Source organism: Zootoca vivipara, chromosome 16, assembly GCF_965207765.1.
Source record: "Zootoca vivipara chromosome 16, rZooViv2.hap1.1, whole genome shotgun sequence".
In the NCBI taxonomy this organism is placed as follows: Eukaryota; Metazoa; Chordata; class Lepidosauria; order Squamata; family Lacertidae; genus Zootoca; species Zootoca vivipara.
This window is the reverse complement of record NC_142599.1, coordinates 37,069,569-37,204,125: the sequence shown is the minus strand read 5'-3', so window position 1 is coordinate 37,204,125 and position 134,557 is coordinate 37,069,569. Positions and strand designations below refer to the sequence as shown.

The window sequence follows — 134,557 nt, the reverse complement described above, 5'->3', positions numbered from 1 at the left end:
TGCGCTACTGCCGCCGTAGGGGGGCGCTGGAGGATTCTTGCACCGCGGCGCTGGATACCCTTAAGACGTTACTGGTCCAGTAAACCCTGGAAAATAGGGACACTCGGAGGGTCTGCCATTGTGAGAACAGGATGCTGGACTAGATGGGCCATTGGCCTGATCCAGCAAGATGATCTTATGTTCTTAGTGGTCAGGCACCTGTACTATACAGAGCAGATTCCAGGTTTGATTCTTGGCATCTCCAGAACAATGGACTGATTCAGCGTGATACATTTCCCTATTTAAAACAAGGTTTTATTCAGGACCATGAACACAAAAACCTTGCTTTTGTTTGTAGGAAAGGGTCATGGGCTCAGAAAGGAAGGTTTTCTTAGCAGGAAGCTTATGAATCTGAAATGAAAGCAAGGCAGCCATCTCTTCTCAAAGCAAAGGGGGTGGGACTGCTCTCTCTATTCTCATAAAAGCTGAAAGCACATCACAAAAAGCACCCTGCTAGCCTTCGGTGTTCAGCAATCGGTTGCAAGAACTTAGGTCAAAGCGCACTGCCTCTCTCCTCTCCGCAAACCTTCCCACCGCCTGCTGTCTTGTCAACCCGAGAGCAGAGGATGGAGAAATCTGCACCGCTCGGCTGCTCCAAGCGACGGCCACGACTGTCCTGTGTGCGTTGTGGTCAGAGAGTAGCCTACTTGTGGCTGCCGAGAGGTGGTGGCCTTCAGGCGTGAGAGGGAGGAGTGAGAAACCAGAAGAGGCCTCAGGGTCTCAGCCTTGCTCAGCAGCCCCGCGGTTGGGTTTGCAGAAGCGATAGTTAGGATCTTTGCAGCTACACCATCGCCGTCTGCACTTAGGGAACTTTTTGGTTCACCACAAAGACCTTGGTATTCTCTTGAGAAGAACTGCATTCAAAACAAAGCTCTAGCACTGCACATTCACTGCACATTCCTCCAATGAAAAGAGGGATATTTCTCACTCGCCCGCCAACTGACCCTCCTTGACACCCCCATTTTTTGACACCACCACAGAGCATTTTCTATCAGAATGGCAAGTGCCACCACTGCTACATCAATGGGACACAGAACACACAACCTCTTAATTCCAGTTTTATTATATTTTATTATTTGGTAGATTTTATTCTTTGGTACTAAAAGAAAAACGCACACCAATAAAAACATTTTAGAAAGGGGCAAGGTGAGTTGCCAGCACCTGGGCATGCAGGTTGCAGTCTTCTCTGCTAAGGTGAGGTGTTTTGTGTTTCTAGTTAAATTTTGATATCAGCTTCTAAGTTTGCCTCCATCGGTGTGAATCGGAAAAAATGCAACTTTAATGCGAATGGTCCCTCTTTTTCAGTGATGCAATGAATGCCCATCCTAAATCTGTCAGAGAGGAGAGGGAATCTAGAAAAATTCTCCAATCCTGGTGTTGCCACTGAGGAGACCCTGCCTCTTTAAAATGCCTGGCTGATACCAAGAGAGAGAGAGAGAGAAGCTGATCAGGGAAGAAAAGGTGGGTAATCCATTCGTGAGCAGGTGGTTTCTGAAGTTCACCAACCCTAAGCCAGGCATGTCCAAAGTCCGGCCTGGGGGCCTAATCTGGCCCTCTGGTCGGTTTAATCTGGCCTCTGTGTCGGTTTATTTCCTGGGCTAAAATTTTCCCCAAAAGCTCAACAACTGCAATCCTAAAAAAAGTCCAGCAACTTCAATCCTTTGTGTTGGATTCAACAACTTTGGTCGGCCCTCACGCATGTTCACTTCATCAAATCTGGCCCTCTTTGAAAAACGTTTGGACACCCCTGCTCATGGCTGCCATGCCAATGCTGTATCAACACTTTTAAAACCAAGCTCTTATGCGAGTTTCATTTTATCCTCATTCACAGCTGTGAATCCAGTATTCTGTAATTTTTCCTCCCTCGCTCTGTGCTTCCTTTCAATCCTGACCCAAAGATGGCCTTCCTGTTTTTTCAAACTTGGGAGATTCCATCTGTGCAGCCCTACCCAGAATACCCCAGTTCAGCCCAGCTGGACTTCCGCCATTCTCCCTCCCTTCAGTTCCAAGTTAGATTTCAGCAGTTGTCATCCTCTGAGCAGAAAAGTGTCTGGTTTGTTTAAGACAGCAGCATTGCAAGCAGAAGCACCTCAGCAGAACATGATGTTGTAGGTTTGTTTGGGGGGGGGGTGAGTTGGGTCAGTCTAGATGATGCCTGAGTCCCTTCCAGTTCTTGGAGTCTTGTACCCGGTGAGGGTTAGAATCCAGCAGAGGAGGTTGCTGAATGCTGAGGGCTGCACTGAGGAAGAATAGTGGGAGCCACCCTCTCCTCTTGATCCTAATCCTGATTCTTCCCAGGAGCAGGAGGACAGTACAGTGGACCCTCGGGTTACGTTACCTTCAGGTAATGTAATCTTTGGGTTGCGATTGTGACAAACCCAGAAGTGGGTTTGCCGCTCGCGCGTGCGCAGAAGCAGTCCTTCGGTTATGAAATTTTTGGGATATGGCCAGGCCTCTGGAATGGATCCTGTTCGTAACCGGAGGTACCACTGTATAGATTTGGAGCTGTGGTTTGCAGAGGGGCATAGTTCAGAAGGCAGAAGCTGGGGAATACTGGATGGGGAACAGCTAGCAGAAGAAACACTAGGAGAGAGAGAGTGAACAGATTCACAGTCTCTGGACAGCTTTCAACCCCTCCTCCCCGCCTCCAAAGTCACAAAGAGCTCAGAAAGTGTCAGAACAGAAAGCGCAGAGGTTACAAGCTCAGATTAAAAGATGTAGGAGTGACGTAGATTAATAGGGACAGAACGGGGTGGGGGTGACCCTTAATTGGGAGCACCCCCATTTCTAGGAGATGTGTTCTTTGTTCTCTCGCTGTGATGATTAAAGATTCTAACTGGTAAGCCGCTCCTTTTGTTTGATCTTCTTATCTGCTGCTGGGGGAGGGGGGGAGGCTGATTCCCCAAAGCCTGACAGTTGCTAGGTAGGCAAACAAAAGCCAGAGAGAGTGAAAGAAAGCTGGGCAGCAAGGAGGCTGGAAGCTGGAGACACAAGGACGTGTTTGCTCTGTGCTGGATCCTAAGCTGTGGCTCATGGAGATCTTTGGGGGGGGGGTGTTAGTGCTGTGAGGCTCTCCATGTTATGCTCAGGTTGCACAGGTGTGTAAATAAAAATATATATCCTAAAGACACCACAGTTCCTGCTGGCCTCTGTTCCAGCCTCAGGTAGCCTTCATTCCAAGGAAACTGGATCTAAGAAGCTGCTTGGAACCGCTGGAGTCCCTCACCTCTCGGAGGTTGGGGTGGCATGTAACAAGGTTCCTTAAGGTGTGGGCCACCGGTGTGGCACCCAAGGGTGCAGTGTGACCTCAAGATCTTCTCCTGGCACCTATGAAGCCTCCGTGGGGGCCCTCCAGGGTCAGAGCCAGTAATGTGTCCGAAGAGTAGCTGCTGGAAACCACAGGGAGATGAGGCCTACAGCAGGGTCCCAAACTAAGGCCCAGGGGCCGGATGCGGCCCAATCACCTCCTAAATCTGGCCCTCAGGTGGTCCGGGAATCAGCATGTTTTTACATGAGTAGAATGTGTCCTTTTATTTAAAATGCATCTCTGGGTTATTTGTGGGGCATAGGAATTTGTTCATTCCCCCACCCAAAAAAACATAGTCCGGCCCCCCACAAGGTCTGAGGGACAGTGGACCGGCTGCCTGCTGAAAAAGTTTGCTGACCCCTCGCCTACAGCTTCCCAAAGCAAATGGTTCATACTGCAGGCTTCCAAAGGCCATTGGCAGCCTTTGGAATGGATGCCATAAGATGAGCCTGCAGGATCATGGCCAATGACCCATCCTTTTCTCACAGCTGGCCAACCTCAGATGTCTCTTTGAGGAGGCTTACAAGCAGGATTCAAGCCCAAGAGCAACTGTACCCTCCCTGTGGTTTCCAGCAGCTGCTATTCAGACACACCCTCCAACTGATACCTGGACACCTGCTGTTGCTCTCCCAGTAATCTCCACCCTTAATTATTATTTTGCCATATATTTTATTGCAGTCCAAATTGCCCTGGGCAGCTGCACTGGCAATCTGACTCTTGTTCGCTCCATTCCTGGCACATTAACAGCCTTGTGGTAAGATAAGCAAAAGCTGTGGGGTCAGCAGAAGCAACAAATTATATTTGCAGAAAGGCAAAATTCCCCACAATTGAGAGAGATTTGCAGCTTCCCCATTTTCTTAGCAACAATCTGCTCCCCATCCCCTTCACACAGACAACTGTTTACTTGTCTAGCTCAGCGGTTCCCAACAAAATTTTCTCGAGGACCCCTCATCGAGCCGCTGTTGTGACAAAGACCCCCATTAATTCCTAATCCTAAATCTAATTCCTAATTCCTAATCTAATTTTTCCAGTAAGCTTAACACTGATCTTGGAAGGGTTAGGTTCAAGGGACGCCGACGATTTAGGTTCAATGGACACTGACAAGATCGGTTCGAGAGTCACTGACCTACTTGCTTGAACATCAAATGCATTATCTTCCTCTTCATGTGTAGGCCTTTGTCGTTTTAACGAACCACTTTTAAACCAACGATCCATTTTTAACTACGCGAACTGTAGCTTCTGCGAAAAACAACGCTTTGTTTACAAACACTACTGTTTTGCAAAGAGGCAGTGCACGCCAGGGAGGAGGGAGGGGAATGGAGAAGACAGGGTACCTGCGCAGTAGCGCACAAATGAAGCCGACGCACGCAAAGCATCTTGGGGAGGTGAGCGTTAGTAGAATGCGTGCGCAGCCTCTTTGCAAAACAGTAGTGTTTGTAAAGCGCCACCTAACGGCATACAGCAGAACTACTGCCTCTATCTAATTCTAGTTTTGCGCTAGACTCTGCTCATGCAGGAAGCGGCCAAAACAAAAAATCTGTTATCATACGAAATATATTTAATATTTTTTTTATTCTAATAGCATCTTGCGGACCCCTCTGGCATAGCTTGCGGACCCCTGGGGGTCCGCGGACCACCTGTTGGGAACCACTGGTCTAGCTCAATTCCCCCTGCTGTTGAAGCAGAACCAGCTATCTTATCCTCATTTGGAGAGAGAGAGGAGAAATTTGCATAACACTGGCTCTCTTGCAAAGAGGGGGAGAGGCCAGTTCTGGTGAATTAGAAGCCTGGAATGATCTCACTGGGTGATTCCTGGTTCCTTAGAACTGCTCTGCCCAGAGGGTTCCCCCCCCCCCCGGTGCATGTGCTTTTGGAAAGTCCCAAAGTCTTAGTAGATGAGTCCTTTCCCACAAAGGGTGGCGCCTCAGCTTTGCAGCCCCCTCCCAAATGATATTTGAGCTCACACCCTGAAGAAATTATTAATAAATGGTTTAAGACTTTAAAAAAAAGTCTGGCTATTTGGATCCTGAAGTATTCTTTGTTGCTCTACCAAGAGTTTTCTTGATAGCCATGTTCATGATACCATGTTCAAATATATAAAAGGATGTCATATAGAGGAGGGAGAAAGGTTGTTTTCTGCTGCCCCAGAGAAGCGGACACGGAGCAATGGATTCAAGCTACAAGAAAGAAGATTCCACCTAAACATTAGGAAGAACTTCCTGACAGTAAGAGCTGTTCGGCAGTGGAATTTGCTACCAAGGATTGTGGTGGAGTCTCTTTCTTTGGAGGTCTTTAAGCAGAGGCTTGACAGGCATATGTCAAGAATGCTTTGATTGTGTTTCCTGCTTGGCAGGGGGTTGGACTGGATGGCCCTTGTGGTCTCTTCCAACTCTATGATTCTATGATTCTTGCTGGTTTTCTTGCTATTTGATTTATTAGTCTTTTTTGTTAAGCCTACCCATGTTCCCTAAGGAGGTTTAACAAACTGAAGGACATCATCCTCTTTCTATGCTCCTCCCGATGGAAGGAGCTAGGTTGGCAGGAGCTGGGACGCAGATAGCTTTTGTTCTCCTACCCAGGAGCTAGGAGAGGGGGCAGAGGAAAGGCCCATCCATTAGCCTGCAGGGCACCACCTCTTAGTTGTAGCTCTTGCAATTGAGCTCATTCTTTGGGGATGCGGATGAGGACACTCAATTAGCCAGCTTTGTCTTACCTGGTTTCCGACCAGTTCAGCAACCTCCCCATCTATTAGATTCTAACCCTCATTGGTTCTAGTTACAGGTAGGTAGCCGTGTTGGTCTGAGTCGAAGCAAAATAAGAAAATTCCTTCAGTAGCACCTTAAAGACCAACTAAGTTTATATTATAAACTTAGTTGGTCTTTAAGGTGCTACTGAAGGAATTTTCTTATTTAACCCTCATTGGGTACAGGACCCTGGCAACTGGAAGAGCATCATCAATACAGACCCTCCAAACCCACAACAGTATGTTTAAAGTATGCAGAGCTCTTTATGCACATCATCTGATTATCCCTGCAACGGCCATTACTTAATTACTTACGGTATTGATTTGTTGTTAGGGATGTGGGTGGTGCTGTGGTCTAAACCACTGAGCCTCTTGGGCTTGCCGATCAGAAGGTCGGTGGTTCGAATCCATGCACCTGTTGGGTGAGCACCTGTTGCTCGGTCCCAGCTCCTGCCAACCTAGCTGTTCGAAAGCAGGCCAGTGCAAGTAGATAAATAGCTACCACTGTGGCGGGAAGGTAAACAGCATTTCCGTGCGCTGCTCTGGTTTCTGCAACAGTGTTCTGTTGCGCCAGAAGCGGTTTAGTCATACTGGCCACATGACCCGGAAAGCTGTCTGCGAACAAATGCCAGCTCCCTCGGCCTGTGGAACGCCCTCCCATCAGATGTCAAAGAGAAAAACAAATACCAGACTTTTAGAAGACACCTGAAGGCAGCCCTGTTTAGGGAGGCTTTTATTGTTTAATAGATTACTGTGTTTTATTTTTCTGTTGAAAGCCGCCCAGAGTGGCTGGGGAAACCCAGCCAGATGGGCGGGGTATAAATAATAAATTATTATTATTATATTATTATTATTATTAAATGCCTGGGTCGCACAGGAAGGCTTATTAAATCCCTATCAGTAATGAGGGAGACAGACACACTTTACCAGGGAAGTGATTGCAAAAAAACGTCACTGAGAAGGCATTTCAAACATTTCAGCAGCAACAACAACAGTTAAAAACCTTTCTCTCTTCCAGGGTCTGAGGTGGTTGATATAGGGGAAAGTGCTTTTTAAAGGGATTTGGGTCCCAAGCCGTTTGGGGCTTTGTATGCTTGTATTTACACCTTGAATGGCAACCAGTGCGGCACTTTCAGGGCTGGCGTTGAACTGTCCCACTGGGCTCTCCCACCTACCAGCCTAGCTGCCAAGCTCTGCACTAGTTCCAGCCTCCAGACCATCTTCAAGGCCAGCCCTATGTGCAGTGCTTTACAGTAGTCCAGATAGGATTCCCATGTGATGTGCCTGTTCCCTGTGGCATCAGGCAACATCCGAGTTGTGTGTTTTGAGCTCCAGTCTTTATCTGTGCAGGCACGGAAGGAGAGAGGCCAGGATGTCAAAACCACAAGGTCTTTCTTCTCAGTTTGTGGGTTGCTTAGCATCTCGCAGTTGGCAAAAACAAACAAATAACACAGCAAACACCAATCCCCCAGCAATAGCAAGTCTCCCCGCAGAGCAGGAAAAACATCAACGTGTGAAATCAGATCTGTTCCTTGGCTTTTCCTCTATATGTCTTAAAATGTGAATATTTAACACCACAAGTTCTGGACCCCAACTGCCCTGGACTCATGCTAATAATTCACACACACTGATGCATATTTGCAAATATCAGACCTATGTATTAAAGCAGAAAAGACAAAGGCAGGCTAGGAATTGCAGCTGCATTGAAAAGAAGCGGCTTTCATGTCTCTTCCAACTACAGTGGTACCTCGGTTTTCGAACGTCTCCGTTGACGAACATTTCGGTCTTCAAATGCCGTAATGAAATGAATTTGGGTATGCAGAGGATATTAAAAAAACATTTTAAGGAATCACAGAAAGGGGGGAAGGGAGGAAGTCAAATTTTGAAATGTTAAATTGATTGTAAAACTAACGAAATGTATAAACTTGAAAAGAATAAAAATAAAATAAAAATAAAATAAAAATGATTATATTATATACACTTTGTATCTCCCTGCCTATTGATATATGACAGGCATCTTCACTGTACTCTTTTCGATGCTCGCTAAACATATTTTAAATGTTTAGAAAGCTGATGTGAGTTTTCATCTGTTTTTATTCTACTGTCATTTTAACTTTTTGAAGGTCTTCCATCATTAACTTTTCATTGATATTTTTTTTGTTGTATCCCTTTTGCAAAACTGCTTTGAGGGCTCCCCACCAACTTACAATTACTGGTAAGCACTGTATAAATTTTACGATAATTATATATCTCGACTTAGGTTTGTTAAAAGAATGATGTTGCTGGACAATCCAGATCCACAGGGTGTTCTCTGTAGACAGGCTGGAAATCTCCTCCCTCTCCTGTCCCTATCCGGAAGTGGAGAAAATTCCAAATAGACTGTCCACCTGGGTTATGGAGCTGGAGAGAAAGATTTAAACACCCCCCTGGCTGACCTTCTGATTGTATCTCTGCAACTGCAATTTGGGGGGGCTGGGGGAACCGATGTCAAGGCGATGCTGTTTGGAAAGAGAAGGCTTAAAGTCATATAATTTGACTCCTAGAGAGGAAGTACACAGAGACAGATAGAGTGAATCTATCTGGGCTAAAACAAGCCAAATAAACTACTGAGCAGCTGCTCAATGTGTCATAAACACAAGGGGAGGTTGCGCAGCTGTTTTGCTTTGCTAAAAAGAAACTTAGGTTTTCTGAATTCTGAAAAAAAAAGGAAGAAGCTGGATGGGGTGGGGTGGGAGGGAGAGAGTGAAAGGTTTTGCTCATCTATTCAGACTGAAACTAGTCCCCAACGAAGCCCCGGCTGAACAGATACCGGTACATGCTCTATAAATGCTGAAATCCCCTTTGCTGCCTAATCTGTTGCTTTTAAAAAAGGTCAGCTTTTCTAAATTTGGGTGAGGAAGCTGAACGGGGAAAAGAGGAAGAGGTTTTGCTCATGGTACATAAGGGATATGAAAGAGTTTTTAGCGAAATTCCATATTATGGGTATACAAGAGACCTGGTGCTTAGAATCTTCATCCCCCCCGTCCCTACAGGGCTATGACGCCTTTATGATTCCCGCGACGAAAACACATTTGCATGGGCGCCCTAGCGGAGGCCTGGTAACATTTGTTTCGCAGGAGCTTCAACTTAATATCTCTCCTCTCTCTTGGTTAGAGAGTAATTGCATTCAAACTCTGCACATCAGTAACAGCTCGGTTGGGGACTTCATATTTGCGAAAGAACGCTGGACGGCACTGTCAGTGGCCATTAAAACCCGTGACGACAAGAAATTCTGGAATTTAATTAATGCAGGTTTAAGACCCCCCTCATTCATCGTTAATAACATCACAGCAGCCAGTTGGCACTCTCACTTTGCTCAGCTGTATTCTGCCCCAGATTCCGACGTAAACGTAGTCTCCACTATTCCAGCATCTGCCTTGCCCATCTGGGAGCCAGTCTCCCCGGAGAGATGTATACAACTAATTAGCTATCAGAGGGTAAATCCCCAGGGGAGGCTATGATACCACCTGAGGTATTCTTATCGAACCGGACGTGGTGGGCCCCTATTTTAGCATCTCTCTTTACCACTATTAATGCTACTCTTAAGATTCCACCTAACTGGAAACAGAGCATAGTCATCCCAATACTTAAAATGGGGGACCCACAAGATCCACGCAACTATCGACCTATTAGCCTGCTGGACATAACATACAAGGTTTACTCTAGATTCTTGCTAGAGAAATTAATCGAGTGAGCAGAAGAAACAAAGCTATTCCACCCGGAACAGGCTGGCTTCCGTAAAGGTCACAGCACATCTGGCCAATGTCTTGTTCTATTTACTCTGATTGATAAATAGCTAAACAGGTTCAACTGCAAGTTACACGCGGCTTTCGTGGACCTGACCTCTGCTTTTGACTCCATTCCCAAAGATAGACTATGGCAGAAGCTTAGCTACACCAACATAGATAAAAGACTCCTCCTCCTTCTAATGGAAATTCATAATGACATATCGGCCAGAGTAAAATTCGGCCCTCTGGGAGCTCTTTCCGATTCTTTCCCTTTGAATAAAGGGGTCAAACAGGGCTGCCTTTTGGCCCCTTTCTTATTCAATTTCTATATCAATGACATTGTTACAACTATGAAGGCCCTAAATCAATCTGCCCCTTCCTTACAACAGCTCAAGATCCCCATATTACTCTATGCGGACGACATGGTGATACTCTCATTAACCAAGCAGGGCCTAAACAACATGCTCAGAGGGCTCATGACATATTGTGATACCAACTCCCTCAAAATCAATTTCACCAAAACGAAAATTCTTACTTTTGGCACGAAAACTCGAAAGTCATTCTGGAATTTTGAGGGCCACCCCATTGAATATTGTTCAGCATTCAAATATTTGGGTATCACTTTTCAGCATGGGCTTAGCTGGTCAGCTCACCTAAATATGACCATCCTGGCCGCCCGTAGAACCATCAAAGCCTTGGAGAAATTCTTCTATGCAAAAGGTGGTCAGTTGGTTTCACCAATTAGAAAAGCATTTATCAGCAAAGTCCTCCCGATGTTACTGTTGAAATTTGGGGGTGGAATTTAAAAATACTACAATGGCTGGAGATTCTACAAAACTCATTTGCACGAAAGATACTGGGTCTCCCCAAGGGCTCGGTTGCTGCACAGTTAAGAACAGAACTGGGCCTCCCCCCCATTGTTGCGAGAGCCCACATTAGAATTATTTGTTTTTATTGTAAATTAATAACTGCCCCAGGTTCCCTATTAGCCAGGCAAGCCTTTTTAACTTGTTCCCATAGCAACAAATGGTCAAATCCAAATTTCAATGAAGTGTATTGGATTTATTTGAAAATAATTATAATAAAACTTGGAATGGAATTAAGAATCAATTGGAAGTTTGGCAGAGATTAAAGCTGTCATTATGGGGAAGGATATCAACGATAAAGATGATGGTATTACCAAAATTATTATTTTTGTTTCAAATGCTCCCTATAATTAGCAAATACATTTTTTAAAAAAATTGGAGGAAGGATACTTCGCGGTTTATTTGGCAGGGGAAAAGACCAAGGGTACGGTATAAATTGTTGATAGATGCAAAGGAGAGGGGGGGGGCTTCATATTGCCTGATTAAAAATTATATTATTTCGCGGCATGTTTAGGAAGGATTAAAGATTGGGCACTGCTAAAGAACACAGAGATTTTTGACTTGGAGGCGTGGAATAATCGATTTAATTGGCATTCTTATTTGGCATATGACAAAGTGGCAGTAAACAGGGATTTCCTAAACCTAAACCATATAATTAGAGGACCATTATATAAAGTTTGGGCAAATTATACCGGTAAGTGGCTACTGGAAACGAAAACACCCTGGTGGGCTTCACCTTCGGAAGTAATAGGAGTAAAAAAAATTAAATATGGCAAAGGATCGGCTAACATATCAGCAGATAGTAATAAAAGATCAAGGTGAAATAAAATTAAAACCATATGAGGAGATAAAAGAACAGTGTAGCAGCTGGCTACAGTATTACCAAATAACAAATCTCTTTAAGGAAGATAAGGAGGTTAGTTTTGAACAAGGAACCTCTAAGTGGCAGAATGAATTGTTACAACCAAATAAAAAGACAATATCAAGACTTTACAAATTATTATTGGAGTGGGAATTGAAGGAAGAGGTGATAAAGGAAACAATGATAAAGTGGTCACAGGATTTGGGAAAAGCAATTTATTTGGAAAGATGGGGAAAATTATGGAGTCAAGACATAAAATTTTACGGCATGCTACGCAATAAGGGAGAATATTATGAAGATGGGATACCCTGTTCATACACAGATACATCCTTAAGACAGGATTTGTGAGCAAAGAGACAATGGGGAGGTTTTCCCATTTCCTTCCTCCTTGCAGAGAAACATTTGAGGTCAATTTGGGAGAGTCATGATGGTTTCAGGAATGTTTTCCGGTACTGTTTCAGACATGTGGTTTATATACATAGCTGTCAAGTTTTCCCTTTTCTCGTGAGGAAGCCTATTCAGCATAAGGGAATTTCCCTTTAAAAAAGGGGAGAACTTGACAGCTATGATTATATATTTATGTACAGTATGTGTTTGGTAAATTTATGAACATTTATTTTATATCTTAGACCTTATAATTCTCATAACATGAAAATGTGTCCCAGCAAAGTGTGGCCGTTCCCCCATAAAACACACTGTGTGTAAGCAGCAACTATGCATTTCTTAGAAGAAGAGAATCCCTCCAGCAGTAACACAGGAGATCGAAAAGGTTCCCGTCAAGGTGGGAGCCAGCAGGAATTCAGCCAAATTAAGCTCCTTAAAATTCAGAGATGGGTTTGGCGTGTATCAATTTGCGTAAGGAGAATCAAACAGCAGCGTGGCATTTTCTTTGCTGTCCAAAATGGTTGTGTGGCTGCCACCACTGTGCAAGAAACACACAGAGAGGCAGTATTTTCATGCAGGAGAAGGCTATCTATGGCTACCATCCAGGATGGCTAAGCTCTGTCTCCACAGCCAGAGGCAGTGTTGCTTCTGAATACCAGTTGCTGGACAACACAGGAGGGGAAGAGCTGCTCTTGTGCCCAGATCCTGGTTGGCCACTGTGAGAATAGGATGCTGGGCTAGGCGGGTCACTTTTATTGGCTATTATCTGGATGATCCTGTTGGCCAAAGGCCAACTGAACTGAACTTTGATTCCCCCTTGAGTCCTTCCGGTGAGAGCCGCAGGGCAATCACTTTATTAGATGGTAGTCTGATTGCTTTAGCTGGCATATGCCATAAAATATCCTAATGACCGGATAGCTGCCTCCAACGTTGGAGGAAAAATGTACAGCTATTGTGCATCAAAGGGGAAGGAGGCTATTTTAGTAAGGCTGCTATGACAACTCTGCTAGCGTCTAATCTCTGCCCACCCAAGTCGCCTCCAGGATGAAGTCTACTCTTTCAGTAAACTGGGGACCACACAGGCCTGGAATGAGATGCAGCTTGGCAGAGCCCCCACCTCCAGATCAGAAGGCACCAGATAATTAAACAAATGAGTTTATTAACCAATACAAAGTACAACAGCATTACATTTAAACATAAATAAAAAGAGCAAAAGACTTGGTTCATGTTTCAGGTAGGTTATATTTTGCATGGCTTGGGGTGTCCATGTGGTTCTCTCCAGATGTTACTGAATGATTCCAATGCTTTAAATATGCTTTTCATTTTAAATAAAAAATGTATTATTTTGCTATGTTGTTGTCTACCATCCTGGGCTCCTTTGGGAGGAAGGGTGAGAGAGGATCACGACAGATAACAATAGGAGCAACTCCTCCCATTAGACTCAGGAGCCAGTTTGACCAACCACCAGGGATAATGGGATGGGGAGCCTAACATCTGGAGGGCAGGGCAACACACTGCCTGCCCCTTTGATGCAGTTAGAGAGACCCACAGCAAAAGGCAGTAATTTTGACTCAGAAGCCAAAAGCTTCTCTCTCCTCCCTTCTTTTGCAGCCTCCGTATCCGGGCTGGACTGAAGACTTCCTCTTGGACTCGCCTCCAACATTAACACAATAGCACAACCTTGATTGAGGATGTAGGTAGGGCCAGAGGGTGGGTGACTATGGTGAACCCGTTGCTCACATGCATGTTTGCTTCCTTTGCAGTGCCATATTTACGTATAAGCTAAACAAGTTATAGCTTAGGGCTCTTGGGCCTCCCAAAAAAAATTCAAAGGGAAAAAACCCTGGATGTACATTTCCAAAATATAAGATAAAAAACTAATAAAATAAAACCTACATCATTTTAAGTTAGAGCTTAATAATTATTTCACTATTAATATACTTCTTCATAATTGCATTTCAGTCCAACAATTACTTTGACAAAATACATATTTTGTTACGTGCAAATGGCTTTGGATACCTATTAGGTCCATAAATTACCATGCAGGATATATTCAACACAAAGAACAGCGACAATTTGTGGTTGCCAAAGGACAGCTGGACATATAAAGGGCCCCATTATAAAGGGCTTAGCGCTTCATCAAACCTAAATTGGTCCCTGTTCATTTGAAGGGGCTAATCCTTGCCACACCCCCACACCCCACCTACAGCTACTTACAGAGGTGGACCAATGGCATTAAGGCAGCTTTGCAAGAATAAATACATATATCACACTCCCTTTCAAAAATGGGAACACAAACTATAGTACAAAATACACTCATGTAACTCCCAAGACAACAGCAAATAATAAACAAAAGTGAGAATTGGAACAATATGTTGCAGAAGTAGTCCCGCCTTCGTTTCCAACAAGTCCATTTCAGAGGCCTCCAACTCCCAACTTTTGTCTAGAATACTGTGCCAATGAACACACCAAGGCCCCTAAACCAGCCATTTCCCCTATATCTATCCATCCATCTATCTACAGTTGAACGGAATCTGTTCCGGAAGTCCGTTCGACTTCCAAAATGTTTGAAAGCCAAATTGGGGCTTCTGATTGGCTGCAGGAAGTTCCTGCAGCCAATCGGAAGCATCGTCAGACGTTCAGGTTCCAATAACTTCCAGGGTTGCAGCGTTCGGGATCCAAAACGTCCGGGTTCCAGGGCGTTTGACAACCAAGGTATGACTGTATCTGTCTGTCTGTCTGTCTGTCTGTCTGTCTGTCTGTCTGTCTGTCTGTCTGTCTGTCTGTCTGTCTGTCTTTTCTGTGAACTTTGGTTCCCCTTAGCCCAGCTGTGTCTCCCTCTTTGGTGTGGTTGCAACAGAAGCCACTCATTATGATGTCTGTGTATTAAAAATGGAGAAAAGGAGGAAAAACAGTAGCATGGAAAAGCAAACCCATGGTCCACAGTCCTCATGACAAGGCCTAAGTCGATAGCTGTTTGAAAGAAGAGAAATCTTTTTTTCCTCTTCAAAAACAGAGAATCGGAAGGTAAAGCAGCCATTAGCAAGGCTCTTCTCAAAAGTTTTCTCCTCTTCCAATCAAAGAGGTTTCCATTTTTCTTCCTGATTCTCAGAGCTCTTTCAGAAGTTCTTAGAAATTTGGTGGCTTTGAGGCTGATCTTATCACTGCCAGGTGACTGAGGGCTTTTTCTGAGTAAAAGTTTCCCTGGAACTTCAGAGGCCCCCAAGCTGTCAGCACTTCTGGACCTCAGACACGCCTTGTGATGCCTTGATCTGCAAAAATACCATGAGAATGGTGGTTTTTGCTATGTGTGGGACTATTTATGAGGCTCTATCACCATGGGCAAATCCGCTTGGTTTTTGTTGTCATCGTCCCCAGGAAAATGCCTCTGTGAATTGAACTTCTGTTGCAGAAACTGTTCCCCCCAGATTGACCCTCTCTGGCAGAGGAAGTAGGAACAATTCTCTTTCGTTCTTAGCGAAGTACATTTCTAATGATAAATCATATGCTACGATAGAAGGTCTGATGATGTATTGTCAATAAAATAAAAAAAGAGAAACAGAAAAGGGAAGTTACTTTAAAAAAGAAGCTTTGCCCTGTTCTCAAACAAAAGGGAATCGGAATTAGACAGATATAATTCATGCCTGCATCTTCCCTAGAAATCTGCAGTACTAACATAATGATTGTACATAATATAAAAATGGAACACTTAAGTGGTTTATAAGCTCCATATGGTGCCTATATGTCTGCCTTTCTGACAATTCATTAATGGTTCCCTTTTTCTTGCGGGGGGACCAGAAATTGCCTTTGCACAGACTTCCTCTTGGCCCAGCACACCTAGTGAGCTGTTTAAAATAAATAAATAAACAGGTAATTTGGAATGTCTGCAAATACGTATTTGATTCAAGACGGCAAATGGACCAAATTTAAAACAGAGTAAGATGCTCTGATTCGGGATGGAGAAAGGGCTGGATTTTACAGACGGTGGGAAAAGCAAGCAAGCAAGCTCTTTAACCAATTGCAAAAATGTACTTGGCAAGGAGTGGAGTAAATACAGCAGCGATTCCTGATATTTCCAACAGCCCAGGCCTCCGTGGTAATGGAAAAATGCCTTGAAAATTTGGAATTCCCCATTTTATCAGACCTGCAGGGAAAAGGGAAACAGAAAGAAATGTACAATCTTTCAAGACAGACTAAAACTTGTGTGATTCAGAATGACCTCAGTTTTCTGTTTCCTAGGCTAGAACCATTAAGCTTTAATATCTCGTGTCCACAGTTGTTCCATCATGTAATGGAGAGCAGAGTTAGCAAACAAATAAGAAATATAGCAATTCATTTTTGATTGCTCTGTTAGCCCCTCAGTAAAGCAAACATCAAGGGAGTAATGCCCATTTCAACATGTTTTCTTGCTCCCTCATCAGCAAGTTTTCACCATCACCACCAATAATTTCCTTAAAATGCAAATTTAATAAGCAGTTTACGAAGGAGGAAAAATCGAAAAATAAAAATGTGTATACAGAATTTGAAACCAGAAATACATAGCTAAAAACAGAGAAGCCATTGATAAAAACATTCAGTAAATATCAATGAATACCAAAACACAACAATGTGATGAATCTTATGAGCCCCAGAATGCCTGCTTAAATAGAAGCGTCTTTAAGAGGTGTTTAAAGCTTGCCACTTTTCTCCTGTTGGGGCTCAATAAGAGCAACTTAGCATGTACCCTCCAACATTTCTCTGATGAAAATAGGGACGTTCCATTCCATAATGATAATTTTACTATTTATATCTGGGTTGCCCCAGCCGCTCTGGGTGGCTCCAGCATACTGTATATAAAAACATAATAAAACATTAAACATTAAAAAACCTTTCCTAGACAGCTGTATCTTGGAAATTGAATGGAATCCATTCCGGAAGTCCATTCAACTTCCAAAACGTTTGGAAACCAAAGCACGGCTTCTGATTGGCTGCAGGAAGCCAATGTTCGCAAACTGGAACACTCACTTCTGGGGTTTGCGGCGTTCGGGAGCCAAAACATCCGAGTACCCAAGGCGTTCGGGATCCAAGGTACGACTGTACAGGATTGCTTTCAGACGGCTTGGAGTAGGATAACTCCATACCATCCAACATTTCTCCAGTGAAATGTCCTAAGTCTCCCAATAGACTGCAATCTACGCAGAGAGTTAAAAACTGGCAGTGATCTACCCCCATTTCTGGGGTGCAGGGCTAAGATGTGTTTTTTTAGGAAGGAAAGTGGTGTTTTTTGGGGTGCAGGTCAAAGTTGTTGAGCTTTTTTTAGGGAGGAGGAAAGCCCTGGGTTGAGCTTCTTTGGGGGAGCCGGTAATCTACTACTGTTGGACATGCCTGTCCTAAGGGAAAGTGGGACATTCCAGGATCAAATCAGAAACCAGGACTGCTTCTCTAAATCATGGACGTCTCTGGAAAATAGGGACACTTGGAGGGTCTGTTAGCATGAATTCCCCCTGTTCCGAATTGCAGCCTCACCTTGCTCACGTGACCTGTTCAGAATGACGTGCGGGGAGCTGCAGCATTGCATATACTGTGGTATCGTGCAGATGAGCATGCTCCTGAAAGAGGGAAACAAAATAATATCCTTTACAGGCCCTGTGCTAAAACCACTTGGATGACGCACATTGAATGACCAAGATTAGCAGAGCTGCACATATGTGATTCTCTGCTTATATCATTTATAATGGCCTTTGGGAACCACTGAGAATGGAGGCATGGCGGCTATGCAAGACTTTGGATCTTGCAAACGCTGCTCATCTTTCCCAGTCCTTGCAGGAGATTTTGAGAAGTGGACCTGGGACCTTCTTTCAGGCAACGTGTGGGCTCTGCCATTTAGATGTGGCATGCCCCCTGAAGATACGTCTGCAGTCGTCTAAGATGCTCCAAACCAGTGATGGCCAAACTTGGCCTTCCAGCTGTTTTGGGACTACAACTCCCATCAGCCCTAGCTAACAGGACCAGTGGTCAGGGATGATGGTGTTCGGGTTTTTGCTGAGTCAGTAGCATAAAACACCATCAGATTGCTTCTTCACTCAAACTAATCTAGGTCAATCGAATCTAGGTCAAACTAATAACATTTGGCAGAAAGCCAAGGTCTGCTTCTACCTTAGCAACAGCGTTTCTATTGGTTGAGGTTCAACACTGAGACTAGTTATCTGTGAAAGCCAGTTCAGTATGTGTCGTGGTGAGTGTAGGAGAGAAATTGCTGTATAGGTTGAGAGAGAGACAGAAAGGAGAGGATTTATTTTGCTTTGCTTTGTATATAGAAACTCTGTTTTCTTTTCTTTTAATAAATCCTGTAAATAGTTTATTCTGCGTCCAGACGTCTAGTCATTTCAGTTACCGCCAGAAGCTTCCGGAAAAACCTGCGCAAACTCTGCTGTGTTCAGGCTGCAGTCACACCTGACACTTAAAAACTCTAAGAGGTTATGGGAAGGACACTGGCTGGTTCCTGGCTGGCGTGTTGGCATCAGTGAGCTGGTGAAGCCGTGGACGCGTGGAATCGTTTGGACAACAGCTGCAGCGTGGAAGTGCTGGATGCTGTGTTTCCTGTTCTCTCTCGGAGGCCGTGAGTAGCTGGTTCCAGGTTCCAGGGAACATTGCTCTCAGATGGCGTCACAACCGTTTCAGATGGCGTTTGAGCGTCTGAATGACAGCAACTACTTGCTATGGTCTGAACGCATGCAGGCAGTGCTGCAAAGGGAGCATCTCTGGCAGGCTGTGAATAAGCCACCTGCGAGGCCAGATGATGAAGACCTGGACGCAGACCAAAGAGCAAGGGCCACCATTATCTTGGGGCTTGAGGATTCCCAGTTACCGCATGTACGGGGGATTAAAACAGCCAAAGGTGTGTGGACAGCATTGAAAAACCTACATGTGCGTGAAACTGCTGTTTCCAAGTTATCTATTCGTAAGTCATTATACAAGGCGATGTTACAGCCTGGAGTGACAATGCATGATCATCTGCACAGTTTACAGATGAAGTTTGTAGAACTTCAGGAAAGAGACTGTACATTAGCCCAGGAGGAGAAAGTGTCTATCATTTTGAGCTCTCTCCCTGAAAGCTGGGACAATTTAGTAATGACTTTTGAGGCAATGAAGGAAGATGATTTAACTGTTAGTTATGTTACTGGGCGTTTGCTGGAAGAATGGCAGAAACGGGAGGACAGGTTGTTGGCTGCAGAGGCATCGACAAGCGGTCGGCTTGGAAACAATGTGAATGCCGTTCCAGAAGGGAAGCAGCAACCACCACGTTCCTGTGAAGAGTCAGCGTATGCTGTGCGGCGGTGTTTTCGGTGTGGATCGACAAAACATCTAAAACGCGGGTGCCCAGAGGTGACGAAGTATCAGCGACAAGATCAGCAGCAGCAACAGCAGCAGCAACAGCGGCAGAAGAAATTTTTCAAGCGTAAACAGTCGGCTCATCTTGTGACAGCCGTGGTCAAGGTTGCTAATGAGAAACAAACTGTCTGGGTGGTTGACTCAGGTGCCACTCGTCACATCGTAAATTCTGACGAGTTGTTTGTTTCAAAGAGCGTGGCACAACGTAGCCAAATTGCTCTCGCTGACGGGAGAACTTCTGAGGTACATTCGGGGGGTTCAGTGTTTGTTCCTTGTCTGCGTGAGTGCCTGGAGAATGTGTTATGTGTGCCCTCACTAAGAAGCAACTTAATGTCAGTAGATTGTTTGCTAAAAGCTGGTTTCAAAGTATATTTTGAAGAAAACAGCTGTGTTATCAAAAAGAATGGTGAGATTCTGGGAACTGCTAAGTCAGAGGGAGGTTTGTTTATGCTTAAAGCAGGTTCTCCAATTTCAGCAGTAGTCAGTGAATCTCAGCCTGTGTTGGGTAACAAAGCTGTGCATGACAACTGTGTGCATTTATTACATAGAAAAATGGGACATGCTGGCTGGAAAAGTATTTTAAAAATGCCTATGCTAGCTGATGGGTGCAAACTGAAGAATTGTAATAAATTTTTGGATTGCAATGTTTGCAAAAAAGTTAAAACCCAGAGAGTATCATTTCCCAGAAGTGATAGAGTGAGCGATACACCGCTACAGCTTGTTCATATGGATGTAATTGGTCCATTTGCTGTTAGCAGAGGTGGAGCACGTTTTTCTTTGACTATTGTGGATGACGCAACGCGTTATTCCTGGGTTTATCCCATGAAAAGCAAGGGAGACGTGTTTACCAAGTTCAAAGGCTGGGTGGCGTCTGTGGAGAGGTTTTTTTCTCTCAAACTGAAAAGGATTCAGACGGATAAAGGTGGAGAATTTTTGTCAAATGCTTTCCGTGATTGGTTGCATAAACGGGGCATAGGGCATAGAAAAACAAACGCTTTTTCTCCTGAAGAAAATGGAGTTGCGGAGAGAAAAAATAGATCTTTACAAACTATGATGTTTTCTATGATTGAAGATGCTGGGTTACCAATGTCCTTTTGGGCGGAAAGCATGGTTACATCTTGCTATCTTCAGAACAGACTATTCCATCAAACCATTGGTACAACTCCTTATTTCAAATTGTTTGGAAAGAAACCTAAAGTAGACCATTTGCATGTGTTTGGGTCAAAAGCATGGGTACTTATTCCCAAACAGGTACGCAAGAAAGGAGAGCCTAAAACCAAGCAGCTAATTTTTGTGGGTTATCAGGAGCTTGGAAAAGGATATAGGTTCGCAGAAGGAGCAAATGGGATTGTAATTTCCAGAAATGCCACTTTTTGTGAGCATAGTGGTTGGGAGAAATTACATGCTAACACAGGACACAGTGTTAGTAAAAAAGAGCCTGAGAGTGGAGAGTCTGAGAATGAGGGGGAGAAAAGTACAGATAAGATATCCTCACAGCAAGAAACTAGTCAGACTTCACCCGTTGCTAAGGAACCGAAAGGGGGGCGAAGTTCTGAGGGGGAAAGTGAGACTGTAGAAACTTTTTCTCCCAGGCGATCTCAGAGGAAAAACAAAGGTGTACCACCAGAACGTTATTCTCCTGATATGGCTAACGTGTTTAATGTTTTAGTGGAGCCACAAAGCTATCAGGAAGTGCTGAGTTTGCCAGAAGAGCAGGCTAACATGTGGTTACAGGCTATGCAGGAAGAGATGTCTTCTCTAAATGAGCATAAAGTTTTTACACCAGTAGCAAAGCCTGAGGGGGCTAAAATTGTGGGCTGCAGATGGGTGTATAAGCTTAAGCCTCTAGTAACAGGAGGGTACAAACACAAGGCTCGTTTAGTAGCACAGGGGTATACTCAAAGACCTGGACTGGACTTTGACGAGACTTTTGCCCCGACTGTCAGGCCTGAAAGTGTAAGGTTACTTCTGACAATAGGAGCTAAAAGAAAGCTGAAACTCAATCATTTTGATATACAAGCTGCATACTTACATGCATCTTTAACTGAAGAACTTTACCTTACTGAGCCACCTGGCTTTGAGACAGGGTGCAATAGAGTGTTAAAGTTAAATAAAGCTCTCTATGGGCTTAAGCAGGCTGCTAGATCCTGGAATAAATGTCTTCACGAAGCATTGGTATCTTTAAATTTCAAACAGAGTGTAGCAGACAATTGTGTCTATGTTCGTGGAACTGGAAATGAACAAGAGTTGTGTCTAATATATGTTGATGATGTCTTATATGGTTGCAGGTCAGACAAACAGACAAAAAGGTTTGCAAAACAACTGTCTAGCAAATTCAAAGTAAAGGACCTAGGTCCAGTTCGATCATATTTAGGCTTGGAAGTGTGCTGGGCCAAGGATGGTAGTTGTTTGATAAATCAGCAGAGTAAAATCAAGCAGCTTTTAATTAACTATAGGATGCAAGACTGCAAAGGAACTGCAGTACCTATGGAGCCTGGATTTATAAAATCACTTCACACAGATGAGAGCTCATTGTTTGAACACCCTGAACTATATCATTCAGTTATTGGGAGTTTGTTATATCTGGCACAGTGGTCCAGACCAGATATTAGTTACGCAGTTGGCATATTAAGCAGACTGGTTTCAAAACCTACGCTTAATGCCTGGAAAGCAGTGAAACAAGTACTAAGGTACCTTAAGCAAACAATTGGCTATGTTTTACAATTAAATTCAGAAGGAGATGAAGTACTGTATTGTTACTGTGTTAGTGACTGGGGAAATCTGCCAGATCGAAAATCTGTTACTGGTTTAGTCATTATGTTTGGTGGGGCGTTAATTAGTTGGCGGTCCAGGAAGCAGAACGTAGTAAGTGGATCGTCCACTGAGTCGGAATTTGCTGCAATTAATGAATTATGCAACGAAGTGATTTATTTCAAGCAGTTGTTAACAGATATAAATGTAAATTGTGAACAACCTGTACAAGTTTATGTGGATAACCAAGCATGCATAACTTTGAGTAATACAGAAGGTTTGAAATCACGTTCGAAACACATTGCAGTGAAATACCAAAACGTACGTTGCTGTGTACAGAATGATGTGATTAAATGTACTTATGTATCTAGTGAGGAAAATATTGCTGATGTGTTAACTAAACCGTTGTCAAAGATCAAGAATAAACAAATGTGTAAAGGTTTAGGTTTGCTAGAAAAAGCAAGTGAAGAGTTAATTGGTTCAGAAGAATCTGAGAGGGGGTGTTCGGGTTTTTGCTGAGTCAGTAGCATAAAACACCATCAGATTGCTTCTTCACTCAAACTAATCTAGGTCAATCGAATCTAGGTCAAACTAATAACATTTGGCAGAAAGCCAAGGTCTGCTTCTACCTTAGCAACAGCGTTTCTATTGGTTGAGGTTCAACACTGAGACTAGTTATCTGTGAAAGCCAGTTCAGTATGTGTCGTGGTGAGTGTAGGAGAGAAATTGCTGTATAGGTTGAGAGAGAGACAGAAAGGAGAGGATTTATTTTGCTTTGCTTTGTATATAGAAACTCTGTTTTCTTTTATTTTAATAAATCCTGTAAATAGTTTATTCTGCGTCCAGACGTCTAGTCATTTCAGTTACCGCCAGAAGCTTCCGGAAAAACCTGCGCAAACTCTGCTGTGTTCAGGCTGCAGTCACACCTGACACTTAAAAACTCTAAGAGATGGGAATTATAGTCCCCAAACAGCTAGAGGGCCGAGTTTGGCCATCACTGCTCTAAATCAAGAAAGGACAGGCAGAGAATTCTAGGCAAGGTGGAGCTTAAAAAGAAAAGAGGTCTACAAAAGCAAGGATGAACAGAGGGTGTGCGATGATGGACAGGAAGAAAACTGGCTTGCTGATAGCAGCTTCCAGAGAGGGAGGAAGGGGTTTATATTGAGGAACCGAACAGGGGAAAGTGTTGAATTGGGTTTGGGCAACCTGTGGTCCTCTAGAAGTTGTTGAACGAGACCTCTCATCCTTCCTGACCACTAGCCGTACTGTCTTGGGTGACAGGAGCTGCAGTCCAGCAACACCAGGGGGACCAGAGGTTTTAGTGACCTTCCAGATGTTGTTGGATAGCTCCCAGCAGCATCTGGATATGGTCCACAGATGTTCCCCATTCATGCTTCGCTGCCTAGACCTGTGATGGCCAAACTTGGCCCTCCAGCTGTTTTGGGACTACAATTCCCATCATCCCTGACCAATGGTCCTGTTAGCTAGGGATGATGGGAGTTGTAGTCCCAAAACAGCTGGAGGGCCAGGTTTGGCCATCACTGGCCTAGACAATTGCCTCCGGGCTCTCTGCTCTCCTTTCATTGCTCGCCGTGTTCTGGGAGAAGGGCCCCCCGGAATGCTCTCTAGTGATAATATTGTCAGCCAGCTGTTCCTGTTCTGCTTCTCCCGTTTCTTCTCAGCTTTTATCCTCTTCTGTCTCTGAGCTGTTACCCTCTGCAAACCACCATTGTAAATCTATACTGTCCTCCTCTTCTCAGGAAGGTTCAGGAGGAGGGGGAGGCGCTCTCCACCATTCCTCCTCAGTTCAGTCCCTGATATCAGGATAATGAGGAGCCATGGAAACTAGCAACTTCTGCAGGGTTATAGACATTCCCCATCCCTGCATCAAGCGGTCCTTCCCTAGGACCAGTGCTCAGTGTAAACTGTGGGGCGTAGTGGCTGCTTCTTATGAAACACAAAGCCACTCTTGGTCTTGTCCACTCAGTCTGCCAGAACCTGTTTTCACATGCAGAGGAAGTCCCTGACTCACCGAGGGTTTGAGATCCATCGGCTCCTCTCGCTTGGTTTAGCTGGCCAGTCAAAGCCATTTCCCAGGATTGTGGCCGCTGTCGCATTCTGACAGCTTCTGGGAGCCACAGGCGAGAGCTGAGTGCAGGACAAAGTACCCCGGAAAGAGCATGACATGTCCCCCACCAGAAGTACTACCTCTCCCATGCTACCCTCAAGGTTGCATATATTTGAAAATAAAATCATATATCCCAAAGACTCCACAGTCTCCATTCACCTTCATTCGCAAGGAAACTGAACCCCTGAAATCCCCCCACCCGTTTGGAGACTGGGGTGTATGCAACACCAAGCCTTCAAGACTCACCCTGCCAGCAACCTACCCCCTAAGCTATTATTACATGTTTTCCCATCCTAGTGTTTATATAGTACATAAAAAATGGGTCGTATCCAATGTTGGTTCTACTCAAAGTAGATCCACTGAAACTAAAAGGTGTGATGCAACCCAGTGAGTGCTGCTCTGTGTATGCCTAACAATGGATTTATATCCAGCAGCTGCTAAGGGGTCATTTCCGGATATATTCAGGTGCTCTTAAGGCATTGTGTAAATATCATTTTCCTACGCAAACATAATTGCCTGGAGGAAGTTGAATGTTTTCCATCTGTCCATCGGTTTGCAGCATAAATAAGCAAAGTGTGTTTCTAAGCCATGCTCAATAAGGTGATTACCGACTTAGAAAGAACCAGCTGTTATCTTGTTACTTCCTCGTTACTTTATTTTCACAACAACGAATATATTTCCCCTGTTTCTTTTCAGAAGCGCCAAACATCTGCTACAACCTCAAAGGCCCCTAAATGGGAAGCCTTGCGGGATTTGCAACTTTCACTTTTGTACAAATAGATGTGCAGTTTAGCATTAGCTGAAAAAATAGCTTATAAATTATGTGTTGCCTAAGGCTTGGAGGAACCTGAAAAGTTTTAGGCCGCTTAGCAGGATTTAATATTACAGTGGTGCCTCGACTTACGAATTTAATCCGTTCCGAAGGCACCTTCGTAGGTCGAAAAATTCGTAAGTCGAAAAGCGCCACTGGAAACGCGATTTCCCATAGGAATGCATCGGAAATGGAAAAATTCGCAAGTTGAAAAAACCCTATCTAAAACCGCTGCGGTTTCCGTTCGGATGTCGAGAAATTTGTAAGCGTGCGGCCATTTGCCCCATTCGTAAGTCGAAAAATTCGGTTGTCGAGTCGTTCGTAAGTCAAAGTACCACTGTATATACAACAAATACATACCCAGAAAAGCATTTATTAGGAGAAATGCGTACTAAGATTGTGGTGAATTTTCATGGGGACTTAAAAAACAAAACAAAATCACAAGTGGATGCAGAAATTTGTTGAAATAACATTGAGATTGGCAAAATCAGAAATCGGAAGAAAGAGAATTTGATCTATCCATTGCTAATTCTAGTGCCAAGCTTGCAAGATACACCCCAACTGTAGCTTTATAAGGGGTCAAAGTTAAGGTTAGATATATGCTCCTGCTTAATATTTTGATGCTTGCCTTTAGCACAGACTCACTTAAAAGCATAGGGAAGAAGATATTAACAGTAGGCCCCAAGTTTGACTCCATCTATATTTTAATAGAAGAGAAGAGAAGACTCCTGATGCTGGGAAAGATGGAGGGCACAAGGAGAAGGGGACGACAGAGGACGAGATGGTTGGACAGTGTTCTCGAAGCTACGAACATGAGTTTGACCAAACTGCGGGAGGCAGTGCGGGACAGGAGTGCCTGGCGTGCTCTGGTCTATGGGGTCACGAAGAGTCAGACACAACTAAACGACTAAACAACAACAACAAATATTTTAAGAAAAGTTAACCTAAGCTGATAGGACGCTCTTAGCAGCTGTGAGTGAGGGTTTGCAGGTACTTGGGTGAACGCGTTTGTTCACGAAGGAAGCAGTCTTCTATTCCAAGAGACTGGGCTTCCTGTGAGTTTCCTCCGAGCCAGAAAGTAGCTCTGAACAATGTTTGGGTAAGTGCTGTGGTTATTTATTTTAAATTCGTGGAAGCTTCTTCTGAATCGCATTGTTTTCAAGGCAGCCCTCACTTCCAAAACAGAAACAAACACGCAAATTACAAACGAAGGAAGAGAGAAAAGACAACAACTATAAACAGAAACGTTTATTCTAAGCAACTGTAGAACAATAACAGACTGAAAGAGCCAGTCGATTCCTGTCCTGTGATTCAACAAGTTGGGGGTGGGTGGGAAACCTTGTTTTCGTTTGGCAACCTGCATTCATGAGGACAGACTGCAGGTGCAGAGAGGCAGGGAAGGACGAGGGTTTCAGTACTGGGACATCTTCATCTTCAACTACCACCTGCAACCTCAGCATCTCTCCTGATGACCAGTGTACAGAGCAGGTTGGAATGGGGTGGGGAGGCAGGGGTGTAAGGCAAAAGGCTCTGGTTCAGATCTCTGGACCTCTTGAACGAGGAGCAGCCGCCAGAACGAACACCCACACAGCAGAAATTACATTTCCCATCTCTTCCTGCTTTGCATTTGCTGCTGCTATCTTTGCAAGGGAGGGGAGCTGATGGCCTGCTTGTGGGGGGAGGGCTCAGCTGGCGGGAGGGAGAGTGCAGAATCGCTTGCTGAACATGAGCAAAGTTGGCAAGGAGATTTAAACGTACATAATTTTGCCACATCAATTGTGACTTCACTAGTGGAGTCTGGCGAAATGAGGGAGAGGTGTAAAAGTTACCAGGGACTCCTGAGAGTTTCCAGACTCAATAGAGGACAGGACTTCTGTGCCTTGAATTGCCCTGCTCTCTTTTGAGTCTGGAAACTCTCAGGAGTCTGGAAACCTTAAAGAGAAACCAGCAGACCCTTTGTTTAATTTCCAAGCAAAGGGTCTGCTGGTTTCTCTTTAAGGTTTCCAGGCTCAGAGCAGGGCAATTAAAGGCACAGAAGTCCTGTCCTCTATTGAGTCTGGCAACCCTACCAGGGACTAGGAAATTCCCAGGTGTCAAAAAGATTATTTATGTATGCCACTACCGTGGCCCATGTTTCCTTAGCCCAAAAATGGGAAACGAACGAGGTCCCAACTAAAGAAGAATGACAACTGATGGAATATGCACAGCTTGCGGACCTAATTTATAGAATAAGAGAACAAGAAGAACATATATTTAAAGAAGTTTGGAAAATGTTTGTTGAATATCGGGGGGGGGGGAATTGTGTACATTTGAAAACGTGGGATAGCATGAAGATAAATTCAACAATGTAAATAAGTTTTGATGGATGTACGAATGGAATACTGAATGGTTTAGCTTATGTAAAAATATGCAGGGATTTATGATATGCAAAATGAACCATGGAAAGAGAAGAAGGGAAGTCATTGATACTTTAAGGTTGTTTAAATGAATATTCTAAAGTGTGAAACAAAAAAATGAATTAAAATTAAAAATAGTTAGGTAGACATCTATATCTATATCTCTATATCTTGATATTGATATAGATATATAACTATGTATATGTATAGTCACCAGGGACTCAGCTACATTGGTTAAAAAAGGGGTTTAAAATGCATTATAACACTGTGACACCAGATGGCGCTGTAGAGCTCCATCTTTAGACAACGTGATTTCTCCTTATGAGGTTTACAACGCATTTTCCTGAAACGTTTTTTTAATGTTTCTAGATCCAGCTCAGATCTGCCCCAAACATTAATTAAAATGGGTGCCATATATAAGGAGTGCACGCCCTATAATAGGAGCAGTACAGTAATACATGCTCAAGTGTTTTAATGCAGAGCAGACACATAGAAGTGGAGTGTAAATATTTCGCTTCCAATAGTGAAGATGGTAGGGGGTTAAAGGGGGGTCTTACGAACAAGGTCTTATCACCCCCCCCCCACCATTCTATTCTGCAAGAAGTTCTCACCTGGTCATCATTGCCTTCTGGGGGGCTCCTCTTTACAACCTCTGAGTACTGAGGCTCAGTAAGTGCCTCCTCCGTTGGCATCATGGAGGTAGCTGCAGTGGAGAACATAAGACATTTACTCCATGGGGTCACTCACACCTGCCTCAAAGGTTCAGGTAGTAGCCGTGTTGGTCTGACGGAGTCGAAATAAATAAATAAAAATAAAAATAAAAAAATTGTCCATTAGCACCTTAGAGACCAACCAAGTTTGTTCTTGGTATAAGCTTTCGTGTGCATGCATACTTCTTCAGGTACACTGAAATAGAAGTCACCAGACCCTGATATATAGTGGAAGGGTGGGGTGTAGGGTTGCCAGACTCAATAGAGGACAGGACTTCTGTGCCTTTAATTGCCTTGTTCTCTTTTGAGTCTGGAAACCTTAAAGAGAAACCAGCAGACCCTTTACTTGGAAATTAAACAAAGGGCCTGCTGGTTTCTCTTTAAGGTTTCCAGACTCAAAAGAGAGCAGAAGTCCTGTCCTCTATTGAGTCTGGCAACCCTAGTGGGGTGGAGTATTTCTCAGAAGGGTAGTAGGAGATGGGTGGATGACTCAATGGGTATGGTAAACCTGTTGACGACTGTTAACGACTGCAATTAGTCGTAGGGAAAAAGCAAGGGATAGGATGCAGATGACCAAAAATAGCTTTAGCATATGTAATGAGATATTTAGCATTTTTAGCATTTTTAGTGTACAGTGGACCCTCTGGATATGAACTTAATTCATTCCGGGGGTCCTTACCTACCCCAAAAAAGTCCACAACATGAGGTGCCGCTTCTGCGCATGCGCGCGACACTTCCGGGTTTGCAACCCCAAAATTATGATACCCAAAGGTGTGCATGCACACGCAAGCTTATACCCAGAACAAACTTGGTTGGTCTCTAAGGTGGTACTGGACAATTTTTTTATTTTATTTATTTATTACGACTGCCTCTAAGGGTACAGAACCATGTATTGGAACCCTAAACCCCCACAGAAAGGTACTCAAGTTTCAGAGATAAACTGTGGGGGGCAGGATGGCCATCCCAATGGATCATAGAATCATAGAATTGGAAGAGACCACAAGGGCCATCCAGTCCAACCCCCTGCCAAGCAGGAAACACCATCAAAGCCTTCCTGACAGATGCCTGTCAAGCCTCTGCTTAAAGACCTCCAAAGAAGGAAACTCCACCACACTCCTTGGCAGCAAATTCCACTGCCGAACAACTCTTACTGTCAGGAAGTTCTTCCTAATGTTTAGGTGGTATCTTCTTTCTTGTAGTTTGAATCCATTGTGCTGTGTCCGCTTCTCTGGAGCAGCAGAAAACAACCTTTCTCCCTCCTCTATATGACATCCTTTTATATCATAGCTGCCAAGTTTTCCCTTTTCTCACGAGGAAGCCTATTCAGCATAAGGGAATTTCCCTTAAAAAAGGGATAACTTGGCAGCTATGTTTTATATATTTGAACATGGCTATCATATGACCCCTTAACCCCTTCTCTTCTCCAGGCCAAAATATGCCCATCTCCGTAAGCCGTTCCTCATAAGGCATCATAGTTAGGTAGACATCTATATCTATATCTCTATATCTTGATATTGATATAGATATATAACTATGTATATGTATAGTCACCAGGGACTCAGCTACATTGGTTAAAAAAGGGGTTTAAAATGCATTATAACACTGTGACACCAGATGGCGCTGTAGAGCTCCATCTTTAGACAACGTGATTTCTCCTTATGAGGTTTACAACGCATTTTCCTGAAACGTTTTTTTAATGTTTCTAGATCCAGCTCAGATCTGCCCCAAACATTAATTAAAATGGGTGCCATATATAAGGAGTGCACGCCCTATAATAGGAGCAGTACAGTAATACATGCTCAAGTGTTTTAATGCAGAGCAGACACATAGAAGTGGAGTGTAAATATTTCGCTTCCAATAGTGAAGATGGTAGGGGGTTAAAGGGGGGTCTTACGAACAAGGTCTTATCACCCCCCCCCCACCATTCTATTCTGCAAGAAGTTCTCACCTGGTCATCATTGCCTTCTGGGGGGCTCCTCTTTACAACCTCTGAGTACTGAGGCTCAGTAAGTGCCTCCTCCGTTGGCATCATGGAGGTAGCTGCAGTGGAGAACATAAGACATTTACTCCATGGGGTCACTCACACCTGCCTCAAAGGTTCAGGTAGTAGCCGTGTTGGTCTGACGGAGTCGAAATAAATAAATAAAAATAAAAATAAAAAAATTGTCCATTAGCACCTTAGAGACCAACCAAGTTTGTTCTTGGTATAAGCTTTCGTGTGCATGCATACTTCTTCAGGTACACTGAAATAGAAGTCACCAGACCCTGATATATAGTGGAAGGGTGGGGTGTAGGGTTGCCAGACTCAATAGAGGACAGGACTTCTGTGCCTTTAATTGCCTTGTTCTCTTTTGAGTCTGGAAACCTTAAAGAGAAACCAGCAGACCCTTTACTTGGAAATTAAACAAAGGGCCTGCTGGTTTCTCTTTAAGGTTTCCAGACTCAAAAGAGAGCAGAAGTCCTGTCCTCTATTGAGTCTGGCAACCCTAGTGGGGTGGAGTATTTCTCAGAAGGGTAGTAGGAGATGGGTGGATGACTCAATGGGTATGGTAAACCTGTTGACGACTGTTAACGACTGCAATTAGTCGTAGGGAAAAAGCAAGGGATAGGATGCAGATGACCAAAAATAGCTTTAGCATATGTAATGAGATATTTAGCATTTTTAGCATTTTTAGTGTACAGTGGACCCTCTGGATATGAACTTAATTCATTCCGGGGGTCCTTACCTACCCCAAAAAAGTCCACAACATGAGGTGCCGCTTCTGCGCATGCGCGCGACACTTCCGGGTTTGCAACCCCAAAATTATGATACCCAAAGGTGTGCATGCACACGCAAGCTTATACCCAGAACAAACTTGGTTGGTCTCTAAGGTGGTACTGGACAATTTTTTTATTTTATTTATTTATTACGACTGCCTCTAAGGGTACAGAACCATGTATTGGAACCCTAAACCCCCACAGAAAGGTACTCAAGTTTCAGAGATAAACTGTGGGGGGCAGGATGGCCATCCCAATGGATCATAGAATCATAGAATTGGAAGAGACCACAAGGGCCATCCAGTCCAACCCCCTGCCAAGCAGGAAACACCATCAAAGCCTTCCTGACAGATGCCTGTCAAGCCTCTGCTTAAAGACCTCCAAAGAAGGAAACTCCACCACACTCCTTGGCAGCAAATTCCACTGCCGAACAACTCTTACTGTCAGGAAGTTCTTCCTAATGTTTAGGTGGTATCTTCTTTCTTGTAGTTTGAATCCATTGTGCTGTGTCCGCTTCTCTGGAGCAGCAGAAAACAACCTTTCTCCCTCCTCTATATGACATCCTTTTATATCATAGCTGCCAAGTTTTCCCTTTTCTCACGAGGAAGCCTATTCAGCATAAGGGAATTTCCCTTAAAAAAGGGATAACTTGGCAGCTATGTTTTATATATTTGAACATGGCTATCATATGACCCCTTAACCCCTTCTCTTCTCCAGGCCAAAATATGCCCATCTCCGTAAGCCGTTCCTCATAAGGCATCATTTCCAGGCCTTTGACCATTTTGGTTGCCCTCCTCTGGACACGTTCCAGCTTGTCAGTATCCTTCTTGAACTGTGGTGCCCAGAACTGGACACAGTACTCCAGGTGAGGTCTGACCAGAGCAGAATACAGAATACAGAATACCTCCCTTGATCTAGATGCTATACTCCTATTGATGCTGCCCAGAATTGCATTGGCTTTTTTAGCTGATGCTTTGGTTGGTTCCCTCAAGACTTTCCTTCTGCTCTTACAAAAAGATTCCTACCTCTGTTGGGCGGCATCTTTCTTCTTTTCTTCCAGGTCTTTATCCCAAATCCAGCCAAGAGGAGCAAAATTATAAAGAAAATGATGAGAAAACTCCAGCTCCCACTCCAATGCAGTCCGAATGGTTTGCCACCTGTAAAGATTGGATAAATAATAGGTTTTTGTTGTCGTTGTTATTGTTTTAAATAAGGTGCAAGATATTGGAAGACCACCAAAATGTTGGGCAATACGTGTTCTGAAGGGAGAACCCATGGCTTATTGGTGGGTTGCAGGGACAAGGGTCTCAGCCAGAGCTATGCTCAAACAGCTTCTTGAAAGCCTCCACTTATCTGATGGGATCAGAGCTATCTCAGCACTATAGAAACTTATTTCTGTAGACAACTACAGCCACAAGAAAGCCACATATATTTTTCCTTTTTATGTTTGTATTTGTGTATTTTGTGCTGCATTGTGTTGTATTTTGTTTATGGTTTTATTATGTGTTATTATCAAATGCAATAAATTTTTTTAAAGAAAGGAAGAAAGATCTTTGCCTAAAATGGAAAGAAGAAGTAGTTCCAACGGGAAAAGAATGGTTACAGAAAATAATGGAATGTGCAGAAATGGCGAAACTTATCAGAAGAAGTAGAAATCAAGACAACAAACTTTTTATTATTATTAAGGAACAAAAATGCTTTATTGAATGTTCACAAACAAATTGCAAACAGGTCATTAAGACATTAGCAGGACTACTGTGAAAACTTTCAGTTTTTAAAACAGATATAGAGGAATAAATAGTATATTGCGGGGTAAAATAGTTTCACCCAGTGGTCGTCTATTCCTGATCACTTCACCTGGTTCCTATTTCTGTCCTTGCTGCTTTCTCATTATTATATGTACTTGGAGATTATTATTATTACTACTACTACTATTATGTGGTTTATAAGATGTGCTGAGAGTGCTCGAACGGCTGTGAAATCCTTTCATTGTTAGAGAACTCAATTCATTGCCAAAGCTGCTGTTTTCCATGGAAAGAAAACCCATATGTCGTAATCCCCAAATGTTTTCTCATGCCAGATGTTGGCTTGATGGCTGCCAATGAACGACCTTCTTTCTGCTCTGAGAAAGCAAGCTCAAATAATGGTTAGTCCCAATGCATTTTAGACTTGGAGACAAAAACACAGCTGAGTCTGTGAAGTGGAAAAGAAGTTGAATGTTTTGGACTTTGTAGGGAAATCTGTCCCACAGCTAGCTTGTTGGGCTACACTATCTCTGGATTTAATAGAACAACAATAAAATTTATTGTGAAGACCAAGCCTTTACACAAATATCTACACAACAATATTAAAATTCATTGCATGCAGCCCCAGCAGTGACCTCATCCCACAAAACAAAAAGAAGGTACAACAAAAATGAATTATGGAGACGTTAAAGGGATCTTTTCCTTGGCAGCCAAAAATGTTTCCCTAGCTTTCATGGCCTTAATCACATAGACCACTACCACGTGGGAAATCTGTGGGTTGGCATCAACTAATAAAAATTTTATGCGATCTTCGGGGTTATTTATTGAATTGGGTATGATTTGCAGAATCCCACCTCTAAAGCTCGAGTAAAGAGGACAGCTAAGAAGGTAATGTATAAGGTCCTCTTTAGTTCTCATGGGGCAAGGGCACAGGCGGTCCTCTACTAGAATTATGGCAAATCTGCCAGCCAAGTATGCGGTAGGTGTTGTTTGAAGCCGAGCCATAGTAAAAGCTCTCTGAAGACTGGGATCAGAAAGTAGTTGGCACAAACTTTAACTGCTTTTTAGCCGGGGAAACCAAACTCTGGGTTTAATATATACGTATCCAGGGAGACTTTCAGATAACCACTGTTATAAATGTGCTTTTAACTATAATGCCGTTATCTGGATGATAAGAGCCACATAAATTACGGTGCAGACAAAGAGCCCTGTGTTTAAAGTGTCTGTTATAGCTTTTGAAGCTTGTGAAAGCTGCAATTTTCGGATGATAAAATGCAGCTGGAGAGGGGATTCTTTTCCCACAAGTTTCTCTGTTAAAAAATGTCCACAAGGCTTAAACGGAGAGATACTGGACCACCTGTCCATATTTTTGGGTGGGGGGGAATATGGGAAAATGTTGTAAGGTAAAAAGGAAGGAAGGAAGGCAGGACGGAAGGTAGGTAGGTAGGTCCTGGTGTTCTTGTTAAAGTCGCCAGATAATTTTAAATCACCAGAGAATGCACTTTCTAACATGCAATTTTAGTAACAATGATTGTTTTAAAATTACAGTCGTACCTTGGAAGTTGAACAGAATCCGTTCCGGAAGTCCATTTGACATCCAAAACTTTCGGAAACCAAAGTGCGGCTTCTGAAGCTCCTGTAGCCAATCAGAAGCCACGGAAGTCGCGTTGGATGTTCAGGTTCCAAAAATCGTTCAAAAACAGGAACATTCACTTCCTGGTTTCGATTGTTCGGGAGCCAAGGCATTTGAGATTCAAGGCACTACTGTACTGGTTTTAGTTTTATCTGAAAATTTTATGTAACTTGCTTTTGAGGGCTGCTTTTAAAAGTATGTTTTAATGAATATTCTAGATTCCTTTGTAAACCACTAGCATAAAGAGAGAGAGAGAAGAAACGGATAAGACAACACCCTGAACTCCACCTCTTGGCTTTCGGCAGGAATCGTGCCATCGTCCCCAACTGACCTCGGCTTCCACCTCCTTCTCAGTTCTGTGTGGCCTTCTTGAATCCAATTGTAGGTTTATTGATTTGTTTGTTAGAACTCTGTTAGAATTTTGAAAGCTAGTTATGAGGACTGATTCCTAAGTTTGCACCGGTTCATGAATCTCTCCAGATTTCCATTTGAAAAATTTAAAATCTTTCCATTTCGTTAAGGCTCATTTTGAAATTAACACGGAAGGAAAGTGTTACACCCCAGTCTACTACCCAGCTGATGCATAATGAGGAAGGGGAGGAGGGCAAATAACTGCTCAGCTTACACAGTGCTTTAGTCGCTTTTAAAGATTAACTTAATGGTTTTTTAATTAAGTGGTTTCTGCAGTTTTCTAAATAAAATGGAGAGTTGCTCACCTTCAGTTTGGCAGATGTGCTGCAAGTTGAAGGAGATGCTTTTCTGATCAGCTGGATTGGTGACCAGGCAGGTGATGTTGGGATCTGAGGAGTTGAGCTTCCAGAACAAGTGGAGATCCTTGCCATTGCCAGAGAGGTGGTATGACTTTGAACCATCTCCGAAGTCTCTCAAGGCGTCCCCTCTTTCCCAGGAGATGTTGATTTCCCCCTTTTCAGCCACCTGACACTGCAGGGTCACGTTACAGCCATCTGGGCTGTTGGAGACAATTTGGGAGAGGATTTTTGGTTCTGGGACTGGTTCTGTGGAAAAACAGATAAAAAGCTCATGCGTTTCCCAGCACAATTCAAAGTGTTGCTGCTGACCTTTAAAGCCCTAAACGGCCTCAGCCTTGTAAACCTGAAGGAGCATCTCCACCCCCATCATTTAGCCCAGACACTGAGGTTCAGCTCCAAGGGTCTTCTGGCGGTTCCCTCACTGCGAGAAGCGAAGTTACAGGGAACCAGGCAGAGGGCCTTCTCGGTAGTGGCGCCCACCCTTTGGAACGTGCCCCCCCATCAAATGTCAAGGAAATGAACAACTATCTGACTTTTAGAAGACATGTGAAGGTAGCTCTGTTTTGGGTAAGCTTTTAATGTTTTAGCGTGTTTTTAATATTCTGTTTGGAGCCGCCCAAAGTGGCTGGGAATAAATTATTATAATATTATTGTTATTATTTATTTAATCATTATTAATTATTTAATTCATTATTCTTATTATTGTTATTGTTATCTGTGCCCACCACGGGTGTCAGCGACTGCCCAGCAACAACACTGCTGAATGAGAAAAAGACTGGCTCCTTTTCCAGGCTCTATTGCACAATAAATAGACACAGGTGAATAAAGAACTACTTACCATACACAGAGAGGTGGAAGGTGTAATCTTCATACTGTGCAGAAATAAACCTCACTTTAATGGAATATTTCCCACTGTCATCCATTTCCAAGTCTTTGATCCTCAGGGTGGTCTCATTGGCCATCTCCAATCTTGAACCAAACCTGTCCCTTGGATTGAGCCTCTGCAGTTTTCCTTCCATCAATTCAGCCAGCTGAATTCCCGAACCATTTCTCCCCTGGAAATCCCACTCAATCTTTTTCAGTGTTTTCTCGGGGGGAATACTTACAGGGAGCAACACAGAGCCTCCCAGGATCCCATTCAGCCTCTCCCTCTCCTGGTGAGGATTCTGCACTCTGAAACTTGCAGTACCTTAAAAAGTTCAGGGAGGTGGAAAAGAAGGGAGGAAAAGGGAGAAACAAAGTCAAAGAAAGGGACAATGGATGGAAAAGTCTGTCAGAATCATTGATTTAAAGCTTTGCTTTTAATGTGTGGATTTATTTGTTATTTTTACATAACAAAATGTATAAACCACTTGATTTTAAATTAAACCAGGGCTGGCCAACTCCCAATAGACTGTGATCTACTCACAGAGTTAAAAACTGGCAGTGATCTACCCCCTTTTGGGGGTTAAGTTGTTAAGCTTTTTTTAGGGAAGAGGAAAGCCCTGTTTTTTTGGGTGCAGGCAATGTTGTAAGCTATTTTACAGAGGAGGAAAGCCCCATTTTTTAGGAGGGCACTATCTACCCATAGATCACTATCTACCTGTTGGACATGCCTGAATTAAACAAACAAACAACCTGCCAAAAAGGACAAAACTTAAAAACAGGTGTTTTAAAACTTCAAGATATAATTAAAACAAAGACTTAAGCTAATAGCAGTTTTAAAAAGATTTCTGGAATGTAGTATTTCATGAAACTGAGAATATAAATAATCAATATATAGAAATGGATTGTGTTATGCAGTTTCTCAAACAGCAATAAAAATATGAGAAGTAAAGTGTTGATCAGTCAACTTTTAAAGGAAGGCAAAGTGAAGAACTATCTGTTTTTGGAGGATTTAGAAGAAGCTACACCAGAATACTGGTATATTAAATGGTTGAGGAGACAGCTTCAATTGAAAGGGTGATCAATAAATTGAAATTGCCTGGGAGGGCTAAACAGAGGGTACGTTTTGGATTAGAATAGTTTAATTCTGCAATATATATGAACAGAAGAGTGAGCGATGTAATGCCACCATCTCGGTCTGTGACTTTGTGGAACTCATTATAGTTTAATTGATTGATTAATTAATTGTAATTTACTGTACACCCTTCACTCTAAGGTCCCAGGGTGACTTGTTATGATTCTCTGTATTTCATTCCTACACAATGATTAAAACACATTATTAACATTAAAACATAATATTGCACAATATCTTTTGTGATTTCTGCTTGTCTAATAATTTCAGGAACTGACCTTTACTCAAGCTTTTAAGTTATGCTCTTTGTATGTCTCTGTGGATAAAAAGACAACAACAATAAAAAAGGTTTCTGAATCCTGGGAGCCCCTGCCCTCGATTAAAGCACATGCCCTCGATTAAAGCACAAATTCTGTATGTCTGGTTAGAATTGCCTGGACGGAAAGGTTTTAAGCAGGCGCCACAAAGAGCGCATTTAGGAGGCAAGGAGTTCCAATGTGCAGGGGCTGCTACAATAAAAGACTGATTTCATGCAGGTGTGAAATGAATATTATGTGGCACTTGTAAGCAGTGCCAATTCCAGAGCATATATGGGTTCAAATCAAGTGGTCAGCTGTTGAGGGCTTTTTGTACCAGTAGTAATGCCTTAAATTTAGCCCTGCAACAGACCGCCAGCCAATGCAGATCTCTGAGGAGATGTGTTAAATGGGGTCAAGGTCTCACTCACACCAATAATTATGCAGCAGCTTCCTGCACTAACTGGGGCTGGAGAGCCTCTCTCCTCTCCGCAAACCTTCCCACCGCCTGCTGTCTTGTCAACCCGAGAGCAGAAGATGGAGAAATCTGCACTGTTCGGCTGCTCCAAGCGACGGCCAAGCCTGTCATTTGGGCGTTGTGGTCAGAGAGTAGCCTACTTGTGGCTGCCGAGAGGTGGTGGCCTTCAGGCGCGAGAGGGAGGGGTGAGAAACCAGAAGAGGCCTCAGGGTCTCAGCCTTGCTCAGCAGCCCCGCGGTTGGCTTTGCAGAAGCGATAGTTAGGATCTTTGCAGCTACACCATAGCCGTCTGCACTTGGGGAACTTTTTGGTTCACCACAAAGAGGGGAAGGGGGGCCTGGGGGTTCTGCCTTCTGACTGCTTTGCAAAAGGATGATATTTACTGCCTTACATATATATTCTTGAATAGAGCAAAATTACCTGCTTACTTTTATTATTTTCTATATCTGTAACCTTATAAGAAATGTGCACTGCTATTTTAAGTTGTATGTTTTACACCTTTTAAATAAATCCTTGAAAAGGAATATTGTTTGGACCTTGAGTGCTTGTCCAGGATGGGGTAACTAGTCCAGTCCCTTAACCAATTGGTTGCATACTAACTGAGTGTTAGGCTGCACAAGTGAGTGGGGCTGGTTTTCAGTAGAGAAACCAAACCAGTTGAATTTCTGCCTGCTTCATAAGGAGTAGCCAGAGGCTTGCAACCTAGTAACAAGGCGGAGAGCTATCCCTTTTAGACTCTCTGGCCAGGTGCGAGTAAGAAAGGGTGGTGGTAGCGAACTACTGAGAATTGTTTTGACTACGGTTCACAAGAGACATGCCGAGTTGTGTGCTCCCCACCAGCTGCCCAAGTCAGGAGATTGGCTGGGAGGGGCAAGTAGGAGCCCCCGTTCATTACAAGCATCATACTCCATCTTCAACCTTGAGATAAACTGAAGCCCAATACTCTGTCTGGGGATCCAGTAGCCCAGCGTTACGCCCGGAGAGAGCAGTGCTTTAGTGGTGAGAAAGGGAAAGTTCTCAGCACATGCCCAGGGGCACTTTTCACAGAGTTCTTAATGATTGTGATCGGCTGGAATTTTGAAGCTGTACATCAGCCCTGGAAAGTGAAGGGAAGTTTTGAAAGTGGAGCCAGAGAAAGAAGAGGGGGGCCTGGTCAGCTTAAGGCAGGGATGGGAAACTTTGATCAACCTGAGGACCACAGGTCAGTGGTGGGCGAGAAGAGAGGCAAAACAGTCTGGAGAATGAATGTGAATCTGGCCCTTGCAAACCAGGGAGTTTCTCTACACACAAAGCAGGTCTGGGAATGGGTGTGACATGCAGAGAGGGCCATGGGGCCTGGGGGAAATGCATTTTTCTCCATCTCTGGTGAAGACAGAGGGCAGGAACTCCAAGTGTCTTGTAAGGAGATAGGCTACCTCTCATTTTGGCACTAGAGCTGGACTGTTGGCATCTCTCCCAGTTTTTACAATTCCATGATTCTGTGTATTGGCAGACTCTGCTAAGGAGGAGGTCTTAGCAGCTGGAGGTCGGGGCTGGCTGCCAGCGCTAGTTCCTAACCACCCCTCTCATCTCCATAAACACCCCCACCTTCCTCTTTTAGGCACACAGAGACAGGAGAAGCTGCTCAATTTTCTCCTTCTAAAAATGCTCAATCTCTCATCACTTTGTACAGCTTTCAGTCCCATCCTCTGAATGGATTTACGATGAACGATCCACGTCTGTGTATCTTAAAGAGGAATCCTCCACGCAGCAGGCGAAAGGGGGCTGCGAATGGCTCCAAAAGAAGCCTGGAGCTCTTTCTTCTGACTCTTCTGTCTTTGCTTTCTTCTCTGACTGGTAAGTCCTCCAAGGCTTGATAAGGTGATATGTGGGGGGTTTTGCAGGGAAAATCGTTTATGTAGAAGGGCTCTCTGTCTGCTGAAGCGGCCTCACAATGCCGCCATGGTTCTGTTATTTGGTACCGGTACCATCTAAACTAAGCTACAATACGAGCAGAGCGTAAACAACGGAGGAGATGAAGCCAGGAGACTCGCTGTGCTGTAAAGGATGGATGCAGAGGCCGCCGACTGAAATCGTTTGAAACAGTACGCAGCGCCGTCTTAAGGGTACCCAACGCTGTGGTGCAGAAATTCCTTCAGCGCCACCCACCCCCCGTTTCCCTCCTGGCGGGCAAGCTGGAGGGCGGCTCCGGTGGGGACGAGGCTCCGGGCACTGGGCGGCTGTGGCATGGCGGAGGCAGGCAAAGGCTGTGTGGAAGGCACTGCCGGCGGGGGTGGAGGAGGCGGGCAGCAGTTGGAGGGCGCTCCGCCAGCAGGGAGGAGGCTCCGGGCGCTGCGTGACATGGCGGAGGGCAGCGAGCTGTTGCCGGGAGGTGCCGCATCTAGCCTCGCCTCTTCCTTGGTGCCCTCCAGAACTTGGCGCCGTGGTTCCCTGCGCCACTGCCCCCTATGGCAAGACGCCCTTGGCAGTACGACTTCCTTCTCAAGCAAGTGCATTTTAGGGTTGGAATACAGTGTGATGCCTCGGTTATCTTCCTCTCAAAATGGAGGTGGAGGGATTGAATCTTCTTTGCAGGAAATTTCATTTCGGTTTTAGCCGGGGAAAGCTGGTCCCGCAAGCGATTCTTCAAAGATTCCGTCCTGGGTTAATTCTTGAAGGCAAATATCTGGCTGCTTTGTGTTCAAAAAGGCAGGTTGCAATGATGCTTCTGCAGTCTGACAAAGCACCTTTCAGAATTGAATAAGGATATCCAATGCACTCTGAGTGGGTCTCCTCTTACACTTGAACTAAAAGCTGCAGTTAGTGCAGGAAGCTGCTGCATAATTACTGATGTGAGTGAGACCCTGACCCCATTTAAAACCTCTCCTCAGAGATCTGCATTGGCTGGCGGTCTGCTGCAGGGCTAAATTTAAGGCATAAAAGCCCTCAACAGCTGACCAGTTTATTTGAAGGATCACCTTAACCCATATATGCTCTGGAATTGGCACTACTTACAAGTGCCACATAATATTCATTTCACACCTGCATGAGATCAATCTTTTATTGTAGCAGCTCCTGCACATTGGAACCCCTTGCCTCCTAAATGCGCTCTTTGTGGCGCCTGCTTAAAACCTTTCCGTCCAGGCTATTCTAACCAGACATACAGAATTTGGCATGTGCTTTAATCGAGGGTGAGGGCTCCCAGGATTCAGAAACCATTTTATTTGGTTTTTATCCACAGAAACATACCAAGAGCATAATTTGAAAGCTTGAGTAAAGGTCTGTTCCTGAAATTAATAGGCAAACAAAATCACAAAGCTTTAAATCAGTGGTTCTGAGAGACTTTTCCGAGCATTGTCCCTTTCTTTGACTTTTTTTCTCCCTTTTCCTTCCTTCCTTTTCCACCTCCCTGAACTTTTAAAGGTACTGCAAGTTTCAGAGTGCAGAATCCTCACCAGGAGAGGGAGAGGCTGAATGGGATCCTGGGAGGCTCTCTGTTGCTCCCTGTAGATATTCCACCTATGGGAACACTGAAGACTATCGACTGGTATTTCCAGGGGGGGAATGGTTTGGGAATTCAGCTGGCTGAATTGAGGGAAGGAGAACTGCAGAGGAGCAATCCAAGGGACAGGTTTGGGCCAAGATTGGAGATGGTCAATGAGACCACCCTGAGGATCAAAGACTTGGAAATGGATGACAGTGGCAAATATTCCATTAGAGTGAAGTTTACTTCGGCACAGTATAAAGATTACAACTTCCACCTCTCTGTGTATGGTAAGTAGCTCTTTATTCATTGTATTCACACTGTATTCACTTTCTTTGTTCCATCCCAGACACTGGACCTCAGTGTCTGGGCTGGACGATGGGGGTGGAAATGCTCCTTCAGGTATACTGGGCCGAGGCCGTTTAGGGCTTTAAAGGTCAGCAGCAACACTTTGAATTGTGCTGGGAAACGTATGAGCTTTTTATCTGTTTTTCCACAGAACCAGTCCCAGAACCAAAAATCCTCTCCCAAATTGTCTCCAACAGCCCAGATGGCTGTAATGTGACCCTGCAGTGTGAGGTGCCTGGAAAGGGGGAAATCAACATCTCCTGGAAAAGAGGGGATGCCTTGAGAGACTTAGAAGATGGATCAAAGTCATACCACCTCTCTGGCAATGACAAAGATCTCCACTTGTTCTGGAAACTTAACTCCTCAGATCCCAACATCACCTGCCTGGTCACCAATCCAGCTGATCAGAAAAGCATCTCCTTCAACTTGCAGCACATCTGCCAAACTGAAGGTGAGCAACTCTCTATTTTATTTAGAAAACTGCAGAAACCACTTAATTAAAAAACCATTAAGTTAATCTTTAACAGTGCCTTGTTGTTGTTGTTTAGTCTAGTCGTGTCCGACTCTTCGTGACCCCATGGACCAGAGCACGCCAGGCACTCCTGTCTTCCACTGCCACCTGCAGTTTGGTCAAACTCATGTTCGTAGCTTCGAGAACACTGTCCAAGAGAACAGTGTCTTAACAGTGCCTAAAACACTGTATAAGCTGAGCAGTTATTTGCCCTCCTCCCCTTCCTCATTACGCATTAGCTGGGTAGTAGACTTGGGTGCTGAACACCCAACACTTCCCTTCTGTGTTAATTTCAAAATGAGCCTTAACGAAATGGAAAATTTTAAATTTAAATTTTTCAAATGGAAATCTAGAGAGATTCATGAATTGGTGCAAACTTAGGAATCGGTCCTCATAACTAGCTTTCAAAATTCTAACAGAGTTCTACCAAACAAATAAATAAACCTACAATTGGATTTAAGAAGTCCACAAAGAACTGAGAAGGAGGTGGAAGCCTAGGTCAGTTGAGGACGATGGCACGATTCCTGCCAAAAGCCAACAGGTGAAGTTTAGGGCATTGTCTTATCCGTTCTCTCTCTCTTTATGCTTGTGGCTTACTGAGGAATCTAGAATATTCATTAAAACATAACAATGAATTTTATTAGTACAGTCGCAGACCAGCATCAACACGCACAATATCACAGATCATAAAACATATCAGAAATACAAAGGACAGTACGAATATGACAAGGATTTAAATATAAAAATTAAAATTAATTATTAGCGTATCCCCTGTAGTTAACATTTAGGGGTTTGATCATTATGGGATACCACTTGCATCCTGCGATTGATTGCAGACACACAGAATTTGGCTACATTTAATGTGGTCTCGGGATTCTTGTCTTCTACAGAAGTTTTAAACTATGGTGTTCGGATTCTTTCATGGACTTTTGCAAAACAGGTGTAATAAAAGTCAAAACGTCAAAAGTCAAACGTATATCCTCATAGGGACCCAGGTGGCGCTGTGGTTAAACCACTGAGCCTAGGGCTTGCTGATCAGAAGGTCGGCGGTTCGAATCCCTGTGACGGGGTGAGCTCCCGTTGCTTGGTCCCAGCTCCTGCCAACCTAGCAGTTTGAAAGCACGTCAAAATGCAAGTAGATAAATAGGAACCGCTACAGCAGGAAGGTAAACGGCGTTTCCATGTACTGCTCTGTTTTGCCAGAAGCGGCTTTGTCATGCTGGCCACATGATCTGGAAGCTAAACTCCGGCTCCCTCGACCAATAATGTGAGATGAGCGTGCAACCCCAGAGTCGGTCACGACTGGACCCTAATGGTCAGGGGTCCCTTTACCTTTACCTATATCCTCATAAAAACGACAACATAATAGTACATGTGAAGCAGTTTCTACTTCCATTGAGCCACAAGGGCAGACCCGTGCTGTATATAGTTTACCCTCAAATCTGCCCTGCAATAAGGCAGAAGGGAGAACATTAAATCTAACAAGGGTAAAAGACCGTCTGTATTTGGGTATCTGAAGACCTGACAGGTAGTTAGCTGGAGAGAAACCTCTCCCATAGTCCCTTATTGCTGAATGTTTGATCATTTCACTCATGTGGCATTGTAATTTTACGTCCCAGGTACGCTGGCGAATTATAGTCCTAGCTTTCTCAATGCCTGCCGCTATCAGGGTCTGCTGTGGGGTCCCCAAGCCTTTCAGCTTTTCAAGCAATGTAGCTTTCCATTTAGATTGGTAGGTGTCTAATAAGGTTAAGGGTGCCAACCCGACCGGCAAGAAAATAAGCTTTAACCAATTATGGATCTTCAATATCCATATCTGAGCACTGACAGGGATTTGTCCAACCTCCAAATGGACCGCTATGTTAGATACACAAGGGGGGATCCCTAGCAGACAACGAAAAAGCTTAGTCTGAAATGCCTCTAAGAGAGTAAGGTTTTTAAAGCTGCAGATCTGGGATCCATATAACAATTGTGATAGTATTTTTGCAGCAAAGACCTGGGAGGCTGCCGGTATGTGTTGGCCCCCTTTCCCGAAGGAAAATCTTATTAGCGCTTTGGTAGATCTTTCTGCATTTGCAATAGTATTTTTAATCTGATGGCGCCAAGAGCCCCTTTCCTGGAAAGTTATACCCAGGTATTTAAAGGATGCTACCTGTTCTATTGAGCGATTGTCAATTCTCCATTTTTGCCTCCTCCTTTTTTTAGAGAACACCATGACTTTGGATTTGTTATAGTTAATTGTTAACTGTTTGACACTGCAGTATTTGGTAAGAGATCTCAGAAGTTTTCTGAATCCAACACAAGAAAAAGAAATTAAAACTGCGTCATCCGCATATAGAAGGACCGGGAGGGGCGTACCAGCCAATTTGGGGGGATGGGCATTTTCTTTCTCCATATTTTCTACTAAAGAGGTTGATATAGAAGTTAAATAGGGTAGGCGCAAGGACACACACTTGTCTGACCCCCTGGTGGGTTTGGATTTCTTTGGATAGATGGCCCTATCGGTCACACCTTACCCGAATCTGAGTATTTTCATATAGACTGCGGATGAGATACAGTAAGCGTCTGTTTATATTTAAAACGCTTAGCTTTTCCCAAAGTCTATCCCTCGATATTAAATCAAAAGCAGATTTGAAGTCTATAAAGGCTGCATATAGGGAACCTCCTTTTCTTAATGCATATTTCTCTACAAGGTGTTGGAGAACAAGGCCCTGGTCTAAGGTTGACCGATTTGCCCTAAAACCAGCTTGTGCTTCTGAAAGAATGTGATCTCATTCCATCCAGTCCACTAGTTTGTCACATACGTGGTGTTATGTACTGAGCTGAATCCTAGAACAATAGGATTCAGAATCAGCAGTCTGATTGGTCCGCAGGAGCTACCCAATCCAACTCCAGGTGGAAGTGAATCTGCAACCTGATTGGCCTGCAGGAGCAGCCAATCAGGCGGCTGGCAGAAGTGAATCTGCAACCTGATTGGCCTGTAGGAGCAGCCAATCAGGCAGAAGTCAATCCACAACTTGATTGGCCCACAGGTGTAGCCCTGAAGTAGCCAATCACGCAAGGCCCATTGTGTAAATAATGTATATATGCAGATGGTTTTGGGAAAAGAGCCTTTCTTCTCTTCTTCTCCTTGATGACTATGAGCTGAATAAAGAGCATGAAATTCACTCTCGACTTCGAGTATATTTCACGTGGGCAGCGTACAATTTACTAATAATACTTAGGAGGCTGATTGGCCTGTAATTTGCCGGATCTGATCTGCTCCCTTTCTTAAATAATGGGATGATGATTGCTAATCCCCAGTCCTCAGGGATAGTGGCCGATTGATCTCTGCTAGTAAACAGGGCAGCTAACACAGGGGCCCACCATTCAACATTAGCCTTGAGGAGTTCTGGTGAAATATTGTCTGCGCCGGGGGCTCCAGGTTTAAGAGATTGGATAAGCCTATAGATCTCTTCAGTTGTTACTGGGGGCCATTCAGTGCTAATATCACTCGGAGCCGGGGGCAGGGCCAGCAGATGTTGATTTGATGTATATAAAGATAGGAAGTGAGCCTCCCATGCCCCAACAGATATGGTATATCCCAGGCATGGCCAACAGGTAGATCGGGATCTACCGGTAGATCCCCAGGACGTTTCTGGTAGAACGAGGGTAGAGGGGGGAGGGGTGTGTGTGAGTTTGCTCACAGAGGAATTTTCCCCCTGTCCCTGTCTCTTTGAGCCACTGGGAGCCAGAGAGAGAGAGAGAGAGAGAGAGAGAGAGAGAGAGAGAGAGAGAGGCGGATGGGTTCCTCTAGCTGAGGGGGTGGGGGAGAGAGAGAGGGAGGGAGAGAGAGAGGGAGGGAGGTGGATGGGTGCCCCTAGCTGAGGGGGTGGGGGAGAAAGAGAGAGCAACGTTCAAACATGACAGATGAGCACCTTAAGGATTCCCTGAAGCTGGCCCTGACACAGTACTCGTCTGATATTGAACAGTTGGTTACCAAAATGGTGATGCAGGTGTCACACTAACAATGGATGAAGGCATGTATTTTTTAAGAAATCTTGATAGGTAGGTTAATGGAGTGGGTAAAGGAGTTTGTGCGACGTACAGTTTTGTGAGTGCTTTTATGCAATTCTCTCCCAAGAAATCTCTAAGTTTCTGTTGTCCCTTGTCCCCCGTAAGAAAAGTATTTGGGCAGTGCTCCCCCCAAAAAGGTTACCAAATCTGGTCACCCCCCTTTCCTTCTCCCTAAAAAAAGCTCAACAACTTTGAGCTGAACCCCCCAAAATGGGGGTAGATCACCGCCAGATTTTGATTCTGAAAGTAGATCACAGTCTCTTGGGAGTTGGCCACCCCTGGTATATTCAATTTCAATTGGGGAGTCTTGCCAGCTTTTCGTGACTATTTTCCCAAAACTGGCTGAGTCTTTCCTTCGAGAGGCCTCTAATAAACACTGCCACTCCCCCCTTTGGGCCTGAAGCTTTTTCTTTTTAATCAAAGCTTTATCATTACGCTTGGCTTCAAACCATTCCTCGGGAAGCAAGGGTAAGTTCGCTGATGTATAATTTTAATTAAAACATACTTTTAAAAGCAAACCTGAAAGCAAATTTCATAAAATTTTGAGATAGAAATCAAATCAGTAATTTTAAAACAATTATTCTTACTAAAATCACATGTTTAAAGGTTTTCTTTTTTCTTTTACTTTTAAATTTCTATTATTAAAGTATATATATATATATATATATATATATATATATATATATATATAATGTATAAATCTTCAACAAAAAACAATTCAAAATCCAAATATCAAGATTACTCTGAATCTCCTGACTTCCATCCCTTCCATGGGTTCTAATGGTAATATTTGCAACAGCATATCAATATTTATCCAGATTTTTATCCTTACTTTCCATTACTTTGCAAGTCTGGTTAAAATTCTGCCAATGTTTTGACCTGCTTGCAGTGGTCTTGTAAATAAATTATAAACTTTTCCCATTCTTTTTTAAAGTTCTTGACTTCTTGATTTCTGAGCTCGTAATTTTGCGATTTTGGCATAGTTAACATAAAACCTCATTCCTGTCCAAAATCCTGGATCTTTTCCAACACCTTCGGTAGAGACTTTTTGGGGTCCTCTACCGTAACCACAAGGTCATCTGCAAATGCTTTTTTAATTTATATGCTTTATTTCCTACCATTATTCCTCTAATAGTTTCATCTGATCTTATCTTTCTCACCAGCTGAGGGAGTTTTCTTAACCAGTTCCCCTTTGGTGAATTTTTCAGCTAAAACTCCAATATACATGTTTTTTTTATTTTTTACCCCGCAATATTATTCTTATTCCTCTATATCTGTTTTTAAAACTGCAAATCTTAATCTATTTGCAATTTGTAATTATTCAATAAACCATTTCCATTCCTTAATAAAAGTTTGTTGTCTTGATTTCTAATTCTTCCATCAGAACGCTCATCGGAACTTCTTCTTCCCATTTTTGGGCATATATCTTTCTTGCAGCTGTAGCTGCATACATAAATAAGTTTCTGTATTGCTTAGGTAGCTCTGATCCCATCAGATACGTGGAGACTTTGAAGAAGCTGTTTGTGCACAGCTCTAGCTGAGACCTTTGTTCCTGCAACATGGGTGCTCCACCAATGAGCTGTGGGTTCTCCCTTCGGAGCATGTATTGCCCAAGATTTTGGTGGTCTTCCAATATCTTACACCTTTTTTTTAAAAAAAACCAACATAACCCTATTATTTTTCCTGTCTTTACAGGTGACTGTCAACTCACATTTGTGGTGGAACTTTTGACGTGGAGTATTCTCATCATTTTCTTTGTAATTTTGCTCCTCTTGGCTGGATTTGGGATAAAGACCTGGAAGACAAGAAGGACGATGCCCACCAACAAAGGTAGGAAACTTAGTCTTGAGGGAACAGACCAAAGCATCCGTTAATATGACCATCCTGCCTCCCACAGCTTATCTCTGTGAAACCTGAGTCCCTTTCAGTGGGAGTTTAGGGTTCCTATGCATGGTTCTGTATCTGTCAGAGACCAGGCTGAGGAGTGCAGCTCTGATGAGGAATAGTGGGAGCCTCCCCCTCCCCGTGCTCCTGACCAGGATTCTGAAGCTGCCCAGGAACAGTGGAGCAGTATAGATTTGGAACAGTGGTTTGCAGAGGGGCATAGTTCTGAAGACAAAAGTTAGGAAGAACTGGGGGTTGAACAGCAAAGTGAAGAACAGATGGGAGAGAGCTAACAGACTCTTTCTCGCTGGAAAGTGTTCAGCCTATCAGTCCAAGATCACATAGAGCAGATAAGATGGCTACAGAAAAAGCACGATGGTTGCGAGATCAGGTTGTAAGACAGAAGTGACTAGGGGGGAAGTGGGTGGAATCCTTAACTGGGAACACCTTCATCTGAGAATGGAAGCTTTGTTCTTTTGCTGTGATCATTAAAGACTCTTTAAATTGTAAGGGACTCTTTTCTCTTTGTCCTGCTTATCTACGGCCAAAGGGGGGGGGGAGCCGGGTCCCCAGAGCCTGACAGTACCCTTAGAAGCAAGTGTTGGTGACCCCATGGAGTAAATGTCTTACCTTCCCCTCTGCAGCTGCCTCCATGATGGCAACGGAGGAGGCACTTCTTGAGCCTCAGTACTCATAGATTGTAAAGAGGAGCCCCCCGGAAGGCAATGATGAGCAGGTGAGAACTTCTTGCAGAATAGAATGGTGGGGGTGATGCAAATTGAGCTGGTGATGGAGATGGTTATGGCAATCACAGTGGTGGTGGTGATATGACGTTGTTCATTAGACCCCCTTTAATTTTTTAAAAATTATATTTATTGACATTTTCAACTTAAAATTTACATTCACATTACCATCTTACATCATATCATAAACAACCATCAAAAAAGAAAGAAAAAAGAAAGAAAAAAGAACAAGAAAAAAATTACAAAAAAGGCAAAAAGCAAAACAGGAAAAAAGAAAGGAAAAAGACAAAGCAAAAAGAAAAATCCAACTAATATTCCTGACTCTATTCTAATTGTGACTTCCTCACTCCTCCCTTTCCGAGTCTAATGCAACCTCTATTTGGCAATTTTTCATTTTTCATTATTTACCAATTACAAACATCTCCGTTTTATTCTTATTCTAATACCATATATAAAAATTATTTTTACCACATAATAAATTTCTTTTTACTCTAAATATTCCCTTTAGCCTTTTATTTATTCACTAAAATTATTCTAACTTATACAATTCATATTCTAGCATCTCACTTAACTCCATGAATTCTACAATCTTCCCTCCTTCACCCTGTGACCAGTCCCCAGAAATCCTGAACCAACTCCTGTGTACAATCCAAGTCTAAGCCATTTTATTAGTCCCTCATTTACACTCCATCTCAACCCACTCCATCTCTTACCCACTCCAGCCCAACTTCTTCCACCCAGCACCCCCTCTGCCAACCCCCCACTGGTTTCTTCTTTTTCTTGTCTCGCCATTTAAAAAGTCCTTCGCCTGGATCTTGCCTCCCTTCTCTCACTAAGGAGGTTTGGATCCAGGTCACTTTCTTCGGCACTGCTTGGTTGTTGTTACCAGGGACCTGCCCTCCCTCTCTCACTGAGAGAAGCAGCTCCTGGAAATCTATGTCCAATATAGCTCTTTTATTGTAACGAAGGTCCCGTGCATCCTCTCCCACCGGTTGCACATCGTTCAAAGTATAGAGCTCCTCTTGATCCTCTTCTTCTAATAAGTTCAGATTCTGATCCTCCAAAATTTCCTGCTGTGCCTCTAAGCTGACAGTTGGGGAGAACTGGTGCAGGGGTTCAATCAGTAACTTTGTAAGTCTTCGATACTCCTTTACTCCCATCGCAACTTCTTGAATTTTTCCCCAGACACTTTGTAGCTCATTCTCCCACATCTTGCCAGATTGTTTTGTCTATCTATATCCTTTGTCTTCTCAGGTTACAATATGGCGAATAGGCTGTTGTGTCAGAGACGGAATCAAAGCTAAGTTGGCCCAAGCCTCCAAGTTCCCATCACAGGGCTGCCGGAGAGCTCGTTAAAAATCAGTCCAAATTTTTGCAGAAATCCACGTAATAAATCCTTCATCTCCCCTTGGCTCCGCTACCCCGGGGAGGGATACAATTTTTCCTTTTAGCAAAGTTCAAAGTCCCGTTCCAGTGCTATGGCTGCAGGCTTGTCAATTGCATCTTATTCCCTCGGTAGGGGGAACGACCTCCGTTTACTTTAAAATTCCCCTCCAAAGTCCAAATTCATTCCAAATTTTTGAAGAATCTTTGTTACTCACGATCTAATTCTTAATTTGAAGGTATCTGGTGCTCTGAAGCGATGGCTTAGGGCTTCACTCCACTGAGGTAGCGAATGGATCCAAGGCTCCGTCCCGGACTGACTGCTCTCGGAGCTCAAACGTCAAGCTGCCGGGCATCAGCCAGGACTTAGGGAGCACCGCTGGATCTTCACGACCCCCGAAAGCCAAATCGGGGGGTTTTCCGGGTGGCCACATCGCCCAGGCGGCTCACCCCTTCCTCGGCGGGGCCAGGGTTCCCAGAGATCGAGAAACCCATACCGAGCGCTAATGGAAGGGAAATATTTACACTCCACTTCTATGTGTCTGCTCTGCATTAAAACACTTGAGCATGTATTACTGTACTTTTCATATGATAGGGCGTACACTCATTATATATGGCACCCATTTTAATTAATCTTTTGGGCAGATCTGAGCTAGATCTAGAAACATTTTAAAAAGTTTCAGGAGAATGCGTTGTAAACCTCATTAGGAGAAATCACATTGCTGAAAGGAGGAGGAGGAAATGCTATTTTCAGTAGTGTGATTAAGGAAACGGTGTTTCCGTGGGCTCTTGTTTCCGTCATGGTGTTCCATTGCACCAGAAGCGGTTTAGTCATGCTGGCCCCATGACCCAGGAAGCTGTCTGTGGACAAACACCAGCTCCCTCGGCCTGAAATGAATCTATCCCCAATTTTCATCCCAACCATTCCCTTGGCTTTCCTCATCTGACTAGTTTCTTCATCATCATCTGTTCATGTTTGATTCCCCAAAGGGTTTTGCCTTTACAGTCCAACTTGCATCAGTTTAGCCATTATCAAATTAATTTTCTTATGTATTTAGCAAGTTTTTAGCAAGCCTTTGATGACACGCCAGAAAAATAGCAGTCCCACAGTCCCCATAATAGTCCCACATAGAAGAGGGTCTTGAGACTTCTGCCAGTACATGTGGCAACCATCTTTGGCCTTTCCTCTATACATGCAAACTTTTTGCTCCTTACATGGGCAGCCCTACATAGGGAAGTTTTTTCTTTCTTACTTACTGTTTATTGCTTTATTGTGTTTTTATATATGTTGGAAGCCACTCAGAGTGACTGCGGCAACCCAGTCAGACAGACAGGGTATAAAGAGTAAAATGATGATGATGATGTTGAAATAGGACATCCTTACAGTATTTTCATCGGAGAAATGTTGGGATTCCAAGTCTTACGGTAAGTAGGTCCTTGTGCCTCTTGCACCCTCTAGTGGCAGATTGATCACAGTGGGACAACAGACCAGGGCAGCTTCATATAGAGAAAGGCACGTGCAAAAAATTAAGGTGGACGTTCTGCTTCCTTTCCAATCAGTGCATGGCCTGTAACTTCTTGCTGAAACTCTCCAACTTTTCATCCCACTTTTGTTGCATTACAGAGTTGCCCCTCTAGATGGCAGTGATGTGTTAACATTTTGGAAGCACCACCGAGTATCTAGCGGGAAAGATGGCAACCCAGAGATGTATTGCTGTGATCTCTCTATCCATGGAGGACTCTTGGGACTCAGCTACACAGCAGCAAATAAAACGTTTTAAGTGTGTTTTACGTGCAATATACAATGTGATGCTAGATGGCAATGGTGAGTCTTAAGGTTTCCTGGGCTTTGAAGACACTCGAACTCAGGACGCAAGGGAGAAACGTGCTAAGAAGAAGGCACGCTTGGCAAATCCACACCATGACCAACTCCCACCCAGAAACCAATGTCTGTACTATGGAAGGACGTGTGGATCCAGAATTGGCCTCCAGTGTCACTTACGGACTGATTGTTTAAACCATGTTTATGGAAGACAGTCTTACTCGGCTACAAGTGATAGAAGAAGAAGAAGAAGAAGAAGAAGAAGAAGAAGAAGAAGAAGAGGAATGTAAAATTGAATGTATTTTTTAAAACTGCTTTTTCTAAAAAAGCATTTTCAGAATGTTTTTTATATGTGTTTAGATTCCACCTAGGTGTCTATGTTGCCATCTGTCTGCCTTGAAAGAAAATGAAGTGTTCCTCTGGGGATGAAGCCGATCCACTGTGTTTGCAGCACCAAAGTGACCTCCCTGTGGGGCAAGCCTGACCCCCCCCCCTTCTTGGCCTTGCTGATGTGGCCCAAAGGAAAGCAGAGCAATAAATTTGGCAACATACTGGCTGCAGGAGTTGCCAGAAGGAGGTGTACAGGGCACCACCCAACCGTCTTAGGGACTCCACTCTGCATTTGTATAGGCTTTTCTTGTCCTGAAGATCTCCTGGCATAAAATAAATGATATATCAGTCTCTGCCAAGTCTGAACTCCCAAGGGAAACATGACCACTCGGCAGAGATTAGATGTTGCCTCCATCTTGTTCAGTATTGTATGCCCTGGAAATGGAGGCGGGGGCGGAAATGCGGAAATGTTAAATTTGCAGTACGTTATGCTTTGAAAGAAAATTTCATGGAAATGATTTTATAAATGGTATCTGACGCTGAGTAAGCTAGCAAGAATGTACAGATCAGTCAGGTATGTGCTGGAAATGGCAAGGGAATTCCCACCTCCAACTGTGCCAGACTATGTTTTACACAATGGATTTTCTTCCCAAACTGAATTGACTCAGGATCAAATCAAAGAACAGCTATTACCTTCATAATGACTGTGAAACTTCTCTTTGCCCCGTGGAATGTAACAGGGAGGGGATGAGAAGAGGCCAGGAGCAGCTGGCCAGGTACTCCAATTTCTACCTCTGGACCCCTCCTTTTGGTGATGTATCAATGACATATTAGTGATCTTTAGGGGTGTACCTTGGTGGTGGGATGCCAATAAAAAGGGAAGACCCCCTTTGTTCGGGGTCTCCATCTTGCTTCACCTTGTGTCGTGACAGTATTTCTCTTTAATAAAGGCCAAGCCTACTGGCTGCTGTTTTGCTCTGATATTCTAAATTTATAACAAAATCAATTGCAAATCCATATAAAGAGATTACTCTAAAGCTCAAGACTCTCCCCCCATGGGTCCTAAAGTCAACATTTACAACTGCATATCATTCTGTTATCCATGTTTTTTATACATCTGAATTATCCATAGTCTTTGTTACCTTGCAAGTGAGATTAAAACACTGCTCATGTTTTCATCTGCTTACAGTTCCAAAATGGCTGCAGTGCAACTTCTGGTGCGGCAGCCATTTTGGAATAGGGAAGAGCAGCATCAAAAGTAGCTTTTGAGCATGCTCCGCCCAGTTCCAAAATGGCAGCAGCGTTACTTCCGGTCCAGTCCCTTATTTCTCAGGCCCGAACTTGGCAGCTATGTTTGGAGAAGGAACTGTCAGTTTCTAGTTTCCATTTCCCAGTATTTACTTTTGTCTGAGCCCTCTGTTGTCCCCTCCCCCTGTATCTCCATACATTGGCCCCTGTGCACGCATCGTGAACATTTCTATTTATTTAGATTAAGGATCGGGGGTGATGATGCGCCCTGGGACCCAGAGAACTACTTTTAAAATCCTGACCAGGGCGGGGGGTCAAAAAAGCCCCACAGCCCTGTAGCAACAGACAGGCCCAGACAGAAGGAGGGGGATCATATGGGCCACTTGGTGCGGGCCTCCGAATCCAATGGGGGCCTCGGTCAGCATATTCACAATCAGTAAAATGAAAAAAAGTAACAAAAGGGTTAAAAACAGGGTCACATTATCTACCTGGCCCTGGCCTCTGTCTGGCCCTGCAAGGGCCTGACAACAGAAGGTGCGTTCTGAAGCAACCGAGTTGCTCAGTTCCATAAAAAAACCCCAGGAAGTGGCAAGGGGAAGGTAGGGGATTGTAAATTGAGGGGGTTGGAATTGGGCACTGCAAATATCTGAGGACTTAAACTGGGGAGAGAAAGTGCATGGTTGTTGTTTTTTAAAAAAGACGCAGAGGGTTGCATTCAGTCGTGGTATATGTGAAATGGAGGGTAATTGCCCCCCTTCAGATCCCCCTGAGCCTCAGAGTCCCCCTGAGTCGAAGCGAGATACTGTGGAGAGGGCAGGTTTCATCCCTGTGCCCCCCCTGTTCTGACCCATTACGTATCCCTGCCCTCGATTCGCCACCCCCCCCCACCTCTACTTGGCCTAGTCTGGAAAGCGGCCTAGTCTGCAAAGCCGAGGTGAGATATTGTGGAGAGGGCAGGTTTCATCCCTGTGTCTCCCCCCCACACCCTGTTCTGACCCATTATGTATCCCTGCCTTCTATTCATTGGACCTTGTTGCTGGAAAAGGCCTGTTTTCAGCTGAAACAAAATAAAAATATTCCTTCCAGCAGCACCTTAAAGACCAACTAAGGTGCTGCTGGAAGGAATTTTTTTATTTTGTTTTGACTACGTCAGACGTTGTGGCTAATCCCTTTGACTGGCCCCATGTGTCCCGATCCATGATCTATTCTGTTTGTGTGTTCCCCCTCTCCGTGACCGGCGTATCTCATGACGTTTTGAAGGATGTTATTTATTTTTGTCTTGTGGTTATTTGGTGGGGGGTTTTTTGGGGGGGGGGGTAGTGTTGCTAAATTGTAAAGTAAAAACCCCTTGCCGTGTAGGGGCCTACATAAATCAAAGGCTGTGCTGCGGCCTATGCCACCCCCCCCCCAAGGCAGGCCCCAACCTCCACTTGGCAATGTTGGTTTTTTGGTGGTTTTTTTTGGGGGGGGGGTAGTGGTGCTAAATGGTAAAGTAAAAACCCCTTGTCGTGCCCCCAAGTGCGTTGTTGTGGGTTATTCCCCCCCCCCCCCCGGGCCTAGCGGAGGCCTGGCAGCCTGAAAGGGGCCTACATAAAAGAAAAGCCTAGTGGTGTGATAATGGCCGCTTTGGGGGTTTGATTTGCTTGGTTGATGATGATGTCATTTGGTTTGTGGGTGTGGCTTAGATTTCACAGGAAGGGAGGGGTGGAGGAGGGTACTACGCCACTTGAGGGCACTGTTTGACTTGGTGGAAAAGCAGGTCTGCACCTGGGCAGGTGTGCCATTTGAGGGATTTTTGCCCCCAACAACGCTCTAGGAGTGGCCTGGATCGTTGTGTCAAAATTTCAGGACGATCAGTCAAGCGGTTACGGAGAAAAGTGTCAAACGGAATTTCATGATTTTTACATTTATATATAGAGAGATGTTATATAGAAGAGGGTGAAAGGTTGTTTTCTGCTGCTCCAGAGAAGCGGACACGGGGCAATGGATTCAAGCTACAAGAAAGAAGATTCCACCTAAACATTAGGAAGAACTTCTTGACAGTAAGAGCTGTTCGACAGTGGAACTTGCTGCCAAGGAGTGTGGTGGAGTCTCCTTCTTTGGAGGTCTTTAAGCGGAGGCTTGACAGCCATACGTCATGAATGCTTTGATGGTGTCTCCTGCTTGGCAGGGGGTTCGACTGGATGGCCCTTGTGGTCTCTTCCAACTCTATGATTCCATGGTCACACGTGAATCACTTTGGTGTTCACCTACGGATGCAGCAGAGGTCTGAGGTGCTGGTTTTTTGGATTTTAGGGGCAGGGAAACAGCTTCTCTCTCTCTCTCTCTCTCTCTCTCACACACACACACACACAGAGAGAGAGAGAGAGAGAGAGAGAGAGAGAGAGAGAGAGAGAGAGATATGCTTCCTAAGAGGCCTGAGTGCGACCTGATTCCTGCAGCTTGATTTGAATGCCTGCCTGCTCCTCCCTCCTTAGTCTTATGCAAAGTGTAAACAGAGGTGGCTACACCTGCAGGCAAACTTGCACATGTGTTTCCTCATCTTTTAGCTGCCCAGATGAAAAGCATTAGCACCCTGAATTTTTAAAATAGAGCTACCTTGAGCGCAGAGATAGATACTAAGGTTGTGCAACAGATTCAGCCAAGGGAAGCAGCTTGGGTGGCTCTAAAAGTGGATGAGACAAAACCATGGGAGCAGAAGGTACTCAGTGGCTGCCAGCCACAAGGTTTACGTTCTCCCTCTTCTGTTGGAGGCAGGGTGCCTCTGAACAGGTCCTCCTGGTGGCCAGAAGAGAGGCAAATCAGGCTGGAGAACGAATGTGAATTTGGCCCTTGCAAACCAGGGAGTTTCTCTACACACAAAGCAGGTCTGGGAATGGGTGTGACATGCAGAGAGGGTCATGGGGCCTGGGGGAAATGCATTTTTCTCCATCTCTGGTGAAGACAGAGGGCAGGAACTCAAAGAGTCTTGGAAGGAGATACCTCTCATTCTGGCACTAGTGCTGGACTGTTGGGGTCTCTTCCAATTCTTACAATTCCATGATTCTGTGTACAGTATTGGCAGTCTCTGCTAAGAAGGAGATCTTAACAGCTGGAGGTCGGGGCTGGCCGTCAGCGCTAGTTTGTAACCACTCCTCTCATCTCCATAAACACCCCCACCTTCTCTTTCACTCAGAGACAGGAGGAGCTGCTCAATTTTTCTCCTTCTAAAAATGCTCAATCTCTCATCACTTCGTACAGCTTTCAGTCCCATCCTCTGAATGGATTTACGATGAACGATCCACGTCTGTGTGTCTTAAAGAGGAATCCTCCACGCAGCAGGCGAAAGGGGGCTGCGAATGGCTCCAAAAGAAGCCTGGAGCTCTTTCTTCAGACTCTGTCTTTGCTATCTTCTCTCACTGGTAAGTCCCCCAAGGCTTGATAAGGTGATATGCGGGTGTTTTTGCAGGAAAAGACGTTCGTGTAGAAGGGCTCTCTGTCTGCTGAAGCGGCCTCACAATGCCGCCATGGTTCTGTTATTTGGTAACATCTAAAAATATGCTACAATACGAGCAGAGCGTAAACAACAGAGGAAATGAAGCCAGGAGACTCGCTGTGCTGTAAAGGATGGATGCAGAGGCCGCCGACTATTAAATCGTTTGAAACAGTACGACTTCCTCCTCAAGCAAGTGCATTTTAGGGTTGGAATACAGTGTGATGCCTCGGTTTTCTTCCTCTCAAAATGGAGGTGGAGGGATTGAATCTTCTTTGCAGGAAATTTCATTTCAGTTTTAGCCGGGGAAAGCTGGTCCCGCAGGCGATTCTTCAAAGACTCCGTCCTGGGTTAATTCTTGAAGGCAAATATCTGGCTGCTTTGTGTTCAAAAAGGCAGGTTGCAATGATGCTTCTGCAGTCTGACAAAGCACCTTTCAGAATTGAATAAGGATATCCAATGCACTCTGAGTGGGTCTCCTCTTGCACTTGAACTAAAAGCTGCAGTTAGTGCAGGAAGCTGCTTCATAATTATTGGTGTGAGACCCTGACCCCATTTCACACCTCTCAGAGATCTACATTGGCTGGCGGTCTGTTGCAGGGCTAAATTTAAGGCATTGCTACTGGTACAAAAAGCCCTCAACAGCTGACCAGTTTATTTGAAGGATCACCTTAACCCATATATGCTCTGGAATTGGCACTACTTACAAGTGCCACATAATATTCATTTCACACCTGCATGAGATCAGTCTTTTATTGTAGCAGCCCCTGCACATTGGAACCCCTTGTCTCCTAAATGCGCTCTTTGTGGCGCCTGCTTAAAACCTTTCCGTCCAGGCAATTCTAACCAGACATACAGAATTTGGCATGTGCTTTAATCGAGGGCGAGGGCTCCCAGGATTCAGAAACCATTTTATTTGGTTTTTATCCACAGAAACATACCAAGAGCATAATTTAAAAGCTTGAGTAAAGATTTGTTCCTGAAATTAATAAGCAAGCAGAAATCACAAAACTTTAAATCAGTGGTTCTGAGAGACTTTTCCGACCATTGTCCCTTTTTTGACTTTTTTTCTCCCTTTTCCTTCCTTCTTTTCCACCTCCCTGAACTTTTAAAGGTACTGCAAGTTTCAGAGTGCAGAATCCTCACCAGGAGAGGGAGAGGCTGAATGGGATCCTGGGAGGCTCTGTGTTGCTCCCTGTAAGTATTCCCCCCGAGAAAGCACTGAAAATGATTGAGTGGGATTTCCAGGGGGGAAATGGTTTGGGAATTCAGCTGTCTGAATTGAGGGAAGGAGAACTGCAGAGGATCAATCCAAGGGACAGGTTTGGGTCAAGATTGGAGATGGCCAATGAGACCACCCTGAGGATCAAAGACTTGGAAATGGATGACAGTGGCAAATATTCCATTAGAGTGAAGTTTATTTCAGCACAGTATGAAGATTACAACTTCCACCTCTCTGTGTATGGTAAGTAGTTCTTTATTCACCTGTGTCTATTTATTGGGGAATAGAGCCTGGAAAAGGAGCCAGGCTTTGTCTTCTTCAGCAGTGTTGTTGCTGGGCCGTCACTGACACCCATGGTGGGCACAGAAAACAATAACAATAATAACAATAATGAATTAAATAATTAATAATGATTAAATAAATAATAACAATAATATTATAATAATTTATTATTTATACCCAGCCACTTTGGGCGGCTCCCAACAGAATATTAAAAACACAATAAAACATTAAAAGCTTCCCTAAACAGAACTACCTTCATATGTCTTCTAAAAGTCAGATAGTTGTTCATTTCCTTGACATTTGATGGGGGGCGCGTTCCACAGGGTGGGTGCCACAACCGAGAAGGCCCTCTGCTTGGTTCCCTATAACTTAGCTTATCGCAGTGAGGGAACTGTCAGAAGGCCCTTGGAGCTGAACCTCAGTGTCTGGGCTGAACGATGGGGGTGGAGATGCTCCTTCAGGTTTACAGGGCTGAGGCCATTTAGGGCTTTAAAGGTCAGCACCCACACTTTGAATCGTGCTGGGAAACGTATGAGCTTTTCATATTTGTTTCCACAGAACCAGTCCCAGAACCAAAAATCCTCTCCCATATTGTCTCCAAAAGCCCAGAGGGCTGTAACGTGACCCTGCAATGTCAGGTGGCTGAAAAGGGGGAAATCAACATCTCCTGGGAAAGAGGGGACACCTTGAGAGACTTAGAAGATGGTTCAAAGTCATACCACCTCTCTGGCAATGGCAAAGATCTCCACTTGGTCTGGAAGCTCAACTCCTCAGATCCCAACATCACCTGCCTGGTCACCAATCCAGCTGATCAGAAAAGCATCTCCTTCAACTTGAAGCACATCTGCCAAACTGAAGGTGAGCAGCTCTCTATTTTATTTAGAAAACTGCAGAAACCACTTAATTAAAAAATCATGAAGTTAATTTTAAAAGCGCCTAAAACACTGTGTAAGCTGAGCAGTTATTTACCCTCCTCCCCTTCCTCATTATGCATCAGCTGGGTAGTAGACTGGGGTGTTGAACACCCAACACTTCCCTTCCGTGTTAATTTCAAAATGAGCCTTATCATGGGGTCAACGAGATGGAAAGTGCAAACGTAGGAATCTGTCCTCATAACTAGCTTGCAAAATTCTAACAGAGTTCAAACAAACAAATCAATAAACCTACAATTGGATTCAAGAAAGTCACAAAGAACTGAGAAGGAGGTGGAAGCCGTGGTCAGTTGGGGACGATGGCACGATTCCTGCCGAAAGCCAGCAGGTGAAGTTCAGGGCGTTGTCTTATCCATTTCTTCTTCTCTCTCTCTCTCTCTCTCTCTCTCTCTCTGCTTGTGGCTTACAGAGGAATCTAGAATATTCATTAAAACATACTTTTAAAAGCAAACCTGAAAGCAAATTTCATAAAATTTTGAGATAGAAATCAAATCAGTAATTTTAAAACAATTATTCTTACTAAAATCGCATGTTTAAATGTTTTCTTTTTTCTTTTTCTTTTAAATTTCTATTATTAAAGTTCTTTTATATATATATATATATATATATATATATATATATATATATATATAATTTGATTTTAAAAAGTATAAATCTTCCACACACAAAAATTCAAAATCCAAATATCAAGATTCAGAGTAATCTTGATATTTGGATTTTGAATTGTTTTTTTGTGGAAGATTTATACTTTTTAAAATCTCCTGACTTCCCTCCATCCCTTCCATGGGTTCTAATGGTAATATTTACAATAGCATATCAATATTTATCCAGGTTTTTATCCTTGCTTTCCATTACTTTGAAGTATCGTTAAAATTCTGCCAATGTTTTGACCTGCTTGCAGTGGTCTCGTAAATAAATTATAAACTTTTCCCATTCTTTTTAAAGTTCTTGACTTCTTGTGAGCTTCCCAGTTACTGTAATTTTGCGATTTTGGCATAGTTGACATAAAACCTCATTCCTGTCCAAAATCCTGGATCTTTTCCAACACCTTCGGTAGAGACTTTTTGGGGTCCTCTACTGTAACCACAAGGTCATCTGTAAATGTTTTTAATTTATATGCTTTATTTCTTACCTTTGTTCATCTAATAGTTTCATCTGATCTTATCTTTCTCACCAGCTGGGAGTTTTTTCTTAACCATTTCCCCTTTGGTGAATTTTTCAGCTAAAACTCCAACGTACATGTTTTTGGTTTTTTGCCCCGCAATATTATTCTTATTCCTCTATATCTGTTTTAAAAACTGCAAGTCTTAATCTATTTGCAATTTGTAATTATTCAATAAACCATTTCCATTCCTTAATAAAAGTTTGTTGTCTTGATTTCTAATTCTTCCGGTAAGTTTTGCCATTTCTGCATATTCCATTGTTTTCTGTGACTATTCTTCTCTCGTCGGAACTACTTCTTCTTCCCATTTTTGGGCATATGTCTTTCTTGCAGCTGTAGCTGTATACATAAATAGGTTTCTGTCTTGCTTAGGTAGCTCTGATCCCATCAGATACGTGGAGACTTTGAAGAAGCTGTTTGTGCACAGCTCTAGCTGAGACCTTTGATCCTGGAACATGGGTGCTCCACCAATGAGCTGTGGGTTCTCCCTTCAGAGCATGTATTGCCCAAGATTTTGGTGGTCTTCCAATATCTTCCACCTTTTTTAAAAAAACAACAACACACACAACCCTATTATTTATCCAGTCTTAACAGGTGGCCGTCAACTCACATTTGTGGTGGAGCATTTCAGGTGGGGTTTTCTCATCATTTTGCTCCTCTTCTTGGCTGGATTTGGGATAAAGACCTGGAAGACAAGAAGGAAGATGCCCGCCAACGAAGGTAGGAAGCTTTTCGTAAAAGCAGAAGTCTTGAGAGAACAGACCAAAGCATCCGTTAATATGACCACCCTGCCCCCCCCCACAGCTTATCTATGTGAAACGTGAGTCCCTTTCAGTGGGAGTTTAGGGTTCCTATGCATGGTTCTGTATCTGTCAGAGACCAGGCTGAGGAGTACAGCTCTGATGAGGAATAGTGGGAGCCTCCCCCTCCCCCTCCCCCTACTCCTGACCAGGATTCTGAAGCTGCCCAGGAGCAGTGGAACAGTATAGATTTGGAAGAGTGGTTTGCAGAGGGGCATAGTTCTGAAGACAAAAGTTGGGAAGAACTGGGGGTTGAACAGCAAAGTGAAGAACAGTTGAAAGAGAGAGAGTTAACAGTCTCTTTCTCGCTGGAAAGTGTTCAGCCTATCAGTCCAAGATCACATAGAGCACATAAGATGGCTACAGAAAAAGCATGATGGTTGCGAGAGCAGGTTGCAAGACGGAAGTGACTAGGGGGGAAGTGGGTGGAATCCTAAATTAGGAACACCTTCATCTGAGAATGGAAGCTTTGTTCTTTTGCTGTGGTCATTAAAGACTCTTTAAATTGTAAGGGACTCTTTTCTGTTTGTCCTGCTTATTTACGGCCAAAGGGTGGGGAGGAAGCCGGGTCCCCAGAGCCTGACAGTACCCTTAGAAGCAAGTGTTGGTGACCCCATGGAGTAAATGTCTTACCTTCCCCTCTGCAGCTGCCTCCATGATGGCAACAGAGGAGGCATTTCTTGAGCCTCAGTACTCGGAGATTGTAAAGAGGAGCCCCCCGGAAGGCAATGATGAGCAGGTGAGAACTTCTTGCAGAATAGAATGGTGGGGGTGATGGAAATTGAGCTGGTGATGGAGATGGTTGTGGCAATCACAGTGGTGGTGGAGATATGAGCCTGTTCATAAGACCCCCTTTAAGCCCTTACCATCTTCACTATTGGAAGGGAAATATTTACACTCCACTTCTATGTGCCTGTTCTGCATTAAAACACTTGAGCATGTTTTGCTGTACTTTTCATATGATAGGCCGTACACTCATTATAAATGGCACCCATTTTAATTAATCTTTTGGGCAGATCTGAGCTAGATCTAGAAACATTTTAAAAAGTTTCAGGAGAATGCGTTGTAAACCTCATAAGGAAAAATCACATTGCTGAAAGAAGAAGGAGGAAATGCTATTTTCAGAAGTGTGATTAAGGAAACGGTGTTTCCGTGGGCTCTTGTTTCCGTCATGGTGTTCCATTGCACCAGAAGCGGTTTAGTCATGCTGGCCACATGACCCAGGAAGCTGTCTGTGGACAAACACCGGCTCCCTTGGCCTGAAAGCGAGATGAGCGCCGCAACCCCATAGTTGCCTTTGACTGGACTTAACCATCCAGGGGTCCTTTACCTTTTTACTGACACTACAAATGAATCTACCACAATTTTAACCCCAACCATTCCCTTGGCTTTCCTCATCTGACTAGTTTCTTCATCATCATCTGTTCATGTTTGAATCCCCAAAGGGCTTTGCCTTTACAGTCCAACTTGCATCAGTTTAGGCATTATCAAATATGAGAAGTTCCCTGGGGTAAGAGAGTTGCTATATTTATCTGCCTCTCCCCTTCCCTGAGCATTAAAACATAAGTTTCTGGCTTCCTCCTTCACTGCCGCCCCCCCCCCCCGGCACCAAATTAATTTTCTTATGTATTTAGCAAGTTTTTAGCAAGCCTTTGATGACACACCAGAAAAATAGCAGTCCCACAGTCCCCATAATAGTCCCACATAGAAGAGGGTCTTGAGACTTCTGCCAGTACATGTGGCAACCATCTTTGGCCTTTCCTCTATACATGCAAACTTTTTGCTCCTTACATGGGCAGCCCTACATAGGGAAGTTTTTTCTTTCTTACTTACTGTTTATTGCTTTATTGTGTTTTTATATATGTTGGAAGCCACTCAGAGTGACTGCGGCAACCCAGTCAGACAGACAGGGTATAAAGAGTAAAATGATGATGATGATGTTGAAATAGGACATCCTTACAGTATTTTCATCGGAGAAATGTTGGGATTCCAAGTCTTACGGTAAGTAGGTCCTGTGCCTCTTCCACCCTCTAGTGGCAGACTGTCATCACAGTGGGGCCACAGACCAGGGCAGCTTCATATAGAGAAAGGCACGTGCAAAAAATTTAACACGGACGTACTGCTTCCTTTCCAATCAGTGCATGGCCTGTAACTTCTTGCTGAAACCCTCCAACTTTTCATCCCACTTTTGTTGCATTACAGAGTTGCCCCTCTAGATGGCAGTGACGTGATAACATTGTAGAAGCACCACCGAGTATCTAGCGGGAAAGATGGCAACCCAGAGATGTATTGCTGTGATCTCTCTCTCCATGGACGACTCTTGGGACTCAGCTACACAGCAGTAAATAAAACGTTTTAAGTGTGTTTTACGTGCAATATACAATGTGATGCTAGATGGCAATGGTGAGTCTTAAGGTTTCCTGGGCTTTGAAGACACTCGATCTCAGGACGCAAGGGAGAAATGTGCTAAGAGGAAGGCACACTTGGCAAATCCACACCGTGACCAACTCCCGCCCGGAAACCAACGTCCCCACTGTGGAAGGACGTGTGGATCCAGAATTGGCCTCCACAGTCACTTACGGACTCATTGTTAAAACCGTGTTTATGGAAGACAGTCTTACTCGGCTACGAGTAATTGCCAAAGAAGAAGAAGTATGTAAAATTGAATGTCTTTTTTAAAACCGTTTTTAAAAAATGCATTTTCAGAACATTTTATTTATATGTGTGTAGATTCCACCTAGGTGTCTATGTTGGCATCTGTCTGCCTTGAGAGAAAATGAAGTGTTCCTCTGGGGATGAAGCCGATCCACTGTGTTTGCAGCACCAAAGTCACCTCCCTGTGGGGCAAGCCTGACCCCCCCCCTTCTTGGCCTTGCTGATGTGGCCCAAAGGAAAGCAGAGCAATAAATTTGGCAACATACTGGCTGCAGGAGTTGCCAGAAGGAGGTGTACAGGGCACCACCCAACCGTCTTAGGGACTCCACTCTGCATTTGTATAGGCTTTTCTTCTCCTGAAGATCTCCTGGCATAAAATAAATGATATATCAGTCTCTGCCAAGTCTGAACTCCCAAGGGAAACATGACCACTCGGCAGAGATTAGAGGTTGCCTCCATCTTGTTCAGTATTGTATGCCCTGGAAATGGAGGCGGGGGGGGGGGGCGGAATTGCGGAAATGTTAAATTTGCAGTACGTTATGCTTTGAAAGAACATTTCATGGAAATGATTTTATAAATGGTATCTGATGCTGAGTAAGCTAGCAAGAATGTACAGATCAGTCAGGTATGTGCTGGAAATGTTAAGAAGCAGGTGGTGTTTTTTACCATATGTGGTGGGCATGTAAAGTGGCAAAGGGTTTCTGTGAGATGATTTATTATAGTGAGGTAAAAAAAATAAATACTTAAGGTGACACTCCCCTCCCTCCCTCCCAAAAAACCCTGAAGTATTTCTTTTAGGCACAATGGGATGAACTTATTATTGTATGCAAGAGGACTTTATGTGCAGGACATACCTCCTAAAGAAGAGTGGCAGTTAAAACGGATGGAATATGCCCAATAGGCCAATTTAACTATGAAAACTGGTGATCAAGAAGAGGCAGATTTTAAGGAGGAGTGGAAACCTTTTGTTGAATATCTAAAGAATTATTGTAAACATGTAAAATCACAGGTAGGATCTGAATGCAGAGCAGCAACTTGTTGGAGAATAGTGTGGAAAAGTTAAAGTGTAAGATATCTATAAAGGTAAAGGGGCCCCTGACCATCAGGTCCAGTCGTGTCCGACTCTGGGGTTGCGGCGCTCATCTGGCTCTATAGGCCGAGGGAGCAGGCGGTTGTCCGCAGACAGCTTCTGGGTCATGTGGCCAGCATGATAAAGCTGCTTCTGGCGAACCAGAGCAGCGCACGGAAACGCCGTTTACCTTCCCGCCGGAGCGGTCCCTATTTATCTACTTGCACTTTGATGTAATGAGCAGCAATTTTAGAAATTACGGGGGGAAACCATGGAGGGGAAGTGAAATGAATGTGTATCTGGAAAGTATGGATCCATTTGTAAACTGTTGGAATTCAGAAACAAAACTATAAAAAAAAGTATTGTCCACCCTGACCGGCTGCTGCTTTCCAGGGTTTCCTATGGATATGTTGAGGTTCCTTTAATTGCTGTTAAGGAATATCCTCCTTCGCTTCACTGCAAGGAAGCTCTGCCAGATTGATACTGAGCTCTGTGCCATCTGTATGCTGTGAGTTGTCCTTGCATTGCATTTGAAGCCTGTGCCTGCTATTAGTGACATAGCCTGTATAGAGTGTATTTTGTGAAACTGCCTGAATGCTTTGGGCCTGTCGGTAAAGGACTGAACTGACTGAAGAGTTGGAGTCGGACTGAATTTCGTCCAGCACAAAACTGCACTGCTACGAACCTACACGCTGGGGGAGCTGCACACTGCGTTTTGCATTCAGGAGCTGCTGCCACCTGGTGGCTATAGCATAAAAATGCATTATTTTGGAGAAACAAAATAAAAAAAATCCTTCCAGTAGCACCTTAGAGACCAACTAAGTTTCTTATGAGCTTTCGTGTGCATGCACACTTCTTCAGATTATTTTGGAGAGGAGGGTTGTTGTTGTTTTTTAAAAAGTCTTTATTTGATTTTTAAAATACAAATTTATAACAAAATCTATTGCAAACCCATATAAAGAGATTACTCTAAAGCGCAAGACTCCCCCCCCCCCACATGGGTCCTAAAGTCAACATTTACAACTGCATATCAATCTGTTATCCATGTTTTTATATATCTGAATTATCCATAGTCTTTGTTACCTTACAAGTGAGATTAAAATCCTGCTCATGCTTTCATCTGCTTACAATGGTCACCTAAATAAATTGTGAATCTTTCCCATTCTTTTTTTTAAAGTTCTTGTGCTCTTGGTTCCTGAGCTTTCCAGTTTAACCATTTCCGCATAGTCCATCAACTTGGTTTGCCATTCTTCCCTAGTCTTTCCCTCTCTGGGCTAGAGGAGGATTTTTTAACAGGGTTCCTTCTGTGGCAGCACTGCACTTGGGATCAGGTGCTGGAGCCAACACTGGAAGGAGAAGTTTCACTTCCAAAAGATCCTTCACAGGCTTTTCCACCCACTGAACAGATCACAGGCGCACAGGCTGCCTCTGGTACACATGCACAAGTGTGGGAGGGTGTGCTCATAGCTCAGTTGGCAAAGCAGGAGACTCCTAATCCCAGGATCGTGGGTTCAAGCTCCACATTGGGTGAAAGATTCTGGCCTTGCAGGGGGTTGGACTAGATTACCCTCGTGGTCCCTTCCCACTCTACAACTCTATGATTCTAGGTTGATATTTTTCTTTTTAGCTCCGGATCTTTCCCCGCGAAAACCCGCTCTTTAAAGCTCAGTCGGAACAAACATCGGTCCCTGGAAGACCTGGATTGACATTTGCTCTGATTCAGCTTCAGGGAGTGGGTTTTCATAGGGGGGAATGCTTGGGCAGGGATAGAAATGCTTTAAAAGGTGTGGATCTCTGGAAAGAGCAGGGCAAAGCGTAGGTGTGGATAAGCTCTAAGTGAATATCACATGTGAATCACTTTTTTGTGTTTCACCTACGGATGCAGCAGAGGTCTGAGAGGGGATGGCTGGTTTTTGGATTTTAGGGGCAGGGAAACAGCTTCTCTCTCTCTCTGTGTGTGTGTGTGTGTGTGTGTGTGTGTGAGAGAGAGAGAGAGAGAGAGAGAGAGAGAGAGAGAGAGAGAGAGAGAGAGAGAGAGAGAGATGACTGCTTCCTAAGAGGCCCGAGTGCGGCCTGATACCTGCAGCCTGATTTGAATGCCTGCCTGCTCCTCCCTCCTTAGTCTTTTTGCAAAGTGTAAACAGAGGCGGCTACACTTGCGGGCAAATTTCTCCCACCCACCTGCTGTCCTTTGTTTGATGCTGTAGTAGCTGGAAACTTGCACATGTGTTTCTCATCTTTTAGCTGCCCAGATGAAAAGCATTAGCACCCTATTGTGGGTTTCTGAATTTTTAAAATAGAGCTACCTTGAGCGCAGAGATAGATGCTAAGGTTGTGCAACAGATTCAGCCAAGGGAAGCAGCTTGGGTGGCTCTAAAAGTGGATGAGACAAAATCATGGAGCAGAAGGTTCTCAGTGGCTGCCAGCCACAAGGTTTACGTTCTCCCTCTGCTGTTGGAGGCAGGGTGCCTCTGAATACAGGTCCTCCTGGTGGCCAGAAGAGAGGCAAATCAGGCTGGAGAATGAATGTGAATTTGGCCCTTGCAAACCAGGGAGTTTCTCTACACACAAAGCAGGTCTGGGAATGGGTGTGACATGCAGAGAGGGTCATGGGGCCTGGGGGGAAATGCATTTTTCTCCATCTCTGGTGAAGACAGAGAGCAAGAACTCCAAGAGTCTTGGAGGGAGATATCTCTCATTTTGGCCCTAGAGCTGGACTGTTGGGGTCTCTCCCAATTCTTACAATTCCATGATTCTGTGCATTGGCAGACTCTGCTAAGGAGGAGCTAAAAAACAGCTGGAGGTCGAACAAAAGGGGCTGGCTGCAAGCGCTAGTTCGTAACCACCCCTCTCATCTCCATAAACACCCCCGCCTTCCTCTTTTAGGCACACAGAGACAGGAGAAGCTGCTCAATTTTTCTCTTTCTAAAAATGCTCAATATCTCATCACTTCGTACAGCTTTCAGTCCCATCTTCTGAATGGATTTACGATGAACGACCCACGTCTGTGTATCTTAAAGAGGAATCCTCCACGCAGCCGGCAAAGAGGGGCTGCGAATGGCTCCAAAAGAAGCCTGGAGCTCTTTCTTCTGACTCTGTCTTTGCTTTCTTCTCTCACTGGTAAGTCCTCCAAGGCTTGATAAGGTGATATGCGGGTGTTTTTGCAGGAAAAGACGTTCGTGTAGAAGGGCTCTCTGTCTGCTGAAGCGGCCTCACAATGCCGCCATGGTTCTGTTCTGGGAATATCTAAAATAAGCTACAATACGAGCAGAGCGTAAACAACAGAGGAGATGAAGCCAGGAGACTCGCCGTGCTGTAAAGGATGGATGCAGAGGCCGCCGTCTATTAAATCGTTTGAAACGGTACGACTTCCTTCTCAAGCAAGTGCATTTTAGGGTTGGAATACAGTGAGATACCTCGGTTTTCTTCCTCTCAGAATGGAGGTGGAGGGATTGAATCTTCTTTGCAGGAAATTTCATTTCCGTTTTAGCCGGGGAAAGCTGGTCCCGCAAGCGATTCTTCAAAGACTCCGTCCTGGGTTAATTCTTGAAGGCAAATATCTGGCTGCTTTGTGTTCAAAAAGGCAGGTTGCAATGATGCTTCTGCAGTCTGACAAAGCACCTTTCAGAATTGAATAAGGATATCCAATGCACTCTGAGTGGGTCTCCTCTTGCACTTGAACGAAAAGCTGCAGTTAGTGCAGGAAGCTGCTGCATAATTATTGGTGTGAGTGAGACCCTGACCCCATTTAACACATCTCCTCAGAGATCTACATTGGCTGGCGGTCTGTTGCAGGGCTAAATTTAAGGCATGGTACAAATTTAAGACTGGTACAAATTTAAGGCATGGTACAAATTTAAGACTTGTACAAAAAGCCCTCACTCAACAGCTGACCAGTTTATTTGAAGGATCACCTTAACCCATATATGCTCTGGAATTGGCACTGCTTACAAGTGCCACATAATATTCATTTCACACCTGCATGAAATCAGTCTTTTATTGTAGCAGCCCCTGCACATTGGAACTCCTTGCCTCCTAAAGGCGCTCTTTGTGGCGCCTGCTTAAAACCTTTCTGTCCAGGCAATTCTAACCAGACATACAGAATTTGGCATGTGCTTTAATCGAGGGCAGGGGCTCCCAGGATTCAGAAACCTTTTTTATTGTTGTTGTCTTTTTATCCACAGAGACATACAAAGAGCATAACTTAAAAGCTTGAGTAAAGGTCAGTTCCTGAAATTATTAGGCAAGCAGAAATCACAAAAGATATTGTGCAATATTATGTTTTAATGTTAATAATGTGTTTTAATCATTGTGTAGGAATGAAATACAGAGAATCATAACAAGTCACCCTGGGACCTTAGAGTGAAGGGTGTACAGTAAATTACAATTAATTAATTAATCAATCAATTAAACTATAATGAGTTCCACAAAGTCACAGACCGAGATGGTGGCATTACATTGCTCACTCTTCTGTTCATATATATTGCAGAATTAAACTATTCTAATCCAAAACGTACCCTCTGTTTAGCCCTCCCAGGCAATTTCAATTTATTGATCACCCTTTCAATTGAAGCTGTCTCCTCAACCATTTAATATACCAGTATTCTGGTGTAGCTTCTTCTAAATCCTCCAAAAACAGATAGTTCTTCACTTTGCCTTCCTTTAAAAGTTGACTGATCAACACTTTACTTCTCATATTTTTATTGCTGTTTGAGAAACTGCATAACACAATCCATTTCTATATATTGATTATTTATATTCTCAGTTTCATGAAATACTACATTCCAGAAATCTTTTTAAAACTGCTATTAGCTTAAGTCTTTGTTTTAATTATATCTTGAAGTTTTAAAACACCTGTTTTTAAGTTTTGTCCTTTTTGGCAGGTTGTTTGTTTGTTTAATTCAGGCATGTCCAACAGGTAGATAGTGATCTATGGGTAGATAGTGCCCTCCTAAAAAATGGGGCTTTCCTCCTCTGTAAAATAGCTTACAACATTGCCTGCACCCAAAAAAACAGGGCTTTCCTCTTCCCTAAAAAAAGCTTAACAACTTAACCCCCAAAAGGGGGTAGATCACTGCCAGTTTTTAACTCTGTGAGTAGATCACAGTCTATTGGGAGTTGGCCAGCCCTGGTTTAATTTAAAATCAAGAGGTTTATACATTTTGTTATGTAAAAATAACAAATAAATCCACACATTAAAAGCAAAGCTTTAAATCAATGATTCTGACAGACTTTTCCATCCATTGTCCCTTTCTTTGACTTTGTTTCTCCCTTTTCCTCCCTTCTTTTCCACCTCCCTGAACTTTTTAAGGTACTGCAAGTTTCAGAGTGCAGAATCCTCACCAGGAGAGGGAGAGGCTGAATGGGATCCTGGGAGGCTCTGTGTTGCTCCCTGTAAGTATTCCCCCCGAGAAAACACTGAAAAAGATTGAGTGGGATTTCCAGGGGAGAAATGGTTCGGGAATTCAGCTGGCTGAATTGATGGAAGGAAAACTGCAGAGGCTCAATCCAAGGGACAGGTTTGGTTCAAGATTGGAGATGGCCAATGAGACCACCCTGAGGATCAAAGACTTGGAAATGGATGACAGTGGGAAATATTCCATTAAAGTGAGGTTTATTTCTGCACAGTATGAAGATTACACCTTCCACCTCTCTGTGTATGGTAAGTAGTTCTTTATTCACCTGTGTCTATTTATTGTGCAATAGAGCCTGGAAAAGGAGCCAGTCTTTTTCTCATTCAGCAGTGTTGTTGCTGGGCAGTCGCTGACACCCGTGGTGGGCACAGATAACAATAACAATAATAAGAATAATGAATTAAATAATTAATAATGATTAAATAAATAATAACAATAATATTATAATAATTTATTCCCAGCCACTTTGGGCGGCTCCAAACAGAATATTAAAAACACGCTAAAACATTAAAAGCTTACCCAAAACAGAGCTACCTTCACATGTCTTCTAAAAGTCAGATAGTTGTTCATTTCCTTGACATTTGATGGGGGGGCACGTTCCAAAGGGTGGGCGCCACTACCGAGAAGGCCCTCTGCCTGGTTCCCTGTAACTTCGCTTCTCGCAGTGAGGGAACCGCCAGAAGACCCTTGGAGCTGAACCTCAGTGTCTGGGCTAAATGATGGGGGTGGAGATGCTCCTTCAGGTTTACAAGGCTGAGGCCGTTTAGGGCTTTAAAGGTCAGCAGCAACACTTTGAATTGTGCTGGGAAACACATGAGCTTTTTATCTGTTTTTCCACAGAACCAGTCCCAGAACCAAAAATCCTCTCCCAAATTGTCTCCAACAGCCCAGATGGCTGTAACGTGACCCTGCAGTGTCAGGTGGCTGAAAAGGGGGAAATCAACATCTCCTGGGAAAGAGGGGACGCCTTGAGAGACTTCGGAGATGGTTCAAAGTCATACCACCTCTCTGGCAATGGCAAAGATCTCCACTTGTTCTGGAAGCTCAACTCCTCAGATCCCAACATCACCTGCCTGGTCACCAATCCAGCTGATCAGAAAAGCATCTCCTTCAACTTGCAGCACATCTGCCAAACTGAAGGTGAGCAACTCTCCATTTTATTTAGAAAACTGCAGAAACCACTTAATTAAAAAACCATTAAGTTAATCTTTAAAAGCGCCTAAAACACTGTGTAAGCTGAACAGTTATTTGCCCTCCTCCCCTTCCTCATTATGCATTAGCTGGGTAGTAGACTGGGGTGTAACACTTCCCTTCCGTGTTAATTTCAAAATGAGCCTTAACGAAATGGAAAGATTTTAAATTTTTCAAATGGAAATCTAGAGAGATTCATGAACCAGTGCAAACTTAGGAATCGATCCTCATAACTAGCTTGCAAAATTCTAACAGAGTTCTAACAAACAAATCAATAAAGCTACAATTGGATTCAAGAAGGTCACAAAGAACTGAGAAGGAGGTGGAAGCCGAGGTCAGTTGGGGACAATGGCACGATTCCTGCCGAAAGCCAAGAGGTGGAATTCAGGGCATTGTCTTATCCGTTTCTTCTCTCTCTCTCTTTATGCTAGTGGTTTACAAAGGAATCTAGAATATTCATTAAAACATACTTTTAAAAGCAGCCCTCAAAAGCAAGTTACATAAAATTTTCAGATAAAACTAAAACCAGTACAGTAGTGCCTTGAATCTCAAATGCCTTGGCTCCCGAACGATCGAAACCAGGAAGTGAATGTTCCTGTTTTTGAACGATTTTTGGAACCTGAACATCCAACGCGACTTCTGTGGCTTCTGATTGGCTACAGGAGCTTCAGAAGCCGCACTTTGGTTTCCGAAAGTTTTGGATGTCAAATGGACTTCCGGAACGGATTCTGTTCAACTTCCAAGGTACGACTGTAATTTTAAAACAATCATTGTTACTAAAATTGCATGTTAGAAAGTGCATTCTCTGGTGATTTAAAATTATCTGGCGACTTTAACAAGAACACCAGGACCTACCTACCTACCTTCCGCCCTGCCTTCCTTCCTTCCTTCCTTCCTTTTTACCTTACAACATTTTCCCATATTCCCCCCCACCCAAAAATATGGACAGGTGGTCCAGTATCTCTCCGTTTAAGCCTTGTGGACATTTTTTAACAGAGAAACTTGTGGGAAAAGAATCCCCTCTCCAGCTGCATTTTATCATCCGAAAATTGCAGCTTTCACAAGCTTCAAAAGCTATAACAGACACTTTAAACACAGGCCTCTTTGTCTGCACCGTAATTTATGTGGCTCTTCTCATCCAGATAACGGCATTATAGTTAAAAGCACATTTATAACAGTGGTTATCTGAAAGTCTCCCTGGATACGTATATATTAAACCCAGAGTTTGGTTTCCCCGGCTAAAAAGCAGTTAAAGTTTGTGCCAACTACTTTCTGATCCCAGTCTTCAGAGAGCTTTTACTATGGCTCGGCTTCAAACAATACCTACCGCATACTTGGCTGGCAGATTTGCCATAATTCTAGTAGAGGACCACCTGTGCCCTTGCCCCATGAGAACTAAAGAGGACCTTATACATTACCTTCTTAGCTGTCCTCTTTACTCGAGCTTTAGAGGTGGGATTCTGCAAATCATACCCAATTCAATAAATAACCCCGAAGATCGCATAAAATTTTTATTAGTTGATGCCAACCCACAGATTTCCCACGTGGTAGTGGTCTATGTGATTAAGGCCATGAAAGCTAGGGAAACATTTTTGGCTGCCAAGGAAAAGATCCCTTTAACGTCTCCATAATTCATTTTTGTTGTACCTTCTTTTTGTTTTGTGGGATGAGGTCACTGCTGGGGCTGCATGCAATGAATTTTAATATTGTTGTGTAGATATTTGTGTAAAGGCTTGGTCTTCACAATAAATTTTATTGTTGTTCTATTAAATCCAGAGATAGTGTAGCCCAACAAGCTAGCTGTGGGACAGATTTCCCTACAAAGTCCAAAACATTCAACTTCTTTTCCACTTCACAGACTCAGCTGTGTTTTTGTCTCCAAGTCTAAAATGCATTGGGACTAACCATTATTTGAGCTTGCTTTCTCAGAGCAGAAAGAAGGTCGTTCATTGGCAGCCATCAAGCCAACATCTGGCATGAGAAAACATTTGGGGATTACGACATATGGGTTTTCTTTCCATGGAAAACAGCAGCTTTGGCAATGAATTGAGTTCTCTAACAATGAAAGGATTTCACAGCCGTTCGAGCACTCTCAGCACATCTTATAAACCACATAATAGTAGTAGTAGTAGTAATAATAATCTCCAAGTACATATAATAATGAGAAAGCAGCAAGGACAGAAATAGGAACCAGGTGAAGTGATCAGGAATAGACGACCACTGGGTGAAACTATTTTACCCCGCAATATACTATTTATTCCTCTATATCTGTTTTAAAAACTGAAAGTTTTCACAGTAGTCCTGCTAATGTCTTAATGACCTGTTTGCAATTTGTTTGTGAACATTCAATAAAGCATTTTTGTTCCTTAATAATAATAAAAAGTTTGTTGTCTTGATTTCTACTTCTTCTGATAAGTTTCGCCATTTCTGCACATTCCATTATTTTCTGTAACCATTCTTTTCCCGTTGGAACTACTTCTTCTTTCCATTTTAGGCAAAGATCTTTCTTCCTTTCTTTAAAAAAATTTATTGCATTTGATAATAACACATAATAAAACCATAAACAAAATACAACACAATGCAGCACAAAATACACAAATACAAACATAAAAAGGAAAAATATATGTGGCTTTCTTGTGGCTGTAGTTGTCTACAGAAATAAGTTTCTATAGTGCTGAGATAGCTCTGATCCCATCAGATAAGTGGAGGCTTTCAAGAAGCTGTTTGAGCATAGCTCTGGCTGAGACCCTTGTCCCTGCAACCCACCAATAAGCCATGGGTTCTCCCTTCAGAACACGTATTGCCCAACATTTTGGTGGTCTTCCAATATCTTGCACCTTATTTAAAACAATAACAACGACAACAAAAACCTATTATTTATCCAATCTTTACAGGTGGCAAACCATTCGGACTGCATTGGAGTGGGAGCTGGAGTTTTCTCATCATTTTCTTTATAATTTTGCTCCTCTTGGCTGGATTTGGGATAAAGACCTGGAAGAAAAGAAGAAAGATGCCGCCCAACAGAGGTAGGAATCTTTTTGTAAGAGCAGAAGGAAAGTCTTGAGGGAACCAACCAAAGCATCAGCTAAAAAAGCCAATGCAATTCTGGGCAGCATCAATAGGAGTATAGCATCTAGATCAAGGGAGGTATTCTGTATTCTGTATTCTGCTCTGGTCAGACCTCACCTGGAGTACTGTGTCCAGTTCTGGGCACCACAGTTCAAGAAGGATACTGACAAGCTGGAACGTGTCCAGAGGAGGGCAACCAAAATGGTCAAAGGCCTGGAAATGATGCCTTATGAGGAACGGCTTACGGAGATGGGCATATTTTGGCCTGGAGAAGAGAAGGGGTTAAGGGGTCATATGATAGCCATGTTCAAATATATAAAACATAGCTGCCAAGTTATCCCTTTTTTAAGGGAAATTCCCTTATGCTGAATAGGCTTCCTCGTGAGAAAAGGGAAAACTTGGCAGCTATGATATAAAAGGATGTCATATAGAGGAGGGAGAAAGGTTGTTTTCTGCTGCTCCAGAGAAGCGGACACAGCACAATGGATTCAAACTACAAGAAGATACCACCTAAACATTAGGAAGAACTTCCTGACAGTAAGAGTTGTTCGGCAGTGGAATTTGCTGCCAAGGAGTGTGGTGGAGTTTCCTTCTTTGGAGGTCTTTAAGCAGAGGCTTGACAGGCATCTGTCAGGAAGGCTTTGATGGTGTTTCCTGCTTGGCAGGGGGTTGGACTGGATGGCCCTTGTGGTCTCTTCCAATTCTATGATTCTATGATCCATTGGGATGGCCATCCTGCCCCCCACAGTTTATCTCTGAAACTTGAGTACCTTTCAGTGGGGGTTTAGGGTTCCAATACATGGTTCTGTACCCTTAGAGGCAGTCGTAATAAATAAAAAAAATAAAAAAATTGTCCAGTACCACCTTAGAGACCAACCAAGTTTGTTCTGGGTATAAGCTTGCGTGTGCATGCACACCTTCGGGTATCATAATTTTGGGGTTGCAAACCCGGAAGTGTCGCGCGCATGCGCAGAAGCGGCACCTCATGTGGACTTTTTCGGGGTATGTAAGGACCCCCGGAACGAATTAAGTTCATATCCAGAGGGTCCACTGTACACTAAAATTGCTAAAAATGCTAAATATCTCATTACATATGCTAAAGCTATTTTTGGTCATCTGCATCCTATCCCTTGCTTTTTCCCTATGACTAATTGCAGTCGTTAACAGTCGTCAACAGGTTTACCATACCCATTGAGTCATCCACCCATCTCCTACTACCCTTCTGAGAAATACTCCACCCCACTAGGGTTGCCAGACTCAATAGAGGACAGGACTTCTGCTCTCTTTTGAGTCTGGAAACCTTAAAGAGGAACCAGCAGACCCTTTGTTTAATTTCCAAGCAAAGGGTCTGCTGGTTTCTCTTTAAGGTTTCCAGACTCAAAAGAGAGCAGGGCAATTAAAGGCACAGAAGTCCTGTCCTCTATTGAGTCTGGCAACCCTACACCCCACCCTTCCACTATATATCAGGGTCTGGTGACTTCTATTTCAGTGTACCTGAAGAAGTATGCATGCACACGAAAGCTTATACCAAGAACAAACTTGGTTGGTCTCTAAGGTGCTAATGGACAATTTTATTATTTTTATTATTATTTATTTATTTCGACTCCGTCAGACCAACACGGCTACTACCTGAACCTTTGAGGCAGGTGTGGGTGACCCCATGGAGTATAAATGTCTTACGTTCTCCACTGCAGCTACCTCCATGATGCCAACAGAGGAGGCACTTCCTGAGCCTCAGTACTCAGAGGTTGTAAAGAGGAGCCCCCCGGAAGGCAATGATGACCAGGTGAGAACTTCTTGCAGAATAGAATGGTGGTGGTGGTGATATGACCTTGTTCGTAAGACCCCCCTTTAACCCCCTACCATCTTCACTATTGGAAGCGAAATATTTACACTCCACTTCTATGTGTCTGCTCTGCGTTAAAACACTTGAGCATGTATTACTGTACTGTTCATATTATTGGGCGTTCACTCCTTATATATGGCACCCATTTTAATTAATGTTTTGGGCAGATCTGAGCTGGATCTAGACACATCAAAAAAAAACGTTTCAGGAAAATGTGTTGTAAACCTCGTAAGGAGAAATCACGTTGTCTAAAGATGGAGCTCTACAACGCCATCTGGTGTCACAGTTACAATTCATTTAAACCCCTTTTTTTAACCAATGTAGCTGAGTCCCTGGTGACTATACATATACATAGCTATATATCTCTATCAATATCAATATAGAGATATAGAGATATAAATGTCTACCTATTTTTAATTTTTAATTTTAATTAAATTGTTTGTTTCACACTTTAGAATATTCATTTAAACAACCTTAAAGTATCAATGACTTCCCTTCTTCTCTTTCCATGGTTCATTTTGAATATCATAAATCCCTGCATATTTTACATAAGCTAAACCATTCAGTATTCCATTCTTACATCCATCAAAACTTATTTACATTGTTGAATTTGTCTTCATGCTGCCCACGATTTTAAATGTACACAATTCCCCCCCCATATTCAACAAACATTTTCCGAACTTCTTTAAATTTATGTTCTTCTTGTTCTCTTATTCTATAAATTAGGTCCGCAAGCTGTGCATATTCCATCAGCTTAAGTTGCCATCCTTCTTTAGTTGGGACCTCGCTCGTTTTCCATTTTTGGGCTAAGGAAACATAGGCCACGGTGGTGGCATACATAAATAATCTTTTTTGACACCTGGGAATTTCCTAGTCCCTGGTAGGGTTGCCAGACTCAATAGAGGACAGGACTTCTGTGCCTTTAATTGTCCTGCTCTCTTTTGAGCCTGGAAACCTTAAAGAGAAACCAGCAGACCCTTTGCTTGGAAATTAAACAAAGGGTCTGCTGGTTCCTCTTTAAGGTTTCCAGACTCAAAAGAGAGCAGGACAATTAAAGGCACAGAAGTCCTGTCCTCTACTGAGTCTGGCAACTCTAGGGAGTCCCTGGTAACTTTTACACTTCTCCCTCATTTCGCCAGACTCCACTAGTGAAGTCACAATTGAGGTGGCAAAATTATGTACGTTTAAATCTCCTTGCCATCTTTGCTCGTGTTCAGCAAGCCATTCTGCACTCTCCCTCCCGCCAGCTGAGCCCTCTCCCACAAGCAGGCCATCAGCTCTCCTCCCTTGCGAAGATAGCAGCAGCAAATGCAAAGCAGGAAGAGATGGGAAATGTCATTTCTGCTGTGTGGGTGCTCGTTCTGGCGGCTGCTCCTCGTTCAAGAGGTCCAGAGATCTGAACCAGAGCCTTTTGCCTTACACCCCTGCCTCCCCACCCCATTCCAACCTGCTCTGTACACTGGTCATCAGGAGAGATGCTTGTTTTAATGCCCCTATGCTGAGGTTGCAGGTGGTAGTTGAGGATGAAGATGTCTCAGTACTGAAACCCTCGTCCTTCCCTGCCTCTCTGCACCTGCAGTCTGTCCTCATGAATGCAGGTTGCCAAACGAAAACAAGGCCCCCCCCCCAACTTGTTGAATCACAGGACAGGAATCGACTGGCTCTTTCAGTCTGTTGTTGTTCTACAGTTGCTTAGAATAAACATTTCTGTTTATAGTTGTTTTCTTTTCTCTCTTCCTTCGTTTGTAATTTGCGTGTTTGTTTCTGTTTTGGAAGTGAGGGCTGCCTTGAAAACAATGCGATTCAGAGGAAGCTTCCACAAATTTAAAATAAATAACCACAGCACTTACCCATCTCCCCAAACATTGTTCAGAGCTACTTTCTGGCTCGGAGGAAACTCACAGGAAGCCCAGTCTCTTGGAATAGAAGACTGCAAACCCTCACTCACAGGTGCTGAGAGCGTCCTATCAGCTTAGGTTAACTTTTCTTAAAATTGTTGTTGTTGTTGTTTAGTCGTTTAGTCGTGTCCGACTCTTCGTGACCCCATGGACCAGAGCAAGCCAGGCACTCCCGTCTTCCACTGCCTCCCGCAGTTTGGTCAGACTCATGTTCATAGCTTCGAGAACACTGTCCAACCATCTTGTCCTCTGTCGTCCCCTTCTCCTTGTGACCTCCATCTTTCCCAACATCAGGGTCTTCCAGGAAGTCTTGTCTTCTCTTCTATTAAAATATTGTTTGTTGTTTAGTCGTTTAGTCGTGTCCAACTCTTTGTGACCCCATGGGACCAGAGCACACCAGGCACTCCCGTCTTCCACTGCCTCCCGCAGTTTGGTCAAACTCATGTTCGTAGCTTCGAGAACACTGTCCAACTATCTCGTCCTCTGTCGTCCCCTTCTCCTTGTGCCCTCAATCTTTCCCAACATCAGGGTCTTTTCCAGGGAGTCTTTTCTTCTCTTCTATTAAAATATAGATGGAGTCAAACTTGGGGCCTACTGTTAATATCTTCTTCCCTATGCTTTTAAGTGAGTCTGTGCTAAAGGCAAGCATCAAAATATTAAGCAGGATTATATATCTAACCTTAACTTTGACCCCTTATAAAGCTACAGTTGGGGTGTATCTTGCAAGCTTGGCACGAGAATTAGCAATGGATAGATTAAATTCTGTTTCTTCCGATTTCTGATTTTGCCAATCTCAAGGTTATTTCAACACATTTCTGCATCCACTTGTGATTTTGTTTTGTTTTTTAAAGTCCCCATGAAAATTCACCACAATCTTAGTACGCATTTCTCCTAATAAATGCTTTTCCGGGTATGTATTCGTTGTATATACAGTGGTACTTCGACTTACGAACGACTCGACAACCGAATTTTTCGACTTACGAATGGGGCAAATGGGCGAACGCTTACAAATTTCTCGACGTCCGAACGGAAACCGCGGCGGTTTTAGATAGGGTTTTTTCGGCTTGCGAATTTTTTCGTTTCCAATGCATTCCTATGGGAAATCGCGTTTCCAGTGGCGCTTTTTGACTTACGAATTTTTCTACCTACAAAGGTGCCTTCGGAACGGATTAAATTCGTAAGTCGAGGCACCACTGTAATATTAAATCCTGTTAAGCAGCCTAGAACTTTTCAGGTCCCTCCAAGCCTTAGGCAACACATAATTTATAAGCTATTTTTTCAGCTAATGCTAAACTGCACATCTATTTGTACAAAAGTGAAAGTTTCAAATACTGCAAGGCTTCCCATTTAGGGGCCTTTGAGGTTGTAGCAGAGGTTTGGCACTTCTGAAAAGAAACAGGGGAAATATATTCGCTGTTGTGAAAATAAAGTAACGAGGAAGTAACGAGATAACAGCTGGTTCTTTCTAAGTCGGTAATCACCTTATTGAGCGTGGCTTAGAAACACACTTTGCTTATTTATGCTGCAAACCGGTGGACAGATGGAAAACATTCAACTTCCTCCAGGCAATTATGTTTGCGTAGGAAAATGATATTTGCACAATGCCTTAAGAGCACCTGAATATATCCGGAAATGACCCCTTAGCAGCTGCTGGATATAAATCCATTGTTAGGCATACACAGAGCAGCACTCACTGGGTTGCATCACACCTTTTAGTTTCAGTGGATCTACTTTGAGTAGAACCAACATTGGATACGACCCATTTTTTATGTACTATATAAACACTAGGATGGGAAAACATGTAATAATAGCTTAGGGGGTAGGTTGCTGGCAGGGTGAGTCTTGAAGGCTTGGTGTTGCATACACCCCAGTCTCCAAACGGGTGGGGGGATTTCAGGGGTTCAGTTTCCTTGCGAATGAAGGTGAATGGAGACTGTGGAGTCTTTGGGATATATGATTTTATTTTCAAATATATGCAACCTTGAGGGTAGCATGGGAGAGGTAGTACTTCTGGTGGGGACATGTCATGCTCTTTCCGGGGTACTTTGTCCTGCACTCAGCTCTCGCCTGTGGCTCCCAGAAGCTGTCAGAATGCGACAGCGGCCACAATCCTGGGAAATGGCTTTGACTGGCCAGCTAAACCAAGCGAGAGGAGCCGATGGATCTCAAACCCTCGGTGAGTCAGGGACTTCCTCTGCATGTGAAAACAGGTTCTGGCAGACTGAGTGGACAAGACCAAGAGTGGCTTTGTGTTTCATAAGAAGCAGCCACTACGCCCCACAGTTTACACTGAGCACTGGTCCTAGGGAAGGACCGCTTGATGCAGGGATGGGGAATGTCTATAACCCTGCAGAAGTTGCTAGTTTCCATGGCTCCTCATTATCCTGATATCAGGGACTGAACTGAGGAGGAATGGTGGAGAGCGCCTCCCCCTCCTCCTGAACCTTCCCGAGAAGAGGAGGACAGTATAGATTTACAATGGTGGTTTGCAGAGGGTCACAGCTCAGAGACAGAAGAGGTTAAAAGCTGAGAAGAAATGGGAGAAGCAGAACAGGAACAGCTGGCTGACATGTTATCACTAGAGAGCATTCCAGGCCCCCCTTCTCCCAGAACACGGCGAGCAATGAAAGTAGGAGAGCAGAGAGCCCGGAGGCAATTGTCTAGGCCAGTGATGGCCAAACCTGGCCCTCCAGCTGTTTTGGGACTACAACTCCCATCATCCCTAGCTAACAGGACCATTAGTCAGGGATGATGGGAATTGTAGTCCCAAAACAGCTGGAGGGCCAAGTTTGGCCATCACAGGTCTAGGCAGCGAAGCATGAATGGGGAACATCTGTGGACCATGTCCAGATGCTGCTGGGAGCTGTCCAACAACATCTGGAAGGTCACCAGTTCCCCATCCCTCCTTTATTCCTAAAACCTCTGGTCCCCTGGTGTTGCTGGACTGCAGCTCCTGTCACCCGAGACAGTGCGGCTAGTGGTCTGGGAGGATGAGAGGTCTCATTCAACAACTTCTAGAGGGCCACAGGTTGCCCAAACCCAATTCAACACTTTCCCCTGTTCGGTTCCTCAATATAAACCCCTTGCTCCCTCTCTGGAAGCTGCTATCAGCAAGCCAGTTTTCTTCCTGTCCATCATCGCACACCCTCTGTTCATCCTTGCTTTTGTAGACCTCTTTCCTTTTTGCACTCCACCTTGCCTAGAATACTCTGCCTGTCCTTTCTTGATTTAGAGCAGTGATGGCCAAACTCGGCCCTCTAGCTGTTTTGGGACTACAATTCCCATCATCCCTGACCACTGGTCCTGTTAGCTAGGGCTGATGGGAGTTGTAGTCCCGAAACAGCTGGAAGGCCAAGTTTGGCCATCACTGGTTTGGAGCATCTTAGACGACTGCAGACGTATCTTCAGGGGGCATGCCACATCTAAATGGCAGAGCCCACACGTTGCCTGAAAGAAGGTCCCAGGTCCACTTCTCAAAATCTCATGCAAGGACTGGGAAAGATGAGCAGCGTTTGCAAGATCCAAAGTCTTGCATAGCCGCCATGCCTCCATTCTCAGTGGCTCCCAAAGGCTACTATAAATGATATAAGAAGAGAATCACACATGTGAATCTTGGCCATTCAATGTGCATCATCCAAGTGGTTTTAGCACAGGGCCTGTAAAGGATATTATTTTGTTTCCCTCTTTCAGGAACATGCTCATCTGCACGATACCACAGTATATGCAATGCTGCAGCTTCCCGCACGTCATTCTGAACAGGTCACGTGAGCAAGGTGAGGCTGCAATTTGGAACAGAGGAAATTCATGCTAACAGACCCTCCAAGTGTCCCTATTTTCCAGAGACGTCCATGATTTAGAGAAGCAGTCCTGGTTTCTGATTTGATCCTGGAATGTCCCACTTTCCCTTAGGACAGGCATGTCCAACAGTAGTAGATTACCGGCTCCCCCAAAGAAGCTCAACCCAGGGCTTTCCTCCTCCCTAAAAAAAGCTCAACAACTTTGACCTGCACCCCAAAAAACACCACTTTCCTTCCTAAAAAAACACATCTTAGCCCTGCACCCCAGAAATGGGGGTAGATCACTGCCAGTTTTTAACTCTCTGCGTAGATTGCAGTCTATTGGGAGACTTAGGACATTTCACTGGAGAAATGTTGGATGGTATGGAGTTATCCTACTCCAAGCCGTCTGAAAGCAATCCTGTACAGTCGTACCTTGGATCCCGAACGCCTTGGGTACTCGGATGTTTTGGCTCCCGAACGCCTTAAACCCCAGAAGTGAGTGTTCCAGTTTGCGAACATTGGCTTCCTGCAGCCAATCAGAAGCCGTGCTTTGGTTTCCAAACGTTTTGGAAGTCGAATGGACTTCCGGAATGGATTCCATTCAATTTCCAAGATACAGCTGTCTAGGGAAGGTTTTTTAATGTTTAATGTTTTATTATGTTTTTATATACAGTATGTTGGAGCCACCCAGAGCGGCTGGGGCAACCCAGATATAAATAGTAAAATTATCATTATGGAATGGAACGTCCCTATTTTCATCAGAGAAATGTTGGAGGGTACATGCTAAGTTGCTCTTATTGAGCCCCAACAGGAGAAAAGTGGCAAGCTTTAAACACCTCTTAAAGACGCTTCTATTTAAGCAGGCATTCTGGGGCTCATAAGATTCATCGCATTGTTGTGTTTTGGTATTCATTGATATTTACTGAATGTTTTTATCAATGGCTTCTCTGTTTTTAGCTATGTATTTCTGGTTTCAAATTCTGTATACACATTTTTATTTTTCGATTTTTCCTCCTTCGTAAACTGCTTATTAAATTTGCATTTTAAGGAAATTATTGGTGGTGATGGTGAAAACTTGCTGATGAGGGAGCAAGAAAACATGTTAAAATGGGCATTACTCCCTTGATGTTTGCTTTACTGAGGGGCTAACAGAGCAATCAAAAATGAATTGCTATATTTCTTATTTGTTTGCTAACTCTGCTCTCCATTACATGATGGAACAACTGTGGACACGAGATATTAAAGCTTAATGGTTCTAGCCTAGGAAACAGAAAACTGAGGTCATTCTGAAAGATTGTACATTTCTTTCTGTTTTCCTTTTCCCTGCAGGTCTGATAAAATGGGGAATTCCAAATTTTCAAGGCATTTTTCCATTACCACGGAGGCCTGGGCTGTTGGAAATATCAGGAATCGCTGCTGTATTTACTCCACTCCTTGCCAAGTACATTTTTGCAATTGGTTAAAGAGCTTGCTTGCTTGCTTTTCCCACCGTCTGTAAAATCCAGCCCTTTCTCCATCCCGAATCAGAGCATCTTACTCTGTTTTAAATTTGGTCCATTTGCCGTCTTGAATCAAATACGTATTTGCAGACATTCCAAATTACCTGTTTATTTATTTATTTTAAACAGCTCACTAGGTGTGCTGGGCCAAGAGGAAGTCTGTGCAAAGGCAATTTCTGGTCCCCCCGCAAGAAAAAGGGAACCATTAATGAATTGTCAGAAAGGCAGACATATAGGCACCATATGGAGCTTATAAACCACTTAAGTGTTCCATTTTTATATTATGTACAATCATTATGTTAGTACTGCAGATTTCTAGGGAAGATGCAGGCATGAATTATATCTGTCTAATTCCGATTCCCTTTTGTTTGAGAACAGGGCAAAGCTTCTTTTTTAAAGTAACTTCCCTTTTCTGTTTCTCTTTTTTTATTTTATTGACAATACATCATCAGACCTTCTATCATAGCATATGATTTATCATTAGAAATGTACTTCGCTAAGAACGAAAGAGAATTGTTCCTACTTCCTCTGCCAGAGAGGGTCAATCTGGGGGGAACAGTTTCTGCAACAGAAGTTCAATTCACAGAGGCATTTTCCTGGGGACGATGACAACAAAAACCAAGCGGATTTGCCCATGGTGATAGAGCCTCATAAATAGTCCCACACATAGCAAAAACCACCATTCTCATGGTATTTTTGCAGATCAAGGCATCACAAGGCGTGTCTGAGGTCCAGAAGTGCTGACAGCTTGGGGGCCTCTGAAGTTCCAGGGAAACTTTTACTCAGAAAAAGCCCTCAGTCACCTGGCAGTGATAAGATCAGCCTCAAAGCCACCAAATTTCTAAGAACTTCTGAAAGAGCTCTGAGAATCAGGAAGAAAAATGGAAACCTCTTTGATTGGAAGAGGAGAAAACTTTTGAGAAGAGCCTTGCTAATGGCTGCTTTACCTTCCGATTCTCTGTTTTTGAAGAGGAAAAAAAGATTTCTCTTCTTTCAAACAGCTATCGACTTAAGCCTTGTCATGAGGACTGTGGACCATGGGTTTGCTTTTCCATGCTACTGTTTTTCCTCCTTTTCTCCATTTTTAATACACAGACATCATAATGAGTGGCTTCTGTTGCAACCACACCAAAGAGGGAGACACAGCTGGGCTAAGGGGAACCAAAGTTCACAGAAAAGACAGACAGACAGACAGACAGATACAGTCATACCTTGGTTGTCAAACGCCCTGGAACCCGGACGTTTTGGATCCCGAACGCTGCAACCCTGGAAGTTATTGGAACCTGAACGTCTGACGATGCTTCCGATTGGCTGCAGGAACTTCCTGCAGCCAATCAGAAGCCCCAATTTGGCTTTCAAACATTTTGGAAGTCGAACGGACTTCCGGAACAGATTCCGTTCAACTGTAGATAGATGGATGGATAGATATAGGGGAAATGGCTGGTTTAGGGGCCTTGGTGTGTTCATTGGCACAGTATTCTAGACAAAAGTTGGGAGTTGGAGGCCTCTGAAATGGACTTGTTGGAAACGAAGGCGGGACTACTTCTGCAACATATTGTTCCAATTCTCACTTTTGTTTATTATTTGCTGTTGTCTTGGGAGTTACATGAGTGTATTTTGTACTATAGTTTGTGTTCCCATTTTTGAAAGGGAGTGTGATATATGTATTTATTCTTGCAAAGCTGCCTTAATGCCATTGGTCCACCTCTGTAAGTAGCTGTAGGTGGGGTGTGGGGGTGTGGCAAGGATTAGCCCCTTCAAATGAACAGGGACCAATTTAGGTTTGATGAAGCGCTAAGCCCTTTATAATGGGGCCCTTTATATGTCCAGCTGTCCTTTGGCAACCACAAATTGTCGCTGTTCTTTGTGTTGAATATATCCTGCATGGTAATTTATGGACCTAATAGGTATCCAAAGCCATTTGCACGTAACAAAATATGTATTTTGTCAAAGTAATTGTTGGACTGAAATGCAATTATGAAGAAGTATATTAATAGTGAAATAATTATTAAGCTCTAACTTAAAATGATGTAGGTTTTATTTTATTAGTTTTTTATCTTATATTTTGGAAATGTACATCCAGGGTTTTTTCCCTTTGAATTTTTTTTGGGAGGCCCAAGAGCCCTAAGCTATAACTTGTTTAGCTTATACGTAAATATGGCACTGCAAAGGAAGCAAACATGCATGTGAGCAACGGGTTCACCATAGTCACCCACCCTCTGGCCCTACCTACATCCTCAATCAAGGTTGTGCTATTGTGTTAATGTTGGAGGCGAGTCCAAGAGGAAGTCTTCAGTCCAGCCCGGATACGGAGGCTGCCAAAGAAGGGAGGAGAGAGAAGCTTTTGGCTTCTGAGTCAAAATTACTGCCTTTTGCTGTGGGTCTCTCTAACTGCATCAAAGGGGCAGGCAGTGTGTTGCCCTGCCCTCCAGATGTTAGGCTCCCCATCCCATTATCCCTGGTGGTTGGTCAAACTGGCTCCTGAGTCTAATGGGAGGAGTTGCTCCTATTGTTATCTGTCGTGATCCTCTCTCACCCTTCCTCCCAAAGGAGCCCAGGATGGTAGACAACAACATAGCAAAATAATACATTTTTTTATTTAAAATGAAAAGCATATTTAAAGCATTGGAATCATTCAGTAACATCTGGAGAGAACCACATGGACACCCCAAGCCATGCAAAATACAACCTACCTGAAACATGAACCAAGTCTTTTGCTCTTTTTATTTATGTTTAAATGTAATGCTGTTGTACTTTGTATTGGTTAATAAACTCATTTGTTTAATTATCTGGTGCCTTCTGATCTGGAGGTGGGGGCTCTGCCAAGCTGCATCTCATTCCAGGCCTGTGTGGTCCCCAGTTTACTGAAAGAGTAGACTTCATCCTGGAGGCGACTTGGGTGGGCAGAGATTACACGCTAGCAGAGTTGTCATAGCAGCCTTACTAAAATAGCCTCCTTCCCCTTTGATGCACAACAGCTGTACATTTTTCCTCCAACGTTGGAGGCAGCTATCCGGTCATTAGGATATTTTATGGCATATGCCAGCTAAAGCAATCAGACTACCATCTAATAAAGTGATTGCCCTGCGGCTCTCACCGGAAGGACTCAAGGGGGAATCAAAGTTCAGTTCAGTTGGCCTTTGGCCAACAGGATCCTCCAGATAATAGCCAATAAAAGTGACCCGCCTAGCCCAGCATCCTATTCTCACAGTGGCCAACCAGGATCTGGGCACAAGAGCAGCTCTTCCCCTCCTGTGTTGTCCAGCAACTGGTATTCAGAAGCAACACTGCCTCTGGCTGTGGAGACAGAGCTTAGCCATCCTGGCTGGTAGCCATAGCCTTCTCCTGCATGAAAATACTGCCTCTCTGTGTGTTTCTTGCACAGTGGTGGCAGCCACACAACCATTTTGGACAGCAAAGAAAATGCCACGCTGCTGTTTGATTCTCCTTACGCAAATTGATACACGCCAAACCCATCTCTGAATTTTAAGGAGCTTAATTTGGCTGAATTCCTGCTGGCTCCCACCTTGACGGGAACCTTTTCGATCTCCTGTGTTACTGCTGGAGGGATTCTCTTCTTCTAAGAAATGCATAGTTGCTGCTTACACACAGTGTGTTTTATGGGGGAACGGCCACACTTTGCTGGGACACATTTTCATGTTATGAGAATTATAAGGTCTAAGATATAAAATAAATGTTCATAAATTTACCAAACACATACTGTACATAAATATATAATCATAGCTGTCAAGTTCTCCCCTTTTTTAAAGGGAAATTCCCTTATGCTGAATAGGCTTCCTCACGAGAAAAGGGAAAACTTGACAGCTATGTATATAAACCACATGTCTGAAACAGTACCGGAAAACATTCCTGAAACCATCATGACTCTCCCAAATTGACCTCAAATGTTTCTCTGCAAGGAGGAAGGAAATGGGAAAACCTCCCCATTGTCTCTTTGCTCACAAATCCTGTCTTAAGGGTGTATCTGTGTATGAACAGGGTATCCCATCTTCATAATATTCTCCCTTATTGCGTAGCATGCCGTAAAATTTTATGTCTTGACTCCATAATTTTCCCCATCTTTCCAAATAAATTGCTTTTCCCAAATCCTGTGACCACTTTATCGTTGTTTCCTTTATCACCTCTTCCTTCAATTCCCACTCCAATAATAATTTGTAAAGTCTTGATATTGTCTTTTTATTTGGTTGTAACAATTCATTCTGCCACTTAGAGGTTCCTTGTTCAAAACTAACCTCCTTATCTTCCTTAAAGAGATTTGTTATTTGGTAATACTGTAGCCAGCTGCTACACTGTTCTTTTATCTCCTCATATGGTTTTAATTTTATTTCACCTTGATCTTTTATTAATATCTGCTGATATGTTAGCCGATCCTTTGCCATATTTAATTTTTTTTTACTCCTATTACTTCCGAAGGTGAAGCCCACCAGGGTGTTTTCGTTTCCAGTAGCCACTTACCGGTATAATTTGCCCAAACTTTATATAATGCTCCTCTAATTATATGGTTTAGGTTTAGGAAATCCCTGTTTACTGCCACTTTGTCATATGCCAAATAAGAATGCCAATTAAATCGATTATTCCACGCCTCCAAGTCAAAAATCTCTGTGTTCTTTAGCAGTGCCCAATCTTTAATCCTTCCTAAACATGCCGCGAAATAATATAATTTAAAATCAGGCAATATGAAGCCCCCCCCCTCTCCTTTGCATCTATCAACAATTTATACCGTACCCTTGGTCTTTTCCCCTGCCAAATAAACCGCGAAGTATCCTTCCTCCAATTTTCAAAAAAAATGTATTTGCTAATTATAGGGAGCATTTGAAACAAAAATAATAATTTTGGTACCGTGTTTCTCATATTTTAAGGCATCCCTAAAAAATAAGGCATGGCAGTATTTTCATGACCTTGCGAAATATAAGGCATACCCCGAAAATAAGACGTACCAGTACCAGGTTGTGGTGGGAGCAGGTCTGTGCAAAATACCGGTATGGTACCGTAAGAAAAGGAAGATGCCTCCTCGGAACCGGATGCCGCTGCCACGTGGAGCTCCGTCCGAGTGGGAGCCAGCAAGAGCTGCAGCACGCACAGCAAGAGCTGCAGCAGGAGCCTCAGTGCGAAGCCCGGCTAAGGTAGAGCCTCAGCGAAGGCTCAGCAGGAGCCGCGGCGGGCAAAGAAGAAAGGATCGGGACCCTGCTAAGCAGCCGGCAGGAGCCTAAGTGCGCAGCGCGCGAAGCCCGGGAGCTGGCTGGAGCCGCAGCTCAAAGCCCGCGATCTGATAAGCCCCGGCAGTTTTTGCAATTTGATCTGCTCTACAATTCTCTTTAATTACTAACTCTAACACGGTTGTGTGTGGGGGTTTTTTTCCTTTCTAAACTGCCTTATGGATATTTCTGCTTAAGACATGCTAGACATACAATGAACTCTCTCTCTCACACACACATTACACATTCTAGATCATTAGCAGCTACCGGTATAAATCAGAACACAATCACACCACACTCTCAGCCTAGCATACCAGGTGGGTTTTTTTTTTTTGGGGGGGGGGACAATGTAAGCACCATTTCTCCTTAAGATCAAAACTGTTGGTTTGTGATTCTGGTTTAAGAATGAACTTTCATGAAGACGTTTGCCAAATTAAATTGCTGTGGTGTTTTTAAAGATGCAAGAAACAGAGAACATAACCCAGCAATATTGCAGCTACGCTGCCTTTGGAACAGATTCTTCCCTTCTTGTTTTAGCTCAGCTGCAAATCATAAATTGTTCTGCAACATCAGCAGTACAAGGGATTATCTCATAATCCATCCTGATGCTATTCTGCTTCTTTCTTTTTTTAAAAGCAACCTCTTAAAAAAAACACCACACACATTCTCAAAAGCAAAGCTTCATTTTCAGTTTGGGTTTGGAGAGCTATGAAGATGTTCCAGAAGAAGACAACTTAATTATAACTGAATAAATGTAGTTTGCTTTACCATACTTAATTAAAAAATAAGACATCCCTTGAAAATAAGACATGGTGTGTTTTTTTGAGAAAAAAATTAATATAAGACATGTCTTATAATATGAGAAACACGGTAATACCATCATCTTTATCGTTGATATCCTTCCCCATAATGACAGCTTTAATCTCTGCCAAACTTCCAATTGATGCTTAATTCCTTTCCAAGTTTTATTATAATTATTTTCAAATAAATCCAATACTCTTCATTGAAATTTGGATTTGACCATTTGTTGCTATGGGAACAAGTTAAAAAGGCTTGCCTGGCTAATAGGGAACCTGGGGCAGTTATTAATTTACAATAAAAACAAATAATTCTAATGTGGGCTCTCGCAACAATGGGGGGGAGGCCCAGTTCTGTTCTTAACTGTGCAGCAACCGAGCCCTTGGGGAGACCCAGTATCTTTCGTGCAAATGAGTTTTGTAGAATCTCCAGCCGTTGTAGTATTTTTAAATTCCACCCCCAAATTTCAACAGTAACATCGGGAGGACTTTGCTGATAAATGCTTTTCTAATTGGTGAAACCAACTGACCACCTTTTGCATAGAAGAATTTCTCCAAGGCTTTGATGGTTCTACGGGCGGCCAGGATGGTCATATTTAGGTGAGCTGACCAGCTAAGCCCATGCTGAAAAGTGATACCCAAATATTTGAATGCTGAACAATATTCAATGGGGTGGCCCTCAAAATTCCAGAATGACTTTTGAGTTTTCGTGCCAAAAGTAAGAATTTTCATTTTGGTGAAATTGATTTTGAGGGAGTTGGTGTCACAGTATGTCATGAGCCCTCTGAGCATGTTGTTTAGGCCCTGCTTGGTTAATGAAAGTATCACCATGTCGTCCGCATAGAGTAATATGGGGATCTTGAGCTGTTGTAAGGAGGGGGCAGATTGATTTAGGGCCTTCATAGTTGTAACAATGTCATTGATATAGAAATTGAATAAGAAAGGGGCCAAAAGGCAGCCCTGTTTGACCCCTTTATTCAAAGAGAAAGAATCGGAAAGAGCTCCCAGAGGGCCGAATTTTACTCTGGCCGATATGTCATTATGAATTTCCATTAGAAGGAGGAGGAGTCTTTTATCTATGTTGGTGTAGCTAAGCTTCTGCCATAGTCTATCTCTGGGAATGGAGTCAAAAGCAGAGGTCAGGTCCACGAAAGCCGCGTGTAACTTGCAGTTGAACCTGTTTAGCTATTTATCAATCAGAGTAAATAGAACAAGACATTGGCCAGATGTGCTGTGACCTTTACGGAAGCCAGCCTGTTCCGGGTGGAATAGCTTTGTTTCTTCTGCTCACTCGATTAATTTCTCTAGCAAGAATCTAGAGTAAACCTTGTATGTTATGTCCAGCAGGCTAATAGGTCGATAGTTGCGTGGATCTTGTGGGTCCCCCTTTTTAAGTATTGGGATAACTATGCTCTGTTTCCAGTTAGGTGGAATCTTAAGAGTAGCATTAATAGTGGTAAAGAGAGATGCTAAAATAGGGGCCCACCACGTCCGGTTCGATAAGAATACCTCAGGTGGTATCATAGCCTCCCCTGGGGATTTACCCTCTGATAGCATGCTAATTAGTTGTATACATCTCTCCGGGGAGACTGGCTCCTAGATGGGCAAGGCAGATGCTGGAATAGTGGAGACTACGTTTACGTCGGAATCTGGGGCAGAATACAGCTGAGCAAAGTGAGAGTGCCAACTGGCTGTTATTAACGATGAATGAGGGGGGTCTTAAACCTGCATTAATTAAATTCCAGAATTTATTGTCGTCACGGGTTTTAATGGCCACTGACAGTGCCGTCCAGCGTTCTTTCGCAAAGAGCAATTTCTTATGTTGGAGCAGCTTCTTGTAATATGAGCGGAATTGGGCTAACTCCCTGATTTTGCTCTGGGTGCTGTCTGATTTCATATCAGACTGGAGAAATCTAAGCCTACTTCTCCACTGTTTGCATTCTTGGTCGAACCAAGTTTGATTCTTCCAGGTTAAAATCGCGCGGGGAGGTTTCATAAGTGTAGGGAGCAAGTAGGCTAAAATTTGTTGGAAACTTGAGAAAGGAATCACATTCATTGTTAACAGGTGAGCTTTCAGGGCTAGAATCTCAGGGGAATTTAGGAGGACTTTTATGTCTTGCTCCAGATAGATATCCCACTTCTTACGTCCGAGGGCTAAGATCAATGAATCCTGGAGGTGGAGGGAACTGGGAGGCCCCAGCTGTGTGTGGTGGAAGGAGATGGCGATTGGAAGGTGGTCACTTTCGGTTCTGTTGAACACATTGAAACAGTATGCCTTATCAATCAATACCGAGGAAGACCAGATGTAATCTATAACGCTAGCCCCTCTAGTTCCTAGGAAAGTATAGTATCCCCCGGACCAGTCTTTGGGTGTGCCATGCAAGCTGAGCAACCCGCAGTTAAAGGTCAACTCCAGCAGTATGATGCCAGCCCTAGTAATGGTCTTGTCGTGTGAGTTCCACATAGGAAACCACTCCTCTTCTATGAATAATTGTGACTTATCGGTAAATGAACTTATATCTGCTCCAATTCTGGCATTAAAGTCCCCCATTATGAGAATCTCTGACTTTGGAAATTCAGCCACAGATTTATCGAGGATAAATCTTAAATCCTCCCAAAACTGATTTGGATGAGAAGAGGAATAAGTAGATGGATTGTACAGGTTTACACATATGAAGTCCCCAACCGAGCTGTTAGTGATGTGCAGAGTTTGAATGCAATTACTCTCTAACCAAGAGAGAGGAGAGATATTAAGTTGAAGCTCCTGCAAAACAAATGTTACCAGGCCTCCGCTAGGGCGCCCATGCAAATGTGTTTTCGTTGCGGGAATCACAAAGGCGTCATAGCCCTGTAGGGACAGGGGGGATGAAGATTCTAAGCACCAGGTCTCTTGTATACCCATAATATGGAATTTCGCTAAAAACTCTTTCATATCCCTTATGTACCATGAGCAAAACCTCTTCCTCTTTTCCCCGTTCAGCTTCCTCACCCAAATTTAGAAAAGCTGACCTTTTTTAAAAGCAACAGATTAGGCAGCAAAGGGGATTTCAGCATTTATAGAGCATGTACCGGTATCTGTTCAGCCGGGGCTTCGTTGGGGATTAGTTTCAGTCTGAATAGATGAGCAAAACCTTTCACTCTCTCCCTCCCACCCCACCCCATCCAGCTTCTTCCTTTTTTTTCAGAATTCAGAAAACCTAAGTTTCTTTTTAGCAAAGCAAAACAGCTGCGCAACCTCCCCTTGTGTTTATGACACATTGAGCAGCTGCTCAGTAGTTTATTTGGCTTGTTTTAGCCCAGATAGATTCACTCTATCTGTCTCTGTGTACTTCCTCTCTAGGAGTCAAATTATATGACTTTAAGCCTTCTCTTTCCAAACAGCATCGCCTTGACATCGGTTCCCCCAGCCCCCCCAAATTGCAGTTGCAGAGATACAATCAGAAGGTCAGCCAGGGGGGTGTTTAAATCTTTCTCTCCAGCTCCATAACCCAGGTGGGCGGTCTGTTTGGAATTTTCTCCACTTCCAGATAGGGACAGGAGAGGGAGGAGATTTCCAGCCTGTCTACAGAGAACACCCTGTGGATCTGGATTGTCCAGCAACATCATTCTTTTAACAAACCTAAGTCGAGATATATAATTATCGTAAAATTTATACAATGCTTACCAGTAATTGTAAGTTGGTGGGGAGCCCTCAAAGCAGTTTTGCAAAAGGGATACAACAAAAAAAATATCAATGAAAAGTTAATGATGGAAGACCTTCAAAAAGTTAAAATGACAGTAGAATAAAAACAGATGAAAACTCACATCAGCTTTCTAAACATTTAAAATATGTTTAGCGAGCATCGAAAAGAGTACAGTGAAGATGCCTGTCATATATCAATAGGCGGGGAGATACAAAGTGTATATAATATAATCATTTTTATTTTATTTTTATTTTATTTTTATTCTTTTCAAGTTTATACATTTCGTTAGTTTTACAATCAATTTAACATTTCAAAATTTGACTTCCTCCCTTCCCCCCTTTCTGTGATTCCTTAAAATGTTTTTTTAATATCCTCTGCATACCCAAATTCATTTCATTACGGCATTTGAAGACCGAAATGTTCGTCAACGGAGACGTTCGAAAACCGAGGTACCACTGTAGTTGGAAGAGACATGAAAGCCGCTTCTTTTCAATGCAGCTGCAATTCCTAGCCAGCCTTTGTCTTTTCTGCTTTAATACATAGGTCTGATATTTGCAAATATGCATCAGTGTGTGTGAATTATTAGCATGAGTCCAGGGCAGTTGGGGTGCAGAACTTCTGGTGTTAAATATTCACATTTTAAGACATATAGAGGAAAAGCCAAGGAACAGATCTGATTTCACACGTCGATGGTTTTCCTGCTCTGCGGGGAGACTTGCTATTGCGGGGGGGGGGGGGGGAGGTGTTTGCTGTGTTATTTGTTTGTTTTTGCCAACTGCGAGATGCTAAGCAACCCACAAACTGAGAAGAAAGACCTTGTGGTTTTGACATCCTGGCCTCTCTCCTTCCGTGCATGCACAGATAAAGACTGGAGCTCAAAACACACAACTCAGATGTTGCCTGATGCCACAGGGAACAGGCACATCACATGGGAATCCTATCTGGACTACTGTAAAGCACTGCACATAGGGCTGGCCTTGAAGATGGTCTGGAGGCTGGAACTAGTGCAGAGCTTGGCAGCTAGGCTGGTAGGTGGGAGAGCCCAGTGGGACAGTTCAACGCCAGCCCTGAAAGTGCCGCACTGGTTGCCATTCAAGGTGTAAATACAAGCATACAAAGCCCCAAACGGCTTGGGACCCAAATCCCTTTAAAAAGCACTTTCCCCTATATCAACCACCTCAGACCCTGGAAGAGAGAAAGGTTTTTAACTGTTGTTGTTGCTGCTGAAATGTTTGAAATGCCTTCTCAGTGACGTTTTTTTGCAATCACTTCCCTGGTAAAGTGTGTGTGTCTCCCTCATTACTGATAGGGATTTAATAAGCCTTCCTGTGCGACCCAGGCATTTAATAATAATAATAATAATAATAATAATAATAATAATAATAATAATAATTTATTATTTATACCCCGCCCATCTGGCTGGGTTTCCCCAGCCACTCTGGGCGGCTTTCAACAGAAAAATAAAACACAGTAATCTATTAAACAATAAAAGCCTCCCTAAACAGGGCTGCCTTCAGGTGTCTTCTAAAAGTCTGGTATTTGTTTTTCTCTTTGACATCTGATGGGAGGGCGTTCCACAGGCCGAGGGAGCTGGCATTTGTTCGCAGACAGCTTTCCGGGTCATGTGGCCAGCCTGACTAAACCGCTTCTGGCGCAACAGAACACTGTTGCAGAAACCAGAGCAGCGCACGGAAATGCTGTTTACCTTCCTGCCACAGTGGTAGCTATTTATCTACTTGCACTGGCCTGCTTTCGAACAGCTAGGTTGGCAGGAGCTGGGACCGAGCAACAGGTGCTCACCCAACAGGTGCATGGATTCGAACCACCGACCTTCTGATCGGCAAGCCCAAGAGGCTCAGTGGTTTAGACCACAGCACCACCCACATCCCTAACAACAAATCAATACCGTAAGTAATTAAGTAATGGCCGTTGCAGGGATAATCAGATGATGTGCATAAAGAGCTCTGCATACTTTAAACATACTGTTGTGGGTTTGGAGGGTCTGTATTGATGATGCTCTTCCAGTTGCCAGGGTCCTGTACCCAATGAGGGTTAGAATCTAATAGATGGGGAGGTTGCTGAACTGGTCAGAAACCAGGTAAGACAAAGCTGGCTAATTGAGTGTCCTCATCCGCATCCCCAAAGAATGAGCTCAATTGCAAGAGCTACAACTAAGAGGTGGTGCCCTGCAGGCTAATGGATGGGCCTTTCCTCTGCCCCCTCTCCTAGCTCCTGGGTAGGAGAACAAAAGCTATCTGCGTGTTTCCATCGGGAGGAGCATAGAAAGAGGATGATGTCCTTCAGTTTGTTAAACCTCCTTAGGGAACATGGGTAGGCTTAACAAAAAAAGACTAATAAATCAAATAGCAAGAAAACCAGCAAGAATCATAGAATCATAGAGTTGGAAGAGACCACAAGGGCCATCCAGTCCAACCCCCTGCCAAGCAGGAAACACAATCAAAGCATTCTTGACATATGCCTGTCAAGCCTCTGCTTAAAGACCTCCAAAGAAAGAGACTCCACGACAATCCTTGGTAGCAAATTCCACTGCCGAACAGCTCTTACTGTCAGGAAGTTCTTCCTAATGTTTAGGTGGAATCTTCTTTCTTGTAGCTTGAATCCATTGCTCCGTGTCCGCTTCTCTGGGGCAGCAGAAAACAACCTTTCTCCCTCCTCTATATGACATCCTTTTATATATTTGAACATGGTATCATGAACATGGCTATCAAGAAAATTCTTGGTAGAGCAACAAAGAATACTTCAGGATCCAAATAGCCAGACTTTTTTTTAAAAGTCTTAAACCATTTATTAATAATTTCTTCAGGGTGTGAGCTCAAATATCATTTGGGAGGGGGCCGCAAAGCTGAGGCGCCACCCTTTGTGGGAAAGGACTCATCTACTAAGACTTTGGGACTTTCCAAAAGCACATGCACCGGGGGGGGGGGGAACCCTCTGGGCAGAGCAGTTCTAAGGAACCAGGAATCACCCAGTGAGATCATTCCAGGCTTCTAATTCACCAGAACTGGCCTCTCCCCCTCTTTGCAAGAGAGCCAGTGTTATGCAAATTTCTCCTCTCTCTCCAAATGAGGATAAGATAGCTGGTTCTGCTTCAACAGCAGGGGGAATTGAGCTAGACCAGTGGTTCCCAACAGGTGGTCCGCGGACCCCCAGGGGTCCGCAAGATATGCCAGAGGGGTCCGCAAGATGCTATTAGAATAAAAAAAAATTAAATATATTTTGTATGATAACAGATTTTTTGTTTTGGCCGCTTCCTGCATGAGCAGAGTCTAGCACAAAACTAGAATTAGATAGAGGCAGTAGTTCTGCTGTATGCCGTTAGGTGGCGCTTTACAAACACTACTGTTTTGCAAAGAGGCAGCGCACGCATTCTACTAACGCTCACCTCCCCAAGATGCTTTGCGCGCGCCGGCTTCATTTGTGCGCTACTGCGCAGGTACCCTGTCTTCTCCATTCCCCTCCCTCCTCCCTGGCGTGCACTGTCTCTTTGCAAAACAGTAGTGTTTGTAAACAAAGCGTTGTTTTTCGCAGAAGCTACAGTTCGCGTAGTTAAAAATGGATCGTTGGTTTAAAAGTGGTTCGTTAAAACGACAAAGGTCTACACATGAAGAGGAAGATAATGCATTTGATGTTCAAGCAAGTAAGTCAGTGACTCTCGAACCGATCTTGTCAGTGTCCATTGAACCTAAATCGTCGGCGTCCCTTGAACCTAACCCTTCCAAGATCAGTGTTAAGCTTACTGGAAAAATTAGATTAGGAATTAGGAATTAGATTTAGGATTAGGAATTAATGGGGGTCTTTGTCACAATAGCGGCTCGATGAGGGGTCCTCGAGAAAATTTTGTTGGGAACCCCTGAGCTAGACAAGTAAACAGTTGTCTGTGTGAAGGGGATGGGGAGCAGATCGTTGCTAAGAAAATGGGGAAGCTGCAAATTGTGGGGAATTTTGCCTTTCTGCAAATATAATTTGTTGCTTCTGCTGACCCCCACAGCTTTTGCTTATCTTACCACAAGGCTGTTAATGTGCCAGGAATGGAGCGAACAAGAGTCAGATTGCCAGTGCAGCTGCCCAGGGCAATTTGGACTGCAATAAAATATATGGCAAAATAATAATTAAGGGTGGAGATTATTGGGAGAGCAAAAGCAGGTGTCCAGGTATCAGTTGGAGGGTGTGTCTGAATAGCAGCTGCTGGAAACCACAGGGAGGGTACAGTTGCTCTTGGGCTTGAATCCTGCTTGTAAGCCTCCTCAAAGAGACATCTGAGGTTGGCCAGCTGTGAGAAAAGGATGGGTCATTGGCCATGATCCTGCAGGCTCATCTTATGGCATTCATTCCAAAGGCTGCCAATGGCCTTTGGAAACCTGCAGTATGAACCATTTGCTTTGGGAAGCTGTAGGTGAGGGGTCAGCAAACTTTTTCAGCAGGCAGCCGGTCCACTGTCCCTCAGACCTTGTGGGGGGCCGGACTATGTTTTTTTTGGGGGGGGGATGAACAAATTCCTGTGCCCCACAAATAACCCAGAGATGCATTTTAAATAAAAGGACACATTCTACTCATGTAAAAACACCAGGCAGGCCCCACAAATAACCCAGAGATGCATTTTAAATAAAAAGACACATTCTACTCATGTAAAAACATGCTGATTCCTGGACCATCTGAGGGACGGATTTAGGAGTGATTGGGCCGCATTCGGCCCCCAGGCCTTAGTTTGGGAACCCTGCTGTCGGCCTCATCTCCCTGTGGTTTCCAGCAGCTACTCTTCAGACACATTACTGGCTCTGACCCTGGAGGGCCCCCACGGAGGCTTCATAGGTGCCAGGAGAAGATATTGAGGTCACACTGCACCCTTGGGTGCCACACCGGTGGCCCACACCTTAAGGAACCTTGTTACATGCCACCCCAACCTCCGAGAGGTGAGGGACTCCAGCGGTTCCAAGCAGCTTCTTAGATCCAGTTTCCTTGGAATGAAGGCTACCTGAGGCTGGAACAGAGGCCAGCAGGGACTGTGGTGTCTTTAGGATATATATTTTTATTTACACACCTGTGCAACCTGAGCATAACATGGAGAGCCTCACAGCACTAACACCCCCCAAAGATCTCCATGAGCCACAGCTTAGGATCCAGCACAGAGCAAACATGTCCTTGTGTCTCCAGCTTCCAGCCTCCTTGCCGCCCAGCTTTCTTTCACTCTCTCTGGCTTTTGTTTGCCTACCTAGCAACTGTCAGGCTTTGGGGAATCAGCCCCCCCCCCCCAGCAGCAGATAAGAATATCAAACAAAAGGAGCGGCTTACCAGTTAGAATCTTTAATCATCACAGCGAGAGAACAAAGAACACATCTCCTAGAAATGGGGGTGCTCCCAATTAAGGGTCACCCCCCACCCTGTTCTGTCCCTATTAATCTACGTCACTCCTACATCTTTTAATCTGAGCTTGTAACCTCTGCGCTTTCTGTTCTGACACTTTCTGAGCTCTTTGTGACTTTGGAGGCGGGGAGGAGGGGTTGAAAGCTGTCCAGAGACTGTGAATCTGTTCACTCTCTCTCTTCTAGTGTTTCTTCTGCTAGCTGTTCCCCATCCAGTATTCCCCAGCTTCTGCCTTCTGAACTATGCCCCTCTGCAAACCACAGCTCCAAATCTATACAGTGGTACCTCTGGTTACGAACGGGATCCATTCCAGAGGCCTGGCCATATTCCAAAAATTTCATAACCGAAGGAGTGTTTCTGCGCACGCGCGAGCGGCAAACCCACTTCTGGGTTTGTCACAATCGCAACCCAAAGATTACATTACCTGAAGGTAACGTAACCCAAGGGTCCACTGTACTGTCCTCCTGCTCCTGGGAAGAATCAGGATTAGGATCAAGAGGAGAGGGTGGCTCCCACTATTCTTCCTCAGTGCAGCCCTCCTCAGCATGGTCCCTGACATCAACTAGGTGAGGGGGCAGAAGAAAGGGATGCTGATGAGGATACTTAAGTGTCCTCCTTGTCTTATAAGTTCAGCAACCTCCTCCTCTGCTGGATTCTAACCCTCACCGGGTACAAGACTCCAAGAAGGGTCTCAGACATCATCTAGACTGACCCAACTCAACCCCCTAAAAAACCTGCAACATCATGTTCTGCTGAGGTGCTTCTGCTTGCAATGCTGCTGTCTTAAACAAACCAGACACTTTTCTGCTCAGAGGATGACGACTTCTGAAATCTAACTTGGAACTGAAGGGAGGGAGAATGGCGGAAGTCCAGCTGGGCTGAACTGGGGTATTTTGGGTAGGGCTGCACAGATGGAATCTCCCAAGTTTGAAAAACAGGAAGGCCATCTTTGGGTTAGGATTGAAAGGAAGCACGGAGCGAGGGAGGAAAATTTACAGAATACCTTGATTCACAGCTGTGAATGAGGATAAAATGAAACTCGCATAAGAGCTTGGTTTTAAAAGTGTTGATACAGTATTGGCATGGGCAGCCATGAGCAGGGGTGTCCAAACGTTTTTCAAAGAGGGCCAGATTTGATGAAGTGAACATGCGTGAGGGCCGACCAAAGTTGTTGAATCCAACACAAAAGATGGAAGTTGTTGGACTTTTTTAAGGATTGCAGTTGTTGAGCTTTTTGGGGGGATTTTAGTCCAGGAAATAAATCAACACAGGGGATGGATAAAACCGACCAGAGGGCCAGATTAGGCCCCCAGGCCGGACTTTGGACATGCCTGGCTTAGGGTCAGTGGACTTCAAAAACCACCTGCTCACAAATGGATTACCCACCTTTTCTTCCCTGATCAGCTTCAGGGGTACCACCCTCTCTCTCTCTCTCTTGGTATCAGCCAGGCATTTTAAAAAGGCAGGGTCTCCTCAGTGGCAGCACCAGGATTGGAGAATTCTTCTAGATTCCCTCTCCTCTCTGACAGATTTAGGATGGGCATTCATTGGATCACTGAAAAAGAGGGACCATTCGCATTAAAGTTGCATTTTTCCGATTCATACCGATGGAGGCAAACTTAGAAGCTGATATCAAAATTTAACTAGAAACACAAAACACCTCACCTTAGCAGAGAAGACTGCAACCTGCATGCCCAGGTGCTGGCAACTCACCTTGCCCCTTTCTAGAATGTATTTATTAGTGTGCATTCTTCTTTTAGTACCAAAGAATAAAATCTACCAAATAATAAAATATAATAAAACTGGAATTAAGGGGTTTTCTCAGGACGGTGGGGGTTGTGTGTGCTGTGTCCTATTGACGTAGCAGTGGTGGCACTCGCCATTCTGATAGAAAATGCTCTGTGGTGGTGTCAAAAAATGGGGGTGTCAAGGAGGGTCATTCCATTGGAGGAATGTGCAGTGAAGGCACATTCCGGTGAATGTGCAGTGCTAGCTAGAGCTTTGTTTTGAATGCAGTTCTTCTCAAGAGAATACCAAGGTCTTTGTGGTGAACCAAAAAGTTCCCCAAGTGCAGACGGCTATGGTGTAGCTGCAAAGATCCTAACTATCGCTTCTGCAAAGCCAACCGCGGGGCTGCTGAGCAAGGCTGAGACCCTGAGGCCTCTTCTGGTTTCTCACCCCTCCCTCTCGCGCCTGAAGGCCACCACCTCTCGGCAGCCACAAGTAGGCTACTCTCTGACCACAACGCCCAAATGACAGGCTTGGCCGTCGCTTGGAGCAGCCGAACAGTGCAGATTTCTCCATCTTCTGCTCTCGGGTTGACAAGACAGCAGGCGGTGGGAAGGTTTGCGGAGAGGAGAGAGGCAGTGCGTTTTGACCCAAGTTCTTGCAACCGATTGCTGAACACCGAAGGCTAGCAGGGTGCTTTTTGTGATGTGCTTTCAGCTTTTATGAGAATAGAGAGAGAGCAGTCCCACCCACCCCCTTTGCTTTGAGAAGAGATGGCTGCCTTGCTTTCATTTCAGATTCAAAGCTTCCTGCTAAGAAAACCTTCCGTACTGAGCCCATGACCCTTTCCTACAAACAAAAGCAAGGTTTTTGTCTTCATGGTCCTGAATAAAACCTTGTTATAAATAGGGAAATGTATCATGCTGAATCAGTCCATTGTTCTGGAGATGCCAAGAATCAAACCTGGAATCTGCTCTGTATAGTACAGGTGCCTGACCACTAAGAACATAAGATCATCTTGCTGGATCAGGCCAATGGCCCATCTAGTCCAGCATCCTGTTCTCACAATGGCAGACCCTCCGAGTGTCCCTATTTTCCAGGGTTTACTGGACCAGTAACGTCTTAAGGGTATCCAGCACCGCGGGGCAAGAATCCTCCAGCGCCCCCCTACGGCGGCAGTAGCGCACGGCTGAGGGGCGGAGATGGAGGATGGCGGAGCCTGGACGGCGCGCACCACTTTGCAGGGGGCTGGCCTGGGCGCAGAGCCCACCTCCCGCAGAGGGGGCTGCTCAGCCTCCCGCCCTGGACCGGCCCCTCCTTGGCTGCTCCAGGATGCCGCAGTAGCGCACGGCCATTGAGCTTCCTCCATGAAGCAGAATCAGTGAGACTCCTGCCTAAAGTGGCAGCAGGCGTGTGGTGCCACTCTAGGCAGGAGTCGCGCTGATTCTGCTTCATGGAGGAAGCTCAAAGGCCGCACACTACTGCCGGCGTGGGGGTAGGGGGGCGCCGGCAGCAGCTGCTCCCAGACACCAGCCATTCAGTGCCCCTTCCGCACCCCTGGTGGCCAGGCACCCTGGTGTCTTGCGCCACCCAGCCCAGGCCTAGAGACAGCCCTGTCCAGGACGGTTTCTAATTTGATCCCGGAATGTCCCGCTTTTCCTTAGAACGTCCCTATTTTCATCAGAGAAATGTTGGAGGTTTTTCAATGGCCAGGCAGGATCCGAGCAGAAGAGCAACTCTCCCCTCCTTTGGCTTCCAGCAACTGATATTCAGAAGCATTGCTACCTCCAGCTATGGAAGCAGAGCAGAACCATCATGGCTAATTGACCTTCTCAGATTTGTCTAATCCTCTTTTATAGCTACCCTAGTTGATGGAAAACTCAGCAGTGGCCAGAGGATCGGAGAAGATCAGCCTACATCCCAATCCCTAAGGGCAGCGCCAAAGAATGCTCCAACTACCACACAGTTGCACTCATTTCACACGCTAGCAAGGTTACGCTTAAAATTCTACAAGGAAGGCTTAAGCAGTATGTGCACCAAGAACTCCCAGAAGTGCAAACTGGATTTCGAAGGGGCAGAGGAACCAGAGACCAAAGGTCCGTATAGTTAAAGCAATGGTTTTCCCAGTAGTGATGTATGGAAGTGAGAGCTGGACAATAAAGAAGGCTGATCGCCGAAGAATTGATGCTTTTGAATTATGGTGCTGGAGGAGACTCTTGAGAGTCCCATGGACTGCAAGAAGATCAAACCTATCCATTCTGAAGGAAATCAGCCCTGAGTGCTCACTGGAAGGACAGATCCTGAAGCTGAGGCTCCAATACTTTGGCTACCTCATGAGAAGAGAAGACTCCCTGGAAAAGACCCTGATGTTGGGAAAGATGGAGGGCACAAGGAGAAGGGGACGACAGAGGATGAGATGGTTGGACAGTGTTCTCGAAGCTATGAACATGAGTTTGACCAAACTGCGGGAGGCAGTGGAAGATAGGAGTGCCTGGTGTGCTCTGGTCCATGGGGTCACAAAGAGTCAGACATGACTAAATAAGTTGATGGTCATCACTGGAGTGCCACAGTTTAACTGTGAGCTGCATAAAGAAGTATTTTATTTTGTCTGCCCTGAATTGTTCAATGTTCAGATTCACTGCAGGTCCATGAGTCCCAGCTCAAAAAATGTTGCTTCTATCAACAGTTCCTTATTTAGGGTAAAAGCTGCTGGCCCTGTTTCTTTGTTTTTTTGGAAAACTCAGCTGTTTATGTTATGGTCATGAGTTTATGCTCATGACTTCTTGGTCAGGAACTGTGTTTACTGAGTCAAAGGGGACCTGCCTTCTTATTCGAAAGCTGCTAAGATTACTCAAAAGTCTTTAGTAAGGGCAGTGCTTTTTTTCTGGGGGGGACGCAGGGGTATGCATACCCCTAAACATTTTGTGAATCTGGCCCCATTGAGGGGCAGTATTTCAATATGAGTAGGAAAATGAGAGTACTCCAAAAACATTATTTTTAGAGGGGGGGAAGCACTGAGTAAGGGACTCTATAAAAAGCCTTTTTCTTTTCTTTCCTTTTTGGTTTTTAATTCTGAAAATGCAAAGGAGGTGGGGTTTTTAATATTATGGTTGTATGCAAAATGATTTTAAATTTATTTATTTTTCTAAGCCACACAGAAAACCTCATGCTATGCAGCACCATGCAAATGCCAACAAAACCGAAAGAAAGAGGAATAAATTTCACACTGTGCCATAATGCGCACATGTAACCTGTTCCCCCTTACATGATTTCGGTTATTTTTGCTACGGATCTGCAAATGCCAAAAGATAAGGCTCGCAACAACAGCACTGTGAAAATCTCTGGGACTTCACACAGATCAGACACTTTACACAGCTGGACTGAATGTTGTGTTTTTAGTGGCTTCAATGCTTCTCCAATTAAGTTTTTTTATTGAGGTTTTTGGGAAACAGCTACAAAAAATACAAACAGAATAAACCGAGTCCTCTGAAAGGTAGCTCTCTTGACCCTTACCCACCCATAGAAGGTATGCCACTTTGAGTTACTTGGGGGGGGGGGGTTCATGAAAATTGGTCAGCATTTTGGTTCCCCTTATCCTACAATGCCCATATTTCAGTGCAATGTTCCCTGATATTTAAAGGATTGCAAGTGCTTTCCCTTGGGCACCACAGTTCAAGAAGGATACTGACAAGCTGGAACGTGTCCAGAGGAGGGCAACCAAAATGGTCAAAGGCCTGGAAACGATGCTTTATGAGGAACGGCTTAGGGAGCTGAGTATGTTTAGCCTGGAGAAGAGAAGGTTAAGGGGTGATATGATAGCCATGTTCAAATATATAAAAGGATGTCATATGAAGGAGGGAGAAAGGTTGTTTTCTGCTGCTCCAGAGAAGCAGACACAGAGCAATGGATTCAAACTACAAGAAAGAAGATTCCACCTAAACATTAGGAAGAACTTCGGCAGTGGAATTTGCTGCCAAGGAGTGTGGTAGAGTCTCCTTCTTTGGAGGTCTTTAAGCAGAGGCTTGACAGGCATATGTCAAGAATCCTTTGATGGTGTTTCCTGCTTGGCAGGGGGTTGGACTGGATGGCCCTTGTGGTCTCTTCCAACTCTATGATTCTATGATTGACTTCATGCATTTTCATATGCCATTATTTTGCACAGATATTTTGGGCTGGGGAACTGCAATTGCAAAATTTGGAGAGGAGCAAATAATAATAATACAGTGGTACCTCGGGTTACAGACGCTTCAGGTTACAGAGGCTTCAAGTTACAGACTCCACTAACCCAGAAAAAGTACCTCGGGTTAAGAACTTTGCTGCAGGATGAGAACAGAAATTGCACGGTGGCGGCAGCGGGAGGCCCCATTAGCTAAAGTGGTACCTCAGGTTAAGAACGGACCTCCAGAACGAATTAAGTTCTCAACCCGAGGTACGACTGTAATTCAAAATGCAAAGGCCAGTTTTGTTTCGGTTTTTGACTCATTCTGGGATGTGTGAGTTGGGTAGATAAGGGAGCTTCATGCTAAAATAGAAACCAGACTGAGATTCTCCCTTCTGTAAACTCTAGGCAGGGAATCCCCCTACAACATGCAGTGCTTTTTTCTTGGGGGGTGGGGTCCACAGGGATACGCATACCCCTAAACATTCTGTGAATCTAATTCTGGCCTCATTGAGGGGCAGTATTTCAATATGAGTAGGAAAATGAGAGTACCCCTAAACATTTTTTAAGAAAAGAAAAAAAAGCACTGCCTACATGTAACGGATGTTCCTCGCAAACAAATGTAATAGGTGAGCGGTTCTTGACATTTATTTTTCAATCTTTGCTGATCCTGTGACTCACAGTCCTTTCCTTGGTGGTTAATAAGTAAAAAAATGAAATAATAATAATGAGGTTATACGTTGTGTATATCTGCTGGAAAATGTAAAGGCACTTCCTCCCTTTCCTGACCACAACTTTCAATCTGACTAAGTTACCTGAACCTGAAGCAGTTGCTAACTCTCTTAAGCAAGGCTTATCGGAATGCAAGAAGGTGGTTGTCTATAGTGAGGGGGCGACCTCAGTCCTGGGAGCCAGGTGTGGCCCCCTAGGCCCCTATATCTGGCCCCTGAGACTTTCCCCACACCATCTCTCTCACTTTCCCTGCTTGGCACCCTCCTGGGGGTCTTTTTTTCCCCCCAAAATTTTATTATTGCAAAAAACAGTACATGCATATATATACAATATATAGCTTCAATTTTATACTGTTTACATAAAGTTAAAATCCCAAAAAGAGCTAATAAGCCAAGAAGAAGAAAAAAGGAAAAGAAAAAGAAAAAGTAAAAAATTGGAAAGGAAGAAGGAAATAGAAAAAAAGGAAGAAAGAAAGGAAAAATTAAGAAAAAAAGGAAAGAAAGGAAAAAGAAAAAAAGAAAAAAGAAAAAGGAAAGAAAGGAAAGGAAAGGAAAAAGGAAAGACTGAATCAACAGCCTTCTCTTACCTACATTCTTTACATCTTACAATACTTCCACTGCACTGAACACATAAATGAGCCTTTCAATACTTTTATACAGTTGTCCTCTCAATAACAATCACTTTTACATGTATACAGAGAAAAGAAATGCTTTGATCCTCTTTCTATACAATTACCCTGCACAGTTATTCTAGGCACAGCCATGTTTCCTTCCCCCTCCTAAATTCTTTAAATAATCATTTAGGCATTCCCACTGAATCCTGACTCTGTTTCTAGGTTTGTTGCGTATCCAATCCGTTAATTTACCTAGCTCCAGATATTCACAGAGCTTGTAAATCCATTCTCCTTTCGTTGGTATGATGGGTTCTTTCCAAACTTTCGCAATTGTCATCCTAGCTGCTGTTGTTACATATAAGAAGATGTTTATCTTATCGGGTGGGATATCACCGTTAAGAATTCCTAATAAGTATGCTTCTGCTCTTTTCCTAAACGATATCTTAATTAATTTTTGAATCTCTTGATGGATCATCTCCCAAAACTTTTTAATTCTTGGGCACAACCACCACATGTGGTACGTTGTCCCAATAGCCTGTTGACACTTCCAACATTTATTGCTGCTGCTTTTATTTATTTTTGCTATTCTCACCGGGGTCAAGTACCACCTATAATGTACTTTCATATTGTTCTCTTTCAATGTATATGAAGCTGTAAAATTAATTCGTCTCTCCCAGAATTCTTTCCATTTAGTGTGTTCTATCGTGTAACCTAGATCTTGTTCCCATTTTTTAATATATTTATTTTTTATTTCCTGCTCTTGTTCAGATTCCCTTAATAATCTATACATTTTGGAGAGGATTTTATCTTTACTGTTGAGAATTTCTTTCTCAAACGTCGTATTCACCTCATCAAACCCCCTCGTTTGAATGTCTTTATCAAAGGTTGCTTTCAATTGAAAGTATTCGAGCCACGACATTCCTTTAGCCTTTAGTTCAGGCATCCCCAAACTTCGGCCCTCCAGATGTTTTGAACTACAATTCCCATCTTCCCCGACCATTGGTCATGTTAGCTAGGGATCATGGGAGTTGTAGGCCAAAACATCTGGAGGGCCGCAGTTTGGGGATGCCTGCTTTAGTTCTTCATACTCTTTAAGTTTAATAATTCCCTTGACGTTTTCAGTTAGATCCCTATATGTTGGCCACACCTGTCTTATGTAACATTTTAAGGTGGCACTTGCCTCGACTGGTGATGCCCACCATGGAGTTTTCTCTATTATTTTTCCTTTAGTTCTCTCCCACACCTCCCATAGGGCCCTTCTTATAGTATGGTTTTGGAATTCTTCATTTTTCTTTCCCTTTCCGTATAGTAAATAACCATGCCACCCATGGATTTTGTTTCCTCCCTCTACCTCCAAAATGTCAGGTTTCCCTAAGGTCAACCAATCTTTTATCCAGACCCAGCAGGCTGCCTCATAATATTTTTCCAAGTCCGGTAAAGCAAATCCGCCGGATTCCCTCGGGTTTGTTAATACTTCCATTTTCATTCTTGCCTTTTTGCCCTGCCAGATGAAATCTGCCAAATCTTTTTGCCATTCTTTTAGGTATTTAGTTCCAATAATGATGGGGATATTTTGGAACAGGAAGAGGATTTTTGGCAGGATTGACATCTTGATCATGGAGACTCTGCCCCAAATAGATAAATTCATGTATTTCCATTTTGCCAAATTTTTCTTTATTTCTTTCCATTTCTCCAAATAATTATCTTTTAATAAATTTGTATTTTTATTCGTAATCTGAATCCCTAAATAATTAACTTTATTCTCAATTTTTATCCCAGTGGTCCTCTCCAATTCTTCTTTCCTTTTCTCTCTCATATTTTTTGTTAATATTTTCGATTTATCCTTGTTCAATTTGAAGCCCAACACTTCACCAAATTTCCCCATCTCAGTCAATCCTGCCAAAATTCCTTCTTCAGGATTTCCAGTCACAATAATTAAATCATCGGCATATGCTTTGGCTTTAAGGCAGTGAGTTCCCACATTTATTCCTTTTATCTCAGCATTTTTCCTTATTGCTATTAGTAGAACTTCCATGGTTGTGATGAATAATAAAGGGGACAGGGGGCAGCCCTGTCTTGTTCCTCTATCTATATTAAATTGTTCCGTAATTTCTTATTTATAATTAATCTCGCCCTCTGCTCTTTATAGATTGCTTTGATTCCATTGATAAATCTTTGCCCCAACTTCAAGTTTTCACAGGTTTTCATCATAAAATTCCATGAAACACGGTCGAAGGCTTTTTCAGCATCTACTAATAACATTGCTGTTTCGGTACTCAGTTTTAAATCTAGATACTCCATCAAATCAATAATTACCCTGATGTTGTCTTTTATTTGCCTCCCGGGCAGAAAGTACATTAGTACAGAAAGTACATCCGGGCAGAGACTGTACATTAGCCCAGGAGGAGAAAGTGTCTATCATTTTGAGCTCTCTCCCTGAAAGCTGGGACAATTTAGTAATGACTTTTGAGGCAATGAAGGAAGATGATTTAACTGTTAGTTATGTTACTGGGCGTTTGCTGGAAGAATGGCAGAAACGGGAGGACAGGTTGTTGGCTGCAGAGGCATCGACAAGCGGTCGGCTTGGAAACAATGTGAATGCCGTTCCAGAAGGGAAGCAGCAACCACCACGTTCCTGTGAAGAGTCAGCGTATGCTGTGCGGCGGTGTTTTCGGTGTGGATCGACAAAACATCTAAAACGCGGGTGCCCAGAGGTGACGAAGTATCAGCGACAAGATCAGCAGCAGCAACAGCAGCAGCAACAGCGGCAGAAGAAATTTTTCAAGCGTAAACAGTCGGCTCATCTTGTGACAGCCGTGGTCAAGGTTGCTAATGAGAAACAAACTGTCTGGGTGGTTGACTCAGGTGCCACTCGTCACATCGTAAATTCTGACGAGTTGTTTGTTTCAAAGAGCGTGGCACAACGTAGCCAAATTGCTCTCGCTGACGGGAGAACTTCTGAGGTACATTCGGGGGGGTTCAGTGTTTGTTCCTTGTCTGCGTGAGTGCCTGGAGAATGTGTTATGTGTGCCCTCACTAAGAAGCAACTTAATGTCAGTAGATTGTTTGCTAAAAGCTGGTTTCAAAGTATATTTTGAAGAAAACAGCTGTGTTATCAAAAAGAATGGTGAGATTCTGGGAACTGCTAAGTCAGAGGGAGGTTTGTTTATGCTTAAAGCAGGTTCTCCAATTTCAGCAGTAGTCAGTGAATCTCAGCCTGTGTTGGGTAACAAAGCTGTGCATGACAACTGTGTGCATTTATTACATAGAAAAATGGGACATGCTGGCTGGAAAAGTATTTTAAAAATGCCTATGCTAGCTGATGGGTGCAAACTGAAGAATTGTAATAAATTTTTGGATTGCAATGTTTGCAAAAAAGTTAAAACCCAGAGAGTATCATTTCCCAGAAGTGATAGAGTGAGCGATACACCGCTACAGCTTGTTCATATGGATGTAATTGGTCCATTTGCTGTTAGCAGAGGTGGAGCACGTTTTTCTTTGACTATTGTGGATGACGCAACGCGTTATTCCTGGGTTTATCCCATGAAAAGCAAGGGAGACGTGTTTACCAAGTTCAAAGGCTGGGTGGCGTCTGTGGAGAGGTTTTTTTCTCTCAAACTGAAAAGGATTCAGACGGATAAAGGTGGAGAATTTTTGTCAAATGCTTTCCGTGATTGGTTGCATAAACGGGGCATAGGGCATAGAAAAACAAACGCTTTTTCTCCTGAAGAAAATGGAGTTGCGGAGAGAAAAAATAGATCTTTACAAACTATGATGTTTTCTATGATTGAAGATGCTGGGTTACCAATGTCCTTTTGGGCGGAAAGCATGGTTACATCTTGCTATCTTCAGAACAGACTATTCCATCAAACCATTGGTACAACTCCTTATTTCAAATTGTTTGGAAAGAAACCTAAAGTAGACCATTTGCATGTGTTTGGGTCAAAAGCATGGGTACTTATTCCCAAACAGGTACGCAAGAAAGGAGAGCCTAAAACCAAGCAGCTAATTTTTGTGGGTTATCAGGAGCTTGGAAAAGGATATAGGTTCACAGAAGGAGCAAATGGGATTGTAATTTCCAGAAATGCCACTTTTTGTGAGCATAGTGGTTGGGAGAAATTACATGCTAACACAGAAATTTGGTTTCAATCTTCCCAAGGACACAGTGTTAGTAAAAAAGAGCCTGAGAGTGGAGAGTCTGAGAATGAGGGGGAGAAAAGTACAGATAAGATATCCTCACAGCAAGAAACTAGTCAGACTTCACCCGTTGCTAAGGAACCGAAAGGGGGGCGAAGTTCTGAGGGGGAAAGTGAGACTGTAGAAACTTTTTCTCCCAGGCGATCTCAGAGGAAAAACAAAGGTGTACCACCAGAACGTTATTCTCCTGATATGGCTAACGTGTTTAATGTTTTAGTGGAGCCACAAAGCTATCAGGAAGTGCTGAGTTTGCCAGAAGAGCAGGCTAACATGTGGTTACAGGCTATGCAGGAAGAGATGTCTTCTCTAAATGAGCATAAAGTTTTTACACCAGTAGCAAAGCCTGAGGGGGCTAAAATTGTGGGCTGCAGATGGGTGTATAAGCTTAAGCCTCTAGTAACAGGAGGGTACAAACACAAGGCTCGTTTAGTAGCACAGGGGTATACTCAAAGACCTGGACTGGACTTTGACGAGACTTTTGCCCCGACTGTCAGGCCTGAAAGTGTAAGGTTACTTCTGACAATAGGAGCTAAAAGAAAGCTGAAACTCAATCATTTTGATATACAAGCTGCATACTTACATGCATCTTTAACTGAAGAACTTTACCTTACTGAGCCACCTGGCTTTGAGACAGGGTGCAATAGAGTGTTAAAGTTAAATAAAGCTCTCTATGGGCTTAAGCAGGCTGCTAGATCCTGGAATAAATGTCTTCACGAAGCATTGGTATCTTTAAATTTCAAACAGAGTGTAGCAGACAATTGTGTCTATGTTCGTGGAACTGGAAATGAACAAGAGTTGTGTCTAATATATGTTGATGATGTCTTATATGGTTGCAGGTCAGACAAACAGACAAAAAGCAAATTCAAAGTAAAGGACCTAGGTCCAGTTCGATCATATTTAGGCTTGGAAGTGTGCTGGGCCAAGGATGGTAGTTGTTTGATAAATCAGCAGAGTAAAATCAAGCAGCTTTTAATTAACTATAGGATGCAAGACTGCAAAGGAACTGCAGTACCTATGGAGCCTGGATTTATAAAATCACTTCACACAGATGAGAGCTCATTGTTTGAACACCCTGAACTATATCATTCAGTTATTGGGAGTTTGTTATATCTGGCACAGTGGTCCAGACCAGATATTAGTTACGCAGTTGGCATATTAAGCAGACTGGTTTCAAAACCTACGCTTAATGCCTGGAAAGCAGTGAAACAAGTACTAAGGTACCTTAAGCAAACAATTGGCTATGTTTTACAATTAAATTCAGAAGGAGATGAAGTACTGTATTGTTACTGTGATAGTGACTGGGGAAATCTGCCAGATCGAAAATCTGTTACTGGTTTAGTCATTATGTTTGGTGGGGCGTTAATTAGTTGGCGGTCCAGGAAGCAGAACGTAGTAAGTGGATCGTCCACTGAGTCGGAATTTGCTGCAATTAATGAATTATGCAACGAAGTGATTTATTTCAAGCAGTTGTTAACAGATATAAATGTAAATTGTGAACAACCTGTACAAGTTTATGTGGATAACCAAGCATGCATAACTTTGAGTAATACAGAAGGTTTGAAATCACGTTCGAAACACATTGCAGTGAAATACCAAAACGTACGTTGCTGTGTACAGAATGATGTGATTAAATGTACTTATGTATCTAGTGAGGAAAATATTGCTGATGTGTTAACTAAACCGTTGTCAAAGATCAAGAATAAACAAATGTGTAAAGGTTTAGGTTTGCTAGAAAAAGCAAGTGAAGAGTTAATTGGTTCAGAAGAATCTGAGAGGGGGTGTTCGGGTTTTTGCTGAGTCAGTAGCATAAAACACCATCAGATTGCTTCTTCACTCAAACTAATCTAGGTCAATCGAATCTAGGTCAAACTAATAACATTTGGCAGAAAGCCAAGGTCTGCTTCTACCTTAGCAACAGCGTTTCTATTGGTTGAGGTTCAACACTGAGACTAGTTATCTGTGAAAGCCAGTTCAGTATGTGTCGTGGTGAGTGTAGGAGAGAAATTGCTGTATAGGTTGAGAGAGAGACAGAAAGGAGAGGATTTATTTTGCTTTGCTTTGTATATAGAAACTCTGTTTTCTTTTATTTTAATAAATCCTGTAAATAGTTTATTCTGCGTCCAGACGTCTAGTCATTTCAGTTACCGCCAGAAGCTTCCGGAAAAACCTGCGCAAACTCTGCTGTGTTCAGGCTGCAGTCACACCTGACACTTAAAAACTCTAAGAGATGGGAATTATAGTCCCCAAACAGCTAGAGGGCCGAGTTTGGCCATCACTGCTCTAAATCAAGAAAGGACAGGCAGAGAATTCTAGGCAAGGTGGAGCTTAAAAAGAAAAGAGGTCTACAAAAGCAAGGATGAACAGAGGGTGTGCGATGATGGACAGGAAGAAAACTGGCTTGCTGATAGCAGCTTCCAGAGAGGGAGGAAGGGGTTTATATTGAGGAACCGAACAGGGGAAAGTGTTGAATTGGGTTTGGGCAACCTGTGGTCCTCTAGAAGTTGTTGAACGAGACCTCTCATCCTTCCTGACCACTAGCCGTACTGTCTTGGGTGACAGGAGCTGCAGTCCAGCAACACCAGGGGGACCAGAGGTTTTAGTGACCTTCCAGATGTTGTTGGATAGCTCCCAGCAGCATCTGGATATGGTCCACAGATGTTCCCCATTCATGCTTCGCTGCCTAGACCTGTGATGGCCAAACTTGGCCCTCCAGCTGTTTTGGGACTACAATTCCCATCATCCCTGACCAATGGTCCTGTTAGCTAGGGATGATGGGAGTTGTAGTCCCAAAACAGCTGGAGGGCCAGGTTTGGCCATCACTGGCCTAGACAATTGCCTCCAGGCTCTCTGCTCTCCTTTCATTGCTCGCCGTGTTCTGGGAGAAGGGCCCCCCGGAATGCTCTCTAGTGATAATATTGTCAGCCAGCTGTCCCTGTTCTGCTTCTCCCGTTTCTTCTCAGCTTTTATCCTCTTCTGTCTCTGAGCTGTTACCCTCTGCAAACCACCATTGTAAATCTATACTGTCCTCCTCTTCTCGGGAAGGTTCAGGAGGAGGGGGAGGCGCTCTCCACCATTCCTCCTCAGTTCAGTCCCTGATATCAGGATAATGAGGAGCCATGGAAACTAGCAACTTCTGCAGGGTTATAGACATTCCCCATCCCTGCATCAAGCGGTCCTTCCCTAGGACCAGTGCTCAGTGTAAACTGTGGGGCGTAGTGGCTGCTTCTTATGAAACACAAAGCCACTCTTGGTCTTGTCCACTCAGTCTGCCAGAACCTGTTTTCACATGCAGAGGAAGTCCCTGACTCACCGAGGGTTTGAGATCCATCGGCTCCTCTCGCTTGGTTTAGCTGGCCAGTCAAAGCCATTTCCCAGGATTGTGGCCGCTGTCGCATTCTGACAGCTTCTGGGAGCCACAGGCGAGAGCTGAGTGCAGGACAAAGTACCCCGGAAAGAGCATGACATGTCCCCCACCAGAAGTACTACCTCTCCCATGCTACCCTCAAGGTTGCATATATTTGAAAATAAAATCATATATCCCAAAGACTCCACAGTCTCCATTCACCTTCATTCGCAAGGAAACTGAACCCCTGAAATCCCCCCACCCGTTTGGAGACTGGGATGTATGCAACACCAAGCCTTCAAGACTCACCCTGCCAGCAACCTACCCCCTAAGCTATTATTACATGTTTTCCCATCCTAGTGTTTATATAGTACATAAAAAAATGGGTCGTATCCAATGTTGGTTCTACTCAAAGTAGATCCACTGAAACTAAAAGGTGTGATGCAACCCAGTGAGTGCTGCTCTGTGTATGCCTAACAATGGATTTATATCCAGCAGCTGCTAAGGGGTCATTTCCGGATATATTCAGGTGCTCTTAAGGCATTGTGTAAATATCATTTTCCTACGCAAACATAATTGCCTGGAGGAAGTTGAATGTTTTCCATCTGTCCATCGGTTTGCAGCATAAATAAGCAAAGTGTGTTTCTAAGCCATGCTCAATAAGGTGATTACCGACTTAGAAAGAACCAGCTGTTATCTTGTTACTTCCTCGTTACTTTATTTTCACAACAACGAATATATTTCCCCTGTTTCTTTTCAGAAGCGCCAAACATCTGCTACAACCTCAAAGGCCCCTAAATGGGAAGCCTTGCGGGATTTGCAACTTTCACTTTTGTACAAATAGATGTGCAGTTTAGCATTAGCTGAAAAAATAGCTTATAAATTATGTGTTGCCTAAGGCTTGGAGGAACCTGAAAAGTTTTAGGCCGCTTAGCAGGATTTAATATTACAGTGGTGCCTCGACTTACGAATTTAATCCGTTCCGAAGGCACCTTCGTAGGTCGAAAAATTCGTAAGTCGAAAAGCGCCACTGGAAACGCGATTTCCCATAGGAATGCATCGGAAATGGAAAAATTCGCAAGTCGAAAAAACCCTATCTAAAACCGCTGCGGTTTCCGTTCAGATGTCGAGAAATTTGTAAGCGTGCGGCCATTTGCCCCATTCATAAGTCGAAAAATTCGGTTGTCGAGTCGTTCGTAAGTCAAAGTACCACTGTATATACAACAAATACATACCCAGAAAAGCATTTATTAGGAGAAATGCGTACTAAGATTGTGGTGAATTTTCATGGGGACTTAAAAAACAAAACAAAATCACAAGTGGATGCAGAAATTTGTTGAAATAACATTGAGATTGGCAAAATCAGAAATCGGAAGAAAGAGAATTTGATCTATCCATTGCTAATTCTAGTGCCAAGCTTGCAAGATACACCCCAACTGTAGCTTTATAAGGGGTCAAAGTTAAGGTTAGATATATGCTCCTGCTTAATATTTTGATGCTTGCCTTTAGCACAGACTCACTTAAAAGCATAGGGAAGAAGATATTAACAGTAGGCCCCAAGTTTGACTCCATCTATATTTTAATAGAAGAGAAGAGAAGACTCCCTGGAAAAGACCCTGATGCTGGGAAAGATGGAGGGCACAAGGAGAAGGGGACGACAGAGGACGAGATGGTTGGACAGTGTTCTCGAAGCTACGAACGTGAGTTTGACCAAACTGCGGGAGGCAGTGCGGGACAGGAGTGCCTGGCGTGCTCTGGTCTATGGGGTCACGAAGAGTCAGACACAACTAAACGACTAAACAACAACAACAAATATTTTAAGAAAAGTTAACCTAAGCTGATAGGACGCTCTTAGCAGCTGTGAGTGAGGGTTTGCAGGTACTTGGGTGAACGCGTTTGTTCACGAAGGAAGCAGTCTTCTATTCCAAGAGACTGGGCTTCCTGTGAGTTTCCTCCGAGCCAGAAAGTAGCTCTGAACAATGTTTGGGTAAGTGCTGTGGTTATTTATTTTAAATTCGTGGAAGCTTCTTCTGAATCGCATTGTTTTCAAGGCAGCCCTCACTTCCAAAACAGAAACAAACACGCAAATTACAAACGAAGGAAGAGAGAAAAGACAACAACTATAAACAGAAACGTTTATTCTAAGCAACTGTAGAACAATAACAGACTGAAAGAGCCAGTCGATTCCTGTCCTGTGATTCAACAAGTTGGGGGTGGGTGGGAAACCTTGTTTTCGTTTGGCAACCTGCATTCATGAGGACAGACTGCAGGTGCAGAGAGGCAGGGAAGGACGAGGGTTTCAGTACTGGGACATCTTCATCTTCAACTACCACCTGCAACCTCAGCATCTCTCCTGATGACCAGTGTACAGAGCAGGTTGGAATGGGGTGGGGAGGCAGGGGTGTAAGGCAAAAGGCTCTGGTTCAGATCTCTGGACCTCTTGAACGAGGAGCAGCCGCCAGAACGAACACCCACACAGCAGAAATTACATTTCCCATCTCTTCCTGCTTTGCATTTGCTGCTGCTATCTTTGCAAGGGAGGGGAGCTGATGGCCTGCTTGTGGGGGGAGGGCTCAGCTGGCAGGAGGGAGAGTGCAGAATCGCTTGCTGAACATGAGCAAAGTTGGCAATGAGATTTAAACGTACATAATTTTGCCACATCAATTGTGACTTCACTAGTGGAGTCTGGCGAAATGAGGGAGAGGTGTAAAAGTTACCAGGGACTCCTGAGAGTTTCCAGACTCAATAGAGGACAGGACTTCTGTGCCTTGAATTGCCCTGCTCTCTTTTGAGTCTGGAAACTCTCAGGAGTCTGGAAACCTTAAAGAGAAACCAGCAGACCCTTTGTTTAATTTCCAAGCAAAGGGTCTGCTGGTTTCTCTTTAAGGTTTCCAGGCTCAGAGCAGGGCAATTAAAGGCACAGAAGTCCTGTCCTCTATTGAGTCTGGCAATCCTACCAGGGACTAGGAAATTCCCAGGTGTCAAAAAGATTATTTATGTATGCCACTACCGTGGCCCATGTTTCCTTAGCCCAAAAATGGGAAACGAACGAGGTCCCAACTAAAGAAGAATGACAACTTAAACTGATGGAATATGCACAGCTTGCAGACCTAATTTATAGAATAAGAGAACAAGAAGAACATATATTTAAAGAAGTTTGGAAAATGTTTGTTGAATATAGGGGGGGGGGAATTGTGTACATTTGAAAACGTGGGCAGCATGAAGATAAATTCAACAATGTAAATAAGTTTTGATGGATGTACGAATGGAATACTGAATGGTTTAGCTTATGTAAAAATATGCAGGGATTTATGATATGCAAAATGAACCATGGAAAGAGAAGAAGGGAAGTCATTGATACTTTAAGGTTGTTTAAATGAATATTCTAAAGTGTGAAACAAAAAAATGAATTAAAATTAAAAATAGTTAGGTAGACATCTACCGTGTTTCCCCCTTTTTAAGACATAGCCATAATATAAGACATAGCAGGATTTCTAAGCAGTTGCGCGATATAAGCCATAACCCGAAAATAAGACATAGTGATAGACCCTTCCCCCCTCCCGCCAGCCAACTCCCCCCCATAAAAATATCTCCCCATTTTACTGTCGCTCCAAAGACACGTATTTCTTTTAAAAGCTTGTAAAAATGCACCGTAGAGCCGTTCCTGCAGCCTCGTGATTCCCCCTCCCGTTTCTGTAAGCATTTTTTAAAATACCTGTAAAAGGATTCCAAAATATTTTTTTTAGCTAGGCTGTGTGAGCTCTGCTTGGTTGGTGAAGAGGAGAAAAGTGGCATTTGCGGTGGGGAGAAGATGAAAGCACGAGGGAAAAAAGAGGGGCGATTGAAGACGCTGCCTTCCCCTTTAGGGAGAGACTCTGTGTGCGCGTCTCTCTCTCCCCCCCCCCCCGCCTCTCTCTCTCTCTCACACACACACAGCCCACCTCTCGCTTCCCCCCACCTTTCCCCCTTTTAATAGCCTTTTAAAAAGTGAGGATTCTTTTTTTCTTTCTATTGCTTGTCTGTAGAGCTTCCCCTTTAAGGATTTGTACCGGTACCGGGATCGCTGCCGGTAGCGCAGTCCTTGCCTTGGGGATTAAGGACTTTCCCCTTCTCGCTGTTTAGGAGCTGCTAAACACTGCCCTACACCCTACACAAAAGTTAACATTTTGTGGGTAAGAGAAACACGGACGGGTTGTTAGGACCAGCAGATTATCTCACCCGGCTTTCTGCTGGCTCAATTGCTACTTAATTGCTACCATTTACCATCTTAATTGCTGCTCAGCTGGCTTCTTTGTTTTCTACAGTATCTCAGCCGGTAGCCTCTTTGCTATCAGTGCTACAAAGTGCTACATTGTTGGAACTTTCGCTCTTAAGTCTTGGGCAGTTGGCTGGCTGGTAGAGATCCTTATTTGCTTTAGTATAGGCTACTGCTACGACTGCATCACACAGATAGATTCCATTATACTGTACTGGTTTAAATTTAAGAAGCTCCAGTGTAGCAGATTGCTATTAAGTGAGTCCCCACCTGGGAGGGGAGAGAGAGAGAGCAGCCCTTCGGAGGAGCTCCTTCCCTCCCTCACGAACATCCCAGGGCCGGGGAGAGAGGGCTGGGCCAGCGATGCACACACCTCCCTTCCCTCAGACTCCCTCTCATGGAGCTTGGTGGTGGCTGTTGCCCGTCATTTTCTTTCAGTCAAGAGTCCTGCCCCGCAGGGAGACAGGGAGCAAGAGGGGCACTGCTCCTGATGTAGTAAAAATACCGGTAAGACATTCCCTGAAAAAAAGCCACCCAGTGTTTTTTTGAGGAAAAAAAGTTATAAGACGGTGTCTTAAAATGTGGGAAAGACGGTATATCTATATCTCTATATCTTGATATTGATATAGATATATAACTATGTATATGTATAGTCACCAGGGACTCAGCTACATTGGTTAAAAAAGGGGTTTAAAATGCATTATAACACTGTGACACCAGATGGCGCTGTAGAGCTCCATCTTTAGACAACGTGATTTCTCCTTATGAGGTTTACAACGCATTTTCCTGAAACGTTTTTTTAATGTTTCTAGATCCAGCTCAGATCTGCCCCAAACATTAATTAAAATGGGTGCCATATATAAGGAGTGCACGCCCTATAATAGGAGCAGTACAGTAATACATGCTCAAGTGTTTTAATGCAGAGCAGACACATAGAAGTGGAGTGTAAATATTTCGCTTCCAATAGTGAAGATGGTAGGGGGTTAAAGGGGGGTCTTACGAACAAGGTCTTATCACACCCCCCCCACCATTCTATTCTGCAAGAAGTTCTCACCTGGTCATCATTGCCTTCTGGGGGGCTCCTCTTTACAACCTCTGAGTACTGAGGCTCAGTAAGTGCCTCCTCCGTTGGCATCATGGAGGTAGCTGCAGTGGAGAACATAAGACATTTACTCCATGGGGTCACTCACACCTGCCTCAAAGGTTCAGGTAGTAGCCGTGTTGGTCTGACGGAGTCGAAATAAATAAATAAAAATAAAAATAAAAAAATTGTCCATTAGCACCTTAGAGACCAACCAAGTTTGTTCTTGGTATAAGCTTTCGTGTGCATGCATACTTCTTCAGGTACACTGAAATAGAAGTCACCAGACCCTGATATATAGTGGAAGGGTGGGGTGTAGGGTTGCCAGACTCAATAGAGGACAGGACTTCTGTGCCTTTAATTGCCTTGTTCTCTTTTGAGTCTGGAAACCTTAAAGAGAAACCAGCAGACCCTTTACTTGGAAATTAAACAAAGGGTCTGCTGGTTTCTCTTTAAGGTTTCCAGACTCAAAAGAGAGCAGAAGTCCTGTCCTCTATTGAGTCTGGCAACCCTAGTGGGGTGGAGTATTTCTCAGAAGGGTAGTAGGAGATGGGTGGATGACTCAATGGGTATGGTAAACCTGTTGACGACTGTTAACGACTGCAATTAGTCGTAGGGAAAAAGCAAGGGATAGGATGCAGATGACCAAAAATAGCTTTAGCATATGTAATGAGATATTTAGCATTTTTAGCATTTTTAGTGTACAGTGGACCCTCTGGATATGAACTTAATTCATTCCGGGGGTCCTTACGTACCCCAAAAAAGTCCACAACATGAGGTGCCGCTTCTGCGCATGCGCGCGACACTTCTGGGTTTGCAACCCCAAAATTATGATACCCGAAGGTGTGCATGCACACGCAAGCTTATACCCAGAACAAACTTGGTTGGTCTCTAAGGTGGTACTGGACAATTTTTTTATTTTTTTTATTTATTACGACTGCCTCTAAGGGTACAGAACCATGTATTGGAACCCTAAACCCCCACTGAAAGGTACTCAAGTTTCAGAGATAAACTGTGGGGGGCAGGATGGCCATCCCAATGGATCATAGAATCATAGAATTGGAAGAGACCACAAGGGCCATCCAGTCCAACCCCCTGCCAAGCAGGAAACACCATCAAAGCCTTCCTGACAGATGCCTGTCAAGCCTCTGCTTAAAGACCTCCAAAGAAGGAAACTCCACCACACTCCTTGGCAGCAAATTCCACTGCCGAACAACTCTTACTGTCAGGAAGTTCTTCCTAATGTTTAGGTGGTATCTTCTTTCTTGTAGTTTGAATCCATTGTGCTGTGTCCGCTTCTCTGGAGCAGCAGAAAACAACCTTTCTCCCTCCTCTATATGACATCCTTTTATATCATAGCTGCCAAGTTTTCCCTTTTCTCACGAGGAAGCCTATTCAGCATAAGGGAATTTCCCTTAAAAAAGGGATAACTTGGCAGCTATGTTTTATATATTTGAACATGGCTATCATATGACCCCTTAACCCCTTCTCTTCTCCAGGCCAAAATATGCCCATCTCCGTAAGCCGTTCCTCATAAGGCATCATTTCCAGGCCTTTGACCATTTTGGTTGCCCTCCTCTGGACACGTTCCAGCTTGTCAGTATCCTTCTTGAACTGTGGTGCCCAGAACTGGACACAGTACTCCAGGTGAGGTCTGACCAGAGCAGAATACAGAATACAGAATACCTCCCTTGATCTAGATGCTATACTCCTATTGATGCTGCCCAGAATTGCATTGGCTTTTTTAGCTGATGCTTTGGTTGGTTCCCTCAAGACTTTCCTTCTGCTCTTACAAAAAGATTCCTACCTCTGTTGGGCGGCATCTTTCTTCTTTTCTTCCAGGTCTTTATCCCAAATCCAGCCAAGAGGAGCAAAATTATAAAGAAAATGATCAGAAAACTCCAGCTCCCACTCCAATGCAGTCCGAATGGTTTGCCACCTGTAAAGATTGGATAAATAATAGGTTTTTGTTGTCGTTGTTATTGTTTTAAATAAGGTGCAAGATATTGGAAGACCACCAAAATGTTGGGCAATACGTGTTCTGAAGGGAGAACCCATGGCTTATTGGTGGGTTGCAGGGACAAGGGTCTCAGCCAGAGCTATGCTCAAACAGCTTCTTGAAAGCCTCCACTTATCTGATGGGATCAGAGCTATCTCAGCACTATAGAAACTTATTTCTGTAGACAACTACAGCCACAAGAAAGCCACATATATTTTTCCTTTTTATGTTTGTATTTGTGTATTTTGTGCTGCATTGTGTTGTATTTTGTTTATGGTTTTATTATGTGTTATTATCAAATGCAATAAATTTTTTTAAAGAAAGGAAGAAAGATCTTTGCCTAAAATGGAAAGAAGAAGTAGTTCCAACGGGAAAAGAATGGTTACAGAAAATAATGGAATGTGCAGAAATGGCGAAACTTATCAGAAGAAGTAGAAATCAAGACAACAAACTTTTTATTATTATTAAGGAACAAAAATGCTTTATTGAATGTTCACAAACAAATTGCAAACAGGTCATTAAGACATTAGCAGGACTACTGTGAAAACTTTCAGTTTTTAAAACAGATATAGAGGAATAAATAGTATATTGCGGGGTAAAATAGTTTCACCCAGTGGTCGTCTATTCCTGATCACTTCACCTGGTTCCTATTTCTGTCCTTGCTGCTTTCTCATTATTATATGTACTTGGAGATTATTATTATTACTACTACTACTATTATGTGGTTTATAAGATGTGCTGAGAGTGCTCGAACGGCTGTGAAATCCTTTCATTGTTAGAGAACTCAATTCATTGCCAAAGCTGCTGTTTTCCATGGAAAGAAAACCCATATGTCGTAATCCCCAAATGTTTTCTCATGCCAGATGTTGGCTTGATGGCTGCCAATGAACGACCTTCTTTCTGCTCTGAGAAAGCAAGCTCAAATAATGGTTAGTCCCAATGCATTTTAGACTTGGAGACAAAAACACAGCTGAGTCTGTGAAGTGGAAAAGAAGTTGAATGTTTTGGACTTTGTAGGGAAATCTGTCCCACAGCTAGCTTGTTGGGCTACACTATCTCTGGATTTAATAGAACAACAATAAAATTTATTGTGAAGACCAAGCCTTTACACAAATATCTACACAACAATATTAAAATTCATTGCATGCAGCCCCAGCAGTGACCTCATCCCACAAAACAAAAAGAAGGTACAACAAAAATGAATTATGGAGACGTTAAAGGGATCTTTTCCTTGGCAGCCAAAAATGTTTCCCTAGCTTTCATGGCCTTAATCACATAGACCACTACCACGTGGGAAATCTGTGGGTTGGCATCAACTAATAAAAATTTTATGCGATCTTCGGGGTTATTTATTGAATTGGGTATGATTTGCAGAATCCCACCTCTAAAGCTCGAGTAAAGAGGACAGCTAAGAAGGTAATGTATAAGGTCCTCTTTAGTTCTCATGGGGCAAGGGCACAGGTGGTCCTCTACTAGAATTATGGCAAATCTGCCAGCCAAGTATGCGGTAGGTATTGTTTGAAGCCGAGCCATAGTAAAAGCTCTCTGAAGACTGGGATCAGAAAGTAGTTGGCACAAACTTTAACTGCTTTTTAGCCGGGGAAACCAAACTCTGGGTTTAATATATACGTATCCAGGGAGACTTTCAGATAACCACTGTTATAAATGTGCTTTTAACTATAATGCCGTTATCTGGATGAGAAGAGCCACATAAATTACGGTGCAGACAAAGAGCCCTGTGTTTAAAGTGTCTGTTATAGCTTTTGAAGCTTGTGAAAGCTGCAATTTTCGGATGATAAAATGCAGCTGGAGAGGGGATTCTTTTCCCACAAGTTTCTCTGTTAAAAAATGTCCACAAGGCTTAAACGGAGAGATACTGGACCACCTGTCCATATTTTTGGGTGGGGGGGAATATGGGAAAATGTTGTAAGGTAAAAAGGAAGGAAGGAAGGAAGGAAGGAAGGCAGGGCGGAAGGTAGGTAGGTAGGTCCTGGTGTTCTTGTTAAAGTTGCCAGATAATTTTAAATCACCAGAGAATGCACTTTCTAACATGCAATTTTAGTAACAATGATTGTTTTAAAATTACAGTCGTACCTTGGAAGTTGAACAGAATCCGTTCCGGAAGTCCATTTGACATCCAAAACTTTCGGAAACCAAAGTGCGGCTTCTGAAGCTCCTGTAGCCAATCAGAAGCCACAGAAGTCGCGTTGGATGTTCAGGTTCCAAAAATCGTTCAAAAACAGGAACATTCACTTCCTGGTTTCGATCGTTCGGGAGCCAAGGCATTTGAGATTCAAGGCACTACTGTACTGGTTTTAGTTTTATCTGAAAATTTTATGTAACTTGCTTTTGAGGGCTGCTTTTAAAAGTATGTTTTAATGAATATTCTAGATTCCTTTGTAAACCACTAGCATAAAGAGAGAGAGAGAAGAAACGGATAAGACAACACCCTGAACTCCACCTCTTGGCTTTCGGCAGGAATCGTGCCATCGTCCCCAACTGACCTCGGCTTCCACCTCCTTCTCAGTTCTTTGTGGCCTTCTTGAATCCAATTGTAGGTTTATTGATTTGTTTGTTAGAACTCTGTTAGAATTTTGAAAGCTAGTTATGAGGACTGATTCCTAAGTTTGCACCGGTTCATGAATCTCTCCAGATTTCCATTTGAAAAATTTAAAATCTTTCCATTTCGTTAAGGCTAATTTTGAAATTAACACGGAAGGAAAGTGTTACACCCCAGTCTACTACCCAGCTGATGCATAATGAGGAAGGGGAGGAGGGCAAATAACTGCTCAGCTTACACAGTGCTTTAGTCGCTTTTAAAGATTAACTTAATGGTTTTTTAATTAAGTGGTTTCTGCAGTTTTCTAAATAAAATGGAGAGTTGCTCACCTTCAGTTTGGCAGATGTGCTGCAAGTTGAAGGAGATGCTTTTCTGATCAGCTGGATTGGTGACCAGGCAGGTGATGTTGGGATCTGAGGAGTTGAGCTTCCAGAACAAGTGGAGATCCTTGCCATTGCCAGAGAGGTGGTATGACTTTGAACCATCTCCGAAGTCTCTCAAGGCGTCCCCTCTTTCCCAGGAGATGTTGATTTCCCCCTTTTCAGCCACCTGACACTGCAGGGTCACGTTACAGCCATCTGGGCTGTTGGAGACAATTTGGGAGAGGATTTTTGGTTCTGGGACTGGTTCTGTGGAAAAACAGATAAAAAGCTCATGCGTTTCCCAGCACAATTCAAAGTGTTGCTGCTGACCTTTAAAGCCCTAAACGGCCTCAGCCTTGTAAACCTGAAGGAGCATCTCCACCCCCATCATTTAGCCCAGACACTGAGGTTCAGCTCCAAGGGTCTTCTGGCGGTTCCCTCACTGCGAGAAGCGAAGTTACAGGGAACCAGGCAGAGGGCCTTCTCGGTAGTGGCGCCCACCCTTTGGAACGTGCCCCCCCATCAAATGTCAAGGAAATGAACAACTATCTGACTTTTAGAAGACATGTGAAGGTAGCTCTGTTTTGGGTAAGCTTTTAATGTTTTAGCGTGTTTTTAATATTCTGTTTGGAGCCGCCCAAAGTGGCTGGGAATAAATTATTATAATATTATTGTTATTATTTATTTAATCATTATTAATTATTTAATTCATTATTCTTATTATTGTTATTGTTATCTGTGCCCACCACGGGTGTCAGCGACTGCCCAGCAACAACACTGCTGAATGAGAAAAAGACTGGCTCCTTTTCCAGGCTCTATTGCACAATAAATAGACACAGGTGAATAAAGAACTACTTACCATACACAGAGAGGTGGAAGGTGTAATCTTCATACTGTGCAGAAATAAACCTCACTTTAATGGAATATTTCCCACTGTCATCCATTTCCAAGTCTTTGATCCTCAGGGTGGTCTCATTGGCCATCTCCAATCTTGAACCAAACCTGTCCCTTGGATTGAGCCTCTGCAGTTTTCCTTCCATCAATTCAGCCAGCTGAATTCCCGAACCATTTCTCCCCTGGAAATCCCACTCAATCTTTTTCAGTGTTTTCTCGGGGGGAATACTTACAGGGAGCAACACAGAGCCTCCCAGGATCCCATTCAGCCTCTCCCTCTCCTGGTGAGGATTCTGCACTCTGAAACTTGCAGTACCTTAAAAAGTTCAGGGAGGTGGAAAAGAAGGGAGGAAAAGGGAGAAACAAAGTCAAAGAAAGGGACAATGGATGGAAAAGTCTGTCAGAATCATTGATTTAAAGCTTTGCTTTTAATGTGTGGATTTATTTGTTATTTTTACATAACAAAATGTATAAACCACTTGATTTTAAATTAAACCAGGGCTGGCCAACTCCCAATAGACTGTGATCTACTCACAGAGTTAAAAACTGGCAGTGATCTACCCCCTTTTGGGGGTTAAGTTGTTAAGCTTTTTTTAGGGAAGAGGAAAGCCCTGTTTTTTTGGGTGCAGGCAATGTTGTAAGCTATTTTACAGAGGAGGAAAGCCCCATTTTTTAGGAGGGCACTATCTACCCATAGATCACTATCTACCTGTTGGACATGCCTGAATTAAACAAACAAACAACCTGCCAAAAAGGACAAAACTTAAAAACAGGTGTTTTAAAACTTCAAGATATAATTAAAACAAAGACTTAAGCTAATAGCAGTTTTAAAAAGATTTCTGGAATGTAGTATTTCATGAAACTGAGAATATAAATAATCAATATATAGAAATGGATTGTGTTATGCAGTTTCTCAAACAGCAATAAAAATATGAGAAGTAAAGTGTTGATCAGTCAACTTTTAAAGGAAGGCAAAGTGAAGAACTATCTGTTTTTGGAGGATTTAGAAGAAGCTACACCAGAATACTGGTATATTAAATGGTTGAGGAGACAGCTTCAATTGAAAGGGTGATCAATAAATTGAAATTGCCTGGGAGGGCTAAACAGAGGGTACGTTTTGGATTAGAATAGTTTAATTCTGCAATATATATGAACAGAAGAGTGAGCGATGTAATGCCACCATCTCGGTCTGTGACTTTGTGGAACTCATTATAGTTTAATTGATTGATTAATTAATTGTAATTTACTGTACACCCTTCACTCTAAGGTCCCAGGGTGACTTGTTATGATTCTCTGTATTTCATTCCTACACAATGATTAAAACACATTATTAACATTAAAACATAATATTGCACAATATCTTTTGTGATTTCTGCTTGTCTAATAATTTCAGGAACTGACCTTTACTCAAGCTTTTAAGTTATGCTCTTTGTATGTCTCTGTGGATAAAAAGACAACAACAATAAAAAAGGTTTCTGAATCCTGGGAGCCCCTGCCCTCGATTAAAGCACATGCCCTCGATTAAAGCACAAATTCTGTATGTCTGGTTAGAATTGCCTGGACGGAAAGGTTTTAAGCAGGCGCCACAAAGAGCGCATTTAGGAGGCAAGGAGTTCCAATGTGCAGGGGCTGCTACAATAAAAGACTGATTTCATGCAGGTGTGAAATGAATATTATGTGGCACTTGTAAGCAGTGCCAATTCCAGAGCATATATGGGTTCAAATCAAGTGGTCAGCTGTTGAGGGCTTTTTGTACCAGTAGTAATGCCTTAAATTTAGCCCTGCAACAGACCGCCAGCCAATGCAGATCTCTGAGGAGATGTGTTAAATGGGGTCAAGGTCTCACTCACACCAATAATTATGCAGCAGCTTCCTGCACTAACTGCAGCTTTTCGTTCAAGTGCAAGAGGAGACCCACTCAGAGTGCATTGGATATCCTTATTCAATTCTGAAAGGTGCTTTGTCAGACTGCAGAAGCATCATTGCAACCTGCCTTTTTGAACACAAAGCAGCCAGATATTTGCCTTCAAGAATTAACCCAGGACGGAGTCTTTGAAGAATCGCTTGCGGGACCAGCTTTCCCCGGCTAAAACGGAAATGAAATTTCCTGCAAAGAAGATTCAATCCCTCCACCTCCATTCTGAGAGGAAGAAAACCGAGGTATCTCACTGTATTCCAACCCTAAAATGCACTTGCTTGAGAAGGAAGTCGTACCGTTTCAAACGATTTAATAGACGGCGGCCTCTGCATCCATCCTTTACAGCACGGCGAGTCTCCTGGCTTCATCTCCTCTGTTGTTTACGCTCTGCTCGTATTGTAGCTTATTTTAGATATTCCCAGAACAGAACCATGGCGGCATTGTGAGGCCGCTTCAGCAGACAGAGAGCCCTTCTACACGAACGTCTTTTCCTGCAAAAACACCCGCATATCACCTTATCAAGCCTTGGAGGACTTACCAGTGAGAGAAGAAAGCAAAGACAGAGTCTGAAGAAAGAGCTCCAGGCTTCTTTTGGAGCCATTCGCAGCCCCTCTTTGCCGGCTGCGTGGAGGATTCCTCTTTAAGATACACAGACGTGGGTCGTTCATCGTAAATCCATTCAGAAGATGGGACTGAAAGCTGTACGAAGTGATGGGATATTGAGCATTTTTAGAAAGAGAAAAATTGAGCAGCTTCTCCTGTCTCTGTGTGCCTAAAAGAGGAAGGTGGGGGTGTTTATGGAGATGAGAGGAGTGGTTACAAACTAGCGCTGGCAGCCAGCCCCGACCTCCAGCTGCTAAGACCTCCTCCTTAGCAGAGTCTGCCAATACAAAGAATCATGGAATTGTAAGATTTGGGAGAGACCCCAACAGTCCAGCTCTAGTGCCAGAATGAGAGGTATCTCCCTCCAAGACTCTTGGAGTTCCTGCCCTCTGTCTTCACCAGAGATGGAGAAAAATGCATTTTCCCCAGTCCCCATGACCCTCTCTGCATTTCACACCCATTCCCAGACCTGCTTTGTGTGTAGATAAACTCCCTGGTTTGCAAGGGCCAAATTCACATTCATTCTCCAGCCTGATTTGCCTCTCTTCTGGCCACCAGGAGGACCTGTATTCAGAGGCACCCTGCCTCCAACAGCAGAGGGAGAACGTAAACCTTGTGGCTGGCAGCCACTGAGAACCTTCTGCTCCATGATTTTGTCTCATCCACTTTTAGAGCCACCCAAGCTGCTTCCCTTGGCTGAATCTGTTGCACAACCTTAGCATCTATCTCTGCGCTCAAGGTGTTGTTGTTGTTGTTGTTTAGTCGTTTAGTCGTGTCCGACTCTTCGTGACTCCATGGACCATAGCACGCCAGGCACTCCTGTCTTGCACTGCCTCCCGCAGTTTGGTCAAACTCATGTTCGTAGCTTCGAGAACACTGTCCAACCATCTTGTCCTCTGTCGTCCCCTTCTCCTAGTGCCCTCAATCTTTCCCAACATCAGGGTCTTTTCCAAGGATTCTTCTCTTCTCATGAGGTGGCCAAAGTATTGGAGCCTCAGCTTCACGATCTGTCCTTCCAAGGAGCACTCAGGGCTGATTTCCTTAAGAATGGATAGGTTTGATCTTCTAGCAGTCCATGGGACTCTCAAAAGTCTCCTCCAGCACCATAATTCAAAAGCATCAATTCTTCGACGATCAGCCTTCTTTATGGTCCAGCTCTCACTTCCATACATCACTACTGGGAAAACCATAGCTTTAACTATACGGACCTTTGTTGGCAAAGTGATGTCTCTGCTTTTTAAGATGCTGTCTAGGTTTGTCATTGCTTTTCTCCCAAGAAGCAGGCGTCTTTTAATTTCGTGACTGCTGTCACCATCTGCAGTGATCAAGGAGCCCAAGAAAGTAAAATCTCTCACTGTCTCCATTTCTTCCCCTTCCATTTGCCAGGAGGTGATGGGACCAGTGGCCATGATCTTGGTTTTTTTGATGTTGAGCTTCAGACCATATTTTGCGCTCTCCTCTTTCACCCTCATTAAACGGTTCTTTAATTCCTCCTCGCTTTCTGCCATCAAGGTTGTGTCATCTGCATATCTGAGGTTGTTGATATTTCTTCCGGCAATCTTAATTCCGGCTTGGGATTCATCTAGTCCAGCCTTTCGCATGATGAATTCTGCATATAAGTTAAATAAGCAGGGAGACAATATACAACCTTGTCGTACTCCTTTCCCAATTTTGAACCAATCAGTTGTTCCATATCCAGTTCTAACTGTAGCTTCTTGCCCTACATAGAGATTTCTCAGGAGACAGATGAGGTGATCAGGCACTCCCATTTCTTTAAGAACTTGCCATAGTTTGCTGTGGTCGACACAGTCAAAGGCTTTTGCATAGTCAATGAAGCAGAAGTAGACGTTTTTCTGGAACTCTCTAGCTTTCTCCATAATCCAGCGCATGTTTGCTATTTGGTCTCTGGCTCCTCTGCCCTTTCGAAATCCAGCTTGCACTTCTGGGAGTTCTCGGTCCACATACTGCCTAAGCCTGCCTTGTAGAATTTTAAGCATAACCTTGCTAGCGTGTGAAATGAGCGCAATTGTGCGGTAGTTGGAGCATTCTTTGGCACTGCCCTTCTTTGGAATTGGGATGTAGACTGATCTTCTCCAATCCTCTGGCCATTGCTGAGTTTTCCAAACTTGCTGGCATATTGGGTGTAGCACCTTAACAGCATCATCTTTTAAAATTTTAAATAGTTCAGCTGGAATATCATCACTTCCACTGGCCTTGTTATTAGCAGTGCTTTCTAAGGCCCATTTGACTTCACTCTCCAAGATGTCTGGCTCAAGGTCAGCAACCACACTACCTGGGGTGTATGAGACCTCCATATCTTTCTGGTATAATTCCTCTGTGTATTCTTGCCACCTCTTCTTGATGTCTTCTGCTTCTGTTAGGTCCATTCCACTTTTGTCCTTGATTATGGTAATCTTTGTACGAAATGTTCCTTTCATATCTCCAATTTTCTTGAACAGATCTCTGGTTTTCCCCATTCTATTGTTTTCCTCTATTTCTTTGCATTGCTCATTTAAGAAGACCCTCTTGTCTCTCCTTGCTGTTTTTTGGAAATCTGCATTCAGTTTCCTGTATCTTTCCCTATCTCCCTTGCATTTTGCTTGCCTCCTCTCCTCCGCTATTTGTAAGGCCTCGTTGGATAGCCATTTTGCTTTCTTGCATTTCCTTTTCCTTGGGATGGTTTTCGTTGCTGCCTCCTGTATAATGTTACGAGCCTCCATCCATAGTTCTTCAGGCACTCTGTCCACCAAATCTAAATCCTTAAACCTGTTCCTCACTTCCACTGTGTATTCATAAGGGATTTGATTCAGATTGTATCTTACTGGCCCAGTGGTTTTTCCTACTTTCTTCAGTTTAAGCTGGAATTTTGCTATAAGAAGCTGATGATCTGAGTTACAGTCAGCTCCAGGTCTTGTTTTTGCTGACTGTATAGAGCTTCTCCATCTTTGGCTGCAGAGAATATAATCAATCTGATTTCGATGCTGCCCATTTGGTGATATCCATGTGTAGAGTCGTCTCTTGTGTTGTTGGAAGAGAGTGTTTGTGATGACCAGCTTGTTCTCTTGACAGAATTCTATTAGCCTTTGCCCTGCTTCATTTTGAACTCCAAGGCCAAACTTGCCAGTTGTTCCTTTTATCTCTTGATTCCCTACATTAGCATTCAAATCCCCTGTAATGAGAAGAACATCCTTCTTTGGTGTCATTTGTAGAAGTTGTTGTAGGTCTTCATAGAATTGGTCAATTTCACTTTCTTCAGCAACGGTAGTTGGTGCATAAACTTGGATTACTGTGATGTTAAAAGGTCTGCCTTGGATTCGTATCGAGATCATTCTGTCATTTTTGAGATTGCATCCCATTACAGCTTTTGCCACTCTTTTGTTGACTATGAGGGCCACTCCATTTCTGCTACAGGATTCTTGCCCACAGTAGTAGATATGATAGTCACCCGAACTGAATTCGCCCATTCCCTTCCATTTTAGTTCACTGATGCCCAGGATGTCGATATTTATTCTTGTCATCTCATTTTTGACCACATCCAGCTTACCTCCACTCATGGTTCTTACATTCCAGGTTCCTATGCAATATTTTTCTTTACAGCATCGGACTTTCCTTTCGCTTCCAGGCATATCCGCAACTGAGCGTCCTTTCGGCTTTGGCCCAGCCGCTTCATCAGCTCTGAATCTACTTGTACTTGTCCTCCGCTCTTCCTCAGTAGCATGTTGGACGCCTTCCGACCTGAGGGGCTCATCTTCCAGCGTCATAACTTTTATATGCCTGTTGTCTTTGTCCATGGAGTTTTCTTGGCAGGGATACTGGAGTGGCTTGCCAGTTCCTTCTCCAGGTGGATCACGTTTAGTTAAAACTCTCCACTATGACCTGTCCATCTTGGGTGGCCCTGCATGGCATAGCTCATAGCTTCTCTGAGTTATTCAAGCCCCTTCGCCACGACAAGGCATTGATCCATGAAGGGGGCGCTCAAGGTAGCTCTATTTTAAAAATTCAGAAACCCACAATAGGGTGCTAATGCTTTTCATCTGGGCAGCTAAAAGATGAGAAACACATGTGCAAGTTTCCAGCCAGTACAGCATCAAACAAAGGACAGCTGGTGGGTGGGAGAAATTTGCCCGCAAGTGTAGCCGCCTCTGTTTACACTTTGCAAAAAGACTAAGGAGGGTGGAGCAGGCAGGCATTCAAATCAGGCTGCAGGTATCAGGCCGCACTCGGGCCTCTTAGGAAGCAGTCATCTCTCTCTCTCTCTCTCTCTCTCTCTCTCTCTCTCTCTCTCTCTCTCTCTCTCACACACACACACACACACACACACACACACACAGAGAGAGAAGCTGTTTCCCTGCCCCTAAAATCCAAAAACCAGCCATCCCCTCTCAGACCTCTGCTGCATCCGTAGGTGAAACACAAAAAAGTGATTCACATGTGATGTTCACTTAGAGCTTATCCACACCTACGCTTTGCCCTGCTCTTTCCAGAGATCCACACCTTTTAAAGCATTTCTATCCCTGCCCAAGCATTCCCCCCTATGAAAACCCACTCCCTGAAGCTGAATCAGAGCAAATGTCAATCCAGGTCTTCCAGGGACCGATGTTTGTTCTGACTGAGCTTTAAAGAGCGGGTTTTCGCGGGGAAAGATCCGGAGCTAAAAAGAAAAATATCAACCTAGAATAATAGAGTTGTAGAGTGGGAAGGGACCACGAGGGTAATCTAGTCCAACCCCCTGCAAGGCCAGAATCTTTCACCCAATGTGGAGCTTGAACCCACGATCCTGGGATTAGGAGTCTCCTGCTTTGCCAACTGAGCTATGAGCACACCCTCCCACACTTGTGCATGTGTACCAGAGGCAGCATGTGCGCCTGTGATCTGTTCAGTGGGTGGAAAAGCCTGTGAAGGATCTTTTGGAAGTGAAACTTCTTCCAGTGTTGGCTCCAGCACCTGATCCCAAGTGCAGTGCTGCCACAGAAGGAACCCTGTTAAAAAATCCTCCTCTAGCCCAGAGAGGGAAAGACTAGGGAAGAATGGCAAACCAAGTTGATGGACTATGCGGAAATGGTTAAACTGGAAAGCTCAGGAACCAAGAGCACAAGAACTTTAAAAAAAAGAATGGGAAAGATTCACAATTTATTTAGGTGACCATTGTAAGCAGATGAAAGCATGAGCAGGATTTTAATCTCACTTGTAAGGTAACAAAGACTATGGATAATTCAGATATATAAAAACATGGATAACAGATTGATATGCAGTTGTAAATGTTGACTTTAGGACCCATGGTGGTGGTGGTGGTGGTGGGGGAGTCTTGCGCTTTAGAGTAATCTCTTTATATGGGTTTGCAATAGATTTTGTTATAAATTTGTATTTTAAAAATCAAATAAAGACTTTTAAAACAACAATAACAACCCTCCTCTCCAAAATAATCTGAAGAAGTGTGCATGCACACGAAAGCTCATAACAAACTTAGTTGGTCTCTAAGGTGCTACTGGAAGGATTTTTTTTTATTTTGTTTCTCCAAAATAATGCATTTTTATGCTATAGCCACCAGGTGGCAGCAGCTCCTGAATGCAAAATGCAGTGTGCAGCTCCCCCAGCGTGTAGGTTCGTAGCAGTCCAGTTTTGTGCTGGACGAAATTCAGTCCGACTCCAACTCTTCAGTCAGTTCAGTCCTTTACCGACAGGCCCAAAGCATTCAGGCAGTTTCACAAAATACACTCTATACAGGCTATGTCACTAATAGCAGGCACAGGCTTCAAATGCAATGCAAGGACAACTCACAGCATACAGATGGCACAGAGCTCAGTATCAATCTGGCAGAGCTTCCTTGCAGCGAAGCGAAGGAGGATATTCCTTAACAGCAATTAAAGGAACCTCAACAAATCCATAGGAAACCCTGGAAAGCAGCAGCCGGTCAGGGTGGACAATACTTTTTTTAGTTTTGTTTCTGAATTCCAACAGTTTACAAATGGATCCATACTTTCCGGATACACATTCATTTCACTTCCCCTCCATGGTTTCCCCCCGTAATTTCTAAAATTGCTGCTCATTACATCAAAGTGCAAGTAGATAAATAGGGACCGCTCCGGCGGGAAGGTAAACGGCGTTTCCGTGCGCTGCTCTGGTTCGCCAGAAGCAGCTTTATCATGCTGGCCACATGACCCAGAAGCTGTCTGCGGACAACCGCCTGCTCCCTCGGCCTATAGAGCGAGATGAGCGCCGCAACCCCAGAGTCGGACACGACTGGACCTGATGGTCAGGGGCCCCTTTACCTTTACCTTTACAGATATCTTACACTTTAACTTTTCCACACTCCAACAAGTTGCTGCTCTGCATTCAAATCCTACCTGTGATTTTACATGTTTACAATAATTCTTTAGATATTCAACAAAAGGTTTCAACTCCTCCTTAAAATCTGCCTCTTCTTGATCACCAGTTTTCATAGTCAAATTTGCCTATTGGGCATATTCCATCCGTTTTAACTGCCACTCTTCTTTAGGAGGTACTGTATGTCCTGCACATAAAGTCCTCTTGAATACAATAATAAGTTCATCCCATTATCCCTAAAAGAAATACTTCAGGTTTTTTTTGGGAGGGAGGGGAGTGTCACCTTAAGCATTTATTTTTTTTACCTCACTATAATAAATAATCTCACAGAAACCCTTTGCCACTTTATATGCCCACCACATATGGTAAAAAACACCTCCTGTCTCTTAACATTTCCAGCACATACCTGACTGATCTGTACATTCTTGCTAGCTTACTCAGCGTCAGATACCATTTATAAAATCATTTCCATGAAATTTTCTTTCAAAGCATAACATGCTGCAAATTTAACATTTCCACAATTCCGCCCCCGCTTCCATTTCCAGTGCATACGATACTGAACAAGATGGAGGCAACCTCTAATCTCTGCCGAGTGGTCATGTTTCCCTTTGGAGTTCAGACTTGGCAGAGACTGATATATTATTTATTTTATGCCAGGAGATCTTCAGGACAAGAAAAACGTAAGGAATAAAGCCTATACTGAGCGGAGTGGAGTCCCTAAGACGGTTGGGTGGTGCCCTGTACACCTCCTTCTGGCAACTCCTGCAGCCAGTATGTTGCCAAATTTATTGCTCTGCTTTCCTTTGGGCCACATCAGCAAGAC

General features: G+C 43.7%; 6 protein-coding genes and 3 long non-coding RNA genes across 19 annotated transcripts in view; 4 read left to right on the top strand and 5 right to left on the bottom strand.

Moving 5' to 3' along the window:
• Nucleotides 1-13,107: 13,107 nt before the first annotated feature.
• LOC148683198 (uncharacterized) lies at nucleotides 13,108-28,406 on the bottom strand. The gene is made up of 3 exons (XR_015947487.1): nucleotides 28,037-28,406; nucleotides 17,474-17,556; nucleotides 13,108-16,112 (listed from the first exon to the last, which is right to left on the bottom strand). It is a non-coding gene; the product is annotated as an uncharacterized LOC148683198 (long non-coding RNA).
• Nucleotides 28,407-29,631: 1,225 nt separating this feature from the next.
• Nucleotides 29,632-37,633, bottom strand: LOC118079422 (SLAM family member 5). The gene is made up of 5 exons (XM_060269754.2): nucleotides 37,315-37,633; nucleotides 35,879-36,229; nucleotides 34,987-35,286; nucleotides 31,918-32,049; nucleotides 29,632-30,175 (listed from the first exon to the last, which is right to left on the bottom strand). The coding sequence occupies exons 2-5, from the start codon at nucleotides 36,057-36,059 to the stop codon at nucleotides 29,871-29,873; spliced, it is 918 nt and encodes a 305-aa protein (XP_060125737.2). The 5' UTR covers nucleotides 36,060-36,229; nucleotides 37,315-37,633; the 3' UTR covers nucleotides 29,632-29,870.
• On the top strand, nucleotides 35,286-53,266 carry LOC132591362 (SLAM family member 9). 3 transcript variants are annotated; one of them, XM_060269749.2, is made up of 7 exons: nucleotides 35,286-35,607; nucleotides 39,483-39,646; nucleotides 41,213-41,563; nucleotides 41,773-42,072; nucleotides 47,884-48,018; nucleotides 48,717-48,808; nucleotides 51,823-53,266. In XM_060269749.2, the coding sequence occupies exons 2-6, from the start codon at nucleotides 39,514-39,516 to the stop codon at nucleotides 48,767-48,769; spliced, it is 972 nt and encodes a 323-aa protein (XP_060125732.1). In that variant the 5' UTR covers nucleotides 35,286-35,607; nucleotides 39,483-39,513; the 3' UTR covers nucleotides 48,770-48,808; nucleotides 51,823-53,266. The 3 variants fall into 3 exon arrangements, with proteins under 3 accessions (XP_060125732.1, XP_060125731.1, XP_060125733.1); XM_060269748.2 differs by lacking the exon at nucleotides 35,286-35,607 and having other exon boundaries at nucleotides 39,409-39,646; XM_060269750.2 differs by lacking the exons at nucleotides 35,286-35,607; nucleotides 51,823-53,266 and adding an exon at nucleotides 51,494-51,781 and having other exon boundaries at nucleotides 39,409-39,646.
• Nucleotides 53,267-55,943: 2,677 nt separating this feature from the next.
• Nucleotides 55,944-66,350, top strand: LOC132591361 (SLAM family member 9-like). The gene is made up of 6 exons (XM_060269747.2): nucleotides 55,944-56,999; nucleotides 58,185-58,535; nucleotides 59,133-59,432; nucleotides 61,254-61,388; nucleotides 62,116-62,207; nucleotides 63,671-66,350. The coding sequence occupies exons 1-6, from the start codon at nucleotides 56,870-56,872 to the stop codon at nucleotides 63,692-63,694; spliced, it is 1,032 nt and encodes a 343-aa protein (XP_060125730.1). The 5' UTR covers nucleotides 55,944-56,869; the 3' UTR covers nucleotides 63,695-66,350.
• A 1,730-nt stretch (nucleotides 66,351-68,080) lies between these two features.
• LOC118079423 (SLAM family member 5) lies at nucleotides 68,081-86,676 on the top strand. 3 transcript variants are annotated; one of them, XM_088659700.1, is made up of 7 exons: nucleotides 68,081-68,312; nucleotides 70,504-70,854; nucleotides 71,447-71,746; nucleotides 74,692-74,823; nucleotides 76,561-76,652; nucleotides 82,301-82,383; nucleotides 83,719-86,676. In XM_088659700.1, the coding sequence occupies exons 1-6, from the start codon at nucleotides 68,183-68,185 to the stop codon at nucleotides 82,376-82,378; spliced, it is 1,083 nt and encodes a 360-aa protein (XP_088515826.1). In that variant the 5' UTR covers nucleotides 68,081-68,182; the 3' UTR covers nucleotides 82,379-82,383; nucleotides 83,719-86,676. The 3 variants fall into 3 exon arrangements, with proteins under 3 accessions (XP_088515826.1, XP_088515827.1, XP_060125710.1); XM_088659701.1 differs by lacking the exon at nucleotides 83,719-86,676 and adding an exon at nucleotides 83,063-83,441; XM_060269727.2 differs by lacking the exon at nucleotides 82,301-82,383.
• LOC148683197 (uncharacterized) lies at nucleotides 71,043-74,692 on the bottom strand. The gene is made up of 2 exons (XR_015947489.1): nucleotides 72,082-74,692; nucleotides 71,043-71,775 (listed from the first exon to the last, which is right to left on the bottom strand). It is a non-coding gene; the product is annotated as an uncharacterized LOC148683197 (long non-coding RNA).
• Nucleotides 86,677-93,070: 6,394 nt separating the features above from the next.
• LOC132591353 (SLAM family member 5-like) lies at nucleotides 93,071-127,577 on the bottom strand. Of its 7 annotated transcripts, none has more exons than XM_060269725.2 (7): nucleotides 127,104-127,577; nucleotides 126,291-126,328; nucleotides 124,855-125,205; nucleotides 123,963-124,262; nucleotides 120,882-121,013; nucleotides 119,048-119,139; nucleotides 93,071-100,521 (listed from the first exon to the last, which is right to left on the bottom strand). In XM_060269725.2, exons 3-7 carry the CDS (start codon nucleotides 125,033-125,035, stop codon nucleotides 100,519-100,521), a joined length of 708 nt encoding a protein of 235 aa, XP_060125708.2. In that variant the 5' UTR covers nucleotides 125,036-125,205; nucleotides 126,291-126,328; nucleotides 127,104-127,577; the 3' UTR covers nucleotides 93,071-100,518. The 7 variants fall into 7 exon arrangements, with proteins under 7 accessions (XP_060125708.2, XP_088515824.1, XP_060125706.1 ...); XM_088659698.1 differs by having other exon boundaries at nucleotides 127,346-127,577; XM_060269723.2 differs by lacking the exon at nucleotides 126,291-126,328 and having other exon boundaries at nucleotides 93,077-100,521; nucleotides 127,346-127,577.
• LOC148683196 (uncharacterized) lies at nucleotides 115,998-123,766 on the top strand. Its single transcript, XR_015947488.1, has 2 exons — nucleotides 115,998-116,114; nucleotides 120,574-123,766. It is a non-coding gene; the product is annotated as an uncharacterized LOC148683196 (long non-coding RNA).
• Nucleotides 127,578-133,063: 5,486 nt separating the features above from the next.
• Nucleotides 133,064-134,557, bottom strand: part of LOC132591321 (CD48 antigen-like) — a 14,670-nt gene continuing 13,176 nt past the window's right edge. The window contains exon 7 of the mRNA XM_088659929.1: nucleotides 133,064-134,557. This exon is cut by the window's right edge and continues 654 nt beyond it. The gene's annotated coding sequence lies outside the window, so the exon portion shown is untranslated.

What these genes read in the sequence shown, in the direction of transcription:
- LOC118079422 (XM_060269754.2), bottom strand. Translation starts at nt 36,059, where the DNA reads ATGGAAGGAAAACTGCAGAGGCTCAATCCAAGGGACAGGTTTGGTTCA. An exon ending in GCACATCTGCCAAACTGAAG is followed by an intron (nt 32,050 to 34,986) that starts GTGAGCAACTCT and finishes CAATCTTTACAG; the next exon opens with GTGGCAAACCATTCGGACTG. An exon ending in AAAGATGCCGCCCAACAGAG is followed by an intron (nt 30,176 to 31,917) that starts GTAGGAATCTTT and finishes TCTCCACTGCAG; the next exon opens with CTACCTCCATGATGCCAACG.
- LOC132591362 (XM_060269749.2), top strand. Translation starts at nt 39,514, where the DNA reads ATGAACGATCCACGTCTGTGTATCTTAAAGAGGAATCCTCCACGCAGC. An exon ending in CTTCCACCTCTCTGTGTATG is followed by an intron (nt 41,564 to 41,772) that starts GTAAGTAGCTCT and finishes GTTTTTCCACAG; the next exon opens with AACCAGTCCCAGAACCAAAA. An exon ending in GACGATGCCCACCAACAAAG is followed by an intron (nt 48,019 to 48,716) that starts GTAGGAAACTTA and finishes TCCCCTCTGCAG; the next exon opens with CTGCCTCCATGATGGCAACG.
- LOC132591361 (XM_060269747.2), top strand. Translation starts at nt 56,870, where the DNA reads ATGAACGATCCACGTCTGTGTGTCTTAAAGAGGAATCCTCCACGCAGC. An exon ending in TTTGCTATCTTCTCTCACTG is followed by an intron (nt 57,000 to 58,184) that starts GTAAGTCCCCCA and finishes GAACTTTTAAAG; the next exon opens with GTACTGCAAGTTTCAGAGTG. An exon ending in GAAGATGCCCGCCAACGAAG is followed by an intron (nt 61,389 to 62,115) that starts GTAGGAAGCTTT and finishes TCCCCTCTGCAG; the next exon opens with CTGCCTCCATGATGGCAACA.
- LOC118079423 (XM_088659700.1), top strand. Translation starts at nt 68,183, where the DNA reads ATGAACGACCCACGTCTGTGTATCTTAAAGAGGAATCCTCCACGCAGC. An exon ending in GCACATCTGCCAAACTGAAG is followed by an intron (nt 71,747 to 74,691) that starts GTGAGCAACTCT and finishes CAATCTTTACAG; the next exon opens with GTGGCAAACCATTCGGACTG. An exon ending in CGGAAGGCAATGATGACCAG is followed by an intron (nt 76,653 to 82,300) that starts GTGAGAACTTCT and finishes TCCCTCTTTCAG; the next exon opens with GAACATGCTCATCTGCACGA.
- LOC132591353 (XM_060269721.2), bottom strand. Translation starts at nt 127,475, where the DNA reads ATGAACGACCCACGTCTGTGTATCTTAAAGAGGAATCCTCCACGCAGC. An exon ending in TTTGCTTTCTTCTCTCACTG is followed by an intron (nt 125,206 to 127,345) that starts GTAAGTCCTCCA and finishes GAACTTTTTAAG; the next exon opens with GTACTGCAAGTTTCAGAGTG. An exon ending in CAGAAGGCAATGATGACCAG is followed by an intron (nt 116,849 to 119,047) that starts GTGAGAACTTCT and finishes TCTATAAATTAG; the next exon opens with GTCTGCAAGCTGTGCATATT.